Raw genomic sequence first — 144179 nt, forward strand, 5'->3', positions numbered from 1 at the left:
CCTGCTGTTGGATATTTTTTCCTAGATTAGAAACTATGCGTTCATTTTTGGAATGATCATCTTCTAGGAGCGAGATTCTGTTCTCCATGTGGTCTAATCGGTTGTCCATGCTTTGAATTGAGGCCTTTACTTCATTAATTGCATCCTTTATCTCTTTTTGACTCTCTCCGAATTCTTTTCAAAACACCTCTATTATTTCTACAGTTATTTTCCTGATTTGATCTTCTAGAAATCTCTGAATTTCTGTTTTATCAGGTTCTGATGTTGTGGGGTTGTGGGCGTTCATTGCTCCATTGTTATTCCTCTTTCCCATGATTTCGGAAGTTTGTGCCTTCTCTGGGTTCTTCCCTTGGGTCACTCTGACTTCGCTTAAGGTGCTCTGGATCTCGAGTCTTTGTTATCTCAGTCTCCACTACTCCTGTACTGGGTTGTATTGCAGAGTCTCAGACCCTGCAGTCAATCAAGGCTGCTTTAGACCATGGGGGGTGCCAGGTTGGGCGTTCTCGTATGATGTGATATCTCTGCCTCCGCCACTCCCCCACAGGGTCAAGTTCCTGGTAGTACAGTACTGAGATTTCTCCTCCAGGGCCCGCAATTTGACTCACTGTTGTTGAGTGTGCAGATGGAGCTGTAGTGGACTCGGTGAATTTGCTGCTGCTGCCGCCGGTGGCAATATGGCACCGCTGCCACGCCCTCGGCTGTAAGGCTGGCGTATTTTTTCTCTGTTTTTGAACTCCGCTCTGAGTCCCTGCAAGGTGTGCTGAGCCCAGCCCCTGGGAGCTTTAGATTCTCCCTGCGCTGAGAAATCTGCTGAATCCCACCTGGCTGATCGCAGCGGCTCCCCTCAGCTCGCTGTCCGCCGCTCCTCTCTGGAGCCTGGTGGGCTGTTGAGTGCTTTGGTCTGGTGCTGCCCGGTGAGTTCGCCGCTGCCGCCGGCAGTAAGGTGCTGCTGCTGCATCCTCGGCCGTGAGGCTGGCGTATCTCCTCTGTAGCTCTGGGCTCTGTTCTGAGTCCCCCTCCTCTCTGGGGCCTGGTGCTGCAAGAAAACATGGCACCCGCGCCATTCCGCGCCGCGGCTCCGGCTGCAGCACTGCGGTCTGGTTTCTGGTGTCTTGTTTTTCCAGCCCTTTTTTTCTCTGTCCCTTGTAATTACATTTTTTGTTTCTCTGCTGATGGTGTTTTCTGGCTATGAAAGGCGCTGATTTTGTGGTAATATAGATTGGTTGTTAGCGGGGCTCGTAAGCCCCGCTTTCCTCCATTGCCATCTTCCCGGAAGTTGCCCCCTATTTTTTATTCTTTATTTTGAAACAGGGTCTCACTAAGTTGCAGAGGGCCTAAGTAGCTGAGGCTCTCCATGAACCGCGATCCTCTGGTTTCAGCCTCCCGAATGTTGGGATTACAAGCATGTGCCACCATGCCCTGCTCACATTTTTGTTTATTTGTTTTTGGTGGTACTGGGGGTGGAACCTAGGTGCTACTCCCTCAGGGCTATACTCCCAGACCTATTTTTTATTTTTTATTTGGAAACAGGGTCTCACTAAGCTGCTGAGAGCCTCACTAAGTAGCTGAGGCTGGCTTAGAATCTGTGCGATCCTCCTGTCTCAGCCTCCCAAGTGCAGGGATTACAAGTGTGCGCCACCATGCCCGGCTCACATTTATTTCTGAGATAGGCTTTTTTCCAACTTCATACAAAGAGGCAAGGTATTAGAAAACAATTCCCAGAAGAATTTTAGGAGCTTTTCTTACTTTCTTAAAGGTCACACCATCATGAATCTTAGAAGCCATTTGTCTACTCTTAAGATACTTAGAACTGAATACCATGTTAAATCAATTTGTACTTTCAACACAGTATTTTATAGTCACACTGTACAGGCTTTACCCTAAAGCCATGCTTTTCTGGAAGACAGTTGGCCTTCATGTGTGTATAGTTCTGAGACAATTTCTTACTTTTCTATTTGGAGGTAATAGATGTAAAGGACTATTAATTTTTTCAAATAATATAGTTTTGAGAAGAGCGAGTCCCAGCTCCTGTATATTTCCTCTACATTCTGCTTGAAAACTAAACAGTTCTCTTGTTAGTTTCCCTTCTCCATACATAACAACTGTACATGTATAAAAGAGACCAGCACTTTCAACCTTCTGCACCTGCAGTCCTCTTAGCTAAATCTCTGGGTATATTTGTCTTTATTTTATTAAGGAACAGTGTTAAAAAGAAAAGGCGTACTGTGCAAATACTAAAAGAATATGATATATTAATACCAGGCAATATATCTAATAGTTACATTAATATTATGCAAGGTAGGCTTTAAGACAATATTATTATGAGAAGTAAAAGTAGCATTCCATAATGATATTTATGTTTTAATAACATATTTAAAATATATAAATCTAATATTAAGAGAATAAAAGGGAGAAATGGACAAGTTCATCATTAGTTTAACAAGAAAATATAACAGTATTCCTTTAATCACAGAGTAAGCAGACTTTTAAGAACCAGTAATGTTATAACGTATTTAAATAATACTATTAATCAATTTGACCTAATGCTATTTATAGAACATTACTGCCAACAACTGCAGGATGCTCAGCCTTTTCAAGTACACATGGAATTTTTACCAAAATAGAACGTGTGCTGCTAAAACACAGGTGCTAATATATATGAAAGGATTAGAATCATACAGTGTATGTTACATATTGGACTTAAACTAGAAACCAGTAACAGAAAGACAACTGGAAACCCCATTTGTTTGGAAGTAAGCAACACATTTCTTTTTATGATGCTGGGGATTGAGCATGTGGGCATTCTACCTCCAAGTTACACCCCAACATTATTTTGTTTTGTATTTTGAGTCAGGTCGAAGTTGCTGAGAGCTTCTATATAAGTTGCTGAGGCTGGCATCTAGCTTGCAATCTTACTGTCTCAGCCTCCTAAGTACTGGTGTTACAGCTGTGTAACACCACACCAGCTCCAAGCAACACATTTCTAAATAATTAATGGATCAAAGAAGTTCTCTCAACACAAATTACAAAATATTTTGCATTGTTAGCCTTTAGGAAACAAAGTAGTACTCAGAAATATGGAGCTTTAAATTAATATGTTTAGATGTTAAGACCAAAAAGTGGTGATCTAATCTTCATCTCAAAAAACTATGAAAAAGAAGGAAATTATATTCAAGTAAACTAAAAGAAGAAACACAACAAAAAATAATATAGGGGAAAATAAAGATGAAAGTCATTTTTAAAAGATTACTAAAATTTACAAATCCCTCCTAAGGAAAGAAAAAAAAGAACGTTCAAATTAATAACATAAGAATGAAAGAGGGACATCCTTGAAATTGAGGAAGTGTGTCAATAGAGTTGACAGCTTATACAAAATGAACAGATTCCTTGGAAAACACAGCATACCGTTACATTTATTGCATCCCTAATTAGAAATCTCCCCTTCTCTAGTGGCGACCTTCACCTGAGTTACGTCTCCATATCAGGTCCTTGGGTATTTCTAGAAATTTGAAGCCACAGTGGCTGGCAAGTTCTGCACTCAGCCCCAGTCCTGATGCAATTCCTTCCGACTGCTTTCTATTTATTTACTTTCCTCCTGTTTGGAGTTTGACAGAACCAATTACACCACCTTTTTCTTTTTCCAGCTTCTAAACCCTTTGTGAAATGGACTCTATTCATAATTATGATAAAAGTATCTATTTCATCTGTGGGGCATTTTAGGTGGAGAGAGTGAGCTTGAATTGACAGAACGACTTTATTCTTGTAAGAAGCACGACACAGTTTGAAAGTAAAGCTGACTCTTAATAAAGTTTTTCTTTTGTTATTGATGTTTTCCATTTTCAATGCCAGTAAAATGAAAAATGAAATATGATAAATATGAAACAAATTCAAGATAGGCACAAGAACTGTACAGGAGTCAGCTATGTTAAAGAGGCAATGTAAAAGTCATTCTGTCCTTTCAGATCCGCTCGACTTAACTCTTCCTGTTGCATTTACTATGTGGATGTTTGGAGCGTGCATGAGGTTTGTGCAGGCAAGTTCTAAGGGAGAGTCAGAGGCTGGGTACACACGCCACCAGATTTTTTGCCCTATCTCTTGAGATAAATGAAAGAAAGACAGACAGACAGCCCACCCCATGGAGCCCACTGTGCATCTTCTGGTTCCTTGTGCCATCAGATCGTCTGCTCTATTGTGAACGAGTTCTTACAGCTTTGATCTTTTCCCATAACTCTTCTCCAAAATTTTAAACCTGGCTTTCATTCTTCAGTGCCAGTTTTTAAAAGTTTCACAGCTACCCTAAGCAAAGCCTGTGATCAAGGCAGGTCGCCGTGCACATCTGCTCCCCCTGCCCGCGCCCGCTCCCTCAGCCCCTTGTCTCCTAGGTCTCCCCGCCTCCCCTTCCTAACTCCTTTACTGATGGTCCCCTGGGACACTGCTCTCTCCTCCTCGATATCAGTATCAGGCCTGACAATACCATGTCTACACGATGGGACCCAAAAGTTTCTGCAACGTCACATTTTTGAGTTTCTAGCACTCAATCTCACATTTTAACTTTATTGGTTTATCAACCAGAATTGTTCTGAAGTTCAGATACTGGAAACCTCCTCTCTTCCCTTTTCTCCACTTCTCTGGCAACTTTTTTCTCAACTCTTAAGTTCAGTTATTTTTTCATTCATACACTCTCTCCAACCCCTCTCTCTTCCCTTCCTTGCCTTCTCTTCCTTCCTCCCCTCCTGCTCTCCGCCTTAATAGATGGCTTTGCCATTGGATCTGGGCTCCCTCAGCCTTAACCCTTTCCGTGCATGTTTTATCTGTATCTACTATCCTTCCCTTGCTTTCTTTTAATCATAAAGAACTCTTACGCCTCTTTAACATAGCTGACTCCTGTACAGTTCTTGTGCCTATCTTGAATTTGTTTCATATTTATCATATTTCATTTTTCATTTCTTCATTTTACTGGCATTGAAAATGGAAAACATCAATAACAAAAGAAAAACTTTATTAAGAGTCAGCTTTACTTTCAAACTGTGTCATGCTTCTTACAAGAATAAAGTTTACTAGTTAATTCTATCCTCTCCTTTTAGGACTCCCGATTAGCAGAAAATTCCGTTCTCTTATATTGTCCTCCTGAAATTTCCTTCTGAGGTCACCAGTAGCTGGTGAATTCTCTCCCTCCTTCTGTGCCAGGGAGGCGGGGACAGGGCACTCCGTTCTTGAGGCTCTGCTGCGGCTTCATTAATGGCTCTCACTCTTTTATAGAAGGCCTCTCCTCAAATAAACAAACCATTCAGGAGACGAGCAAACCGCTGCAGTGATTTCCTCCAGTAAGAGAGCCCACACAGATGATTCTGAAGTGGGACCTTCAGAGAGAAATGGGCGTGGTGTTTTTATTGATTATAGGTTGGGCTGGGAGTTCTAGGGCAGGATATCAGAACTGAACTGAGGCAGTGAGTTGGTTGCTTTCTCAAGGTGGCGGCTGCTACAGACGGGGCCTGGTTCTGAGGAGAACGCGGGCTGTCACGCGGCGGCACCTGTGCCTGGGCTGTGTAACCGAAGGCTGGCGCTGCTGCTCGGCCTCGCGCGGAAGTGCTTCCTCGGTGAAGTTGACGTTTACTTCTATTCCAGTTAGTTTCTTCTCACCTTGACCATTGCAGTTAAAAAATAGATCTCACTGTCTGTTGGATCTGCTTGTGGCAATCCATCCTTCAAAGCAAGAGCCATGTTTCTAAAATACAAAATCCAGCGTATTTTCTACTGAAAAACCCTTGCCGGTTCCTTTCATGTGCAACATAAACCCTCATGTACTGTCTAGTATGTAACCTCTTGAAGTGGGGCCTCGGTGTGCAGTCCCCGTCCTTACCTGTCATTCTCCTGACTGTTTCTCCCTTCCCCTCCCTGCCGCCATCCAGTCTAGAACACAGAGCCTTCCCTCGGGTTCCCTGCAGCAAGTAACGGCCCAGAATCAGGCCACATGTGGCCCTTCTCTGCCTCAGTACGGAGTTGTTCGTATCCATTGCTCGGAGCCTTCTGAGTGTCCAGAGCAGGAATCCTCGCCTTCCCAGCTGTGTGTCTCCTTGCTCATTGTGACACTGGATAGGGCTGAAATGTTGGCTAAATTTTATTTATTTATTTATTTTTGGTGGTACTGGGGTTCCTGGAAGCCCTTCTTCCTCCGGGCTACACTCCCAGACCTATTTTTACATTTTTATTTGGAAACAGGGTCTCCTAAGCCAGCGCACGCGGCTGGCTTCGAACCTGCGCCATCCTCCTGTCTCTGCCTCCCAAGCGCGGGGATTACAAGCGTGCGCCACCACGCCCTGCGTAAATTTTAAATAATTCAGTTTAAGCCAGGCTACAGGTCTAATAATACATTTTCTCCAGTTTTTAGGAGATTGACATAAAATATATGAAAGGAAGTATTATGTCTCCTATTTTAGAAGTCCCTGAACACATTTTGAGATCTTTACTTCAGGTTCTTAAATTATACATAGAATAAGTAATGTCAATTTTATAGTACTTCATATAACTCTTTTGCAGTCTTTCAGGTGTAATCATCTAATTGGCTTCTATAAGGTACCTAATCAATCCCTTTAATTTCATTTCTTCCATTACATTTGTTTCCAGATAGAGACGAATGCCATGTGTCATCTATCACTGAAGCTTTGAAGCGCGAAGACGTTTGCTAAGTCAAATCATTTCCAGGTACGTCAGCGCAGATCTAGCTTAGCACCAGCGCCAGACTGCTTTAAAAGCAAAGAATTAAGTCCACTATGTTTGACACCTTCTTAACTCTCACATTTCTTGGAATATCTGAGTCACCTTGTATATTGAATCACTGGTCTTGGAAAAGAGTGGAAAGATCCTTTCTTATTAAATTTCATATGCTTATAAAAATACAAGGCTTAAATTCCTGGTGCTATTTTTTTTTTTTTAAATGAGACTGACACCTCGGACCATCCCTTCGTTTGTATCAAGTTTAGTAGAGTCTTAACCGTGTGCCAAACAACACTTATAACAGAGGTTTTTTTTATTGTAGCTAATATTTGCTCTTTCAGGTTTTAATTTTTTATATGGCTTTTCTATATGATTTTTATGTTCTTATTAAAGAGAGTAATTTATTAATTAACTACTTGAATCTTAAATGTGTGTTCACTATTTGCTCAAAACTCTGAGTTTGAGAGGTTATTTTAACCCACCTCTTACAGTTGTCTCCGAATGGTCTCTCCGTGCTCATCCTCTCCTCCTCCATTCTGTACCCTGCCGCCACATGAACGCACATACAGCATCATTGGGCATTCCTAAACCTTGTCCTGGTCCCCAGCTCCCTCTTTTGTGGAGGCCATGTTCCTTTGCGGGCCTCCCACAGCCCTGCCCTTCCCCTCACCGGGGCAGCAGAGCCCTGGCCTGGTTTCAGGCCTGGGTTGCCTTTCGTGCTTCTCCCTGCATGGCCTGCACTGCTCTCCGGTGCTCCCTGCTCCCCTTCCATTTCCTCTGCATCTTGAGGTCCTGCAGCCCTCTCACGAGGCAGAGGCGCCCAGCTCACTCCAGCCAGCAGCCCCAGCCTCCCCTCGCCCCTGCCTGCAGCCGGGCTCCGCCTCAGCTACTCTCCCGGGACCCTCTCCATACACCTGCGGCCTCGCGTTGGCGTGTGAGGTTATAAAATCAAAGCTCTTCCCTGACTATGTTTTGCCTCCCACAGCATCCAGCAGAGCCTCAACAGTGCTCAGTAAATACTTGCTTAATAAGTAAGAATGTGCCGGGCCTTCTTCCCAGCATCCCCTCTGTCCTTCATCCTTCCAGACGCGACAGTCCACATTTGTGGCAACTGCCCGTTCTTGTTCTGCTCTCCTGGCTGCCATTAACAAGACGCGTCGTCCCCGGCATAAGATGCAGATTGTATTCCTGAAGCTCACATCTAGTTCTGTTGTTTGGAATGCAGAAAGCATGTGTCCACAAAAACAATGTTAAAAATAGTGGCTGGGCTCTCAGCCAGCTCTCCCTTTAACTCCTAAGTATCAGTGAGCCTTTAACTGCAGGCAGGATTTGGTGGGAGTTGCAGCTCTGAATGCGAGCTTTCCCCCTGCTCTAGACGCAGGTGGGAGCTTGCTCGACTGAGCTGGAGCGTGGAGGTGACTCAGTGTGTGGGACACCTGCCAGCAGCCTTTCTGTTTCCAGCATTTGTACCACAGCCATTATCCTATAGGCTGCTGGCACTCTAGGGCCATTGAACTGGGAAAAGGAGACTTGCTCTTCTGGTCCTCCCTGCGGTGGGTCATGGTGGGATCTTCGCTGTCCTCTCGTGTAGCGGGACTGTGCAAGTCAAGATTGGCAGATGGGGCTGTTTTACTCCTTCTACCTTCCTGCTCTTCTATAAACCGTGGGAAATATATAGACATATGGAAAATATAGAGACTGTCTAATCATGAAAAATACGTCCATAGCAGAAAAAAACAACATATTGCTAGGCTTCACCGCTGTTTTTGATACCACATCATTTTTTGTGAACAAGTGATTATCATTTCTACACAGGCACACTGATGCTCCTAGTGAAAAAACATGTCAGTAGGTGCATAAACAGTCCTCGAGGTTGACAGCTTAGGTTGTCAGGCTATAAGAAAAAAACACTTCATAAATTTCAGATAATTTAATTTATTCAGTCATTGTAAGCATGGAGCACATGGATATCTATTTATACTTAATATTGTTGATTCCTTGTTGCTAGAGGCTAGGGAGCAGGAACAGAAGGTGTTATGAAAAGTTGGCCTTCTTTCAGGAGCCTGAGATACAAGAAAAAAATGTCAAAGGAATACCACAGTGAAAACAGTGTTGTCAATTGCCAATAAGATGCTTTGTGGAAGTAATAAGTGCTCTTAGGTTTATCAGATCACAGTATCATTTTGATTCACCATGGTTCTAAATATAGCGGTGGATTTCACTTCGTTTCTGAGGAATGGTGAAGATGTAAGTAGCGACTGAGAGAGGAAATGCCGGCTCCTGTTAGATCAGCAGCGTGAATAGAGGCTGGGAACACAAACAAGCAGTCATCACTGGCTGGAGCAGAAGAGTCCGTTCATGTTGGGTGAAATAATAGGTGGGAAAATTAGATCAGTGGTCCAACTCTGCTAGTGCAGAAGAGACATCCAACTCTTTTTAAAGCTGGGTGTCCCTGGATCTTACCCCAGAACTATTAAATAGAATTTCTGGGGCATGGGGCATAAGCCTCTTTATTTTCCAAGCTCCCCTGGTGGTTCTGATTATTCGCCAAGGTTGAAAGTCCCTGAATTAGAAGGATGGACCAAATTTAGGAGCGCTGTGGGTCCCCTGCTGGGGCGCTAGGCCTCTGTGCTCCAGCAGCGGGGAGCCTCGGAGGTTTCTGAGGCGGGTGCATGATCGAGTTAGTCTTTGCTGAGATAAATGATTCTTCAAGGAGATGTGAGTGGAAGAGAAGAAAGAACCAGCTCGAACCAGAGCCATGGAGAGAAGGAAGCCGGGAGGAGCCGTGTTCAAGTCCGCTTGGAAGTGGGAGTTGGTGCTCTTGGCCTTGGCCGCAGCATGATCTGTTTTATAAACCGATTGTGCAGCTTCACCCTCCTCAATTGGATCTCTTTTCTCTCACGACCTGGCAACTTAAACAGTCATTTCAGCCACTTTGCATGTAATGGAAAGAGACCATTGTCTGCTCATGTCTGTCTCACTCCTAATAGCGAGTGATGTTGTGTATGAGGACTGTGACCTTTAACATAACACTGTAAAGCCTGTAATAACCTCTCACATATGCGATCGCACAACCCTGGCCCTGCAGGATTGGACTGAGAGCCAGAGTCCCATGGAGAAGGTCATTGTTGGCACATAGTTCTCTAACATTAAGGGGAAATTTGAAGAACTCTTCTCAATCATGCTGTGCATTTCAACATTTTTTTTTTGTAGTGAGTTTGATAATTGCTTAATTAGCTGGTGGCAGAGTCTGTGTCCTCCTGGCTGCAGCACGATCCTTTTCTGAGCTTATACTCTGTCTCTGTTCACTCATGTGGTCATGTAACCCCGGCCTCCTTCAGCCCCATCCCTGCGCCTCTGACCATCCTCATCCAGAGGGGTACCCGGGCTAGCAGAGCAGACTCTAAAGGGTTAGAACTCTAGCTTTCTCATGGTACTGACAAGCCACATGATCACGCCTACCCCCTAGCCTTGGCACCTGGTTTGAGTGGACGAGTAGACGTGATGGCTGCTAAGGGCCACACATCCAGGAATCCCAAGCCAGGCCTCCTTGGCGCTTTTCATGTCTCCTTGATGTGCTCTGGGGTTTTTATTTTGAAAACAACAAGCCATATTCATTAGAAAGCAGAGAACAAGTTCAAAGCAAGAAGGCTTGAGGTGACTGACCTCCTTGTAAAAAGACAGAACATGATGAAGTTTTTGAAGTAACTATTTTCTCAGCTATTCTATAATAAGATATACATGATAACAGTTTCTCGGATTTCTTTTTCATGTGACAATGAATTTATTATCGCTTCACCAGTATCTTAATGCCACTTGTGTTACTATTACTAGATGATTAGGTTTTCACTGACCCCCCAGGTATTGAAATAGATGGGCGGTTAATTGGAGTTGAGGGACCCAGATGGAGAAAGAAAAGGGAACCAACACTTACCAAGTAGCCCTCTCCACCATGTCCTCCACAGGCATTTTCCCACCCTAGCTCCACCTCACAAGCGAGGACACGGGGATGCAGAGAGGCTTAAAAACTTATTCCGAGGCCAAAAGTCAGGTCGGCAATAAAACTAGTTTTGACCACAGGTCTGTCTGTCTACACAGCTTGGACTTGTAAGTCCGCGTGACTTTTCTTTCGGGGGGAAATGTCAGTGAAGTCGGCGGCAGGAGGTTTGAATGCCAGCTTCACCCCTGCCGGTTCCAGCCTGAACAAGTTATTTGGTGCTTCGAAGCTTCCTTCGTTGGCCATCATATAGGATCAGCCTCGCTCCATGGGCCATTTGGAGTTGTCCTGAGAATAATAAGCATGTAGAATTCAGCATGAGTATAAAAACTAATGGAAGTTTGGGAGATTCTTAATTTAAGAAAAAAATTCAACTTTAAATGAGATGGCTTAGGCATATTTTGTGGTGCTTTACTTTTTAACATTTGTACAAACTGTCTAAAGATAATTTTCATCAATTTTGCAAGTCCTAAACACTGCAGTTTGCCAAACTGCACTACTGTGCATTCAGTTTCTCGTGAGCAGGGAGCGTCTGAGCAACACGTCAGGTACCTTCTCGCACTCACAGAAGTAGTCATTAGTTTCTGTGCCGTATCAAATAGGTCTCAACTCCAATCGATGGCCGTTGCCAAAGGGACTAAGGTACTAGATAGCAATGTGATTTATTGGACTGGAGGTGCTGTTAACATTCTCTGAAGGAATTTTTCTCTGTGAAGTTTTAGAACGAACCAGAAAAAGAAAGGCACGCTTTGTAAAATTATTTTCACAAAACAAACATTTCAAAAATGATTCCATTGCCAGGCACAGTGTGGACCTGTCAGAGTAGTGCCCAGGTAATCTAAGGTAATCACCCTGCTAATCTAAGTCTCTTTGACACTAGATATCAGCAGACAGGCTGGGGACGTGGTGCCGATGAGATCCGAGCCACAAGGGTGCACCGCTCGGGCTTCAGTTCCCACCAGAGTGTGCCTGCCACGTTCAGTGCCCCCAGGGGCTCCCTGGTCCTGGGGTGCTGACTGCACGAGGCCTCCGTGCCAGCGCTGTGCCTGCTCCCTAGGCCTGGGTGGGGATGGCTCCAGTCAGGCCAGGTCAAGCGAAATGCGAGGGGAAGCAGACGCGTGAAGCAGAGGCCGTGAAAGGCTGGGCGGACGTGTGGCTAGCTTTGGGCCGTAAGTGTTGTTCCATTTGACCTGGATGATGTTCTCTGTTTTGCCTTTGAAGCGTCACTTAGTTATTAAGTAATGATATTTGCACTGGTACCTTATTTAGCTTGTTGCTAACTAATTTAAACACAAATCCAGCTTGCTAGGCTCCCATGAGAACTGGAGGAGCTGGCAGCTCAGGGCCTGTGCCCACTCAGGCCCCGTCCGTCTCTGTGGCAGTCCTGCAGCCCTGAGCTCTGCAGGGTAGACCTCCGTTAGCACACTCCACCCTGCCTGTTGCTTTTCTTTAAGTAGAAGTAAAAGGAAGGCTGTTACTTAATTTACCATTTGTGTTAAGATGGGGCATAGCCGCTTGAACTACAGCATATTTTAGTATAAGAGAGAGGCAGTATTAGTTTCCTACGGCTGCCACAACAAAATACCTCCATCTGAGTGGCTTTAAAGAGCAGAAGTTTATTATCTTATGGTTCTGCTGACTAGAAATCTGAAGTTCAAGTGTGTGAGGCCCTGGGGCGGGCCGTGCCCCCAAGCTGCTGGACGCCCCAGGAGCACCTTACTGTGCGCAGCAGAGCCAGTCTGACCTCACTTCTCGCGGTTTCCTTCCTATGTCTGGCCATGGCTAAATTCCAGGACACCAGCCATATTGGATCAGGGCCCACCCTAACCCGGTATGACCTCAACTTCATTCCATTTGCAAAGACGACTTCCAAATTAGGTCCCATTTACAGGTACTAGAGACTCGCACATCAACACGTCATTTCCAGGGACACCATTTAGCCCGTATCTGAGGGCACATTTCTTTGTGGGGAGAGTGACAGGTAAAATCAGGGATTCTTTAAAGAGTGGGCTCACGTTCAAACTTACAACTGCCTTGCCATGTAACTTTGGAGGAGCTGATTTCTCACTGCCTCGGTATCTTCCTCGTCTATAAAGAGGGGATCACAGCACCTGTCTCACAAATTTACATCGAGGGGCAAATGAGTTTTATGTATATGAAGCACATAGAACCGTGCCTGGCACGTACTACATGCTCAAGAAACTAAACGTATTGTTAGTTTATTCATGCATAATTTATTATTTGTGTGTGTGTGTGTGTGTGTGTGTGTGGTACTTGGGGTTCCTGGAAACCCTTCTACCTCTGGGCTACACTCCCAGACCTATTTTTATATTTTTATTTGGAAACAGGGTCTCCTAAGCCAGCGAGGCTGACTTTGAACCTGCGCGCTCCTCCTGTCTCCGTCTTCCAAGCACGGGGATGACAAGCGTGCCCACCACGCCCGGCTTCATACATAATTTAAGTGTGTATATGAAGTATCAGAGCCAACAAAGAGAAAACTACCAAAATAGCATGGTGAAATGCATCATGGGTAAACTAAGGCTTGGAGGTAGAAATGATACATTGGAGCTGGGCGTGGTGGCGTGTGCTTATAATCCCAGCCCTTGGGAGGCTGACAAGGGAGGATTGCAGGTTTGCAGCCAACCTCAACTACTTACTGAGGCTCTCAGCAACTTAGTGAGACCCTCTTTCAAAATAAAGAATTAAAAATAGGACATAGGAAAAAAAACTTCAGAAAGAGAGAGAGAGACGAGAAGAGAATGACTGGGGTTTTAATAAGGTTTGATTTTAACGCAGATAATTGTCATACACCAGAAGACACTTAGCCTCACTTTACAATTATCTCCCTGGCCCTTACACACTTAAAGCCCACTTGGAGCCTCAAGAAAGAGCTTCAAGCTCAGAAGCAGAGACATCGACTATTGGAAGAGACACATGTGTGCATGTTATTTCTGATTTTGATTTTATTTGCATAAGAGACGTTGAGCTATTTAATTTTTGGCAAAGTAGTAGTGTTCTGGAGCTCGAGTATTAATAATTGGAACATTTAGATTCAATGATGTATTCATCAGGACTCTCATAAATGAAAGAGAGCCAGCTCAGACTAGCTTATGAAAATAGAGGGAACTGAATTGTTTACGTAGCTATGGTTTCAGAGTGCATCTGGCTCCAGGTGCCGTTGCAGCCAGGGCCTTGGATGATCTCATCTTGACTCTCTTTCAGTTCTTCTGACAGCTTTGTCATCCTTCACACAGACATCTGGTCACTGAGATGGCCATTAGCAACTCAAGACTGTTGTCCTTTGAGTTTGGCAACCAAAAGAGAACCTGTCAGGTCAGATATCCAGCTCTCTGCCCCCGAAAAGATGTGCATTGACTCTGACTCTTCATGTGGCTCCTCAGTCAGTGTGGCCCGGGAGCGGTGGGCACTGGAGAGCCAGCGTGGTCCATGTTCTCCCAGTGCTGTAGAAGAAGGGACGCCGCCCAGCGACGGCAAGCCCTGCTGGGATTTCATGGACAGAAGAGGCTTCTCCAAAGGAATCGGAAAGGGGAGACGGGACTGTGTTCTCAGTGGACCACGAGTGCCAGGACTTCAGATCATCAAAAATGGCACATGGAAGGGTTCAGACTATTACATCTGGTTTTAAGATGGCAATTAAATAACTTGCCGCCACCTTCTATGAAATAAGTTTATATAAGACAAAGGAAATAGAAACAATTCAGTGACCCTAATTCATGAGTCCTGAAGATAGAGAGATCTGATGCCACATTAGTAGAAGAGAGGAAGGTGTAGATCTAGGTGCCTGCAGAGATGACGAGGGTGCTGTTGGGAGTGTGTAGGAGGCAAGGTGTCGTGTTTGAGCACATCGTCAACTCCAGGTCCCCCCCAGGACCACCTGGACACCCAGGCCCTCACCTTGCCCTGCCAGCCTCAGGTGCGGGAAGCTTCATCTCTGGGAAAGTTAAAACTACAGAAATCTATAGACAGGGAAAGTAGGCACTAAGATTAAGTCAAAATCCTCCCAACGGGTGAAGGCCAGAAAAAGTAAATATTAAACAAACATCTTAGCATCAGTGGTTTAGTGGAAACATCAAAAAGTGAAAATAGGATTTACCAAATGTTTGCCACATTTTCCCTTGTCCCAACATAGTTATTTGAAATGACAAAGTTTGAGTCCCTTAAAATGTTATTTTTAAGCATGTGTAAATCTGGATAACTATAAGTAACATATCAATGTAGAATATTAGCTTTTATCTTTTCTTTCACCAGTGAAAACCAGAACTAAAATGATATGATATTTTCTTCTAAAAATTATAGGAGGTCCAAAAGTTGAAATTTAGTAGACATATTTTTCAATTTTAATTACTTAAAATTATTTTTAGATTTAATAAAAATTATTCTTGACTATGTACTAATAAAATATGTTGCTGCTGCTATTTTTAGATTAATAATCTTCTCCAAATTGCAGTTTGGGTTTTTTAAATACTCTAAATTTTAGTCTGTAAATATTATAAAATTTTTGAAATTTTGAAGCGGGGTGGAGTTCCCTTCCTTCTTTTTGGACTAATTCCTAAAGCTTAATGAAATGGAAGGCAAATGCCTTTCCCAAGTTAAGAAAGGTTATATTTTATTCTACAATGACACGAAAACAATATAGAAAAATAAAAAACCAAACTGTGTCAGAGTTTTTCTTGCCAATATAACTTTTTAAAATTGTACGAAGTTGCTTTTGCTGAAAACCCGGACCAACTATCCTGTTATGGATTCCCCACACAGTGATATTTTATAGAGGATTTTTGTAGTTTTCTTTTGACTCTGTGAGGTCAAGAATTTTAAATGCAAATATAGAGCTGGAAAGCTTTCCTCTTACTCATTTTACAAATGAAGGCACTGAAGTCCTGGGAAGTCCTGCTTTATCCAGGGTCACAGTTAACAGAGCAGGTGGAGGAGAATCAGGGCCCAGCACCCACTTAGAGAGCTCCACAAGAGACTCTGGGTCTCTTTTTACCTCTGTCACTCGAAGTGCAGTGTCTAGAATTGGTTGTATTGTGTGCGGCTAGCAAATTGTAAATTTGTGTTTAATCTTTCTCTTTTTGTTTTTGTTTTTGTTTTTGTTTTTGTGGTACCAGGGGTGGAACCCAGAGGCTTTCTACCTCCAGGGTATACTCCCAGACCTATTTTTTAATATTTTATTTGGAAACAGGGTCTCACTAAGTTGCTTAGAGCCTCACTAAGTAGCTGAGGCTGGCTTTGAACCTGTGCGATCCTCCTCTCTCAGCCTCCCAGGTGTGGGGATTAACAAGCGTGCGCCCCCACGCCAGGGTGTTTAATCTCTTAAAGCTGAGGGAGCCTCTGGGATTGGGGTAGTGACAGTGACAGGAAGCATGGGTGGCAGGAAGCATTTTGAAGAGTCTGTGGCTGGGGGGTGGGGGTCCCTTGACTGAACTCTAGTCCTGCTCTCTAGAACCGTACTCTGCCTTTTGGAAGCTTCTTCCTTGACCATCCCCCAGAACCACATTGATGTGGACAGTGGGACTGTGCCTTCTGTGGAGGAGGGAACCTTGGTTTCCTGCTTTCTGTCCATACACTATCGAGGGCTTGAGCATTCTATTTAAGAGTCAGAGGCTTACAGGCAACACTCACGGGTTTCCATCTTCCTCTTGGAGTGAAGTCTGTGTGCTTGTGCCCAGCCGGCAGGGACAGGCTCCCTTTACATGTCTTGTGTTGACATGTCCAGGAATAATGTCCTCTTTCACTCTCAGAGCTGTCCCAGGTGGGACGCTAAGTTGTGCAGTCACTGTAATTAATAAGAAGACACCCCAAAACGCTAAGCCTGGTTTAACCCGTGGCCTCCTTACTCTTATTTCCGTCTCTCTCCGCTGCTTGGGGTTGCTTGTATGGCCATTTGGGCTGGGTTTTATCTGAAGTTAGCATACTAACCCTGATCGCTAAGTCCCTCTGTTTATCTGAGAAAACAGAACAGGCCATTTTTGCTGAGAGCCTCTTTTCAGCCTCTCTTATATTGTGTGAGGCCGTCGGCTCCTCTAACCTCGGAGCCCTTCCCGAGCCCTGTTGCCTTTCGTTGCTACTCTCAGCCTTTGGATGCGTGTCTGTTCACATTTCCTTCCTGTAAATCCTTGATTAAGACAGCAAATTGTACCTTGTTATTCAGATACCCTGTTTTCATTTCTTTTCCCTATGGATACAAGCTTGCAGACACTTGCATTTAAAAAATTGAGATACACAGTCCTCCAGAGGTGTCCCCAGGGAATTGTTTGAAGATCCCTGAAGATAACAAAATCTGCAGCTGTCAGGTCTCTTAATTAAAATGGTGTGATATTCACGTCTAACCTGTGCAAATCCTCCTGTACACCTTAAATCATCTCTGCACTGTTTATAATGCTCAACGCAAATGCTGTATAAATAGTTATTACTTACAGTGCAAATGCTTGTAAATAGTCTTGTTTGAGAAATATAAGAAAAAAACTGTTTAATATACATTTGTTGTTGTTGTTGTTGTTGTTGTTGTTTGTTGTTTGTGTATTGGGGATTGAGCCCAAGGACATTCTACCTCTGAGCTTCACTCTCAGCCCTTTTTGTTTTTTATTTTGAAACAGAGTCTCACTAGGTTTCTGAGAGCCTTGCTAAGTTGTTGAGGCTGGCCTCGACCTACAATACTCCTGTCTCAGCCTCCTAAGCACTGGGATTACAGGCACGTGCCACCACATCCAGCTCAGTTTTTGTTTTGCCAAATAGATTTTTTTTTAAAAGTTTGTTTTAAAGCAAAGATGCAAACCCCACAGATGTGGAGAGCTCATTTTCACACAGTAAATGCAAAGCTTTTCAGTGCTCAGTGAGATTTGGCAGCTGTGCACATCCACGTAACCATTCCCAAAACTACACCGAAGACGCCCTTTGCTCCGAGGGCGCCCCCCGCGCAGTGACTGTCCTGCCTTGTGCTTCTGGAGGCAACCACGGTTTCACTTCTGTCACCGAGGATGAGTTGGGCGGGTGATATTTTTATTAAGTGCTTTGTGACCATACGGCATGACTGCTTTCACTGTTTCTTCTCCTGCTGCCTAGCTATTATTCAGCTCTTAGATATTTTAATTTTTATTGCTTTATGTTTTGAGTCCACACCTCTCTTAAAGATATCTTTTATTATTTTATTAGCTAGGGAAATCTAACTGTTGTAATTAGTAGATCCTAAAATGTATAATAGTTTAAAGCCAAATAAAGTCTGTTCTCTGCTGGTGAAAGCGTGCATTGAAGGTGCAGAGGGTGACTTGTGCAGCTGAGGCCCGTGCGCCCTCCAGCACCTCCTCGCTTCTAAAACCCCTCAGCGCGTCCTCACCGTTACTTTCCTGACATTCTTTTGGGAGGACCACTCACAAGGCCACACCTGGTGCAAGGGAGGAAGCTTGGGAATGTCACCTCTGCTGCATAGCCACTTCCCTGCAGCAGCTCCCACGCTGCGGGGAGCGTGAAGCCTGGGGCAGGTTAGCGCCACAGCTCCCGTCTTGCTTTGGTACCAAAACTCCTCACTGCGTTTCTTTTCTGTCCTTGGTTGCTCCTTTTTCTTGGTGTTACATATCTTTCACATTGTCTAGATAAACATTTGAAACTAAAATGAAGTGGTATTGCTATCTCCATAGTAGAAATGTTCAAAGCAGATGCGACATATTTTCCCTAGATTACTCTAACAATTAGTTCTGAGCATCAGCGAATGTAATTTAGCTCTTAAAAGACCAAGATGCCTGATATTACCATTGTCCTTCAGAGAGCCTGGCCAGCAGCACAGCTCAAGGGCAAGGGAGGATGGAGGAAGCTGAAGGAGAGGCTAGCAAGGGGAAATTGTCCCGATTGGAAAATGGTATAATTGTCTGTGTGGGAAAATCCTTGAGCCCTACAACTAAGTGTATTAGTTAATGAGTTTAGCAAGGCTTTTAATATAAAATCAATATAAGAAAGCCAGTTGCATTTCCATAGACCAATATCAAACAATAAAACAGAATTTAATGATAATAATTGGTATACTATCTAGCATGTTTATCAAAAGTAAGAAATGAATAGAGTAATGTTAACTGAATAACAAGCCTTTCTTATTTTTCTGCTTTTCCTACTGATGTCCTTTTTCAATAAAGGATCCCACTTTACTGAAAACATTGCATTCAGTAGCCCCATCTCTTCACTTTATTCCAATTTATGCAATTTTAGGGGGTCTTCCTTGGGGGCTTTATACCTTTGAAGAGTAATGGTTATATCTTTTGTAGAATGGGCCTCAATTTGATTTTTTTCTGAAATTTTCTCATGATTATATAGCATCATATTAAGGGAAAAATTCTGTCAACTTGACTTATTTCTTCCGTTGACTTTGATGGCTTGGTTAAGGTGCTCTACCAGATTTCTCCACAGTAAATGACTCTAGCCCCCTTTTCCCTGGGAACACACTCCAAACCTTCCAGTGGAGGCTGACACTGCGGATAGCCCAGCACCCTATGTACAGTATGTTTTCACCTATATATACCTGTGAGAAAGTTTAATATATAAATTGGCACAATGAAGGGTTAATAATAACCCCTTGTAATAAACTAGAGCAATTATAATAATATACCATAACAAAAGTTATGTGAGTGAAGTCTTAGAATCTTTGTTACCGTTTTTAGCGTGCGTGGATCTTACTGTGTACGCAGCACATCCTCTTACCTTGCCCCGCAGCACTGCCACGTGGTACCATTCAGTCTATCCTTCCAAGGTTTACGCCCTGGCACCGCCTTGGCGCTTTGAAGAGCGGAGATTCTGTGGGACCTCTTCTTCCAGAAGATCCTGGTTTCATCAGTCTTCAGCCTCATTTTGCACGGCCTCCTGTTTCCCTCATCAACCTGTTCACCTCTGCTAGAATGCAGCAGCAGCCCTGCAGATGCGGCTCTCCAGTGGCTTTAGGTCCAGTACAATTCCTAGGTCTATAACTACCCCTAACATGCAGTAAATGCCTGGCTAGCATCATGTAGGCGCAGTGCTTTCTAGTGCCGCACATTGCCAGTGCCTTTTCTATTTGCGTCTTCTGCCTAAAAACTCAATGCCTTTCTTTAGCTGAGCACTTATCTTGCACTGTGGTGGGAGTGCAAACTGGCAGGGATTTCTTTTGAAGGTTTGTTCCTGCTGTGGATCGTGGCAGCCCACTCATGCCACTTCTTCCTTACTAAGTTGGGGACTTTTACTTTGACCTTAACGGAGCATCTGGCAGCTTGTCTGGCCTCTCCAAAGTGCCAGCACCACTGGCCTTGTGCTTCGGGACTGTCGTCAAGTCCAGGTTACCCAGCCTCATAACCAGGATGGCTATGCGGGCAGTTACTAACGGGCAGGTAGTGCATAACGTGTGAGTACACTGCAGGGGGTCTGCCCCTCCCTGTAGGACAGCCTGAGAGTTCCTCCTGCCACTCAGAACACTGTGCCCTTTAAACTTACCAGTTGTTTATGTCTGGAATTTCCCTTTTAATATATTTGTACCATGGTTGGCCTCCGTTAACGGAAAACCTGGGAAGCAAAACCACAAGATGGGCAGAGGGGCCACCACTCAGAAAATGTAATTGTGAAAGCTACAGTGTGTGTGTCAACACAGTGTAAGTAACTTTGAGTGAGTCTAACAAATGGTGTCTTTGACCTTCGGTGAGAAAGGTAGAGCTTTTAGTGAAGGGCATTAAGTACAATCCAATTAAGTGGAGAGAAACATCACATTAATGAATTAGAAAACTTAGTGTTGAAGATATGTTATTTCTCCGTGCACATAAATCCCTAAGAGATTTGGGGGATTCTGTCATTACTCTTAATATTATTGATATAGTAAAATGCTATTTTTTTTTTTTTTTTTTGGTGGTACTGGGGTTCCTGGAAGCCCGTCTATCTCCGGACTACACTCCCAGACCTATTTTATTTTTTTGGAAACAGGGTCTCCTAAGCCAGCACGGCTGGCTTCGAACCTGCGCGATCCTCCTGTCTCTGCCTCCCAAGCGCGGGGATTACAAGCGTGCGCCACCACGCCCGGCCCGTAAAATGCTATTTTTATTGTCATTTTATGACACAGTAATTCTGAACTTAAAGAAGAGTGGTTGCCCAAAATGACCAGTGCATTCATAAAGGCTGTGAGATTTTTCCGGCCATCTAGTGGTTTATCTGCCTTTACATCATTACTTAATATAAAACCATAGTAATCAGGCCTGTGTATAGTACAAGGATACACAAATTGATCAATAGTAAATATAGAGAGTTCATAAATAGACCTACCTATACATAGAAACTTGTTGTTATGGGAAAACTGGTATTGTAGATCAGTGGGAAAGGCTAGACAGAGTTTTTATTATATGGTACCAAGGCATATATGAAAGAGAACGAGACTGGATTCTAGTGGGGAGAAGTCAAGAAGTTATCCATGATTATAATAAATTTAGTTATAATACTAAAAATTATAATTCAGAAGCAGAACTCAGAAAAGAAGTTGAAGGAAAACCCAAACTGTCAAAGAGACAAAAACAAAATGGAAGGAGTGCAAGAGAAAAAGATGGTGCGGAAGAAATGGTGAGGTTAGAGAGGCTAGAGGAGAGAGGCGAGCAAGCCAGGCAAGCTCCTGAGCAGGACACAGTAGCGCCCTCGTGTCATCCCGGCGCGTGGGAGGCTGAGCCAGGAGGCTCCCAGGTTGGAGGCCAGCATCGGCCTCGTAGTAAGATCCTGCCTAAAAAAATGGTGGGGGGCTGAATGCCCCCGAGTTCAATCTCCAGATCTACCCCCACAGAAAAAACAAGCAGACATTTAAAACACTGAGAAAATATCCTAGTTTTGAAATGTCAGTGTTTACAGATGCTGCCCTTGCATCACTTACTGGCTTTTGTCACTCTGCTGGGCTGTATGCCAGAAGTCACCAGGTGAGCACTGAACTATCCTAATGATCATTCTCCTGGTGACTCGATTGCCGCCTCGGCTTTAGGTTTGAAGACTTGAAATCACTCGATTTGTACAGGGATTTGCTATCACTTTCTCAGTTTTAAGAAGTTTACCAAATGACCTTTAACACTTAAGGAGTCTCCCTACATAATATCCTTAGAAAAGTTAGCATGAGACATTACCAACTGGAGTATACTTTTGTCACTATACAAGTTTTAGAGAATTTTAAAATACATGTCTTAAGTGCCGGGCGTGGTAGGCACGCTTGTCATCCCCGCGCTTGGGAGGCGGAGGCAGGAGGATCGCGCAGGTTCGAAGCCAGCCGCGCTGGCTGGAGAGACCCTGTTTCCAAATAAAAAAGTATAAATATAGGTACTGAGAGTGTAGCCCAGAGGTTGAAGAGTTTCCAGGAACCCCAGTACCACCAAAAAAAAAAAAATACATGTCTTAAATGTATTTTTATCAAAGCCTTCTAGCTATAATTGTAGATTGGCCAGCTTCGGGAAAACAGTTGCCATCGAGTGTAATTGACCACACTAGTCTTCATTATTGAACTTATCTTCCAAATTAGGGACCCTTCTTTCAGTAAAAGTCCAACTTGACTTTTTAACTGAAACATATGTTAATGTATGCCACCATGACAACCATCACCTGGCTGAATTCGAATTCTAATATAGATTAAGAGGTAGGACACAGAGCCCCGCCACGAGTTGCCTGGATACAGGGGCACTGCGCGGCCAGCCTTCCGTCACTGCTCGCTGAAGTCTCCAGAAGGATGCTTCTCTACTCGTTCTATGCTGTGGAGGAGGTGAGGCCCTCAGTGCCGCCTCTCTCGATAGGTACGGATTAGTAACAACAGCACGGCCCCAGTGCTCAATTTCGTACTGACACAGCGAGGAGACAGGAAAGAAGCGGGCCTTACCCAGCGTGTGGCTGAGGGAGGACGCGCAGGGCTTTGTAAGGCTGGCTCCTCGTGTGGGGTGGGAGAGGTGCCCGTGGCTCTTCGTGTGGGGTGGGAGAGGTGCCCGTGGCTCCTCGTGTGGGGTGGGAGAGGTGCTCGTGGCATTGGGAAGAGGCTGCCAGGGCACCCTAGCCCCCCAGCACTAGGGAGAGTGAAAGGCGAGCCCCGAAAGCGGTGGCCTCGGAGTCCGCACCTGCAGAACTGCCGGGCGGTCTGTGCAGCAGACGGGCCCGGGTTGAGGCCACCGCGCAGCAGACAGGGAGAGCGCATCCACGGTGCTGTGCTTGCTGACTCGACAGAGGCCCGGCCGAGGGGCACAACCAGTGTGTAGAAATGATGCTTTCCACAGTGAAAGCCAGCAGGAGTCTAAATTTCCGACGGGCTCACCGTGCTTGGCCTTCTGTAGCTGCTGGGCCTCAGTAAGGAAAACCCTGCGGAGCCAGGCGGGTGGGTGAGACGTCTAAGAGGATGCCGGCCTCAGGTTTCATCCAGTGCAAGAAAATGGAGCATAATTAGGATAGTTTTTAAGAAAAGAACAAGTAACTGTGGGCCTTTTTTTCTCTTTTGGTGGTACTGGGGGTTGAACATAAAGGCTTTCTAACAACGAGCTACATCCCCAGTCATTTTTCTTATTTTATTTTGAGACAGGGTCTCTCTAAATTCCCCATTCTGGCCCCAAGTTTATAATCCTCCTACATGAGGCTCCAGAATAGCTGGAATTATAGGTGTCCACCACTGCACCCAGTGAATTGCAGATTTGTGTGTGTGTGTGTGGTACTAGGGATGGAACCCAGGGGCATTCTACCTCTGAGCTACATCCTCGGCCCTATTTTTTTTTTTTTTTTTTTTTTTTTTTTTTTTTTTTTTACTTTGAAACAGGGTCTCATTAAGTTGCCAAGGACCTCACTAAGTTGCTGGCTGTGAACCTGTGATCCTCCTGTCTCCGCCTACTAAGTCCTGGGATTACAAGCATGTGCCACCAGGCCCAGATAACTTGCAGATTTTTATAACTGTCCACTCTTTCAAGTATAAGTCAGGAAAGAAAGAGTTTTGAACTTAAGAGAATTTTAAAGATTACTTCTTTGAGCCTCTGCTGAAGCCACACTAGCAGACAGACTTCTTAGCCTTAGCACGGGAAGGTAAAGATCTGAAGGGGCCAAAGCCTGGCCAGTGTCAAGAGCCTTCCTGGTCTGCAGTGGGCCCCCCTAGATGGCACTGAGGCACTGGAAGAACAGAGCCGCCCTGTGTCTCAGGCCGCTGCAGTTCTCCATGGAGTAGAAAAGAAGGGCTCAGACCCAGGCGTGGTGGGGGCGCTTGGAATCCCCGCGCTTGGGAGGCGGAGACAGGAGGATCGCGCGGGATCAAAGCCAGCCTCGGGTACTTGGTGAGTTGCTTAGTGAGTTTAGTGTTTCCAAATAAAATATAAAATAGGTCTGGAAGTATAGTCCAGAGATAGAAAAGCTCCTGGGTACCATTCCCAGTACCACACATACACCAAAAAAAAAAAAAAAAAAAAAAAAGAATCACTCAGCCATGGATAGAAAAGGTCTGAAGGAGACACTTCAGAGGATCGACCACACGTTGCGGCTGTTCGCGGCCTGCGGGCTTGCCACCCTGCAAAGATAATGCTTCTGTGCCAATTTCTGAAGATCAGTTCACAATGAAGTTGCCAGAACCTTCGGCCTGAACTTGACTCAATCCCGTGAAGGTTGCTATCAAAAATTTCTTTAAGAAATATTAACTTTGTATTTTCTAGTTAAAGCAAATTAAACCTATAAAAGATCTTATATAGTTGAGTTAGAAAAATCCTGCATATGTTTGGGCTGAATTATAATACCCCTGTGACTCGTGAGCTGTAGTAAATGTACGTTCCATATTCCTTTTTGAAATCCCTGAAGGGAGAATATTAAGTTTTTTCCAGTAGTGAGGTTTAGATCTAAGCCAAGGTTTCTACCGGCTTTCTCCTGCGAGTCCATTCTAGGTTCTGTGGCTGCTAGAAGAATGGCAGCTGTGATAAGCTGGTCTAGGAGAGGGCCGCGGGGCCACAGCAGCCAGGGTGCGGACGGCGTGAGCCTGCACCTCGGCCCCAGCGCCCCGAGACGCGGCTCGGGCCCCAGAGCAGGTGGAGCTGCCAAGTGCAGAGGGTGGCGAAGCTTTGTCAGTTTTGCTCAGAAGAAAGGACACGGTGGGCCACTTCTTGAGAGCAGAGTGTTATGAAGGAGAAACAGCAATCCAGGGAAACGCACACAACTAACAAACGCGGCGGGGATCGCGTCGCGCCCAAGATCAGCAATCCAAGAAAGGTCTCCAACATGTTCCATCTCCTGCGTGTGTTAGTGTATCTGAAGAAGGACGGGTATGAGTGTGATTTGAACAAGTTATCTCTACCTGAATATGCTGTATGTTCCTATTGCTATAACATCGTGGATAAGGTCTCTTCAGAAAATGTGAAGCCGAGCGTGGGCAGCGCAACAGCCCGCAATCCCAGTGCTTAGGAGGCTGAGACAGGAGGATCACAGATTCAAGGCCAGCCTCCGCAGTAAAGCAAGACCCAGGAACTTAGCAAGATCTTCCTTCAAAATAAAAAGGGCCAGGGGTATAGCTCAGAGGTAGAACGTCCCTGGGTTCAATCCCAGTACTACTAAAAACAAACAAACAAAACAAAAAACCAGAGAAGAGGATAAAGGCAACCTCTCCTGATGCTTATTTCTTTCAGAATGGAAGCCTTATGCTTAAGTTGAACTTTAAATAGAAGATATAAATTTAAAAAATCTAGATCTAGTGATGAAAAATGACTTAAATCAGAAATATGAGATTTTAAGTGAATAAAAAAGAAAAATTGCATCCAGGTGTGGTGGCGCATGCCTGTAATCCCAGTACTTGGGTGGCTGAGACCAGAGGATCAGAGTTGGAGGCCCCAGCAACATAGCAAGACTCTCGGCAACCTAAGGAGACCCTGTTTCAAAACAAAAAAATAGAAGGTAAAAGGGGCTGGGCTATAGCTCAGGCAGCATGCTCCTGGATTCAGTCCCTAGTATCAGAAAAGGTGGTATGGGGGTGGCGGAGGGGTAAAGCCAGAAAGAAACCAGCAAGTCCGGGTACCTGGATCAAATAATGAGAAATTTGGCCCATCTTGAATCTTCATAAATCCAGAAGCCTAGAGAATATGATAGTGCCACTACCGAAAATGAAACGCGTGGTGCTAAGAAACGGAAGGCGGGAGCCGCCGTGAGCCGAAGGCGCTGCAGAGAGAAGCCCGCAGCGCAGAGCAGGCCGAGCAGACACCTTCAGGCCGGGGGGTCAGGCTTAACTTCAGCAGAAAACAAAGAGCTGGCGTTACATCTACTCAAAGGGAAAAGCTGAGTACTGCAGGCTTTGCCCTTCTCTTAGACACCTCTGGTCCTGTCTGTGTGAGCCAGAAGTCAAAAAGAGCTGGCGTTGGGGCAGCGGGGTGCGCGAGCCCCGGGCCCAACAGGTCAGTGCACCTGCAGCCCCTTCTTATCCTACCACGAGTGCAAAGTGAGAGCAGACTATAAAAGTCTCCTGGTCTCACTCCTGCATTCACGATGGTTGATGGTAGACTTTTATCCTCCTCTTTTACTGCCAAGTTGCAGAATCCTTGCCCCATTTAAAAAAATTCTTGACTTGTTTTCCATATAGAAAGCACCATGTATTATTAAACAAAATTGCTTAGAAGTTTGATGCATTTAATATTTACAAAGAAAGTATGATAGATCAGCCCCAAGAAGTATTTCTGAAATGAGATTAATAATATACCTTTGTCTTATTTTTAATAAAAGTAGAACATTCGGGGATATATTTAACAAAAGACATGCAAAGTCTCTACCTTGAAAACAACAAGACAGTACTGAGAAAAGTTAAAGAAGACCTAAGTAAACAGACAGCGATGCCCTTCCATGGAGTGGAAGACTCAGTGAAAGGGCATTTCTTTCCAAACTGATCTGCAGATTTGACATAACCCCACAGGCTGTTTTCTAAAAGTGGCAAGCCAATTCTACAAGTTGTTTGGGTTGTAAAAGACTGAGACTCTCCTAAATAAACCTTAACTAACTATAAAGAAAACTGTATTGACCAGAACATTGCCACCGTAAGGATTAATAAGTAGATCTATGCAGCTGAGTAGGGAGAGACCAGAGTAGACCCACACTCACACGGTCATTCAAAGCCACTAAGTGGGGAAGAAAAAGGCTTCCAATAAATGGTCCTAGAACAACTATATGTCCAAGAAAAAAAGAGCTCAATTCCTACCTTGTACCATGTGTAAAAATCAACTTGAGATGATCATATTATTAAAAATAAAAGCTAAAACCATAAGGATTTGAGATAAAAAAAACATTGGAAAATATCTTAGGATGTGGGAGTAGGCAAAGATTTCTTAACATGTAAAAGCCATTACCCTAAGAGGGAGAAAAAAAAGCTATAAATCAGACTATAAAAATAGTATCTTCATCAAAAGACACATTAATAAAGGTTCAAAACATAAACTGGGGGAAAATATTCAAAGGCATGCATTTGTCAAAGGACTACAGAGATAAAGAATCCATGGCGCTCCAGTACAAAAAGACAGTCGAACCAAAAGAGGGTGGGGGTGGACAGGCACGCGGAGGGCCCTGGCCACACACCCTGCGCAGCACGGACTTCCAGTGGTCAGTCAGCCCAGGACCAGCATCGCTAGTTATCCAGGAAGTACCGGTTAAGGTGTTAAGCGATGACGAAATTAAACAGGTTGTTGAGTAGGAGCGTGGGCAGCTGCGGTCCTTATACCGTATGGGAAAGAGTTCAGTGTATAGCTCACTTTAGAAAAAAAAAAAAGGTCTGGAAGCTTCTTACAGGATTAAACATAAACTTACCTGATGTTATGGTCTGGATGTTAAATGTCCCCCAAAGTTGATGTGTTGAAGGCTTGTCCCAGTGCAGTGGTGTCCAAGGTGGGCCTTTTGGAAGGTGGGCTCTGGCTTCATAAGTGACTTAATCCACTTACAGGCTCTTAGCTACAGGGCTCGGGGGAGGGGTTTGCCCCCGCTCATGCCCTGCCCTGGGGTTTTGCCTTCCACAGGCCCAGAGCCTTGGGGCCAAGTGACCATGGACTAAAACCATGAGCCAGAAAAGCCCCCTCTCTGGGGGATTTGCCATACTAGGGGAAGCTGAGTCACAAACCCAGAGACTCAGAAGTTTTCCTACCCAAGAGAAACCAAAACATAAGCTCAGCAAAAGACATCTATAATGTATGTACCCAGTAGTGTTATTCATAGTAGCCAGAAATTCGCACAACCCAGGTGTCCACCAGTAAGAGATAGACTGTAGTGTTCCTTTTTATGTAGCAATAAAAAGGAACATATATTGATACTTGCAAAAGTATGGATGTATACTGAAAGTACCCAAAAGAGTATTTACTTCATTTATATGGAATTCTAGAACAAGCAGAACGTATACATGAGGGGAAAGGATCAGAATGTGGCTCTTTCTAGAGGAGAGGGCAGGGATTGCCTGGGAAGAGTTGTAAAGGAATTTTCTGTGGGCAGAAGGAATTGCTTGGGCCACTAGGTATATATACATTTGTAAAAGTTCATGGAATGTTATACTTAAGATTTGTGCATTTTCACTTTCTGTAATGCTTACACTAGAAGAAAGAACACAAGAGCTTTCAAGGCATCACAAGAGGATCCGCTTTATGGCCACCAGATCAACAAAGTATCGGCCAGCAGCAGAGCAACCTCGCCTCTCACCTGCTGAGGTCACGTAGCTCAGGTTGGCCAGGAAGAGTGGTTCCTCATGATCTCACGGTTCTCTCTGAGGCTTAGAAACTCTCGTCATCACATGTGAAGAAACACGTGTAAGAATTTTCTAGAAAATCAGAAAGGGCTCAGATATCCAACAGACAGACATAAATTGTGCTGTATTCAGACCTGCCGTCCTGAGTGCATCTCACGAACAGTGCTGAGTGGGAAAGCCAAGCGCCGTATAAACACTTCCTGAGTGACCCCGCCAATGCAACCTCACCCCAAATTGTGCCCGAATTGAATAATCGAGGGTAGTTGAAAAGGATTGGAACTGGAATGAGAAAGGTCATAAAGAGGACTTCAAAGGTCTGAGTAATGTTCTGCTCCCCACAATGGCTAGTGGGAAAACAGGTGTTCATTCCATTATTTTTCTTTATAACTAACATATGTTGGACGTATTATTTGGTAGTATTCTATTTTATAATTTCTTCGGAAACAAAAGCACATTTTAAAGTTAAATAATCTCTAAGGGTATTTCACTAGCAGTACTATATACAAAATGTAAGAACTGGGCTTTGAGAAATCAATCTGGTCATGTACTCAGGCATTTGTCAGACACCTCTTCATGGCCTGATATGCTGGGACGCTCATTAAGCCTTTGTTTGAAGGAAACAGTTTTGGTGGCTGTGTCTTAAAAACGAGGTAGAAAAATTGCTGAAATCTGAAATGATTAGAGTTCTTACAGGTACAGTAGAAGTCATGTATGAGACTATTTCTCAGAAGTTATGCACCTGTTTCTTGAAGAAGGGAAGGAAACTTAAGGATTTTCACTTAGGTGGAGGGTAGTTGAAACCATCAGGTCAGACAGGTCAAGTTTCTGGCTCTTGGAATGAATTTTCAATAGAAGATTCTTTAAAAGTTCCAGACAGCCGGCCCTTCCTTCCCTGATGCTGGTCCAGCTGACTTCCAAAGGCGCGTTTAAGTCAATTGAACTGATCACTGATGCATCGTTCAGCTCACAAGTCTTGGAGGACACACTCATCATTCGCTTTCTTGAAACTTGACAATGATAAGGGTTCTCAGGATGCTGTGGCTGACATCGGTTTAAAATGTCCTTCTGTTGAATCTTGAACATTTTCAAGATTTTTGTAGTTTTTTTTTTTTTATCACAACATATCCTACAAAATCTGGGAGTAGTTTTATTGAATTGACTTTCCAGAAAATAAAGGTTGAACTCTGAGGCTATAATGCGGCCTTAAATTTGTAGCTTAAAATGAAAAGGGCTTACCCTGATCCTTTACTTTTTATAAGAATTACAACATTCCTTTGGGTATTAAATAATAAACTCAGAGCACTGGGTATCCAGCAAGATGACAGGCTGGTTGCTTAAATGAGTTACTTAAATATACACGTTGCAATTCCAAAGCCTTTATTGCTTCATTTATCACAGGAAGTGCCAGAGTCCTGTACTGCTTTGTAAGAAAAGCTACCCAACTTGTATGGATTCTCATGGAAACAACCACAAATATTATGTCCATTTGCTCCTGATTATCAAAGTTAGAGTTCTGACTGACATTTAATACTGTGATTTGTTTTCCGTCCTCGGTTGTGTAGCACAGAACAGCCTATGCTTTCATATTGTTTCCTATTTTTAAAGAGTCAGAGTGATGATAAAAATCTAAGCTGCAGAACCACCAAATGATTTATGATATTTCATTTGTTTTTCAAAGGATTGGGATGTCACCAGTAAGCCTATTAGAATTGTGGGTTTAAAGTTTCTTGATTTTAAAAAAGACCAGCTGGGTAAACAAGGTGTGAGCTTTGTAATTTGATTCTACATGAGCTTTTAATGCTCCAGAGTACCAAAGGAGGCAGGCTTTCTTAGGTCATAAGTAGTTTATGTCATTAGGATCTCAAACTTTCTAGTATATTCCAAGATTCACTTTAGAATCACTAATATCTCTTTATTGTATTCATTCCAACATCAAGATGTTTCTCTTTTTTTCTCCCTAAATTTCTCTTTTCTCATGAGCTGCCACGTGAAAAGGGTAAATGTGGAGAAACTAGAGGAAAACAAATTTTGAAAAACCGAAGTTCTCTATTCAGGGATGAGCAATCTAATCATCATGTTTGAGAATGTATGGAAAGCACATTAGTGCTGTTTACTGTGGTGGGGACTGAACCCAGGACCGTGCACGTGTGAGGCGATGGCTCTACCACATCGCACCACCTTCATCTGAAGCCGCTTTTTAATTACACTTTTAAGTCATGAATTGATAAGCATTATTTAAAAAATAATGCTCATCCCATGTTCTGTGGACACGGTTCCCCACCGAGGGTAACATCCGGGCTACAACACAGCTGTAGTTCGCGCTTACTCAGACTTCAAATCTCCTTTTTCCTGAACTCTCGTGTGTGTCTGTGTGTGCAGTTCTGTGCCGTTTTGTCTTCTGCCTGTGGCAGCCAAGATGAACGTCCCATCAGGCAGCCCGCTCTGCCTTGCTGTACCATGTTCAGCTTCCCTCTCGCCTGCCACCCACCCTGAACTCCTGGCCACCCCAAGCCGCTCTGTTGTCCTTCCCATAGTACATGGAGGGAACTCAGAGCCTGTCATCTTTTGAGATCGACTTTCCCCTGAGATTCACTTAGGTTGTTGCAAATGCCAGTCACTCATTCCTTTTCATTGTCAGTAGTATTCTGTCAACATCTGATTCCGTTTACAAGCACACAGGAGATGTAAAGATGACATAGATGTGCACTTGGAAGCGGCCAGAGGTCTGAGAGAAGGGGAGATGAGGATCATCAGCGGCCGCCGCGCCCGTGCGCTCATGTGAGCGCTCACATGTGGAAGGGCGTTGAGGGGCTCCCAGTGCTGGGTGCGTGTGCCACGGTCAGCGGGGTGCGCTGGATGTGAGGCTTGGTGCACCGAGAAGAGCAGGCTATGGAAAAGCAGATAGCATATTAATTAAAATTGCTCTGGTGTTTGTGGTATTAGCTATTTATATTAGATATTTGTCTACATCTTAATACACCTAAGACCATGCAGGAGGTCAATTTCCACTAGGGGGAAAATAAGATCATCCCATTCTCTAACACATCCTAAAAACTGCAAGCCTGGGCTCCATGAAGCCATGCTTAGCCCAAGGAGGCCTCCTCGCCCTCAGGTAGTCTCCCTCAGGCAGGCCTCCTCGCCTCCTCCCCCTCAGGCGGGCCTCCTCCCCCTCAGGTAGTCTCCCTCAGGCAGGCCTCCTCGCCCTCCTGCCTGTTGGCTTTGAGACTGTGCGATTGCCTTCTTAAAACTGGCTGAAATGCTTCCCCTCTCTTCCCTTCTCAGCGCCCTTTCCTCCTCTGCCCTGAAGTTAAGAAAGGCGTAGAGCACTGAGCATCAATAATAAAGTCCTCGGCACCTCCAAGAGGCCAGGCCAGGCATCCCTGGAGGGCCCATTTAAGAAAACATTTGAAGGATGAAAAGGAGTTACCTGGAAGAAGAGAAATAATACTGTTATTATTAATACTAATACTATTATTATTATTTGCAGTACTGGGGATGGAACCCAGGGGCATTCGACCTCTGAGCTACACCCCAGCCTTATTTTTTATTCTTTAGTTAGAAACAAGGTCTCACTGAGTTGCAAAGGGCCTCACTAAGTAGCTGAGGCCGTCTGCGAACCGCAATCCTCCCGTCTCAGCCTCCCAAATGCTGGGATTGCAAGCGTGCACCACCATGGCCGCCTAGGAAAGAACATTTTAAAGAGAGGAACGGGTGTGCACCAAGACCCTGCAGCAGGAGCAACAGCAAGGCCAGTGTAAGGAATCGGATGAACCCAGCGATAGGCACTTTGAGGCCAGGGGCAGAAAGACAGCAGTGTGCAGGCCAGCACAGCCAGACAGGAAGAGGGAGGGAGACCCGGGCCTTGCCAGAGAGGCCCGAAGCCGGGCAGATGGGAGTCTACTAGTAGTCTTAGAGGCCTAGAATGCAAAGAGATTTGGACCAGAGATTGAAAGACCAAAAGGCTGCTGGGTGTGGTAACATCCACCTGTAACCCAGTGCTTGGGAGGCAGATAGGTGTGCTGCAAGTTGGAGGCCAGCTTCAGCAAGGTAGCAAGACCCTCGGCAACTTAGTGGGACCGTGTTTCAAAGTAAAGTTTTTAAAAAGGGCTGGAGGTATAGCTCAGAGGTAGAATGCCCCTGGGTTCAAACGCTAGTACCAGAAAATCAAAAGTCTTTACTACCTTCAGTAAAAGGACATGTAATGTATATATGGTTGCTGTTCAAGATGAAGAAGAGTGGGTGGAATTGAAGACTAAAAAAATAAAAGTTAATTGGTATTGTCTGAGCTGGGCTCAGTGGTGCATGCCTGCATTCCCATTTACTCGGGAGGCTGAGGTAGGAATACATGTTTGAAGTCGGCCTGGGAAACTAGCAAGACCATGTCACAAACAAAAGCTGTGTTCAATTCCTGATAAAGCTGTTGTCTAAGTTATCATTTAAGAAATGTTTTTAGAGCTTGGATTCTCTCGTAGTAATAGTAGTAATTAGTAGTAGTAGTAGTAGTAGTAGTAGTAGTAATAGTACTGAGGATTGAACCTTGGGATATTCTATCTCTGAGCAACACCCCAGCTGTATTTTATTTATTTATATTTTGAACAGGATCACAATAAGTTGTTGAGGCTGGTCTGGAATCCTGCGATCCTCCTGACTCAGCCTCCAAGTACTGGGATTACAGGCATGCACCACCACGCCTGGATCTCTGTTTTTTTTTTTCAGAAATACAAAATCTCAGCCCAGAATCAGGAAAGTTAGAAGGTTTTGAAGAATTTGGAAATGATGTAATTCTCCTGCTGCTCAGGTGAAGCTGGCAGTGACGTAGTAGTAGTTCCTGGAGATTGTGTGTGAAGCCCTAGCTGCTGACTACGTCATAATCAGAAACAAAAGGGATTTCTTGGGATTTGTAACTTCATAGAGTTCAATAGTATATAAGGTGGGTTTTGTTTGAGAAATCTTAATACTTTATTGATGTGGTAAACTTTTGTATTACACAGGAAAAGGTAAATATCTGATAAGACATTGATTATAATCCCAAATGCTATGTCATTTTTTTAAAAAAATGTAGATGTGGCCTTCATAATACAGAAATAATATTATTTTGTTTTTTTATTAAAAGTTTCAAAATCCAATTTTCTTTTCTAGGTTTGTTGAAGAAAGTCAACAGATTTTTTTCTTCAAACGTTTTGAAAGAAATAACCACAAATTTCACACAAGAAGAATAGAGGTATTTTAGTAGAAAATTTTTACACACTGACATAGTTGTCAGACATGCCAGTGAGATGGATGTGATTGATCAGGAGAGCTAGGACATTTATTTCCTCTTTGCTCTTGTTCTTCAGGGTAGATTGAGGAGCAAGTCCAAAGTGAGACCGTCCTGTGCAAGCATCCTGTCACTTCACAACACCATAGGAGCCTCATCCAGACCACGAGAGTGCCTGGGCCCCACTCCAGGGTCAGCACTATAAACCAGCTGGCCCCATGGTCACGCACTGAGCACAGCACTCAAAGGAACAGCACACGTGATCTTCTCAGGCAGGTATGCAGCATTTTCCAGAATAAACAATAGGTTTTATCATAAAATAAGCCTCAGTATGTGTAAGAAGGACTGCGGCACTGTTGGGAGGGTGTGGAGTCTTCTGGACGCGGCCCAGTGGAAGGAAGTACGGTTGTTGGGGGAGGACTCTGAGGGGAGCACTGGGACCCTGGTTTCTTCATTCCCTTTGCTTCCTGGCAGCCACGGTGTGCCGCCTCCTCTGCCCTGTGCCCCCCACTCATGTCTTGCTCAGAAACCAAGAGCCCAACTCAATCTTTCCTTCTTAAAGCCATTGTTCTCAGGTTTGTCGTCACAGTGACAGAAGTCTGACGAACACAGTTCTCAAGCATACTTCCCAGCTAGCAAGGCAAAGGGGGAGAAGAACAGAAACATGACAGGGAGGGGCCGGCATGCTTTTGGGAGGATGGGGTATGCTGAGGAAGATGGGAGAAGGTGTGGGAGCTAGAAGGTGAGGGCCGGGAGGCGGGAGGAAGCCGGTCCTGGTCACACTGAGCCCACAGCGTCCTGTGGCTTCTGGGGCTTCCTGTCTGAGCTGCTGCGTCCTCGTTCGTGTTTTGAAACATCACCATGACTGCGTTGGTGAGAGAAGGGGAGGGCGGTAGCAGGGGAGACCAGGTTGGTGTCGGTGGGGCATGATGCAGCCGCTCGTGCCTGGTACTGGAGAGGAAGAGGTGCACTGTGGAGGCTCCGGAGGACATAGATTTGCAGACTGGGAAGCCCAGCTGGGAGGCATGCAGGGACCTTGGGATGTGAAACGGTGTTAGAGGACTGTACCCAAAGTGGAGATTTTCCCCACAAGATATACATTGTTTTGAACAACTTCACATAACAGGAATGATTTTTTTTTCTGTTGAGAAACCTCTGTCTTACCAAGGCAGTCACACATAATATAGAATTAGGCAGTTTACTGATAGTATTTTGGAAAAGTACAAATTGGAGGAAATGAGACAAACACAGTTTTAAATATTTGCCAGATGAACTTTGTTAGGAGGCCCTCTTGTCCTGGTGTCCGGCCTCAGAGTCTGATTACGGTGTCCTTGGCCCAGGGCTGGAGGGATCACCTCTCATTCAAGTGCCCTCGTATTGATGTAATAATGAAAATAGACTGCAGTAATTTTCTGGCATGTAACTACCTTCCAATAAGGAATATCTGGAACAAATTGACTTTTAGCAATTTCTTATTTCCTCAGCCAGCCAAAGTCCTAAAATGTCAAATTTTTCAGTGATGTTTTTATTCTGCAGTTATGTAGAAGGGTTAGCATTTTGTTGTAACTTCTAAAAGCCACTTTGGCAATTTAACACTATAGTGAAATAAATTTTAATTTATACCTTAAATCTTTTTTCCAAATGACCCCTGAAGAGTTGGCAATGGGCATACAGTTGGATTTGGAATCCCAGCGCAGAGTCCGCTTGACAGACCGTGTGGGGAAAGACAGTAGACAAATGGCTGTGATTTGAGTTCCACGGAACTGCCTTAGAAAGGCCCCTCTGTTTATTCATGTCTTACTGCTAATGTTTCAGCAATGATCAGGCATAATAAATCTGTAAGTGGCCTGTGTGCACAGCAAAGCTTGAAGGACATTTATATTAGGAGAATCAAGAATCCTCAGAGGAAATAGAGGCCTGCTGCTTACAGCCCTATGAGTGTTTCCGTGGACATTTGCTCTCCTGAGCTGTGCACATGAGGAGGAGTCGCCGCTCCTGATTTTTCCTTGAGAATAATGAATTCCCACCCATCTGAATCAAGCTCTCATTCCCATTCCTCTCAGGATAGGCTGAAGCTAAAGACTAGCTCATTATTATTAACCAGTGTTAGCTGTATTACACTGTTTACCATATGTATCTATTCTGTGGTGCATTTTAATTTTTGAGAATTGTCATTTGAAGTGGGAATTTTAAGAAAAGGATGGAGAAATTTTGAAGTTACTACACTTGATCTTAGCCAAAAGGCCGAGAAGCGATAAAAATTTTGTGGTTAGAGGACCAGGTACTGATCTGTAAGCCTTACCTATACTATTTGTGTGCATTTAGATGATATTTACTTAACCTCTCTGTGCCTAAGTTTTTCTTAGTGTTCTCTCTCTCTCTCTCTCTCTCTCTCTCTCTCTCTCTCTCTCTCTCTCACACACACACACACACACACACACACACACACACACACTTATTAAAAAGAAAAACAAGAAGATTCTTCTCAGGGCATGAAAACTGCACACAATTCGTTTCCGTGCTCATAAATACTTAATGGAGCCTTGTAAGTATTGTTTGAATTGTTTTCTGTTGTTTTCAAGCCACAGCAACAGAATGGAGCAATGACAAGAACATAGGGTCTGCAAAACTGAAAATACTTTGTTGGGGTTTGTTTTGTTTTTATGTAGGGGATTGAACCCAGGGACATTCCACCTCTAAGCTACACCCCAGCCTGTTGTATTTTTTATTTTGAAACAGGGTCTCACTAAGTTTCTAGGACTAGCTTCAAACCTGAATCCCATCTCAGTCTCCAAGTCCTGAGATGACAGGCGTGAGCCACCACACCCAGCTTGGAAATACTCTCTATCTAACCCTTTACAGAGAAGTTTTCCAATGCTTGTCTTGTGGGCTAATTAGCTTGTTGATTAATGAATAAACTCATGCCTTTCATCCTATTCTGTTTCAACAAAATGATGCGTGATTGCATGAGAAAGCATCTGACTTTAATTAGCCATCTGTGTGGCCAGAAAACTTGTTTTCTTTATACTTGATTTAGAAAACGCGTAAGTTTCCACCTTGGTAAAAGTTCTCTTTAAACTGGAATACAAATTCACTAGCAGACTTAATTCAACTGTAGTGGATTGCATAAGTGATAGAAATGCCAAAACTATACGTATCCACTAGAGTGTACTGTGATTGGATTCCTCTCCAGAACTGGCGAGACCAAAGACTGACCGCTGCCTGTGGGCGCGTGGGCACATTTTTAAAAAATAGTTTTGAAGCATAGTAAATTCTGAAATAATCACTTAGCAAGAATATTTCCATGATACCACACCTCACTCCCATTTCAAGAGCTTCCTGTTATTTTTTAAAGGCTCTGACTTTGTGACTCAGAGTGTCATATTTTAAGGCAGCAAAACTCTGGAGGGTTTTAGCATTTATGCTTAGAAAACATTTGCTTTAATTTTGTTATATCAGTCAGTTAAGCAAATAACCTTTTCTTCTATCCTGGGGCTATTTTTAACTATGTTGTGGACCTTTTTTGTTTGGTGAGTTAGGAAGTATTTTGCCATTTAATATCTCTAAAATCTCTTTTTGTTTCGATTTCTATCTTTTAATACTTTTGAAAGATTCCGCCCCAAGGCCCTGGGCCAATGGGCAAGTGACTTACGGGGATCCTGTGGAGTCCTGAATCCGTTGGGGAAGACACACAGTAAATTAGTGTAAGTAGCATCAGTGTTCGGGAAGGAGAGTTGAATTATGCAAAGGGAGCAGAGAATAATAGGGATTTAGCTGATCTCAGTAAGCCAGAGAATATCGTATCTCTAAATTTTCTTTTAGTTCTAAATTTGTAGTCTGTTAGCAAATTGAAATAATTTTTGGTTTAGGAAAAGTATTGAAGCAAGAATTTTAAGAAATTGCCTCTAATGTCCTTCTACTAAAACATGCAAAGTAGACTCGCTTCCTATATTAGATGGTTCGTGGGTGGGCTTTGTGCCTTTGACTTTGCCAGAAAATTCTGTATTGGTTGTAATGGTCACTGAAATAAGAAGTGGACAGCACAAAAGGGGGCCAAAGACTCACATTTGGTTCAAATGCTGCTTGACGGTGGCAGTAACTGTGCATCCTTCTTGAACGGAAACGTGTTTTAAGGTGGAATCTTGCTAAAAGGCGTTTCTCTTCTTTAAGAACACTTACCTATGGGGCTTGGTATAAAACAGATGCCTAAGTAGTTAGGTATGCCTGTGTTTAACAGGGGTCCCATCTGACGCGTGAGCCACGAGGCCGTCTGGCTGCTAGCAGCATCCTGGTATCTACACAGCCTGGCTGCTGTGGCCCTCTGCTCACCTAGCTGTGTATTAGAGCAATGGCCGCGCGGCGCTGGGCAGGGCAGGCAGCTGTGAAACAAGGTCTGTGTGTGTCATGACTGGCGCTTGCAGGCCTGGAAGTCGCTCTGAGTGAGCGAGCGGGTGAAGTGACACGGTCCTCCCTGAGCCCTCGGCAAACGCCGCAAACGTGTGCTTAGGCTGCGCTAAACTTACTTACGTTCTCTTTCTTCAGCAGCCAATTAACCCAAGATTATTTTACCTTGTGAACTTGTTAATTATTATTAAATTTTGACTCATTTGTAGTAACTGGGTTTAAGCGCAAACCCAAGCTGGGCATGGCGGTGCATGCCTGACTCCCAGTTTGGGGCCAGTCGAGCAGTGTAGCGAGACCCCCAGCAGCCCTGTTTCAGAGTAAGAGTGAAATAGGGCTGGGGTCCAGCTCAGAGGCGGGGCACCGGTTCACTCGCCAACACCTGCAGGGGCGCAGATATGTTATAGACCTAAGCAATTATATAGTCTGTAGTATTCTTATTCTGTAAGCCTTTTTCTGTTCTTAAGAAATAATCTTTTTCAATGTCCTTATTCTGTAAGCATTTTTTGTTTTTAAAATTTATGGTTAAGTTTATAGTTTTTGCTGGAACTTTTTTGTTAAAAACTAAGACACAGCCAGGCATGGTGGCGCACGCTTGTCATCCCAGCATTCAGGAGGCTGAGACGGGAGGATCGCTGTTCACGGACAGCCTCAACTACTTAATGAGGCCCTTTGCTACTCAGAGAGACCCAGTTTTAAAAAAAAAAATAGGGCAGGGGGTGTAGCTCAGAGGTAGAATGCCCCTGGGTTCCATCCCCAATACCCCCCCCAAAAAAAAACCACTACGACACAGGCTCAGGATCATGACTTGCTGGCCACACCGCCATGCCTTATGCTGTCTTGTACACTGGAAAAGTCTTCATGGGCAACAGCAAGCCACCCTCTCCCGTGCTAGCAGGGCCTTCTAGAATCCCTTCCAGAGGACATGACTGAGGCTGTTTCACACTTAACGTTTTTTCGATACCTAGAAGGGAGTACATGCTCAAATAACTATAAAAAGCACAGTGCACAGTGCAGTGTAGTGAACACGTAAGCCAGTAACATCTGTTACCCTCGAGTGGCACTGCTGTGTGCAGTGCATGCGCTATACTTTTACACGGTACGCATGTTGACAGCAGCATTAGCAGCTCCCTGTAAACACGTGAGCATGTGCTGGGAGGTTCCAGGGCTGCCATCAAGGAACACTATCACATGTGCATTCTGTCGTTGACCAAAGTGTCATTACGCAGTGAATATCAGTGCATATTGGTAGTTACATTTATTAACAGTTCTCCACACACCCAAATGTGTGTATATCTACACATATTTCTGTATATTATTGTACAAAGAAAAGGGGAGGTACCACCAAAGCAACCCCGTGGCATCTCCCTGTGGGAATATGACTTTATATTTTTTCTTTTAAAGACATATTAGAGTATATCCATCATTCCACGACTTCCTTCACTTAAAATTATTTTGTGGGCTGGGCGTGGTGGCGCACGCTTGTAATCCCCGCGCTTGGGAGGCGGAGACAGGAGGATCATGCAGGTTCGAAGCCAGCCTCGCTGGCGGAAGAGACCCTGTTTCCAAATAAGAAAGTATAAAAAATAGGTCTGGGCGTGTAGTCCGGGGGTAGAAGGGCTTCCAGGAACCCCGGTACCACCAAAAAACTAAAAATTACTTTGTGGACATCTTTCCTGCCAGTATTTATCGAGAACCACCTGTCTCCCTAGATCTACTGCATTCTTCTCGTTCTTCTCACTGTTGATAATGCCGAGTTGCACATCTGTAAGGTCGCACATTTGAAAGGTTTACAAAGGAATCTACTGTGGAAGGCCGGTTTTCCTCCCCCGTGTCCTCCCAGCTCTCCCCTTTGCAGAAGCTTCCACGCTTGATGGATCGTTTTCTTTAATCTTTTGTAGTCACCCTTTTGTTTTTATATCTTTTTCTTACTTAAATTTAAGTTACCCCCTCACCCAGTCTTTCATGGAGAAACAAAATGCTTAGTGAAAGTATAGCAGTGGCCAGTTGATTTTGTAATGCAGGCGCTTGCGATTGCGTAACAGAATGAGAAGCATTTCTGCTGGCTGCTTGGGTTTCGGGATTCCGTCAGATTGGAGGACGGCGGTCTCCGGGTGAGCCATCCTTGTCGGTGCAAACTGCAGCTGAGCGCTCTGAAGGGAGCCCGGGAGTGCGGGTGCCCGAGCGCCGCCTCCCACGCCCTCATCCTGGCTCCTCTCACCAAGTGTCAAACACGCAGGCTCTGGGAGCACAGGAATACATGACCTCGCTGCTTTGCTCTCGAAGATAATTGAAGGGTTTACAGCGATTGTTTTAATATGAAACTACTGCATTGCTTCATTCCCTCAGTTTAACTTTGATGGTGGCAGAGCCTGGGGGATGGTTAGCGAGGTGTTGGCCGATCAAAGAGGAGGTCTCTGCCAGGACCAGCCTGGAGCAGAGCCGGTGTTCACTGAAGGACTTTCTCCCTAACTCTGGGACTTTGGTCATCTGCTAATGTTAAGGTCACCCCATGGACAAAGATTGCCTAAAAGGCGTCCCCTTCGCACAGGCTGGTCAGCATGGAGTGATGTTTGCTTGGGACATTTAGAAAGAAATGAACCAGATCCAGTATTAGGAGTGACTGTGTGGACAGGCAGCTGCCCAAGGAGCCCTAGACTGGTACTTCCTGTTTATAGGTAATATTTACTTTTGTGCAAAATATGTTCTTAAAAAATACACGAGAGTACAAAGCATAAAAGTCAAAAATAGATAGATGCTATAGAAGATGTTGTATTACCAAAGAAACATTGCTCAGTTCCTTCTTATATCATGCTTATATAGCTATACATCCAGTATAGATATTGTATATTTTACAAATAGTCCTTAATCGCTTATTCTTCTTTGCAATTGAGCACCTAACACCTGACCCCAGGCCAATGTGCTTTCCACAAAAGCCCAACAAAACACCCAGAACGATTGCCATTTTGCCCAACTCTACATTGCTTGGAAGACCTCTGCTTATCCCGAGCATTATCACACGCACTGTTTTTGTTCTGATAAAACGCATGCCATGACATTACCTTCTTAGCCATTTCTCAGTGCACAGGTCAGCAGTGTTCAGTGTGTCCACGTTGTGCAGTGAGACTTGAGAACTTTTCGTCTGTGACACTAAAGCTCCAGGTCCAAGGAGCGACAGCTCCCCATCATCCTGCCCGGGCCCGGCATCCACCATCCTTCTTTCTGTCCCTGTGAGTTTGACTACTCTGGGCAGCTCATTTAAGAGAATCCTGCTCTGTTGTCTCCTCTGCGACTGGCTTCACATAGCGCAGTGTCCTCAGGTTCATCAGCGCTAGAGCGTGGGCCACGCCCCCTTCCCTTTTAAGGCTGAGTAGTATCTCATGGTGTGCGTATTGTGTGGACCCCTTCATGTGTGTGGGACGTTTGGCTGTGTCCCCGCTCGGCTCTTGTGAGCAGTGCAGCTGCTGCGTGGGCATGGTGTGCATCTATCTCTGTGAGATCCCGCTTTCACCGTTTTGAACACACACTAAGTCGGATTGCTGGATCACATAATAATTCTACTGTTTCTGTTGAACTGCCATACCATCTTATATTTCCAGCAGCAGTGGACAAATCTAAATTCTCCTTATCCTCACCCATACTTATTCTCAGGTTTTTACTATTTGATAATAGTCACCCTAATAAGTGTGAAGTAATTGTGATAATCATGGTTTTGATTTGCATTTTCCTAATTATTAGTGGTGTTGAACATCTTGTGGTCATTTGCATATCATCTCTGGAGAAATATCAATTCAAATCCTGTGCCCATTTTTAAATTGGGTATTTTTTGTTGTTGAGTCATAGAATTTCCTTGTAAATTGAGGATTTTAAAGTCTTGTGTGGTTATTTTGTGATTTTCAGATATCTTCATTCCATAGGTTGCCTCTTGGCTTTTTTGATTGTGTCCTTTGACGCAAAAAAGTATTTAATCCTGGATTTTGTCCAAATTGTTTTTACTTTCATGGCCTATATTTTTGGTATCGTCAGTCACATTTACTTTTAGTCTTTTCATCTCCACAAATTTTCTAAAGTAATAAGAAAAAAAATGCAGTGAGATATTTAAGTCATTATAAAAGCACTGTTTTAATGTTCTAACTTGAAATATTGCTCTGTCAGCTTATGTGGAAATATGCACATTTGGAGTACAAATTGTAATTTGAGATGTAGATTCATGCAGAAATAGAAGTAGGTAGAAGAAAAGAAATAGATTATAGAAATACCATCAAAATGTGAAAATGAAGGAACAGGAAGATGTTCCCAATCACGTCCTTTTAGACAGAATGTCTGCACATCACAGTAAGCTTGCAGAAGTCCTCGCAAGAAGTCACGCTCCTCTGCCCTCCGTGCTCCGTATCCTCCTCCTCCCTCTGTGCCTCACGTTCACCTAACACCTCTAAACAAAAGAGGCAATTTGAAAATTGTATTCCAAGGTTAACTTTCAAATTTAGAGAAATACCCAGGCACACGCGTGTAATCCCAGCACTTGGGAGGCTGAGACAGGAGGATCGTGGTTACCAACAGCCTCAGCTGCTTAGTGAGGCCCTTTGCAACCCAGTGAGACCTTGTTTGAAAATAAAGAATAAAAAAAGGGCTGGGGTGTCACTTGCAGGTAATATGCCCCTGGGTTCAATCCCCAGTACTACAAAAAAAGAAAGAAATATGAGATATTATTTTAAGTATTTAATTTTATCTCCACCTAAATTTTCATATTTGATTGTGTTTGATCATCAACAAGTTGTTTACATAAGTAGTTATTAATTATCGACACTGTCAGCAATGCATAAGAAGAGTATACTATACACAGCTTTTCTTTTCTTTTCTTTCTTTTTGCGGGTTTCGGGATGGAACCCAGGGGCATTCGACCTCCAAGCTACACCCCCTGCCCTATTTTTTATTCTTTATTTTGAAACTGGTCTCACTGAGTTGCAGAGGGCCTCAAAAGTAGCTGAGGCTGTCTGCAAACCGCGATCCTCCGGTCTCAGCCTCCCGAATGCTGGGATTACAAGCTTGCGCCGCCACGCCCAGCTATACACAGCTTTTCTAACGTTAGTGGAAAAGAACTGGTTCTTGGAGAGCTTTTATATCTTCTGAAATATTTAAGCTAGAATTTAAGGGATATTTTTCTTCACAAGCCATTTCTCCTTTTAAAATAATGTTGCCCTTGTTTCTTTTCCTCCGTTTCCTTCGGTTTTCTACTAACCCAGGTGTTCCCAGCACATTAGCCACATGGACGTCATGGGCCTCGCTGGCCAGGGGCCTCGCCCAGTGTCCTTACCGCCCGCGCAGAGGCAGCGTTCGCAGCCTCAGCCCCACCTCTGTCCTGCTGCGGGTGTAGAGGCCTCTGTCAGAGTCTGTGTCTGCATGGGCATAGCACCACGGTTCCTGAGCATTACCAGCCAACGCTGCCCACCGCCAAGTTGACGGCTTCCTCTCCTACCTGGGCTCAGCATAGGTGTTGGAAAGGTCGGAGGGCCGTGCCCTAGCAGGAAATCAGCAAGCTTAGATGTTGCTGCAGGGCCATCTTGGCCTCCAAGCACATTAAGTATTTTGATCTTAAACTTCAGCATGGAAAGAAGCTGCCAGGATATTCAGATACTTTCCCCCCTAGTTTCTTTTAGGCTTAAGTAGATAGTCATGGTTATAAGCAAGATAGCAGTGTTGTACCCATGCATAGTACAAAGTTTATACTTATTAAATAAAGTTTTGTAACAAATACAGCCTTTCCTGCAGGAGCCCAGGTTTGCTAAGTTGATTGCACTCGGCTTTGCAGCGGGCTTGAGCTCTGCATGGCTGCTTTGCTCTGCTGGGCCTCCGGCCCCACTTGCTCCAGGCAAGGGTGCAGGAATCTAGGTACCAAAGTAGTGTAGTCAGGGCCGCGGTCTACTTGTAATAGCATGATGACAGTAACGACCATAATTCGTTTCAGATTTGCCTTCCTTCCCAGAGGACAGATATTTTCGTTTCTGATGCCTCCTTAAGGCAAGACAGTGACAGCAGAATTAATGTCATGACCTTTATGGCCTGTTTATGGTTTTCCACATTGTGCCTGAAAGCCCTGCAGGAGCAGCGTACATCTACATTGAGCCTGAGCACCGACAAGAGAAAAGTGTGTTAACTGGGCTCAGCTGACCCTCATCCAGCAGACACTTCACACTGGACACAGAAGCATGGCTTTTATAGGATAGAATTATCTAAAAAAATACACCCATATGTTCTGTTGTTCTGTAATGTCTTAAAGAAAAAAAGTATGTAAAAGACTACTTTTTCAAATATGTAGGATCCTTCTGCTTTGTCCTTTTTTTTTTTTTCCTTTTTTTAGTATTGATGATGTAACCCGGGGCATTCTACCTCTGAGCCTCAGCCGTTTTTTTGTTTGTTTGTTTGTTTGTTTTTGTTTTTTGCTACTGTTGTTCTTTATTTTGAAACAGGGTCTCACTGAGTTGCAAACAGCCTCACTAAGTAGCTGAGGCTGTCCGCAAACCATGATCCTCCTGTCTCAGCCTCCCAAGTGCTGGGATTACAAATGTGCACCGCCACACCTGGCTGGTTTGTCTTTTTTAAATTAAGAAAACAAGCCAGATACAATGGATGCACTTGTAATCCCAGTACTTGGGAGGTTGAGATGGGAGGATCACAGATTGGAGGCTAGCCCCAGCAATTTAGTGAGACCCTGTTTTAAAGTAAAAAATAAAATAGGACTGGAGTAGCTCAGAGGTAGAATGCCCCTGGGTTCCATTCCTCAGTAACACATGTGCACACACATGTGTGAGCTACACACACACACACATATACACACACACACAGTCAGAAAGAAAACCCATAAAGGAAAAAAGAAATAAGAATTCAGGTTAGAAAATATTTTCCTGAATAGATCTTTATTGAGGCAGAGAAACGATGTCCTAAACATTATTAACCTGCCAGCTTAGCCATACGCACCCAGCACGTGTTAGGAACAGAGATGCCTATATATGCATGTATTGTATAAAGTTAATGATAGATCTTACCGTGGAGATAATGTTTGTACTTCTAAGTACATTATTATTTGCTCTTCTTATTTGAAATATCAGAGATAATATTAAATATTTATTTTCTTTTGAAAGACTCCTGGAGAATTTTATTAACATATATGATACTTCATTTTTCTTTTTTTTTTTTTTTTTTTTTGGTGGTACTGGGGTTCCTGGAAGCCCTTCTACCTCCGGGCTACACTCCCAGACCTATTTTTTTACATTTTTATTTGGAAACAGGGTCTCCTAAGCCAGTGCACGCGGCTGGCTTCGAACCTGCGCGATCCTCCTGTCTCTGCCTCCCAAGCGCGGGGATTACAAGCGTGCGCCACCATGCCCGGCCATACTTCATTTTTCAAATAGTATTTTTACCAAGTATTTTCAACATGTAGGATCCACTTTGATCTTTTCTTCAGCCAAATGAGTTAAGTATTATTTTCTCTCCTCTTAAGTTGAAGAAACTGAAAGAGAAAAAAGATAAAGTGGCTTGTCCAGGATCATACAGTAAGAAATCCCAATTTAAACACATGCACACATGTGTTTTTATCAGATTGAACCTTGCTATGATGTATAATTGTGATATACCAATAAAATAATTTAAAAATAGACATCTCCCGTACGCAGTTCATTGGTCCTTTCAGTGAGTTTATAACTCACTGCATCCTTGAATTGGGTGGAACCATGATGTTGGAACCAAGGGTCAGTCCAGTCTTTAGCATTCTTTATTGGAGACTGGTCATGTGCATCTGGGGAGACCACTTTAAAAAGTCTAAAAATGTGGGGGACATTGGACTACTCCCAAAGTTTTAGCAGTTCTGAATAGAACAGGAATCCCCTTGAAGAGTCTTAAACTTGTTCTCCTAGACTGACTCTGTAGACAAACGGTTTTAGTCCATCAATGGCTGATGTGTATGAGTTTTAAAAAACACTTTTTTATTGAACTCATAAGCAATATGGAGCTATTTAGGGAAAGAAGAAGATTGCCAAACAATTTATTATATTAATGCAAATGTTAACATAGCATTAATAATTTACTAAGAGGATAAAACTTTATTCTGTAGATTTTTAGCTTTTCTAATCCGTTAGTACCAACTTGAGAATTTTATGTCTTTATTAAATAGAACAGATTAAGATGGGAATAAGCATTTATTACAATTGAGCAAATTCTTAACCCTATTATAATTAGGATTTACATACTGTAAACTTATGTTATTTTTAAAATGAGCCTGCAGATACTTGGGTCCTCTTGCTCTTGAGAACATAAATTCCTTACCTGGAAGTTTTTTAAAATCAGTGAAAAACAGAACAACCACTTTGAAGAACAAGCTTTGCTTATAAAGCTATATGCCACCCAGCAAATCCATTCCAAGGTCTTTACCAAAGAAAGGTGGAAATATCTATCTACACAGAAAATGGATGCAAATATTTATGTTTATTCCTAATAACCCAACACTGGCCACATCCCGAATCACTATGGTTCATCTCAAATAGCCCATCAGCAGTTGAAGGAATAAGCAAACTGTGTTGTAGTCCTGCAGTGGAATACTGTTACCAAGCCAGGCATGTGTTACAAAGGGCTATCATGTAGAATTCAGTCTAGGGGAGGTGTTAGCTGCGGATTCCCTGCTGTGGTTCTAGCCTCAGACCTTGTGGAACTATCACCATTCTGTGCTTTCAAATCAAGAGACACTGTTTGGTACCTGATTAACATGTGTGATATCTATGTGTTTATCAGTTTAAAAGACATTAGAGAAAGTGATGTCATTGGCTCCTCTTTTCTAATACATTATACTATTCTAAAACAATTAAAACTTGGTGTTTTCTCTTATTATAAAGGTATGTAAACTTGGGTACACTTTGTAATATGTTCATAAACATAAAAAGTAGATTAAGAAGCAATGAATGCCCCGCTCTGAGGGCCACCTTAGTATTTGGTGGTTTTTCTCATGTTGTATGAGAAAAAAAGCTGAACCTTACTGCTCAATAACCATTCCTTTCCCATAAAAACATTGTAAGTATTTTCATGGTTTTAGTTTTTTAAGAGACAGTTTAAAATTAGGATCATTATAAAAATATACCCTACTTAGGCGTTCTACTTTTTAAATTTTAAATATCACCCTGAAAGTTCTTTTCAAGGCAGTGAGGATGATGATAATATTTAGCTTTATTCAAAATCATAATGGCCTTCTAAGATAAATTTCCAAAAGTGGAAGAAAACTGTGGCCCTTTAAGGATTGCAGAACTTAAAAGTCTTGGGGTGCACATTACCAAAGCACCCCCAAAGAGTTTGCACTGACTGTGCTATACAGAGCCAATGAGGATGCCCCTTTCCTTGGATTTGCCAACAGTTCATGTTATTTTATTTTATTAACATCTAATAGGTCAGCCCATTTCTTACTACTTATGTAGTTATAGAAAGGCCTTTAAAAACAGACTATAATTTATATTTAGTATGTATTTAGCATGATGTCTCATTTATTTTCTAATCATTCATGCTTGGTTATTTTTAGGAAAGTTACAGTTCAAGTCGAATACATCATAATGCAGAATTCTTTATCGGCACCACCAAAAGATCACGGTAAGAGAAGCCGTGCTGAGGAAGAGGGTAACGTATGTGACATATCTTTTCAGTATTGGGGATCGGAATGAAGGTACTCCACCACTGAACCACACCCCTAGTTCTTTTTTATTTTTTTTTGACAGGATCTCTCTAAGGTACCCAGACTGGCCTCGAACTTGTGACCCTCCTATCTTAGCCTCCCAAATACAGATGTGTGCTACAAAGCCCTGCTTACTAAAATAAGTTTCATTGATAGGTTTCAGGTCACCGTCCAGGACCGTTAGACATTCCTTTTAGCCCCGAGATGCGGAGCCCGGGGTTGGGTCTGAGCAGCGCTGAGCCTGCGGCTTGTGAAGGGAAAAGCAAGTGAGCCGTGCCTCGGGCTTGCTGCACAGCAAACCTTCGCGTCAGGGTTGGCTTGCTTGGTTTCTGTGTCTGCCCCTCTCTACTGCTGTGTGAGCTTAGTCTCCACTGACTGGCCAGAAAAGACCCCTGTAGCCTAAAAACTTCGTCAGTCTTTTCTAGGACCAAAGATACTATGGCCCCAGCCAGGCGTGGTGGCGCACGCTGGTAATTCCCGCACTTGGGAGGCGGAGACAGGAGGATGGCTCAGGTTCGAAGCCAGCCGCGCGTGCTGGCTTAAGAGACCCTGTTTCCAAATAAAAATATAAAATAGGTCTGGGAGTATAGCCCGGAGGTAGAAGGGCTTCCAGGAACCCCAGTACCACCCAAAAAAAAAAAAAAATACTACGGCCCCAAACCTGGAATTTGACAAAGAAGGTGATACAATAGCTAAAAGAACTCAGCCAAGTGGTCCAATGTGACCGCCATGCTGCCCATAGTCCTCAAAGTAAGCTGACTACAATCTGTCTTTTAAACATGCAGAGAGATTAGGTACTTTTGATAAGATTGCCAACCAGTAAGTCACTGATCCAGAATTTGAACCCAATTATTTGGATTATCCTCCTTATTTTCCTCTGGTCAGTGCCTAATTAAATATATAAATGCTTAAAGTCATTTTAAATCAAAGTAGGCAGGAATTATAATATATTATCGAAATCACTTCATTAAAGAAAATTAATACATACACGTCTGTATGAAGCCTAAGAATTTCTCAGTGATTCCTTAATTTACCCATCCATCCATCCATCCACCCATCCACCCACCCATCCATCCATCCATCCATCCATCCACCCACCCACCCATCCATCCATCCATCCATCCATCCATCCACCCACCCACCCATCCATCCATCCATCCATCCATCCATCCATCCATCCATCCATCCATGTGCTTCCTGTGCATTCTGGATAATACTAATCATGTTTAGCAAAAAAGTCAGATTTAATCATTATGATTCTGTTTATAATTCTCTCAGCAAATATAGTTGTTTATGTAACATGAGAAATTTGCTAGGCACATGTCATTTATTAACTGAGTGCTGATTGGTTTATTTAACACATCATTGATGGTTGCTTATAAATATGGGGCTTTGGAATTTCTGACTTGCAAAGACATTCACACTCAGGTATGAAATTTAAGTAGGCCATCACCAACAGAGCCGGGTGGCTTAAGGGAACCAGCCTGATGTCCCCTGACAGGTGCTTGTGGTGGACGCAGGAAGAGCACCCTTGACGGTCAATGTTATTCTTAGCAGGAACGTTGTCAGACGCTGAGACAAGCCAGACAGACCTTGGACTTTTAGGCAACACAAAGTCTTGTTGGAACAGCAGACGCACATCATTGGGCGGGTCAGAGCTGATGAGCGCTGCTCTAAGAGTGAGGGTGACACATTTGGAAACCTGATGAGGGCGCAGTGGGTTGACCCATAGGCTTTGAGGGTAGACGGGAAGCGCAGCAGAAGAGATGGCACTGCTCAGGACAGGCATCGCTTGGAGAAGGCGCCCAGACAGAAGTTCAGGCAGAAATATGAGTTTAAAGCCAGGAAGAACTGGCTGTGCTACAGAGAGGGGACTAGAAGTTCTACTTCCTTCTCTGTCGGGGTTTCCTAGTCTGTGATAAAGAGTTGAACATTGTAATAAATGTGTCCTACGCTTAAAGTTTTCCATTGTAATTTAGTGCTGGTGCTGTTCCTTTCTGCCTGAGGATATTATTTATAGAATTGCCAGAAGTTCCTAAGAATCACTTGGTTATAATTTTTTATCCTAGGTGTTCAGGATTTGGAGCTAAGAGTTACAGTTTTCTTAAAACTTTCTTTTTTTTTCCCCTTTGATATTTTCAAATGATGAATGCCTAGAAATGTAAAAATGGGTATTTCATGTTAGAAAATAGTAAAGTGTAGTAAGTGATAAACTTTATCTTTTTAAAAAGCATGAAAACATCATAATAAGGCCAACTATAGTTTTAACGTTTACTTTGGATGTGTTGAAGGACAAAAGCACCAAAGATTGAAATGCAAGCAAATTTATTTACTGGCCGGAGAAGAAAGCTCACCCCGGCGAGCAACACGGCCACGGGGTTCTTGGGCAGGACAGTGGCTTCACCTAAGAGAGGGCAGGCTGGGTTTAAGTCCTTAAACAGGAGTTAGAGCAGGCTGTGCCCGCCATTGGTCAGGAGAACGTCCTTATTGAGGTCACTTGGGATCTGTTTTGTGGGGGTAATTCACGAATTTGCAATCACTTGCCACTTTCATGACTCAGTTCTGCACTTCCCCAGGCAGGGTCTGCGGCAGGTGCAGGGGTCTCACCTGGGCCCGTCACGCTTAGCTCTGCTCCATCATATCGTTGAATGGCTTAGGTGACGTTTTCACGTCGCAAATGCTATTTCTCCTTAATGAGAATAATAAGAAGTGGGGTGGGGAACCGCATGTGCTCAGATGCTCTGCAGAAAGATTCGGCAGCTCTTCACGGCCCTTCCAGAATTTAGCTAAGCATACAGTACAGCTGCTGCTTCAATTTGTATGTTACTTGGCTACCGCCATTACTGTCTGACATGTTAATTCATATTTGGAATTTTTGAAAGCCTAGATTTTCTGTTTCAGTCAAGTAATTGTAAAATAAATGGTTATCATACAGCCAAAAAATACATTCTTATATCTTACAAACCTCAGTGTATATACTTATGTCTGACAGACTGAAACAACCTGGTATTAGTGAATATAGCATTTTATACCTCAGAAACTCTTACGGTAGCTAGTTGACATTTATGTATTTTGAAAAGACATGCAAGTTTTGGAGGAATTGATCTCACTTACACTGAACTCAGTATCAATTAGATCTTTTCTAGTTTTTGATGAAGGCTGTCTCTTTAGCAGGGCGAAAGCACTCTGGTATGTAATGGATTTTCAAATACATATTCCGTTGTATGTGCTTTAAGCCCTCAGTTTTTACAAATCATATCAGCCGCTGTGAAAAGGTTAAAATCGGGGTTTTTTTGTTGTTGGTTTTTAATGAGACACAAAGCTGAGACCAATGCAAGCAAATGTTCTTTTAAATATTTGTTGCGTTTGAGGCGGCAGTGAACGAGAAGTGAGGGATGGGGATGGAACCAACCTAGGCTTCGCTCTTCTGTAACTTTTAATTAAGCAACTGGGCTGCCTGTCCACGCAGGGCTTGATTATTATGAGGACTTGGCCTAAAAGTGTGTCACTGTCTGCTTATCTAACCATAGTTTCTCTTTTTGAAAGCATGGTACAGAAGCTGTTTTCTTGAGCCCCTACTCCGTTTCCTTCCCTCCTCCCCATCTCTGTCCACACGGTCTGGTGGAAGACAGGGAAGCCCCACAGCTGGTCTCTGGTCGTTCTGCTCCTCTTCCCAGGCGCTGATCTTGGCTAATCACTGACTGTCGGTCCTTATGTGTCAAAGGGGGGCCCTAATTCTTGCCCTGTAACAGTTAAGTGAGATGAGGTAGAGTCAGTTCTCATTATTTGTGGTGGCTGTATTCTGTAGTCTCTGGGAACAAAGACATAGCCAATACCGAACCACTGTTCTTAGCCTCTGTGGGCTCCTGGTTCTGCTGGTTGCAATACTTTCTACGCCAGTTAGTGCATAAGCTGATTTTATGTCTGTTTCCCTTTATTTTTTATTTTTTTTATTTATTTTGTGTGTGGGGGTCTGGGGATGGAACCCAGGGCCTTTTGTACCTCTGAGCTATACTCCCAGACCTATTTCATACTTTATTTGGAAACAGGGTCTCACTAAGTTGCTGAGAGCCTCACTAAGTAGCTGAGGCTGGCTTCGAACCTGTACGATCTCCTGTCTCAGCCTCCCAAGTACTAGGATTACAAGCGTTCGCCACCACTTCTGGATGTGTGTTTCCCTTTAAAGACTCCTTATTTAATATATACTGGGAGCTCGCTAAAATTGAACTCACAGGCACAGCCCTAGAGCTCGTACCTGAGCAAAGCTTCTCTAGCATATATATTTTCTCCATAAGACACGTTGCAGACTTCTCGTGCTTAGGAACACTAGATATTCACCAAAATTTGAAATTCACCAAATGGTGAAATTGACAAGGAAAAGCATAAAAATCCCAAAGTCATGGCACCAAAGAATAAAGGACCTTTGTTTACAACATGACAACACAAACAGGCAAGCAGAACCTCGCCTCCGCTGACCTGGGCGAGAAGTGTGCGTCTCAGGTGGTGCAAATTTTTCCCTGCTCTCAATGTCCAGGAATAACCGTGAAAATGACGTGCGTATTGGGTTTGGGGCTACAGATAAATTTTAGCAAGTAGGTAAACTTACAAATACTAAATTTTTGAATGATGCAAAGCAACTGTATACAAATGCATCTGTAAACTCTTTTAAAACACTGTGGAAATCTCAGGGTAATTGGCAGAGAGTTATTTTATCTACATTTATCTCAGATATAACATAATATAAATAGTTGATGTTGTAAGTGTCAGATTTGTAAAGCATAAACACATCACTTGAAAGTGAGTGCAATTTCTTAGCTTAGTGAATCTACAAAGAAAACTGCTCCTGTGAGCTCCCGGGCTCTTCTGGGCTCTCGGCCCTCCCCCTGAGCGCGCAGTGGCTGCAGAGGAGCCGCCTCCTTTCATGCTTTGCACTCTGGTTAGCACTGCCTGCCTGTGACCTCATTACGGGGAGCCACTCTATATTACCAAAATATTATGTTTCCAAATAGATGAAATACATATGGAAACGTTTTGATCTTAACAAGTGGTATAAACGCTGTTCTTGGACTTTGGGCGCCATTTGTATGCTGCCCTCCAAGTACAAATTGACATCTTCAAGCTGGTTTTGGTTAACTCCTTACTGTTGGAAATTGGAACTTTCTAATGTAATAACTTGTGCAGAACACCACTGTGCGTTATTAGTGTATTGTGCTGTTGACAGGAGAACAAATGGAAACCATGCACATGCGCACATACCTGTAGGCACAGCCCCGTGGGCCACAGTGGAAGGGACTTGGATGGCCTAAAACTTACCCAGCAGACTACATGCACGCGGTTTTATTGGAGGGTGAAATATCAAAGTTTAAAATATTTTCATTAGTGGATTCAGATTATGAGTAGTGTGTCAATTTGAAGATTTGAAACAGCTGTATTAGTGCGGCCTCCAAAGCTGGCTGGTAATCAAACTTGGGCATGTATAGTTGTCAGTGTGGTGTTTGGCAGCAGAGTCTCTCAGAAATCCCAATTAGCCATGTAAATATATTTCATAGCTGCACATCTCACTTTGTCGGAACCCCTGCTGCCTTTATATCATTAACATAAATGCAGGTGCAAATAGCATTTATGCACTTTGATAGAACACAGTTGGAGACATGGCACTGTGGGATACAACACTCTCAGATTGTGTGCATCTGTTCAAATAATGTATCCAGCCCCGGTGACATGCACACAGGAGGGGCATCTGCCATGTAGCAGATGCCTGAATCCCTACTATGCAGATGGCTGGTGTGAGAGGTGTGGGGAGGAGGCCAAGTCGTTCCACAGAGGTATGCCAGGCATCATATGGGGGAAAAGATAGGGCAGGCATTTTGGGTTTTAAAAGCATAATATTAGTAGTAGTAGAATTCAAAATCTGGTAATGCTTTTAACAGTCTACATCGTGTGCCTGTCTTTAAGTAGCACCCAACTCCTAAAAATGTTCGCAGGAATCTAGCATCTCGTTTACATTAGAATGAGCACCTTCTGGTCATTTTGGTTTATGCCACTGAGAGAATTTTGTGATAATATTTATTAAAATTGGGGAAAATTATAAATTTTACCAGTTTGAACATAATTTATGATATATTCCATGAATAGCAATTCAAATTAAGTGCAATGCATTTCTGAAGCATTACATATATAAAAAGATGTTTGTCAAGCATTTTACTATTCAACAAGTGTTCTAATGCAAATACAGCTAGTGATATTTTATTAGGATGAATTGCCTTTTAAGACTTGATTAAAACTCTTTTCTATTGAGTTACGTTGTTATATTCTCAAGGAAGCAAAGGTTAAATAAAAACTTAACAACAAAAAGGAAAACATCTCCAATACTGATCTCCTGTACACACACACACACACACACACACACACACACACACACACTGAGAATCTCAAAAGAGATGAGAGAGCAGATTTCATCTAAATGTATAATATAGAGATTATAAGCAAAATAATAGATATTTATGAATTCATTTTAAAATAAAAATTAGCTAGTTACATCTTAACATAAAACTTAGTTTAATGAAGTTGACTGTATTTTCTAAAACAGAAAATTAGACAGGCATTAGCTTAGATTTTTTTGCAGATATTTTTGAAGTTTGGCTTCACTGAAGAGAATTTTGAGTCTTATATCTGGTCCTGCTTTCAGTCTTTGTAATGTTTATGTTGCAGTATTAGAAGAAAATCCAGATTTATAGTACCTAGAAAGGGCAGAACCATTTTGTTAGCCTTTTCTGATGAATGGGGAATTACTTTATAATACACCAAAACATGTCATAGGGTTAATAGAGCCTAATTAAGTTATGAGTTGGAAACCACGCCGAGTGCTTTTTGTATTCCGCTACACTTTGTCTATCTCATGCTTGAACGACTCTCGTACCTTCGTGTGTAACATGCATTGGCCATTTAGAAAGCACTAGTTTACCAGCAGGGGATGTGGCTCTGTGGTAAAGCATTTGCCCAGGATACACAAGGCCCTGGGCTCCATCCCTGGCACTGAAAAAAAAAAAAAAAAAAAACGAAGGAAAAGAAAGTAAATATTATCTCACCAAGTTATACAGATCTTCCGTATACTTGTTATATAATATTTTTAAAATCATACTCATTAATTACACTCGTCTCATCTGGAAACTCTTTAAGTATGGTCCTTACAGTGGTGCCACCTACACGGTTTCCTACTTTACTGTGAAAGCAATACACATCCATAAGAAACCCTGCTTCAATTTGAATTTTGATCCTTTCCTGGGTGAGTGGCATCTGATGTGATACTCTCATGAAGCTTTCTATGGAGCAGCCACCGTTCCTCGACAGCCGCGAGATCTCCGGGGTGAACAGCGATGCCCCCGTGTACTGCTGCCAGGCTGTGCCAGGCTGCAGGCCAGGTGTGTAAAACGTGTGCTCTGCTTAGGGTATGTCCAGCTCCATGGTAGGTTTATGGAGGAATGTCTGTATTGAGCAGCTTCGTGTTCCTGGTGGTGAATTCCAGTTTTCCAAAATTCCAGTTGCCTCTTGAGAGATGATGTTTCTCATCAACAGCACATATTATCGAAGTTTTTGCTTGTAGTGGAACCTTCGTCTGTTCATCTTTGAGAACGTGCCTGCCAGGACCCGAACGCAACCCTGCTCTTCAGCATACATCAGCTCCCGTCCACCAGACGCCCCTTCTGTGCAAGAAGGAGCTTGTTTAGCCTCAGGACTGAGGAGAGATTGCCCTGGAGGCAGCCGCCAGCCTTTGTGGACTGCAGTGGTGTGCTGAGTGTGAGTCATTTCTCCAGTGGGTGTAAAGTGTGTGACGGAGGACCAAGCCTCACCACTGCTCTGCCACGAGGGGGTGGTGAAGAACCCAGCTGCGTGACAATGTGCTTTGCCACCCGCATTGGGGCTGACGTGGGATAGCAGTTTACCCATTCGTGCTCTTGCACCCCACAAGCACACGTCAACCCAGCAGAAAAGGATGGCAGGAGGAGGAGGGAGAGGAGAAACAAGAAGCAGTGGCCTCTTGTGTTAGTCCAAAAACAGTGTGTCGGACCTCTGAAGCTCTGCAGACCATACCTCAAGAAACACCGATCTCATCTAATCCTTTCTTGCAAAGGGGAAAAACCGAGGCCAAGAAGGACTAAGGGTATCATCTTGCTCAGATTCATTCCAGTAGGAGGAGAGCCAAAGATGCGCCTCCGATCTCTCTTACGTGTAGAGAAATCTGTCTTCTTATCTCTAAAGAACTCTTCCCTCACCCCCAGAGCTCCCCAGGTCAGACTTCGGACCATACATCGCAATACTGGTGTCCATCACATTTGCTTAAAAGAGCAGGTCTTGCCACATGAGGGGCCTAGAGGTTCCTCTAGGGTTTTGTTGATGTTTTTGTTTTTATTTTTCGTACTGAGGGTGGAGCCCCAGAGGCATTCTGCCTCTGAGATATACCCACCTCCCCATCCTTTTTTAAATTTTTTGTTTGTTTTGTAAACAAGGTCTCACTAGGTTACTGAGACTCTAACTGTATTCCTGAAGTTGTCCTCAAACCTACAATCCTCTAGTCTCAGCCTCCTAAGTATTGGGATTACTGGTGAGCACCACCACACCCAGCTAGGGTTTAGACATTCTTTTGGCATTTTGAAACCTTTCCCTTCAGTCCTAATGTTCTTCAGTGACCTCTATTTTCAAAAGAGGTAGTATGGGATTAGAAAATATCTAAGAAACTTGTATTATTTTTTAATTATAAAAGGCCTTAGTAATGATTTTTTTCTTCATTTTTATGTTCATCAACAAAAAAGGACTTTGTTAATGCCTAAAAATTTCCTGAAACTTATTGTGCAATTTTTGCTTTCAAGAAGTTACATTCCGGAGACTTCCGGGAAGATGGCGACGGAGAAAAGCGGGGCTTAAGAGCCCCGCTAACAATCAATCTCTATTACCACAAAATCAGCGCCTTTCATAGCCAGAAAACACCATCAGCAGAGAAAAAGAGGGCTGAGAAAAAGAGGGCTGGAAAAACGAGACACCAGAAACCAGACCGCAGTGCTGCAGCCGGAGCCGCGGCGTGAATCGGTGGGCGCCATTTTCCTTTGCAGCACCAGGCTCCAGAGAGGAGGGGAACTCATAACGGAGCTCAGAACCAGAGAGGAGATAAGCTGGCCTCACACCTGAGGACGCGGCAACAGTGCCTTACTGCCAGCGGCAGCGGCGAATTCACCGGATGGCACCAGACCAACGCACTCAACAAGCCCATCAGGCTCCAGAGAGGAGCGGCAGACACCAAGCCGAGGTGAGCCGCTGCAGATCAGCCGGGAGGAATTCGGCAGATTTCTCTGCACAGGGAGCATCTAAAGCTCCCAGAGGCTGGGCTCAGCACACCTTGCATGGACTCAGAGCGGAGTTCAAAAACAGAGAAAAAATACGCCAGCCTTACAGCCAAGGGCATGGCAACAGCACCATATTGCCACCAGCGGCAGCAGCAGCGAATTCACCGAGTCCACGACAGCTCCATCTGTGCACTCAACAACAGTGAGTCAAATTGTGGCCCCTAGAGGAGAAATCCCAATACTGTACTCCCAGGGACTTGACCCAGTGGGGGAGTGGCGGTGGCAGAGATATCACACCATAGGAGAACGCCAACCTGGCACCCCCCATGGTCTAAAGCAGCCTCGATTGACTGCCAGGGTTTGAGACTCTGCGATACAACCCAGTAAAGGAGTAGTGGTGACTGAGATACCACAGACTCGAGATCCAGAGCACCTTAAGTGAAGTCGTAGTGACCCAGGGAAGAACCCAGAGAAGACACAAACTTCCGAAATCATGGGAAAGAGGAATAACAATAGAGCAATGAATGCCCACAACATCAGAACCTGATAAAAGAGAAATTCAGAGATTTCTAGAAGATCAAATCAGGAAAATAACTGTAGAAATAATAGAGGTGTTTAGAAAAGAATTCAGAGAGAGCCAAAGAGAGATAAAGGATGCAATTAATGAAGTAAAGGCCTCAATTCAAAGTGCAAACAACCGATTAGACCAAAAGGAGAATAGAATCTCGCTCCTAGAAGATGATCATTCAAAAAATGAACACATAGTTTCTAATTTAGAAAAAAAAAATCCGACAGCAGGAATCTGACATTGAAGAAATATGTGCCCATTTTAAGAGAGCTAACCTAAGAATAATTGGAATAGAGGAGAGAAAAGAAGGTGAAACCAAAGGGATCAACAATCTTTTCAAGGAAGTAATAGCAGAAAATTTTCCAAACGTAGAGCAAGAGGTCGATACACAGGTCCAGGAAACTTATAGAACCCCTTTAGACAGGATCAGAGAAGAGGATCCCCACACCACATAATTGTCAAAATGACCAATGTGGAAGCCAAGCAGAGAATCTTAAAGGCAACAAAAACAAAGGGCCAAGTGACATTCAGAGGCAAACCAATTAGAATCACTCCAGACTTCCCAAACCAAGTCATGAGAGCCAGAAGGGCTTGGAGTAACATATTCCAAACTCTGAAAGAAAACAACTTCCAGCCAAAAATTTCCTACCCAGCAAAACTTTCTATCAAATTAGATGGAGAAATAAGAAGCTTCCATGACAAACAGAAACTGAAGGAATTTATGTCTTCAAAACCAGCACTAGAGAAAAATACTCAAAGAGATTAACTACAAAGAAGAAATAGGTAACACTCACCAGAACCAGAGAAACAAGATTTTCCATCCAACAGACAACTAAGATTGGTTATCTGTGGAGATTCATTATTTATGTTAGTCTTTTACCTATCTCTAAATTGTATTGTTTGCTTTTATTGTTGCTAATTTTTAGGATTTCTAGTTGGAATATTAATATACCTTCAGATATAGCATTTGGAAATATTTTATCCCATTCTATCAGTAACTTTTAACTCTGTTTACATTGTCATTGGATATACAATATATTTTTTTATTTTTTATTTTTTAGGGAGTTTGTTTACCCTTTTGTTGCCTGTGCCATTGAAATCATATCCAAGAAATCACTGCCAATTTCAATGTTGTGAGGTTTTTATGACCCAGACTTTCTTCTAAAAGTTTATAGTCTTAAGATTTATATTTAGGTCTTTTATCTATTTTGAGTTAATATTTGTATATGGTGTTAGGTAAGGGTCCAATTTTATTCTTTTTCATGTAATTATTATTTTTCAACAATATTTAGTTAGAAGATTATTATTTCCTCCACCAAATGTTCGTGGAAACCTTGTCAAAAATAACTTGACAATATAGGGAAGAATTTAGCTCTAGGCTTTTATTTAACTCCACTAATTTATATATCTGCCTTTAGAACAGTACTACACTGTTTCAATTATTGTAGCTTTATATGGTTTGAAATCAGAAAATATTCATCTTCTAGCTTTGTTCTTCTTCGAGATTGTTTTGGGTATCTAGAGTCCATATTCCATATCAGGATAGATTTTTTCTAAAAAATAAATAAATAAATGTATGATAGTTTCACCTAAAAAAAAAAAAAGAAAAAAAATTCTCTGGTAAGAAAGAAAGCAAAAAGAAATATTGAAATGTTATCTTTAAGTCATCAAAAGCTTGGTATCAGACAAATGAAACTATTATGTGAGATTATCATTGTTAATATTGGATAAATTGCTATAAAACTAGATGTCAACCACTAAGCCAAGCATGGGAAGGAGGGATGGGGAGGGAACGGGGTGGGGATCGAGTGGGGGCTGACTGGGTGATGTGTGCATGTATGTCTACAAAAGTATTTTCTTTATACCATTATGATGTATGAATACATTGCACCAAAAAAAAAAGTTACATTCCAGTATAAGCCTCATTTGCTCCCCATAAGCACAGTAAAAGAAAGCCACATGTGTAAGACACCTGGCTTTTCAGTGTTAGGGCATTGCAAAGTGTTCTGTGTAAATGTTATTAAGTGCCAGTCCAGCAGCTAGTTGTAGAGTACTGTTAGAATAAGGGGACTCTAAGTTATGCTCCTAATTGGAAAAAAAACCATCAAAGGATCATTATTCTCTCAACATCGAGGTAAATGATGTAGTACTCAGCAGTCACTGGAAGAGATTAACATATAAACAGATAAACTGGCTGGGCGTGGTGGCGCATGCTTGTAATCCCTGATCTTGGGAGGTGGAGACAGGAGGATCTCACAGGTTCGAAGCCAGCCGCACTGGTGTAAGAGACCCTGTTTCAAAAATATAAAATAGGTCTGGGAGTGTAGCCCAGAGGTAGAAGGGCTTCCAGGAACCCCAGTACAACCAAAATATAAATAAATAAATAAATAAATAAATAAATAAATAAATAAATAAATAAATACAGATAAACTGCAAAACACCGTAGTAAGTTGGTGTGTTGGAATAGAGGAAGAACAGGTTTGTTACCAGACAGATCTGGATTCAAAACCAGCATTCACCAGCTTTGCAGCCTTGCATGAAATATTTACCTTCAACATCCGTTGATTGGGGATGTTAATATTAAAAAATAACAGTGGACAATAACTGCGATGAGAGATGTCTTGGTCACCATGCCTACTGATATATCTAAAACAACTGACCACACAACTTTGAGGAAGGGAGCTTTGTTTGCTCATGATTTTTGGAGATTCTGGGTTCAGTCACTGTGGCTCTCGGGCCTGGCTCTCAGGACACGGCGAAGGTGGGCATCACTGCCTTCAAGGCCATGCTCAGTGAGCTCTTCTCTCCACCTATTTTGAACTGCCATGGTTGGGAGGTGGCTGTCTCCCAGGGCCCCTGTGTTGGGAGTTTGGATCCTGAGGTGCTGTACTGGGAGGGCTCTGCTTTCATCATGGGGGCAGGAGCAGAGAGAGTAGGGACCAGCATATAATCCCCATGGCCACACCCCAGGCCCCCCCTTAGCGACCAGGCCCGCCTCCAGCATTACTTCCATGTTTCTGTGAGGGCTGGGGCCATTCGAAACACAAACTGCTTCAGTGGGGTCAGCTCTCAGTCTGACTCCTACTAGGGGCATTTTTAACACTTCACAGTAGAAATTAAGTATCCTGGAGAAGTAAAGTAAGGGAGGAACAGGAGTCTATGAGCAGACAGTGTGGACACTAGACAGGGCTGCAGCTGGCATGGGAGGCGGGGCCAAGGACCATGGTTATGTTGTGTTGATAGAGTAGATACTGTGTCACGTGACTGGCAGACCCTGCTCTCACCAGGATCCTGGTGGTGAATGAGCGCGCCCCAGCCTTCACGGAGGAGACAGACACTGACAGAGCTAACACCTGGGGACAGTTGATGCAGCAGAAGGACCACGCTATTGCAGGGGGCGGAATGGTCACAGGAGCACGCTGCAGCCCCAGGCTGGGAGTCCTCCAGCTCCAGGCTAAGGCGTGTGTGTGTGTGTGTGTGTGTGTGTGTGTGTGTGTGTGTGTAATGCAGGTGTGTGGTTACTGCTACAGGGCTTCAAATAGATGAGTTCTTTTTTCCTTTTCTTTTTTAAATTTTTCTTTTGTCATGCTGGGGGTTGAGGCCAAGGGCACCTGTGTGCCTCTCTCCCAGCCCTATCTCAGTTTATATGTGGGAGCAGGGCCTCCCTACGTTGCTGAGGCTGGCATCAAACCCACAATCCTCCCGTCTCCGCCTCCCACGTCCTACGATTAGAGGCGGCCCCACCATGCCCAGCTAAGTTGTATGTTTCAATTGATAATGCTTCACCTTCTTTAACCCACCACAGAAAAGTTTTTGTGAGGCTTAATCAAAGAGAAGGGAAGCTCAGAATGAGGAAAAGGGGCAGTGAAGTGCTCCCACCATGACGGTGTCAAAGACTGCGGGCCAGTGGCAGGACCCTGTTCTTCACACCACGCGCAAGACAGTGGGTAGAACTGGAGAGGGACCGGAAGACAAGGGTCATAGATGAAGCTCAAGGAGATGGAGGAGCAAGGGACTGCAGAGAATGAGGAGAGCGCAGAATAGCGGAGGGGACGGGGAGGGAGGCAGGAGGAGAGGGAAAGTGAGCCTCAGAGAAGGAAACGGGTCACATGAAGCTGTGTGCATATCTCAAGTTAGCCGTTTTAACCAGGCGTGGAGGCCATGCTTGCGATCCCAGCATTCGGGAGGCTGAGACAGGAGGATCGCAGTTCGTGGACAACCTCAGCTACTACTTAGTGAGGACCTTTGCAACTCAGCAAGATCCTGTTTCAAAATAAAGAATAAAAAGTAGGGCTGGGATGTAGCTTGGAAGCAGAATGCCCCTGGGTTCCATCCCCAGTACTGCAAAAATAAATAAATAAAGTTAGCCATTTTAATGTCAATAGTATGTACAAGAGGGAGCAGTGTGGGATCAGGAGGGAAATACACCAAGTGCTGTGTGCCTGTTTCCATCATCTGAACCTCAGTCCCATATATTACACTGCACCGATAAAAGCCTTGTAAAAACAAGAGCCCTGCACGTGGAGGGGAGGGGCAGGGGCACCTGCAGAACGACAGGAGAAATCTGCGCCAGCCCCAGTGAGAACTAAGGAGCCTGTTAGGGCCAAGTGGACGGTGGGGGGAGAGGACTGTGGGATGGATTTCACGACTGGAAATCTCAACTGCATGTCACTGTCCAGTGTCCCCAGGAGCTGGGTTTCTCCAGACTCTCAGCAGGCAGTGTGCCTGGGATGCTGTTGCAAGATGGCAGCGGGGGAGGCTGCAGCATGCTGGGAGTGCCCGTGGTCAGCAGGAAGCCCGCTCTGACACTCACGTGTCACCCGGGTACACACACGCATACACACGCGCACACAGCGGCACAGCGTGAGGCGAGAAGACAGGAGCGCAGTCCTTGCTCCACCGCTCAGGGAGAATGCGGGTTAACTCTGCACTCTCCCAGCTGGTAGATGACAACAGATGTTCCCATCGCCAGGTCTTGTAGTTATCATAAGAGGAGAATGAAGACATCGATGGAGGAGGAGCCAGGCAGAATTCAAAGAAAGGCCTCCGAGGTGGTCACCAGGCCACTGTGGCCGCCCTGTGTCCCGGCGCAGGTCAGATCCTTCGGAAGCTGCGCACACCGGCTAGCTCGTGCTCAGCCCCTCTGGTGAGCCTGCACATCCAGCGAGCTCAGCGCTCATCGTGCCTCGCACTACGTGGTCTTTCTTTATTTTCTCCAGAATATTAGGAGTGCCGACGGTCTGTCTCTGTTAAAGAGAGATGTGCCTTGATTGAAGAAGTAACCGTCCAGGCTTACCAACTGCAGGATTAGTGATTATCCATAAAGGGACAAGAAAATACTCTTACCTCCAGAACATCTCTGGCCATCCCACCTCATGCATCTGTACCTAAAAATCATGGACATAAAAGCCAAGGTACAGAAAAATTTGGAGCAAAATAAGTGTTTTAAGTCCTTGTGAGTTGAAGGTAAACCGGAAGCGATCAGGAAGCATCTGGAAGACTAAGTTGTTCAGGGGCCCAGGCCCCGTGCATGCCGGCAAAGGCTTCCCATGGGGCTACACCTCCAGCTCCTGTTTTCCTTTTTATAAGCAATGCACACGCGCCTCAAAAATGCCCCTGCTATTTAAAGTAAACCTGCTTCTGAAACTACGATATAAAAATCCCTTCTCTTCGTGACTCCAGTTCCTTGCTTTTAACAAAGCTCTTGTTGAATGCTGCGTCTTGACCGCTTTCGTTTCATAATCATGGTGTTTTGACCAAAGGCAAGAAACCTGCAGCCTCTGTGTGTGTCCTGGCTTGATTGTTCCAACCCCGGCACATTCTGATGTTGAAACACCTTTCTGTTTGTCCAACTAAGGGAAAGGTCTTCTTCACCAGCGGCCCTCTCGAGTGGCCCAGATCCTGAACTGTTAAAGTTGCTGCTGAAATGCAGGACTGGGAAGAAGGGCCGCTGCTCACGGGCTGGTGGAGACTCCTTGCCAGGAGACTGCACAGCGCTCCCTAACACTGTGGAGGGAGCCGTGTCTCTGCCCACCAGTCCTTCTGAGAAACAGTGACCCAGCAGGTGTCGGGATCGCCTGGCACAGCGCGCACAGGTGCCTGTCCTGGGTGATGGGACGTCGCTGCTTTTATGTGTGGAATGAAGGCCACTTACCAAGTTTTAAAGGCCAACTGTGACTCAACCGAGTGGTAACAATGAAATGATATTAACAAAAGAATAATGAGAAATGAGGCTGAAAGGTTCAGAAGTTTCCTTCTGTCTTGCTGAGTGTCCTTGGAAGATCATTAGCTCTTCCTCAAATGTGTAAGCTATTCATTCATTCTTAGATTTAGATAAAGATACTGACGTGACAGTCCTGTAAGAATGAATAAAGTTTTGGGTGTGCTACAAATTAGTTTTGCCAAAAAGATAAACAACTTGACTTTATCTTTCTAAATATACTAGAAACAAAAGACTTTCATGTTGTTGTTGTTTTTGTTTTTGTTTGGCGGGTCTGGGGATAGAACCCAGGGGCATTCAACCTCCGAGCTACACCCCCTGCCCTATTTTTTATTCTTTACTTTGAAACAGGGTCTCACTAAGTTGCAGAGGACCTCACTAAATAGCTGAGGCTGTCCTCGAACCGCGATCCTCCAGTCTCAGCCTCCCAAATGCTAGGATTATAAGCATGCACCACCACACCCGGCTTCATATCGTTTTTAACATGGTTTTTTTTCATCAGAAACACTTGAAATAAAACATAATTCCTCCCCCCCAAAAAAGAGCTAAAAAAGGAGCTAAATTAAGATGAACAAGAAACTCATTGAAATGGAGAATTATTAAAATATTTTTAAAGGAATAAGCTTTTTATTTATTTATCTATTTATTTATTTATTTTTTGTTTGTTTGGTGGTGGTACTGGGGTTTCCTGGAAACCTTTCTTCTACCTCCAGGCTTCTACTTCTACTTCCAGGGGTTCCTGGAAGCCCTTCTACCCCTGGGCTACACTCCCAGACCTATTTTATACTTTTTTATTTGGAAAAGGGTCTCTTAAGCCAGCATAGCTGGCTTCGAACCTGCGCGATCCTCCTGTCTCCGCCTCCCAAGCGCAGGGATTACAAGCGTGCGCCACCACGCCCGGCTAGTTACTTAAATTTAATAACCCACATTGAGTTATTTTTTGTTGTTGTTACTAATGTTTGAGGTATGTGACTTTTCAATTCTGCCATAAGGAATGCCTGTTTCCCCTTACTTCCTGATGCACTTATATATCTAATTTGTCACTTTTGTTTTGCACTGGGGATTGAACCCAGGGGCATTCTTTCTTCGAGCTATACCCTCTGCCTTTTTTACTTTTTATTTTGAAACAGAGTCTCAATAAGCTACTGAGGCCAGCCTCAAACCTGTGATCCTCCTGTCTCTGCCTCCCAAATACTGGAATTATAGGCATGCATCACCATGCCCAGCTTAATTATCTAGTTTTTGGCTGTACTTTCTCTTTTGGTGTCCATATTTTGTTTTATGGTTGTTGATGTTTGGGTTTCTTTGTTTGTCTCTTTGGTGCTGCTGGGGACGGGACTCGGGAGCATCCTACCCCTGAGCTGCATCCCAAGCCCTATTTTGCTTTTTCATTTTGAAACAGGCCTCACTGAATTCTGCAGCTGGCCTTGAAACCGTGATCCTCCTCTCTCAGCCTCCTAAATCCTGGGCAACTTTTGCTCCTGTAATCGAGCTCTCTTCAACTGATCTCTTAACTCATTACTCAAGGACCCCTGTGTCTACAAGGAAGCACGTTTGGTTGCCCTGCACCCCGCTTTGCAGCCCCAATACTTTCACTCCCCACTGAGAGTCCTCCAGGGCTCCCCAGGGCCAGGCCAGCTCCAGGTGCCCTCCCTGGCCAGTGGGCCCTGGCCCGCCCCCTCTCTGGTTGCTGTCTCCCCTGCTAGGTTTAAAGAGCAGCCATTGGCATCAGCACCCTGAGTAAACACAAACAAGAGCAGCTCTTTAAAATGCACAGTCAACCCCTATTCACACTGAATTGTAATCCAGTTAACACTTAGACAACTGACAGGCCAGGGGGGCATCTACAGGGGGTAAGAGGGAGGGCCTGGCCAGATGCATCCCTGTTGGGGACAGGGAGGAGCCCAGCAAGTGGCATCAGAGAGGGATCCTCACTAACAAGGAATGGCCATTTCTTATCCCTTCCTTCATTCACCTCTCAAAAAAGAGACAGTGGTCTAAAGATTCAGAATTACTTCATATGATGAGCATTCAAGCTGTGCCCTTTTTTCCCATGGAAAAAATACCAGTCAGACTCAGTGGCACACGCCTGTCGTCCCAGCACGTGGGAGGCTGAGACAGAAGGATCGAAGGTTGGAAGGAGGCTTAGCCTCAGTAACTTAGATCTTCAGCAACTTTCCAAGACCCTGTTTCAAAAGAAAATAGGGTTGGGGGTGTAGCTCAGAGGTAGAATGCCCTTGAGTGCAATACCTAATACTATCCCCCCTAAAAAAAGTAAATGCCAAAAACTATACTTACTGGCATAATAAGATAGAAAACTAATATATACTTGAGCATCTGGTGCGTGGTGGGAACTGGCTCCTTCATGGATATTTTTCTCATGTGATCCTGACATGACCTTTGCAACTAGAGGGTACTGTACCCACTTCACAGATGACACTTAGGGCAGAGAGTGGCTTGTGGAAGCCACGAGTTCATGACAGGCATTGGAACCGAATCTGGCTGAACCCCCAACCCATGGCCATCCCAGTGGAGGCTGTGCTGGGGGCATTGCTCTGCACAGGGGCTTCCAGTCAGCTGAGGAGGGGATGCCCGTGCACTGTCCCTTACCAGCTGGGACGTCTCTGCTGTAAAACAGACTCACCAGTAATTCCTTGCTCGGGTTATTGTGAGGATCCGGTGGGATGATGCATGGAAAATAATTGTGTGCAGCGCCTGGCACACAAAACAGGGCTCGCCTGGGGGAATGTTCGGGGAGGAGGACTGATGAACAGACTCAGCCGTAGCCATGTGTGGTGGCCACGTCTGTGATCCCAGTACATGGGGGCTGGGACAGGCCTGAGGCCAGCCTCAGCAACACTGGCAAGGCCCTGTTCAAAATAAAAACAAAATAGGGCTGAAGCCGGGCCTGGGGGTGCACACTTGTCATCCCCGTGCTTGGGAGGCTGAGACAGGAGGATCACACCGGTTCGAAGCCAGCCTCAGCTACTTAGTGAGACCATGTTTCCAAATAAAATATAAATAGGTCTGGGAGTATAGCCCGGAGGTAGAAAGTCCCTGGATTCTACCCCCAATACCACCAAAATAAATGAAATAAAATAGGGCTGGAAGTGTAGCTCAGAGGTAGAATACCCAGAATTCAATCTCTAGTATAGAGGGAGGGAGGGAGGGAGGAGAGGAAGGAGGGAGGAGAGGAAGGAGGGAGGAGAGAAAGGAGGAAGGAAGGAAGGAAGGAAGGAAGGAAGGAAGGAAGGAAGGAAATTAGCTGCTCAGAAAATGAAAATCACCTTTCTTGCCAGGGGAGGGGTGAGTTCAGGGTTTGGTGAGGCGCCCAGGCCTGTGCTGGGTGGCGTGGCCGCTGCTCCAGGTGCTGTAGAAGAGGGCGATGGCCAGGGCACAGCTGAGCAGAGCCAGCAGGCGTGCAAGGGAGGGGACAGCACCACTCTCGGACTGAGGTGTCCAGCTGCCTGCACTGTGGGTCTGAGCGACAGTGATGACCTCCAGTCCTGGTGCTGAAGACGGGCAGTGAGACCCGGCAGTGGAGTCCTGCAGAACAGAAGGACACGTTGCGGTGGCCAGCGGGTCCCTCGGCGCATGCTGCAGAGCCGGGCCACCCGGAGCCGGCCGGCGGCAGTGCTGGATGCGCTTGCAGCCTTTCAGCAAAACCCAGCGGTGTGCCCGTGCCGTGAGGCATTCCTTTTACCCAGACTTCCCCAGGCTTCCGCTGTGTGTATCTCACCCGGAGCCCATCTTGGGAAGCCACCTGAACCCCAACCGGGACTTACCATACTCGAGCCAAGCGAGGCAGGACAGGATGCCGGCAAATAAGATTGAAATAGCATTTTCAATGTAATAAAATCAAAACCTAACCGGTGCCTCGGCGCGTTGCTCTTTCTTTAGCAGTTGGGTTGGCGCTCTGAGCCTGGATCCAGGGCCGCTCCCTGCGGCCTGCTCCCTCCTGCGATGCTTAGTGCACCCGGGGCCGCAGGTGGAGCCATGGAACCAGAAGTGAGCTGAGCAGGAACGACTATTCAGCAGGCCCGCGCCCTGCCCATGGGAGTCGGGAAGTGGGCCGTGTGTAGCCGTCTAGAGAACTGTCCCATGCACGTGTCTCTTAATTATGCCCGCGGCATTGTGAGAGAGTGTGAAAAAGCCGGCCGGCCGAGACATCAGCCCCTCGTCCTTCCCTCCGCAGACCCTGCCCAGCGCGCACGGTCCTTCAGCTCCGGGCCTCTCGCGATGGAGGGAGGGGTCCGCTCCGCACATCCTAAAGGACGCCCAGCAGCCTTCCTGGACTTGCTGGAGCCCTAGGAGAGATAGTATGGCAGCTTCACCTCGAGACCTCAGCTTGCTCCCTGCCGTCCGTTGTCTCTGAGAACTGGGCTTTCTCAGTGTATCGATTGAATGGTAATGGGATTTTTAAAATATGACCAACCATTTCGATTTCAGGTTTGCTTTCTGATATTTTCCCCTTAGAATTAAAAAATGGGGACTAGTTATCACTTGGTATATAATCCCCACCCTTTGAAGGAGAGGAAGATCATGGCTTCAAGTGGAACGGGGCAGATCTCAGGCTGTGTGGACTTCGCCTGGTACTAGACCTTCTCAAGCCTCATTATTCATCAGCTTTAAAAGAGGGGGAATGCCAGGCACCATGTGCATGCCAGTAATCCCGATGAGTCGGGGGATCACAAGTTTGAGGCTAGCAGTAATTTAGAGAGACCCTGTTTCAAAATAAAAAGGGTTGGGGGTGTAGCCCAGAGGTAGACTGCCCCTCCATTTAACCCCAAGTAACACACACACACACACACACACACACACACACACACACACACACACATACACCCCCCAAAAAAATAGAAAAGCAATAATACTTTCTTGCAGAGTCTGGGTAAGGGTTCAATTAAAAGACCTAGCCTAGATTCCAGACCCTAATAAGGACTCAGCACCTCCCAATTTCCCTTTAATCCACACTTAGATCAATTTCTCACCAACTGTAAATGTCACTTTTCAAAACAGTTACTTTAATAGGCTTAACATATTAAAAACAGCCCACATGTAAAATCCTAATATTCAGTATTCTCATTGAATAATTGTGCAAAATTAATTTTACTGAGTGAGCCTTTTATGTTTTCAGTTAATAAAAGCCCCTGTTTAGTACCTGGAGTCCTGTGAGTCTCTTTAACTCTGTTATGGGTAATTTCGCAGGATTTCCCGAAATTATGAATGTCAGTGGAAATTTCTCCTCCTCGTTATTTAGTGCACGGTTCCATGCGATCTGTAATTTAGTAGGTGCAGGTGAGGGGTGTAGCTCACGCCATCTGCAAAAGGCCTTGTAAACGTGCAGTAGAATAAACCCCGTGTAACAGCACTGCCAGGAAAGACGTCCTCCAATGGTACTTTCTTAGCGTGTTAAAGTTTTAAAAACCTAATGGCATTCTCATCTTCTTTAAGGACTCCTATTGTTCAAACCACTTTTTTAAAAAGCTGTAGTTATTCTAGCGTAACTGACCTTTATTGCAAACCGCCTTTTTATTAATCCTCAAGAGCCAAATGTTTGGAAGAACTAGGTTCAGAACCCCAGTTGTCCTTGGGCGGCGGCGAGTCCTCCTCGGCGCTCGGCCAGCCCGGTCACCGGGAGGCTTCCTGGCCAGGAAGTAGTGGAGGAAAACACCAGGCATCAGCCACTCTCCGGGTGCGTCTGGACACGGTCACTTGTGCTTAGACGAACACGCATCGTGAACACGCCCAGAGGCAGTGCGTGTGGAAGTGGACCCAAGTAGGCACACTTTCATCAGATAGGTTGAGGCTCCTGTATACTATTAACCTCGCATTTGGGGGAGTGTTCCACGTCAGTCTCATTCATTCCTTTTTATTGTCGCCAAGTATTATATTGTATCAATGTATGATATACTGGGGATTGAAGCCAGGGGCAGTTTACCTCCAAGCCACACACTCTAGCCCTTTTTTAAATTTTTTATTTTGAAACAGGGTCTCACTAAGTTTCTGAGGGTCTGGCTAAGTTGTTGAGGCTGGCTGGCCTTGAACCTGAGGTCCTCCTGTCTCAGCCTCCAGAGTACTGGGATTACAGGAGTGAGCCACCTTTCCAGGTTTGATTATGTACAACCCTTTTACTGGCACCCTGCTTGTGGACATGTAAGTAATTCCTAGAGCCTGGGTTCTTTTCCATTTCTGTGGCTTTGCCTTCTTTTTTCTGTTGCAAGAGTTCTAGAACTCTGCAGGTGTTCTTTTCTACCCCAGCATCTATGTCTTTAAATTTAGGGAGCTTGAGCCAGCTGGGCGTATATATCAGTATAATCCTGTTACTTGCTAAGCCGAGACAGGAGGATTGCAGGTTCAAAGTCAGCCTCTGCAACTTAGTGAGATCCTATTTTAAAATAACTCCAATGTGATATATGACTACAATGTACCAATTAAAAAAATAAAAATAAATAAAAAATTTAAAAAAATAAATAAAATAAAAAATAAAATAGGGCTGGGGATGTAGCACAAAGTGGAATGTCCCTGAGTTCAAATCCCAGTTCCAAAAAAAAAAAAAAAATTTTTTGTGTGCCTGTTTCCATCATCTGAACCTCAGTCCCATATATTACACTGCACCGATAAAAGCCTTGTAAAAACAAGAGCCCTGCACGTGGAGGGGAGGGGCAGGGGCACCTGCAGAACGACAGGAGAAATCTGCGCCAGCCCCAGTGAGAACTAAGGAGCCTGTTAAGGAGGTTGAGAGTGGACCCATTTGGCAGGCACCATAGGATCAGGCGGCCCACACTGCTCCCAGGCGTCTGTGCTCTCCCTGCTGCGGAGAGCGAGGCACCCAGAGAGTGCCCCTCGTTCCACCCCAGCCTCCTCCTACCTTGCAGGCCACTGCTCTTCCCTCAGCACATCACGTGCCTCGTGAGCAGCTGCCTCCCTCCTGTCTGGCTCTTACAGCACATGGTTTCGTTTCTAAAGACCTTACCTGTCGGAAGGTTGCGCTCTTATACCCGATCATCAGAAAGTAGGAAGCCCCTTCCCAGGCTGTCTCTGCGACCTTGGGTGACCTTGACCTTGACCTTCCGTCCTGTTACTCCTGCTCTTTATCTCCTGGTTGGTGCCTGCTCTGCTCTGAGGCTCCCTCCATGCCGGCCCTCCCTCCTGTTGTCAGGGAACCCCCCACTTAACCTTTGCTCCGTGCTAAACAATTTTATTAGGATGCTAGACTATTTTGGCTTTCTGACAGTGAATGAAGTTAAATTGAAGAAAAAGAAAGTTCCAGAGATACGTCCCCTATTTCTATTTTTTTATCTTATTTTATTTTTATTTTTATTTTTGGTGGTACTAGGGATGAAGCCCTTCTACCTCCGGGCTACACTCCCAGACCTATTTTATATTTTATTTGGAAACAGGGTCTCTTAAGCCAGCAACCTGCGCGATCCTCCTGTCTCTGCCTCCCAAGCGCGAGAATGACAAGCGTGTGCCACCACGCCTGGCTCTTTTTAAATTTTTTTGAAATGTTATAGGTTTGGATTGTTCTTTACTTTTCCGTGTTTTTAGAAAATTTCCTAGGCTCAACCTGTCAATTCCTTTTTCTCACATTGGTCACTTTATCATCACTTAGCAAGTCAACAAGCACTCAGTAACGCCCATCACGTGCCGGACACCGCCGCACGCCCTGAAGACCAGCTCCCTGCCCTCGTGGGGCTCAGCCCAGGCCTTCCAGGTCATGGGGTAGTGTAGCAAGTGTCTCAGAGAAAATTGAAACAGTAAAGGAGCCAGGCGTGGGGACGCACGCTTGTCACCCCAGCATTCGGGAGGCTGAGACTGGAGGATCGTGATTCACGGACAGCCTCAGCTACTTAGTGAGGCCCTCCACAACTCAGTGAGACCCTGTCTCAAAAATAAAAAATAAAAAATAGGGCAGGGGGTGTAGCTCAGAGGTCGAATGCCCCTGGGTTCCATCCCCAGACCCGCACACACCAAAAAAAAAAAAAAAAAAAAATGTAACGGGAATGAGGAATTGTGCTGGTCTGCTCTGTGTTACTGTAATGAAACACTTGAGGAAGTCTAGTTAGGAAGAAAGAGAGGTTTGTTGAGCTCACAATTTTGGAGGCTGAAAGTCCAAACAGTACAGCCCCAGACAGGGGGGTGTGGAGTCGGGCTCAGTCTTCTGCAAAAACCCTCTCATGAGACTTAAGCAGAGTCCCGGGAGAAAAACCTCAGTCCCCAACCCAGGGAATTCCCTGGCCCCAAATATTTTAGAGTATTTCATGGAATTGAACTCAAAGGCATTCTACCTCTGAACTACGCCCCCCAATCCTTCTTACTTTTTATTTTTAACAGTGTCTCCTTAAGTTACTGAGGGTCTCTGAATCACTGAGGCTGGCCTCAAACCTGCAGTCCTCCTGTCTCAGTCTCCCAGATCCTGGGATCGCACCACCACGCTCATCTTGCACCCGCCCCTCAGAGGTTTGACAACCTTCCAGCTTAGCACCTGGGAACCACACTTCTAACACCTGGACTCTCAGGAGAGAAACCACAGCCCACCACGGCAGTTGAGAGTGGGAGTGCGGTGTTACATAACGTGGGGAGAGAAGAGGCTGTGGGGGAGCCTTGCAGGACGCGCCTCGCGGGGAGGAGCCCCCTGGACAGCGCCGCCTGCAGAGGCGCCCAGGAGGGGCCTGCTGGCACTCTTAGGAACTGGCAAATCAGCCACGTGGTGAGGAGAGGGGGGAGAAGGAACAGACAGCGGCCCCCAGTGGCCCAGGGCCCGGCAGCCGCGCCCCAGAGGCCCTGACAGCCATTGTGATCCGGCGTGGTGCTGGGTCTGCTGCAGGACTGTGTTTGTCACAGGTTCAGGAGGATTTGTGACCCAGTAAAGACAGAATCGCTTTTCTTCTAGCTCTTCTCGCTGTAGATACCTTTTGCCTGATCGTTTAGGAATTAGAACTGGGTGTAAATGACCAATGTTTTTTCTCCTTTACATAAGGACCGTTAATAATTGTTAACACAATCATTAAATAAGCTTCCCTCGGGTAACCAAAGCTACCAGTAACTATAGACTTTCTGCAGCTTCTCTACAACCTGGTTTAAGTTATTTATTTACAACTTACTGCAAGACTAAGCTCTGCAACTCAGTGAGACCCAGTTTTAAAAAGGGGTGGGGATGTAGCTTGGAGGTAGAATGCCCTGAGTCCCCTCTCTAGGATCAAGAAAAAATATTTCGTGGTGGCAGTTGCTTGTAAACCCCAGTACTTGGGAGACTGAGACAAGAAGATCACAGGTTCAAAACCAGTGTTGTTGGCAGTTCAGTGAGACACTGCTTCAAAATAAAAGTCCAAGAACTGGGAGTGGGAGTGTAGCTCGGAGGGAGAGCGTCCCTGGTTCCATCCTTACGATCAAAAAAAAAAAAAATGTGGTGTACATGCCTATAATCCTGGTACTTGGGAGGCTGAGACAGGAGGACCACAGGTTTGAGGCCAGCATGACTTACTTCCATACTTCTCCCAGTAGATGAGCAGGCAAGGCTTACCACAGACCTTGAAGATTAAAATGATGTGTAAGGAAGAAGCCAGCGCGGCGGTCCACTCAGGCTTAGGAAGTGACTGGCCAGCTTGGCATGAGCTCCATGGGCAGCGCCGAGAAGGAAAGCGCAGAGGAGGCGGAGCGCTCGTCGCTTCCTGGCCTCACGCAGTGCCCGGGCATGTGTCATGGCATCCTCCTTCACCGAATATTGACTGCTGTCCAGCCCAAGTTGGTCAGCGTGCTTTCCACTTATTCCCACAGTGCTACTTATTTTCCTGGAGCAGGCCAACTTTGTGAAAACAACCAATTTCTTGGTAAAGTTACCAGTTCACTAACTGTAGGCATTCAAATCTAGGTGGATTTTAGGTCTTTAATTGTCTGTCTCACTAGGTCATCAACTTTCTACCTTCGTGTCCCCGTCATCTTGAAACAAATAGCTCATTGCTTATAAGCACAACTCCAAAACCTAGAAAGCTCTGAAAGTGGGAACTTCTACCGGAAACTGGCTACCAGACTCGGAGGCAAAACCCTCCACCGGAATAAGACAGTTTGAGCCGTCTTCATTGCCTTGTGAATAACCCCATGTTTTGCCGCAGAAGTGGCAGCGGCCTGATTCCCTGTGACCTGAGGCTAGGTGACTCCCCACACGCCTCTTGTTCCTTTTCTGTAATCGTAAACTCCAAACACCGTGACGCTGCAGGTTTCGGAAGGGGGATTGCAAGCTTACAAAGCCAATTTCTGGACTAGCGTAGGTGCCCAGTGGACATGAGCTGAAGTGAAGTTTGATTAATATAAAGTACTTAGAAATGAGAAACTTGGCTGCAGCCAGGCCTTGTGACCTCGCGGCCTCTGAGAATAAAATAAATGATTCAGTCCCAGGAAGCAGGGCACCAAAGCAACTTCTTAATTGTTCTCTCAAGGCCTTAGTAATTGGTCTTTGGTCGGGCTAATAAATCCGAGGAGAATGAAGTGTCATTTTATCAGTTAAGATTGCTCCTGTTGACACCCTAGAGGGCTCTTCTGTGATCGTGTCCGTTCTACTCCATCTCTGCGTCTTTATATAGCGTTTGGTGTCATTTTGTTTTCGCTCAACATTTTTTAAAGGTGTCAACGCAGCTTTTTTAATACCGGTGGTTTAATTGCAAAAGCACACATAAACAGTTGGGAAGGTGTGAGGAGAAATTCACAAGTCGCTCGGGAAGACAGCAAGAACGCTAGCATTCTCCTGGAAGCCGTCCACGGCGCAAAGCAAATCGCACTGCCGGAGGGTCGAATGGTGTATCCTGAGACTAGTGAAAAATGAGTTTGATACAAGAACCATTTATTTCAAACTAAAGACCCAGTGCGCGGTATCAAGCTGCATTAATGTAGGCTTCGCCCTCCTGGCGCCTGGTAAGGTAGGGAAAGCAGGGTGTGTGTAAACTACACAGCGGGGTGTTCCGGGGAGAAGGGCTCTGCAGCTCAGGAGCGGGGAGGAGGCAGGTTGCCCTGCCTTGCAAAGGTCCGACCGACCTGAGTAAATGAGAGGAGGGAGCTGAGAATCCAAGACGAGAATGGGCCCTGGCGCCCAGGAGTCTGCGTCAGTGGCAGACACACGTGACGCAGGACTCTTCCTGATGTGGTCGGTGCTGTCATGGGGGCTGCGGCAGCATGGAGGGGGTGGCGATCCTCAGGGAGGCAGGGCAGGAGCTGACCTTCAGGCTGGGTCGTGAGGGACACGTGTATTTGCTGAGAAGGGTCGGGGGTAGGCCAAGGAATCTGTTCTAGGAGGAAGAAATAAGATAGTTAAGCAATTTTTCTTTCTTTGCAGTACTGGGGATGGAACCCCTGGGCATTCTACCTCCGAGCTACAACCCCAGCCCTATTTTTTATTTTTTATTTTGAAACGAAACGGTCTCACTGAGTTGCAAAGGGCCTCACTGAGTAGCTGAGGCTGTCCAGGAGCCTCCTCAATCCTCCTGTCTCAGCCTCCCAAGTGCTGGGGTGACAGGCGCGCACCCACACCCGGCTTGGTCGTGCACATCTCCGTGTCAGACAGTAGAGTGAGCGCTCCCGTCACGGTTTATGCTCTTGTCACTGCAGGTGAATCCAAGGCCCCGTCGGGAGCAGCACAGAGCAGGAAGAGTTTGCAGAGTAAGAGTCAGTTCAGGACCATCGCACCAAAACTTGTGCCCAAAGTCCTGCCGCCGCGGACGCTGCCCTGCCCCTCGCCCGCGCTCTGTGACCAGGGGGCTCTGGGAGCCGCGCTCAGCTCCAAGCCGCTGGGCGTGCCGGCCCACAACTACGCGCTGATGCAGGTGGCCGGCCAGGAGGGGACGTTTTCTCTGGTCGCGTTGCCGCACGTCGCCTCGCCCCAGCCAGTTCCAAAGCCCAGAGCACCCCAGCCTGAAACCCTCAAACTGCCCATTCCTCGGTATCAGCCCCCCAGAAGTAACAGGGGGTCCAGAAGGAATGCCAGCCCGGGCTCCCCCAAGAGTGGCTGTCACAGACCTCCTGCCCTCGCCCCGACCTGTCCGCACACATGCCCCTCTGTGCCTGCGCATCCTGCGCTCCCACACAGAGCCAGCCCCAGCCAGCAGATGCCACCCCCAGACTGCGTCCCAGCCAGCGTCGTCCTGGCTGCACTGGCCAACGGTGGCCACAGAGACTCGAGACCGCCAGGGACCGGCCTCCAAGGAGACGCACCCCCTCCTGCCAGCCCAGCTTGGCCTGCACCAGAAGGGCCCTGGGCCCAGCAGAGCCTTCTCAAGATTCCAGGGAACGCAAACTTTACAAGTAAGAAAATACCCAGCAACCCTCCTGCTGCTACCAGTGAGAAGCTCAAAGACCCCCTGGGTCACGCCAAAGCTGCGACCAGTTGGTCGCCAGCCATTTTTGGCGGCACGATTCAACTGATCCCTTCGGTCCCCAAGGGAAAGCTGCCGGCCGTACCCTACTCACAAATAAAAACAGAGGACGTTTGCAAAATCGAACCAGATGCCCACACGGCAGATTTTTCTTTCCCCGGGCACGAGATCCACTGTGATGAGAAGCCTTCCGTCCCAGAAGCCTTCGATGCGGCCACCAAGGTGGCCAACAAGGCTCCCGTCCCACAGCTGCCCAAGCAGAGCGCTGGTGAAGGCGCCTTCTGTCCTGCCACCACGCTGGATCTCAACCACAAACCCAGACTGAGCGGCGGGGCAGCGAAGCGCAGAGTGAGGAAGCGAAAGGTGGCAGAGGAGGGCCCGGCTCCTCAGGGGAAGCGCAGGAGAGGCCTTGTGACCAAGTGTAGAGATGAGAAAGAAGGAGTGAAAGATGAGCCCCAGGAGTCCAGAGGCCACAAGCCCGGGGCTGTGAAAAGGTACCGGAGCATCATGCCCAAGCCCGTCGTGGTCCTGTCCGCCTTGACCGCCCTGGCTCCCGCAGCCACAGCCACGCTGCAGTCCCAAGCTCCCAGTGGCCCCGGGCAGGACATCGTGCTGAGTAACCCACTGGCTTCTAAATATCTCGTCTGCAAGCAGAATAGCAGCCTGGCGCCGAAGGCCGGCTCTGTGTGCAGAGGCGGGCGCTCTGGCATCAAGAAGCCGGCGCACAGGTGCCACGTCTGTAACCACCACTTCCACCTCAAACGGCACCTTCGAGACCACATGAACGTGCACACCAACCGGCGGCCGCACCGCTGCCGGGTCTGCCGCAAGGCCTACGTGCGCCTGGGCAGCCTGAGCGCGCACATGAAGCTCCATCACCACGCCGAGGGCCGGCCCAAGAGGCTCGTGTGCTGCGAGTTCTGCGCCAGAGTGTTCGGGCACGTCCAGGTCTACTTCGGCCACCTGAGGGAAGCGCACAGGGTCGTGATCAGCACCGAACCGACCCCCAGTGAGCTGCAGCCCGGCGGCCCGCCAAGGAGCAGGGACAGAGGGACAGAGGGGCCCCTGCAGAGGTGAGTGCGGCCTGCGGAGAAGACGCTGCGCGCACGCGGCCGGCCCTCGGTCAGGCTCCCTGCAGCTGCACTCCCCGTAGTTCCCTGAAGAATGAGCTCATTTCTCGGTGGTTTCTGGTCAGTTGTAAATATTATGACTCTGACCTGTTTCAGCCAGGGCGGAAATGCCAGTTTGAGGGGTCCTGAGGATAATTCAGTTAGAGATTATTTTTGCATCTGAAAATGTAGTAAGTTATCATCTTTAGATAAATCTTTACCCACCATATCCCCCAAGTTCCTGCGCCCAGGCTTGCTCTCTGAGCAGTACCAGCAGCCCCTAGCCAGCGTGACCCCATGGGGACTTCGTTTGCTCAGGGCCCGGAGCCAGGCGGTCCCCAGGTGGGCTTCAGTGCCTCCTGCCCCACTCCTATCCCTGTCCTCTGGCTGCCCTCCAGCGCTGACCTCGCTTCTCCGCCCCCCGCCCACCAAGTTCCACAGACTCCGAGTATTCCCTGCTCACTGTCACATTCCTGGATGAGCCGTGCAAGCGTCACCCTCTTGCCCCTCTGTGGCTTCTCTAGGGGTTTCCATGTGTGTGTGTGTGTGTGTGTGTGTGTGTGTGTGTGTGTGTGTTTCGGGGGTGGAACCCAGGGCACTCTACCACTGAGCTACACTCTCAGCCTCTAGCCCTGTGTTTATGTTTTATTTTGAGACAGGGTCTTGCTCTGTTGCCAAGGCTGGCCTCAAACTTGTGGTCCTCCGGTCTCAGCCTCCCAAGTTCTGGGGTTCCGGGGCCTTTCTGTCCCCTCTCCCACGTCCTTGCTTCTCACTGATACACCAGGAGCCTGCCCTTCATTCTTGTTTTCCTGTTGTTCCATGTCAGTGTTTGAGGAAAACACCCAAACCGCAGTCAGTGCTCAGGGATGGGCGGGGCAGTGGTGGTGCAGGACCTCACACTCAGATGCCAGGTGACCGCCCTGGCCCTGCCCACTGCTGGGGTGACAGGGAAGAGGAGCCGCCTGGGGGGGGTGCGTGTTTACCCCGTCCGTCCTTCTGGCCTCCCCTTCGCAGATCGAGTGTGTTTTAGGTCCCGAGGGCTGAGACCCTAAAAGGAAAGTTCCATCAGTATTTTACCATAAAATCTTACCTAGGTTTATTTGTTTGCCCCCATCAGGGAAAAGAAGTCAAGTTTCGAGGAAGACTTCTTTCTAGGCCAGGCAGGCGAAGTCAAGTTAGAAATCAAGTGCGGCCGTTGCCAGCTCACTGCGCAGTCTTTCGCGGAGATGAAGTTCCACCTGCTGTGTGTGCACGGGGAGGAGATTCAGGGCCGGCTGCAGGGGAGCCCTCCCCATCCCCGGGGCGCCCAGGAGGCGCCGGCCTCGCCTGCGGCCCCCGACTGGAAGCCGAGTCCAGAGAGAAGGAAGCAGGGCAGGACTTGCACCTCCCAGGAGGACTTGCCTGCACCCCCTAAACCGAAAAGGCAGCTCTGCCTCCACCACCAGAGTAGCGCGGAGAAGGAAGGGGGCCAGCGGGCAGCCAAGGAGCCAGGGGGAGCACCCCGGCCCCACGCCGACCTCCTCTGGGCTCACCCCGGCTTCAATTGCCTCCTCTGCACCCAGACGCTGGCGAGGAAGGAGGAGCTCTTCCTGCACTGGGAGCACAGACACAACTGCGAGGACCCTTCCAGACTGTGGGCGATCCTGAGCACGGCTGCTCACCAGGGAGCGATTGGACTTCCCAGTGGACCTGGGAAATGAACCCCGAGGCCAGAAGGGCCTCAGCGGCGTGGCCGGCACCTTCCCGCGACGCTGGGTCTCAAAGCGGCACTTACTTGTAAGAAGCAAACAAGTTAGGCTCAATGGGAATGAACAGAAGCAATTTTTGTACATAGTTTTATTTTCTTATGAAATAAAATATATACTGTGGGTGTATATTTTTCTAGCCATGCATGGTCTTATTTTAAGATTTTTTGACTCTTAACCTCTTAGATTTTATTTCAGAATAAATAAAAAGGAACACATTTTGGAGGTTGAAATGTGGAGGATTATAGGTTGTTCTTCAAATAGTTTTTAGTAAACGTGTGCATGTGTGTATGCACGCACGTGTATGTGTGTACATCTTTTTGTCCAGATGTTTTCTGCTTATGTAGATCAACAAATGTGAAAAATTTCCAGGTGGCAACTTTATTTCAGTCCAACCAGGGTACCAAGGCAGATGGTAAATGTTGAAATTTATTAAAATCACTGGTTTTGAATATATTCTAGAGCAGACTTTCAATAAGGTTATATACCATAATTTAAAATTTATGTTTTTAAGATAATTTATAATTGTTTTGTAATTTTGCTCTTTTCTTTAAAACAAATTGCCTTGAAGATTAGTTGTTGGCAAGTCTGACGGCAGTTGGGTCTTATGTCTGAACCATAAAGAATGTTTAGGACGGGTATAGTGGCACACTCCTATAATCACAGTACTTGGGAGGCTGAGACAGAAGGATCACAGGTTCAAGAGCAGCTGCAGCAACTTAGCAAGGCCCTCAGCAACCTAACAAGATTATGTTTCTAAATAAAAAGAAAATAGGGCTGGGGGTGTAGCCAGATGGTAGAACGCTCCTGGGCTCAGCTGCCAGTTTCAAAAAGAAAAAAGAAAAAAAAAGAAGAAGAACAATGTTTAGTACTTCTGCTAATAAAAGAAATCTTTTTTCTTGGTGGAAAATTATTTTCAAGTAGTCTTTGGGGCCAGAAGGTTCTAGAAAGTGAAATGTTCAGTCCAGATGTGTAAGGGCCTCTGTTGCTCTCTTTCCCAAGTAGCTTCAGAGGCATCGCTAGCTGGTCAGTTTGAGATATAATTCTGCCTTTTGAACCCAGGTTATCTTTGAAAATCAAGAGTAATGATTAAGTTGGGGGCACGCTTGTAATCCTAGCACTTGGGAGGCTGAGACAGGAGGATCACGCTGGTTCGAAGCCAGCCTCAGCTACTGAGTGAGGCTCTCAGCAACTTAGTGAGACCCTGTTTCCAAATAAAATATAACATAGGTCTGGGAGTATAGCCCGGAGGTAGAAAAGCCCTGGGTTCCACCCCCAGTACCACACACACACACACACACACACACACAGTAATGATGAGCTCTAAATATTCTGGAGATTACCTCAAATCAGAAAAATTGCCATGTGAAGTTTCTGGCCATCCTGATTGCAAAATCAGTCTCTCAAAAGGAGGAGTTAGAGGCGCCTCCCACTAAAACGGCCGCCTGTGGAGGCAAAGGTGGTGCCTACGGCCCACCCCTCTGTGGCCTGGCCACAACAGGAAGCTACCCAGGGAGGAAGAGGCAGCTCACTGATAAGCTAGTGGGTCTTAAGTCAGCTTTCTTAATGTCCAGTTTTAAAGGCAAGTAGCCAGCAGAGCATGGTGGCGCAAGCCTGTGATCCCAGTACTTGAGACTGAGACAGGAGGAGTGCAGGTTCAAGGCCAGCCTCAGCAACTTAGCGAGGCTCTGTTGCAAAAATAAAATAATACAATAAATAGGGCCAGGGGTGTAGCTCACAGGTCGACCATGGGTTCAATCCCCAGTACCCAAAAGAGCAAGTATTTCTAGGCACGATGTGGCCAAAATCATGCCAAAAGGGAAACTCCATTCCTGTCTGGTTGCAAATAGTTTTGTAAAGTTGAAAAAACGAAGGTAGCTTTGGCATTCTCCGGAGGGTTTTGCCATGTTCTGCCAATCAGTTGCCCTCTACCCAAGTTTCAAAGAGATCCCTAGACCTCCCGTGCTTGGTATTTTTAGAGCTTCCGGGTCAGCGGTGAGAGAGAGCTGCACAGCTCTGCACTTGCCAGTTTGTTTCTTGAAGAAGATTGGTTTTGAAGACACTACAAACTGAGATCCGCCAAGAATCCTGCTTGAATTCAAACCGTGAAGCTGAAACCCAGACGACGAGGTGCTCGCAGACTACTCAGTCCTCAGACACTCAGTGGGACTTGGGAACATGGCCAGGTGGGCCAGGGTGGAGGAGCGAGGCCACGCGTGCCAGCGCTCGTGCCAGCAGGTGAGTGGGAAGTCTGAGTCCCGTGGTCGGGAGACCCCTGCAGACAGCTCTCTTCTGTTCCTGGAGCAAGACGAGGAGTCTCCCAAAAGAAGCCAAGTTGGGAATGGGGACGGGAGCAGGGGCAGGCTGAAGATGCTGTCTGCTCAGACTCAGTGCCCTGGCTGGGCCGCAGCGGCTGCCCTGTGTCCTCTTCCAGACACAGCCGTTGAGCCGGGGGTGGGTGGGCAGGGAGGAGTGGAGGGGTCGAAACTCATTTATAAGAAAACCTTTTTTTAGTGATACTAGGGATTGAGCCCTGGGGCATGCCACCTCAGAGCTATCACCCCAGCCCTATTTTCAACATAATATTATTTCAAAATAAAATATTTTGCTTGTAATCCCAGCATTCGGGAGGCTGAAGGATCATGGTTCTCAGTCAGCCTCAGCTACTTAGTAAGGCCCTCTGCAACTTAGTGAGACCTTGTTTCAAAATAAAGAATAAAAAATAGGGCTGGAGGTGTAGTTCAAAGGTAGAATGTCCCTGGGTTCCATCCTCAGTAACACAAAATAAGTAAAATAAAGGATTTTGAAAGAGAATCTTGCTAAATTCCTGTGGCTGACCTCCAACCTGAGATTTTCCTGTCTCAGCCTCCCAAGTACTGGCATTGCAGGTACGCAGCATCACACCCAGCTAAGTAAACTCTTTTAAACGAGAGAAAGAAGCAGGACATGGCGGCACTCGCTTGTAATCCCAGCTTTTGGGAGACTGAGACAGGAGGATCGCGGTTCGCAGTCAGCCTCAGCTATTTAGTGAGGCCCTCCACAACACAGTGAGACCCTGTTTCAAAATAAAGAATAAAATATTGGGCTGGGGGTTATAGCTCAGAGGTAGAATGCCCCTGAGCTCAATCCCCAGTACCACAAAAGTAAAATAAAATAATAAAAGAGAGAAGGAAGCTTGGGATCCAGAGGTCTGCCCTGAATACCCGTGCACATGGGTTCAGTCAGAATTCTCAGCACTGGAAACACTCCTCCACGTTCCAGTGGGAAGAGCCCCGGTGCCACCAAGATAAGGCCTTTCTGGCCCTTACTGGCACCCTTCCCTGGGTGCTGGCTAAGGGGAGAGGCCTCTGTTGGGGAGGCCAGAGGGACGCTGCTCAGAGCCACCCTTGGATGGAGCAGTGCTCTTGGGACGGCGCCGGCCCAGACACAACCCAAAGGCCACGACACCATCGAGTCAAGGGCTCCAAGACTTACTTCCCGTGACCGAGAGGGGCCCCTTCCACGGCTCCGTTGCCTCAGCTGCAGGATGACCTGACGGCCCCTCCGGCAGTGGGGAGAAGAGGCCCGGCCCATCTGGCCGCAGGGGACGGTGGGCGGCCTTTATTTCCTTGGGTCAGATTTCGGGAAAGGGTTATGTTGTGTCGTAGGAAATAACTCCAACAGCCCGGGCGGAGGCGAAGAGTTTGAGGATGGAACTCCACTGAGGACCTCACGGTGTTGCCTCCTCACATGAAAGGTACATGGGAACTTTAAAAGACTATAAAAACTGGGTGTGGTGGCACGCACCTGGAACCATGACACTTGGGAGGCTGAGCCAGGAGGATCGCAGGCTAGAGGCCAGTCTCACCAACTTAGCGAGGTCTTCAGCAACTTGGCAAGATCTTATTTCGAATTTTTAAAAAAGGACTAAGGCTGTAGCTCAGAGGAGGAACGCCCCAGGTTCAATCTCCAGTACCAAAATAATAATGATGATAATACATTTCCACACCAAGGTATCGGATTGCATGGAGTGTTAGTGTCCAATCAGAACAGAAAGAACATCTCGGCACTTCTTCAAGGCTCCCTTTGGGGCTTGGATTCCTCGGGGCTCTGCGGGGACAGCCCCTCTTTCTGTGCCCGCCCCCCACTCCCTATCCAGATGCCACAGTGGGTTTGCCTGCTCCCATGGGCCTTTGTTCAGCACAGAGCCCTAAAGGTCCCGGCACCTCACATAGAATGGTCCACCTCAGATACTGGTTAGAGGGGGAAAAACAAAAGGAAACGGATGTGGCCACAGGCCTGTAATCCCTGTACAGGGAAGGCTGAAACAAGAACCGCAGACTGAAGGCCAGCCTCAGCAGCTGAATGAGTCTCTGTTTCAAATTTTAAAACTTTTTTTTTTTTTTTTTTGGTGGCACTGGGGTTCCTGGAAGCCTTTCTACCTCTGGGCTACACTCCCAGACCTATTTTTATATTTTTATTTGGAAACAGGGTCTCTTGAGCCAACGAGGCTGGCTTCGAACCTGCGCGATCCTCCTGTCTCCGCCTCCCGAGCGCGGGGATTACGAGCGTGCGCCACCACGCCCGGCAAAAAATTTAAAACTTTTAAAAAGGACTGGAAGTGTAGCTCAGAGGTATAATGGCCCTGGGTTCAGTCCGCAGAACCAAAATAATTAACTAGTTAATTAAATAATTGCAGCCGCTAGATAGAAAATCGCCACTTGGCTTGTCAAGACTGAACCAGCAATAGCAGCATCAGAACGTGTGGAGAGGGGCCGCCGGGGCAAATTCGGTCTTCGATTCAGCGCATTCATTTTGCTTAATGTCTTCTGCTTCTTGGGAAATTGTCCCCGAGCCAGCAGAACCAGGTTTCTTTTTCTTCTCTTTCGGCCCTAAATTACTTCTGAAAGTTACAGCGTTTTCGATTTGTATTGTTTTACAGCTTGTCATTTTTATTCACATCCCCTTCTGTTGCACCCCTCGCTGGACCTCTTCCTAGCCCTGCCTGCGCCTCGTTCAGCTGCTCCTCCTAGGGAAAGCCGCCTCTTCATCAGCACACCGTAAATAATGGAGCCGGCCCTGGGCTCTGGCGGCAGGCCCCGCCCCGCCCCAGCTGCGGCTCCGGTTTTCTGTGGTCCCTGGGACAGGCTCTTGGCAATAAATGCTCGGCTTCATTTATTTATTAGAGTCCTCAGCTCTGGCCCGCTTTTCTCTATTCAAGCTGCTGACATGCTTTGTGAGGTACATATTTTATAGAGTCTCTCCTTTTTACTGAGCTCCTGAGAAAAAGGGCCGTGGTAAGGATGAGCTGGGATTTCAGAGAACAGGCTTTTAACCTCAACTTCATATGGATTTTGCTGACTTTGGACAATCAGCAGCTTATCTCGGCTTGGGATGCAAACGACGTTTTACTTTTTTAAACTATGGCCACCTCTTCAGAAGTCTCACTTTGGGAGGTGAAATGTTCACTGGACCTCCTATTTGGCCACGGACCTGTTGTCCCCGTCGTAAGGCGCTGGCCACCATTTCTTGGGCGGAGTTAACTTTGTGTGCAGCGTGCCCGTATCAGTCTCTCACATTTTCCATACTCTAAAGTGTGAAAATATTTCCACGTGTTGCTTAATCATAGGAAAAATCCTCTCCACTGAAGAAAAACAAATGTGACAACTGAGAGTGACGTAAAGATGACTGTTCTGAGTTTGATGGGATACTAAACAGGTGTTTCTTTTTTAATTAAATTAACTCCCATTTTCAAAATTGCCCCGTTCCCTGTGAGCTTAGCAGTAAAGAATTCGAATATGATGGGCTGCCAAGGCTTGCCTTTTTAGTGTTCTTGAAGCGCGGTCTGAGTGTGTCCCCGCCCCTCCAGGCTGCGTCACCGGCTCTGAGCCCCTCTCTCTGACTTTCAGCTCTCTCTGCTGCCGCCATCACCCCCTAAGGGCCTGGAGTCCTGGCTCCTGCTTGGCAGCTGGTGGCAAACGGACAATATCTGTATATGGACTGAAATCTTCAGATCTGTAAGCAAATCTTTTTTTTTTTTTTTTTTTTTTTTTTTGGCAGTATTGGGGACAGAACTCAGAGGTATTCTACCTCCAGGCTCCACCCCCCCCAGCCCTATTTTTTTATTCTTTATTTTGAAATAGGGTCTCACTGAGTTGCAAAGGGCCTCACTAAGTAGCTGAGGCTGTTCTCGAACCACGATCCTCCTGTCTCAGCCTCCCAAATGCTGGGATGACGAGTGGGCGCCGTCACGCCTGGCAGCAAATAAATCTTTATTCCTGTAAGTTGTACATGTCAGGCGTTTGGATCGGGGAGGTGAGATACTGATTAAAGCAGTGTTCCAGGTAATGCAGCACTCTGCAAAAACACTGAAGTAGAAGCTTTCTGTGCCCAGATATGTGTGTGAAGGAAGCAAGAGGCAGCGATGTGTGGTGTGCGCCCAGCTGCATTCGACCTCCGAGCTACACCCCCTGCCCTATTTTTTATTCTTTATTTTGAAACCGGGTCTCACTGAGTTGCAAAGGGCCTCACTAAGTAGCTGAGGCTGTCCACAAACCGCCATCCTCCCGTGTCAGCCTCTCAAATGCTGGGATTACAAGCATGCGCCACCACGCCCAGCTTGCCCATATGCTTTTTAAAAAGAAAGAAGCAGCCAGGCGTGGTGGCGCCCACTTGTAATCCCAGCACTTGGGAGGCTGAGACAGAAAAATTGCGTGTGCAAGGCCCTGCACAATGATACTGAAACCTTGTTTCAAAATAAAGAATAAAAAAATAGGGCTGGGGTGTAGCTCAGAGGTAGAATGCCCCTGGGTTCCATCTCCAGTACTGGAAGAAGAAGGAGGAGGAGGAGGACGAGGAGGAGAAAGCAAGGGCAAGAGGGATCTGTATAATATACATATGTTTGAATTTGCATAGAAAATTCATGGAGGGAGACTTCAGGAAAGGGGCTGTGGGAGATGAGGAGGAACGTGTTCTTTCGCACTCTTAGGATGTTTTTCTTGCTTTTAATTTTTTTCAACTGACAAACGCGCGCTTCCAGATTAAGGGTGGCTGTGTTGTCATTGGTAGGACAGACCTCGGCGCAACTGAAGGAGGGAAATTCTTCTCACCCTCAGCTTAGCGCTGAGCTTCTTCTCGCCATGGCAGCGACCCACACAAGGAAGACGTGTTTGCAACCCAATCACACACACACACACACACACACACACACACACACACAGACTGCAAGTGAGACAGAAGTTTGGTTTTGTGAAAATAATAAAATGCCCATGAGAACATGCATTGCTGTGTTCTAATCCATCTTTTAAAGGCTGCCTGCCTTGCATCGAGTTGATTTGATGATCCACGAAGGCGGTTACAAACGGGCAGCTTAAGACCTTGGATTCTCTGACTCCTCCCTGTCGCATCCTGACTTTCCTGGGCCATCACCCAGCCCCGTGTTAAGTTCCTGCTGCCAGGGGTTTGATGAGTGACTCATCTTGCCCCACAGATCTGCAGGCTATAGGCCTTTTGGGGGTGGCTGCAAGCCAAAGAATAACTAATGCTGGGAATTTCAGGCAATCTGCAGCCAGTAGGCAGCCGGCCCGGTGGCCTCGCTGCCCCATCTCATAGGGACCAGGAGAGTGCTGCTCATTTAGGGGCGAGCCCAGCAAGTGCCAAGTTTTCTCAACTACAGCTGCCAGCTCCCCTGTTCGGCCTGGGTTTGAGATGGTCTCTCATTTCTTTTCGAACCAAGCAAAGCAACTTGGCAAAAGTCGAGTTGTCCGAAGAAGCTGCAGATTCTGGAAGTTTTCAAGCCGGTGGCCTCCCTACCCCGGCACCTCGGTGAGTTCTTCCAAGGGGAAGGTTTCTCCCTTTCCTTCTCCCCCTCCACCATCATGCTCCTGTTGAGAACTCTGCCATTTGCCAGTTCTGAGGAGTCACAAACCCACCACATGACCGAAGAGGCGTCCCTGGGATTCAAAGCGATCTCCATCTTTTCATTCTCTCTGCAGAGGGATTCTAAAGTTACACCCAGTCTCTCATGGAGGCCACAAACGCTAATGCGCCCTCACCCAAGACACTCAGCACCACGGCAAAGAGAAAATTCTACTTTTTGCTTCGCTGTCTGTCACTCGACCCCAACCAGCCATTCTAAGCTGACACCTGGTTAATTCCCATGCTCCTGTGTGCATTCCTCAGAGATCCCTCTTTTTAAGTTTTAGTGTGTTGGCTTAAAGAAAATAGGTCTGCTTTCCCTTTTTATAGCAGCTTAAGTCTGTCCCAGGTTGCCAAGAAAGTATTTTTGAAATGACACTCAGGTCCCACAGGACTTCCCCAGCCCCCGAGTGCGCAGGCTCATGTGGGGAGCGTCGCACACCCAGCGGGCCCTCGGGGGGTCGCCACCTCTGGAGCCGGCCTGGGATGGAGCAGAGCGGCCTGGGGAAAGCCTTTCAGCCATCCAGCCCGGCTTGCCTGGGAGCTGCTCTGGCTACTTCACCGCTGCTGTTTGCTCAAGGACCATAGAGTAGAATTTGGCTCTTGGAATGATAAGAGGCACTGGGGAAGAGGGAGGTCGGCAGGTATTACTAACAGCTGGATGGCTTTGTTTCACATGGATTCTCACCAGTGTGCCAGAACCACCTCAGACGTGTTCATCGTCTTATATGGGAAATAATGATTACGCCAATAATAATGGTCGTTAACTATGGGGGCCTCTCTGTCGTTGGAGAGAGCGAGCGTACACAATTAGCACAAAGGACTCAAATGCTTCTCTGGGTCCTGTGGGATTAATTGGGGATTTCAGTCCCGTTTCAATGGGGGAGAATTTCCACATCGCAGAATTCATTGTCATAATGGATGCTAATTGGCCTCCTTGTTGACAGTCCCAGAAGAGAAAGCCTAGGGCCTGAAAGCTCTTTTTTTTCAGAGTAGAAACAGTCGATAGGAAATCATAAGGTTGCAACCCAAAATTTGTTCTCTCCCAGAGGTAAGGAGGGTGTGCTGAGCTGCAGGCTGGCAGTGCTGCAGATAACTGCTTCAGAAATAGCCAAAGGCCTCCGGGCACGGTGGGCACGCTTGTCATCCCCGCACTTGGGAGGCGGAGACAGGAGGATCACGCACGTTTGAAGCCAGCCGCGCTGGCTTAAGAGACCCTGTTTCCAAAAATAAAAAATAGGTCTGGGAGTGTAGCCCGGAGGTAGAAGGGCTTCCAGGAACCCTGGTACCACAAAAAAAAGAAAAGAAAAGAAAAGAAAAGAAATAGTCAAAGGCCTTCGAGGAGTACAAGGAACTTAAGATGTGTTTGGCAAGACCCTAAGTGTACTCCAGCGTTCATAGTCTTTTAACTTGGGAAAGAAACCACTGCTTTCAATTGGTGGCAAACTGGTAGAAGGTAGGAGAAAGCTAGCCTGGTGTGAGAACATCGGAGCCCGCTCCTGGGACACAGGCCGGCCACTCGCTCCTCTGCACACGTGGTTGTGAGGTGTGATTTGCAAGGACCTTACTAGCCTTAGGGGAGGCACTCAGGCTGCACCAAGTCACGAAACGTTGACACTCCCAAGGTCTGCAGCCCAGATCACATCCAGCCCTTAGCTCATCCCCGCCAATTTCCTACAAAATGCATTCTGACATCAGTGCTAATATGGTCGCCAGCAGGCTCTTAAATCATAGCAGTATATTCCATCAGTCTGGTCAGCATCTTTAGGAAAATCACAGGCAATTCCTTTAGAAGGCAAAATAAGACAACCCAGAAAAGTCCATTGAGTCTGAATCACACAGGCGTTTTTCCTCCCCAAGCCCCATAGCGATCTTATTTCTCTCTTTAACACTTTTTTTTTTTTGTACTAGGGATCGAAGTTAAGGATGTTCTGCTCTGAGCTATACCCCCGCCCTTTTTTATTTTATTTTGAACAGGGTCCTGCTAAGTTGCTGAGGCTGGCTTTGAACCTGAGATCCTCTTGTCTCTGTCAGCCTCCCAACAGGCCCGGGTTTTCTTTTCTTTTCTTTTCTTTTCTTTTCTTTTCTTTTCTTTTTTTCCTATATTGAGAGTTTAACCCAGGGTCATTCTACCGCTGAGCTTCCCCCAGACCTTTCTATTTTGTTTAGGGACAGTCTTGCTAAGTTGCCCAGACTGGCCTTGGACTCGTGATCCTCATGCTCCCATCTTCCCAGTGTGCCCTGCTCCCTGCTTTAAATCGGTATCAATCGCGTACTTAAATCACTATTTCTCATGCATTAAAATCAGTATTTGTCATGGCGTTGCAGGCTGGGCCCTCCAGAAAGTTTACAATATCTCTAACTAAGAAGAGGCCAAACTGAGTGTGGTGGCATTCACCTGTAGTCTCTGCTACTTTGGAGGCTGAGGCAGGAGGATCCTTGAGGCCAGGCACTGGAGACCAGCTGGGACACAGCAAGACAACATCGAAAAATGAAAGAAGGGAGAGAAAGAGAGACAGAGACAGAGAGAGAACGAGGAATGACGGGACAGAAGAAGGGAGGAGAAGGAGGAGGATGACGAAGACCAAAACTTGAAACGGAAAGCATTGAGCCTGTCATCTACCTCTCCAGAAGAGAAGGTAGGTGAACCTGTGTCAGGGAACAGCTAAACCATCTCTCCAGTCCCTTGCTCCAGAACTCTGGGCAGGTTCCCCAAACAAGGAGACCAAGAGACTGCTGAGTTACCTAACTGTGGCGCCTCTCCCTGGAGTGCCCACTGCCCAGCATCTGGGAAACATGGACTTGGATCCTCAGGAGCTAGAAGCGGCTCAGCACCACCACTGAAGGTCGCTGTGGGAGCCTTCTCGTGTTGAGGTCAAGGAATCCCACAAGGGTTCTGATTTCCTAAGTAAATTTTGCTCCTCAACCTTGAAGCCAAGTTGTATTGTTTCCTTCCCGAAACGGGAGCACCAGCTGCTTGAAGGATGGACGGACGGATAGACCAGGTGCGCAGCTCAGGGGCAGCATGGTCCCTGCCCAGGCCGGTCTCCTGCCCTTCCTACCAGACCATCAAAGCAATTAAATGTGTAAGCGCCCTACGTGTACATTTCCAGGGCCGTCGAAGTCATGGGCATGCTAAAAGAACAGAAACACATCTCACACACACCACAGCACAGGCCCTCTCCTATAAAACAAACCGACATTCCCCTCTTCTGGTCAAAACCAGCCCAAGTCAAAAAGCGAGCCCAGGCCAGGGGTCTGGCAGGGAAGAACTCTTCAGGTGGGGAGCTGGGGCAGGACCCAGTAACAATTGCTGGTTGTGACCTATTAGTGGGGGGAATGCGGACTTGCACTTCACTGTTGGGGTGTGCTGGCATGGAAGGCGATGCCGTGAGCGGTCCATCTCTCAACTCAACGCTGAATGCATTTTCTCCAATTTTAGGTCTTCCTGATGGATGAAGCGCTTATGTGAGGGACTGGAACCGTTACTGGCGGAACCTCGGAGGGCTCTGCTGGCCAGGGTAGGGCGGGACGGGGAGGCGCAGGAACCCATGGCCACGGCCCCTCCACCGAGTGGTACCCAGATGGATCTTTTCCGGTCCTGCCTTGGTGGGTAATGTGAGCACCTGGCCCCGCGCTTCTCTGAACCCTTGTGAGCGAGGTCTGCTGATTGAATTCAGTTGTTTGCATTTTAAATGTTCCTTCTTTCCGCAGAGCAAGAATATATTAAACTCATTTGATCTGTCATCCAAGAAGAATTGGAGCCTGTGTTTTTATTACCACCCGACTTGCGCTCACCTTTATCCCAGATTCCCCCCCGAAATGTTTACTATGTAATTAAAAACAATCTAGTCAAATCATCTACTTGAATTGGTCCCTTTGGGGGAGATAAAGGAGGAGGAGATCGGAGAAGATGCCTCTGGTGCTTCCTTTCTCCCCGAGCATGTCCGCCTTCTCAGGTAAGAAATACATGCCGTATCTGCTCACCCAGAGCATCTTGTAATGTCACTGGCGATTTAACAATTACAAAATATTGTAATTAAATGTTCCAATACTCCCTTCCCTTCTTCCTATGACAAATGATGGTGGCGCTTGATTAATTTCTGTCCTGTGGCAAGGATGTGGCTTCAGTAATATTGTTGCCTGCCACGCGCCTCTCCAGGGGAATCAGGGATGTGAATGCTATAGTCAGGACCAATTAGGCTCTGTGCTTTCCTCGTGGCAGCGTGAAGAGGAGCCACTTTTTTCAGGCTGGGCTCCAGCAGGTCCGTCAGCTCTGGGGATCGGGGCCTCTGGGTGCTGCCTGTGACTGCCAGCTAGAAGCAACATTCTGCAGGCAGGACACGGAAGGGAAATGATAAATGAACCCAGGTAAGGCTGCCTGGGCAGCTCTGAGGCCCGACCTCAGGGCAGCATGAACCTGAATGCCAGAAGAAGGTGGATAGCGTAGAAGTCATGACGCAGAAAAGCACCTCTGGGTGCTTCATTGCTAGCGGAGAAAGCTTCAAATAAAACCTGCCTTTGGGCTGATCAAATACAAGAGCAAATCTTTGGATAAGCTATCAGATCAGAAATTAGCAAGCAGGAGCTTCTGCTGGAGTCTCTTCATGTGCAAAGACGGCTTTAATGGCTCCCCAGATGGCGTGCACCAACTCGAGCATCCCGCATTCCCAACCTCGGGAGACTCGTGTGTTGTGCGATTCTGCTCCATCCAACGCCTTCCCTGACTTTGGTATTAAATAAACAAACAACTGCCGAACCGACAGTATAATGAGGATGTAGCAAATGAGTTGTCAAAAGAAAACTGCCTGTTCTCCCAGGAGACGCGGTGCCAGTCTGTTTCCTTGGAGGATTTAAACTGCTCTTCCCTGCCGAGCAGTAACTGCCAACCCTAAATGTGCTGCGCAGATGTGGTTTTTGCTAAGGAGATTTTGCTTTTCATTTTCCTTTTCAACCTAAAATAGGAGCTTTCTGACATGTAATACAGAGGCCAGCATCTTTTATCACCCTTAATTTACCAAGCAATCAGACGTAGGTTTATGGTGTCAGAGCCATTATAATGAAGACCTCAGGAGCCTGCCATTCCCCCCGCTGGCTTTCTGACATCCAGGCTCCCCCCTTCCCGCCCTGCAAGAAGGTCACTTACCAGGAACAGCTCTGCACATGCTGCCTCTCCCCTCTCTCCTTTTGCTTCTGGCTTCTGCATTTGTCAGTATATTAATAAGCCATTAAGATGAGACCAAATCCTTCTAGACATTTCTCCAAAGTTCAGCAAATAGTAGGGACAGGTTTTTATTAATATGATATGAGCAATAATTAGCTAATCCTTTCCCATTAGAGCTGTCTCTCCGGGGCCAGCCAAGCAGGGCAGCACATCCTTTGCATACAGGGATGTCGCCTTTGACGTCATGATGCGTTTCCTGGTAGCATCTTCCGGATGTGCACCAGCAGAATGCCTGGGCCGAGAGGAGAGGCACTGCCGGCAGGCACCCGGAGGCCCCAGAGGTAGCCGAGCTGGGGCCGGGACAGGCCGAGCCCTCCTCTTACGGGGTCTGAACTGTGGTTTAGAAACTTTTCAGAGTATCAGCTGACCCCAGCCACATGGTCCCCTTGTATTATTTAGCTTTGTTGTTGCTATGACAAAAACACCCGACAAGAGAGCAACTTAGAGAAGGGAAGGTTTATCTGGCTCATGGTTGGAGAGGTTCAATCCATGGTCAGCCTCCAAGGCAGAAATGTTGTAGTAGTAGGGCATGGTGGGGGGAAAGCTGTTTAGAGCATAGAGCTGGAGACAGACAGACAGACAGGCAGGCAGACAGACAGAGGAGACCAGGGACAGAGATGGTCCACAAGGCCACTTCCCCAGCCAGCAGCTCCTGCAGCCACGCCCCACCTCTGAATATTTCTACACTGGGGAACAGGCTCCCAACACCTGAGTTTTGGATCCAAGCCTCAGCATCCCTCGTGGTCAGATGCTAAGCCGCAGGGCCACCTGACAGCCCGGCGCAGGGAAAGACAGAAGAGCCGGGAGGAATGCCGCAGAAGCCAGGCCTGCTAGCACGTAGAGGCTCTTGGCCATGCCCCAGCTCGGCGCTCTCTGGCTGCAGCACCTCAAAACCTGACGGCCTGGGTGGCCCCAAGGCCTGGAGCTTTTTGTAAGCCAGCTGCAGACGGCCCCAACTTTACCAACCGCAGGTAAAACGAGTCCCATGCAGAGGGACCACCTGGACACGTGGCAGGCCGGGCGAGTCCTTAAATAACACAGGAGCAAAGGGGGCTTCTCTGGAGCTGTGACAAATGGCCCTGGAGGGAGAGGGAGCCAGCACGATGACCCCAAGAACACCAGCGGGAAAGAGTTCAAGTGGCAGGACCAGAAATGAAGCAGGAGACTCGCAAGGAAGAAAGCCGAGGATGAGAAAGAGAAAGACACCTGGGAAGAGGGACAGGGCCTCTGCGATGGGGCCTCTGATGGCCACAGGCACCAGCAAGAGCGACAAAGGCAACTGCCTTCTAAATGAGGGCCGGGAGCCGGGCGTGGTGGCGCATCTTGGTAATCCCAGCACTTGGGAGGCTGAGACTGGAGGTTCGCGGCCAGCCTCAGCTACTTAGGCCCTTTGCAACTCAGTGAGACCCTGCTTCAAAATAAAGAATAAAAAAAGGTGTAGCTCAGAGGTAGAAGGCCCCTGGCTTCCATTCCTAGATAGATAGATAGATAGATAGATAGATAGATAGATAGATAAAATACAAAGAGGGCTGCTGACCTAAACCGGATTCTCCACCTGGGAGCTTGGGGGAAAATCCATAACTTCTGAAGCCCAGTGGGACTTACGAGGAAAGGACTTATGAGGAAAGGACGGCCTTCCTCAGCGTGCGAGCAGAGCTGTTTGCTATGCCATCCTGCCACTCCCCGGGCTGCTCCCAGGACTGCAGGTTTATTCCGAAAAACCCTGCGCTGGTGGAAACACCTTGCTCCAGACGCAGCAGATACAGCGGGACTTGAAAGCATTGCGTTTTCTAGTGGGCAGCCTTCTCTGGACTGACTGCTCCAGGGTTTCAGCTAAGTGTGAATTCGCAGGATAATTACCATCGTGCGTTACCTGAGATTACAGGGTTGTGTTCCAACTAATGACACCAGGAGAGCCAAGCAGTTGTTAATATTTAATCAGCCTCTTGGCTTCACAATTGGATAAATGAGGTGTGTAATTACACAATTATAAAAGACATTTCAGATAGGAATCGTACTGTTTTTAATACGGAAGGTGAACGCTGGTGGAAATACACCCCTGGGTCATTTCACAGATATCACCACAGACCCTTCAAGGGTTCAAGCATAGATCTCAAGTGGATTTTCTCTGGTCTTTCTGGGTCCCTCAGTATCGAACATCAGGCCAGATGTTTTATTGATGTCACAGATTTCACTGGAGGGGTGTGTGTGTGTGTGTGTGTGTGTGTGTGTGTGGCACTAGGTATTGAACCCAGGGGAACTCTATCTCTGAGCTATGCCCCCAGCCCTTTGATTTACTCATGGATGTGTGTGTGTGTGTGTGTGTGTGTGGTGTGTGTGTGTGTGTGTGTGTGTGTGTGTGTGTGTGTAATTTATCCATTTATTTATTTGGCACAGGGTCTTTCTACATCTGAGGCTGGCCTCTAACTTGTGATCCTCCTGTCTCAGCCTCCCAAGTCATGGGATTACAGGTGTATACCACCATGCCCAGCTTCCCTGGAGGCTCAGTTACACTCTAAAGATGAGTCTTGTTTAGCAGCTAAATGTTCTGGTAGATTTTAGCTTGTGTCTTATCTTTATTTGGAGTTACAGTATGAGAGAATGAGCCAAAGCCCAGGACTGTGAAGGCCAATCCTGCCTTCACAGCACCGTCTTTGCCTGTTCCTCCCCCCGAGCCACCCAGCCCATCCCGTGGCTCCATGTCCCGGGTGGTATTTGTGTCCCGAGAGAGGGCCCCGCGTGCTCCCGCAGCAGGATGCTGCCAGCATCACCTGTGACCTCCTGGGTGAGCCTATTCCCTCAGGCACGCACAGCTCCCCTGTGGGACATGCAGTTTTCTAACTCAGGGCCCAGCAACCAATTAACTAAGTGCTCTGCCATGGCCCATGCCGGAAAAACACAGTCAAGAGCCTGTTAAAAGCGCCCGGCACATTTTAGCCGCACACTGGAGATGCTATGGGCTGGACGATATGCGTGGGATTGAGGCCAGCTCCAGCTCCCTGGAGGGCCATTCATCAAGGCTCTAAGAGGCCCTTCTCCCTCTGCTCATTGTGTTGGTCATTTTGAGCCACCTGAACTGCTGCGTGCGGCCCAGCAGTCACTACTAGCCGCCGGTAGCTCGCGGGCCAGGCCGCCATGTCGCAGCCCCTCTCGCTCGGCTCGGCCCCTGGGCCGCGTGACCTTTCTTCCCGCTCTGGGCTGAGGGCGACTCCCCTTTGCAACTCAGCTCCCTCACTGCCCCCGGCCCCGCCCCATGAGCTGGTAGTTATCATCATAGTTTTGCTTCTTGTTGGTCCTGGGAACTGGACCCAGGGGCCCGCTACCTCTGACCTACACCCCTTTTTGTTTTTATATTTTTATTGTCTTGAAGCAGGGTCTCACCGAGTTGCCGAGGGTCTTGCTAAGTTGCTGAAGCTGCCTTCGACCTTCAGTCCTCCCATCTCCCAAGTACACGGATTCCAGGCGTGCACCACCGCGCCCGGCTTTTCACCACCGCTTGTTGAATGACACGAGATGAGGCGCCGTGACACGGGAGGGGTTTTCTTCGGGACGGCGGGGTTTTGTAACGTTCTCTTCCCGCGGCCTCTGGAGAATGGACTTCCAGGGTCTCTCTACACGGTGCTAAGCTCTCCCGAGTGGTTGTGTCTAGCCATCTGCATTTGCAGTGACGAGACGCACAAGTGCCCGTGTTTTCTATGTGTGTAAACATTGCATTGTGCTATAGTGGCTGTGTTTATGACCCTCCCTTCCAGATGAGCTCCTGGGGAACGCATCTAGCTCATCTCGAGGGCCCCAGGTTCAGCGGGTGCTATTAGCAAAGCGTTCGCTAAGGGACGATTGGATTTATATGAAGCAAGACGTTGACTTGCTAGATGGGAGAGGAGAACAAGGGGTGGAGCAAGTAGCTTTCTCTGCTGGCCTGAGCCCCAGAAGAAGCGCTCCCCCTCAAAGGCGGAGCTTCCCACATCAGAGGCGGCTCTCTCTGCTGCCTCCCTAGTCTCCCCGTTCCACCCCCGCTCCCCACTTCCGTTCAGTACCCGTTTTCCTTTCCAGCTTTGCTGCTGGCCCTTGACACTGACCGTCTGGAATCTCCCTGGTCCAGACCTGGCTGGTGCGAGTAGCTCAGCTCTTCTCAGTTCCCGTTTGGGTATCTTGTAAAGGGCTGGGATCATCAGCCTACGGCTAGACACAAAGGTGTCCTTGGCCAGGAGCTTCCTGAGTAGGACCGTGTATTAGTCGGCGCAGGTTTCTAGTAATAGCACTCAACTTAATCCCCCTGAAGCTGAGAATAAGGAGGGACTGGGCGAGGTGTTGGCTCACCCAATGGGAAGGTTCAGGCAATGCCTCCTCCTGCCCCAGCGCTGTTACCCAGGCTCCAGCTCTTGTTCCAAGAGAATTTAGGAGCAGTTTGGACTTTGTAGTGTTTATTTTCCCAACAGGCCCTAGATGTAGAGGTGAGATGGGACCCTGGCTGCCCAAGCCTGGCTCAGCCTTGGATCGCACAACTGCTCGGAGAGGACATGGCTTCTCCAGTTGGCCAGCAAAATCCTGGGGCCCTCAGGACCCTGGTCATGAGCTGTGCTGTGGTGCACGTGTAGGTCGCACACGCATCCTGGGTCTGGGGTGGGTTGAGGTGAGTAAAGAGAGCCCCACCCAAGCAAACAGGAACCCGTGCATGCTGGACAGACAGAATCAGAGGCCCAATCAGTGCGGCCCCACCAGCTTCCCTGTGAATCAGCATTCTGTCCCCCGTCACCCAGACAACCAATGTGCAAAGCTTCGAGGAAGGAGGGTTTATTTTGCTCACAGAGCTGGAGATTTCAGAAGCCCTAGCATAGTTTTAGAGTCATGGACATACACATCCTCCGGGCATTCTGGAAAGCAGAGAGCAAAGGGTTTGAGAAGCAGATAGTGCACCTTCAGGGGCCCAGGACATGCACTCATGCACACACACACACACACACACACACACACACACACACACACATGCTCTGTCCTAGCCATGCCCCCAGTGACCCCATCTAGTCACACCCGGTTTCCAACATGGCTGTCTCTGATGCATCAGATCTGGGGACAGTTTAAGTCCAAACGATAGCACCTCACCACCTCGGATCTAGGACAGATCTCCTCCTGCAAGAGGACTGTATCTTTCCCAGCCTCTTTCACACAGCCAGGTGTGGAAGCCTGGTTCCTAACTCCCATCAGCAGGACCTGTCTCTCCCACCCGCACCACCCCTCATACATCAACATTCAAATGAACCTAAGTGGGCATTGTACGCTCTCCAGTGATACCTGGTCAAGGGCATCAGGGCTGGGTGTGATGGGGCACACCTGTAATCCCAGCACTTGGGAGGCTGAGGCAGGAACATTGCAGGTTCCAAGCCAGCTTCAGCTTGCTTGGAAGCAAGAGACCTCAGCAACTTAGGGAGACCGTTTCCAAATAAAATAGGACTGGAGGTATAGCTCAGAGGTACAATGCCCCTGGGTTCGATCCCCAGTGCCTCCTTTCCCCCAAAAAAGCTTCATCAAGCTTTCTGAATAGAACATCCCCCAAAAGAGGCAAAGACCAATACCAAGAGCCCTTTTGCAAGTCTCCAGGATGCAGTTAATGGCAAACGTAGCTACAACGGGGAACGGAGGAGGGACTGCTGTGAGTCACCTGCGCCCTTGAATTCAGCGTTGATTCTCCGGCCTGTTGGAGTTTATTCCTAAAGAACATTCCAAAATATATTTATAAAGGCACTTCTCTGGATAAAAAGGTCAATCAAAAATTGCGTGTAATCAATGCAGTCCCCTCCTGGGCTGGAGATTGAGGGTGCACTCAGGGAAGGGGTGCTGGGAAGTGAGCTGAGTGGCCAGGTAGGAGCTTCCTAAACCCAGCTCCTTTCAGTAAAAGCAAGCAGGAGAGTGAAAGCTAGTTTTAAACCAGACAAAAAGTTCCCCCGGCGTTCCTCCTCGTGCCAATGCCCGCTGGTCCTCAGCGGCCTGGCTCAGGATGCCAGTCTAACTTTAAATGAAGAGCCCACGTGACCTATCACGGAGCAGGAAGCTTAAAGGAGGAACTTCAGCAAAACCAAGGCTAACATTTCCTTTTCTGGAGATGCAGAGAATGTCCAATCAGCCTGTTTTCAAATGCATTTCTGGGAGGGAAAGGGGGAGGAAACAGGGTTTAAAAATAAAACCGTTTACTTCAGAGGCTTGGGTTATAAAAGCATAGGTCTCTCTCTCTCTCAGGCTGCTCTGAAGTTGCAAAGTATGAATTACATCTACTCATGAAAACTTTTCATGTTAGATTCGAAGAGTAAAATTAGAAACTTTGCTAATGATCCGACCGTGCGGCAACAACTGGCCAGCAGATGTTGGCGCCTCATGGTTAAGAGATTACATGGTCGAAACTCACAATTTACTGCATCTGTCCCTGGCAGGGACGAGGTGTAACAAACATATTATCAGACACAGAAAATATGCAGCCCCGGAAAGCAGGACGTGCAAACCGGGCTGCCCGGGACGCTGTCAAAGCCACACATTTTTCCACTGAGAGTTGGGATTCGCCCCCCACCCCGGCCCTTAAGAATGAAGAGTTAATCTTATCCACATTACAGAGCCAGAAACTCGTCATCTTAAAGCCTAGGAAAGACCAACATTCTTCGCAGCCTCGTGGTCCACGATATAGCTGAGTTTTCCGGTGATCCACAAAAACTAAGCTGTCCTTGCCTCGTGGAACCCTTTGTCTCCACTTGGGGTCTCTGGGATCCCATGCTGGGGGACAGCTCTCCTGGGGCGCTGGCCTTCCTTGGGAGAAAAGCCAGGGAGCAGGAGGAGCTCCAAAGGACAGGCGGGGACTCTGGGGCCTGACACAAGGGCACCAAGCCCAGCTCCCCATGGAAAAGCGACTCGGGCTTCATGCCTCAGAGCTGGGTCCCTGCTCCTGAATCTGCGAACCAGGAAGAAGAGGGTGGAGGCGCAGGACATGAAGGGCAGGGCGGTGGGGGGCTCCTTGAAAGGGAGAGAAGACGGGGATCCTCCCTGAGCACATGAGAGAAGAAAAACAAGTTCATCACGTCTCCAAGACAGCAGAAATTGGGGTTAAGAATGACTCAGAGCCAGAATGGAGGTGCACATCTAAAATCCCAGTAGTTGGGGAGGCTGAGACAGGAGAATCTACCTCCAAGCTCCACCCCCAGCCCTATTTTTTATTCTTTATTTTGAAACAGGGTCTCACTGAGTTGCAAAGGGCCTCATTAAGTAGCTGAGGCTGTACCTGAACCGCAATCCTCCGGTCTCAGCCTCCCGAATGCTGGGGTTAAAAGTGTGCGCCACCACTCCTGGCCTGAGACCATATTTCAAAATTAAAAATAAAATAGGGCTGGTAGTGTAACTCAGAGGTAGAATGCTCCTGGGTTCAATCCCCAGTACTACAAAAAATATGTATATGTATAAATATGCATAAAAAAGCAAGGCATGGTGGCCTGGCATTTTAAAGGAGAAATGCTCTAGGCACAAAAGTCAGACCCCAAAGGTCAAACTGGATCCTCGAGGGGAGAGACCAGCTGAGTATGGGGCAGTGTGCTCAGCCTGACCTGACAGCACTTGGGAGGCAGAGACAGGAGGATCACAGGGTTGAGGCCAGCCTCAACAACTTAGCAAGACCCTGTTTCAAAATAATAAATAAAAAGGGTTTGTTTAGGATAATAAATAAGCCAAGCTTGGTGGCACATGCTGGAAATCCCAGCATTTGGGAGGCTGAGACAGGAAAATACAGGTTTGTGGCCTGCCTTAGCTACTTAGTGAGGCCCTTTGCAACTTAGTGAGACCCTGTTTCAAAATAAAGAATAAAAAGTTGGGCTGGGGCTGTAGCTCAGAGGTAAAATGCCCCTGGGTTCCATCCCCAGTACCACTAAATTAATAAATAAATAAATAAAATAATAAGCAAAAAGCGACACCAGTGGTGTAGCTCGGAGGCAGAAGGACTCTGGGTTCAATCACGCGTACCAATCAAAACTAAGAACGGCTGTCTCTGCGGGGGCTTCTTGCTCGGGCCGCAGCAGCGGGCCCTGCTCGGCCCCATCGCCCCCACTCCAGGTCTCAGGAGCATCCCTGGTGATAACTGACCCAGTGTCCCTGGCTTGGAGGCTCCATGCTGACCACAGAGTCAAGAGACGCGCCCGGCACAGCCTGGGCCCCGCAGCTGCCTGGATCATGAGGGGCCATCAAGCTGCCCTCTTGTGGGAATGAGGCAATGGGGGCTGAAGGATGCTGGAGAGGATGGAGGCCAAGCCGGGCCTCGCCCTGCCTAGGTGCCCCTCACAAGCCTTCCTCCCTGCCTCCGCCTCCCCACATCCTCTAACTCGGACACCTCCTCCTTGCTAACCCCCACGTTCAGCGGAGCCGCCCTTGGAGAAAGCTCCCTGCCTGCCGTGGAGACAGGGCGAAGCCCAGTCCCGGCCCGCGTGTGCAGGACTGCGGCATCGATCCCCCAGCGTCCGGCCTTCTAGCTCAACCTCGGCGCCAAATCCCAGAGCCAGCCGCACAGCCTGAGCCAGGAACTTTCTGGAATTGCAATTCCATAGATAGACGCTCTAGGTGTCTGACCGTGGTGGGGTACAGCCTGTACGGGACAGGACTTTCCCAGATTGGGGTTAAATTGGTGTTTCAGGATTGGAGCTTGACCGGCTTATTCCCAGAAGTTGGGAGTCTGTGGAATTCTAGTGCCTTGAAAGGTCCCAGGAAGCGGAGGCTCCGTGTGAGGCCGGGCAGTCTGGGGAGCGCTGCCGACTGTAACTGCATTTTAGACAGTCGCGACCCCAACATCTTAGGCTCCGGGCACCTCTCAGGACTGGTTGAACTCAGCCTGTCTTCGACCACAGAACTCATTTCTTCCAGAACCCTGAAAATATCCAGGCCTTTCCAGGATCCTGCCACCTCCTGTCCTCTGGCCCAACGGTGAGTCCTCTGGAAACGCGTAGGGCCCATTGGCTCTCCTGCGACGTCAACAGTTGCATGGCTGCAGCCTTGGAGGCTTGGAAGCTTCTTCTCCTCCCTCCCATTAGAAACTAAACACCAGGGGGGAAAAATTACATTTCTGGCCTCAGATGAAAGTAAACAGCTGTAGCTGATGGATTCCAGAAGCAAGTATCCTCCAAGTGAGAGAGAGAGAGAGAGAGAGGGAGAGAGAAAGAGAGAGAAAGTATCCTCCTACAAGGGAGAGAGGGAGAGAGGGAGAGAGGGAGAGAGAGAGAGGGAGGGAGAGAGGGAAGCTATGTAAATGCAATTATTTCTAAGTAGAGTACCTTCAACAGAACATTTTCCATTAGTTAGGTTGCGGGGAGGTCAAGGTGAGGTCAGCTCCCCAAATATGGCTGGCGATTCCCCTGAGTCAGCAAAGCATATCGGATAATTTCTCTTTGGGGACAGAAATTTCTTGCCGCACATGCAAATAAATATCTTCAAATGAAGGGACATTTAATTTAGGGATATGGTTTTCAATTTTTTTTCTTTTTTCTTTCATTTTTCTTTGTGTGTGTGTGTGTGTGTGTGGCACTGAGGATTGAACACAGAACATTCTACCTCTGAGCTACACCCCTAGACCTTTTTTGTTTTTTAATTTGAAACAGAGTCTCACTGGGTTACTGCATGCCAGCCTTGAACCTGGGATCCTCCCATCTCAGTCTCTCCACTTTTTAAAGCAGGAAAACCCCTTTTTCCAAGGGAAAGTTTGTTGAAACCATTTGCATTGCTCCCAGGCCTACCCCTGAAGCGCCTTCCGGAACCCCCTGGAATCTAGCTTGGAAATCTATGGCCAAGGGCCTCGTTTCTCGAAGTGCCAGCCTCAGACCGGGAGTCTCCGCACAGCACCCACCCTGCTTGTTGGAAAGGCTGCACTCGGCCCCAGCCCCGCCAGCCCTGTTGGTACCTGCATCCCCACGCCATCTCCAGGGGGCTTGTGCGCCTTACAATTTAAGAGGCAGGCCGTGGGTTTGCTGCTGAATATTTCTCCCTCTCTTGACTCATCCTAAATACCTGGCTGTGGCTCCTTGAAAATTGGTCTGGAAATCTGAGGCTCCCATCCTGCTGGTGCTGTGAGCAGGGTGATTCTGGAAACCGGCATCAGGAGTGCAATACTCCCCATCTGTAAAACTCAGTCCTTACCTCGCCCCTCGCAGGGGCTGCTGGGAGAGAGGGAGGAGACCAAGTGGTTAAAGCAGAGCCTGTGAAACAGGCCCCGGCTGTACACCCCAAGACTGCAGCTCCCCCTGGGTGCCCTCGCACAGGCTGCGGCTCTGGCCCTTCATCCCAGGGGTCTGCAGGGGTGGGTGTGGTGATGGTGGTGATGTGGTACTAAGAGTGCCACTAATGAGTGAATGAGTATATGGTCAGGAGGCCTGAGAATTAGACAGGGCCTGGGTGAGGACCTGCCTTCTGGGTCTAAAGGAGCTAACTCTACACGAAGGGGCTCCTCCTCCTCCTCCTCTTCCTCCTCCTCCTCTTCCTCCTCCTCCTCTCCTCCTCCTCCTCTTCTCTTCCTCCTCTCCTCCTCCTCCTCTTCCTCTCCTCCTCCTCCTCCTCCCCCTTCTCCTCCTCCTCTCCTCCTCCTCCTCTTCTCTTCCTCCTCTCCTCCTCCTCCTCTTCCTCTCCTCCTCCTCCTCCTCCCCCTTCTCCTCCTCCTCTCCTCCTCCTCCTCTCCTCCTCCTCCTCCTCTCCTCCTCCTCCTCCCCCTTCTCCTCCCCCTCCCCCTCCTCTCCTCCTCCTCCTCCCCCTTCTCCTCCCCCTCCCCCTCCTCCTCCTCCCCCTTCTCCTCCCCCTCCCCCTCCTCCTCCTCCCCCTTCTCCTCCTCCTCTCCTCTTCCTCCTCCCCCTCCCCTTCCCCTCCTCCCCCCCCCCTCCTCCTCCCCCTTCTCCTCCTCCTCCTCCTCCTCCTCCTCCTCCTCCTCCTCCTCCACCACCACCACCACTACTACTATTCTTCCTCTTCTTCTTCTTCTTCTTCTTCTTCTTCTTCTTCTTCTTCTTCTTCTTCTTCTTCTTCTTCTTCTCTCTTTGTGGTATGGGGTGGGGGAGCATTCTACCTCTGAACTATATAACTCCAGCCCCTTTTTTTTTCGTACTACAGATGGAACCCAGGGGCATTCTACCTCCGAGCTACACCCCCTGCCCTATTTTTTATTCTTTATTTTGAAACAGGGTCTCACTGAGTTGCAAAGGGCCTCACTTAGTAGCTGAGGCTGTCCGTGAACCGCGATCCTCCTGTCTCAGCCTCCCGAATGCTGGGATTACAAGTGTGTACCACCACGCCCAGCTCCCCGCAGCCCTTTTTGTTTTGAAACAGGGTCTTGCTGAGGCTGGTCTTGAACTTGCGATTCTCCTGTTTTCTCCTCCTAAGTACTGGGATTCTGGGCACGCACCAGCCCTTCTGGCTCCAAGGTGGGGTCTCCTTAAGGAATGGACGAAGGAAAACCTCAGTAAGCAGACCCATCTAGGACTTTGATCTTAATGCCAGCACTCTGTTGATGGAGCAGAGCATTCCTCCAATGTGCTCTGCAACAACAAGGCCAGTCTCCCACCCATGGTCGTTGTTAAGCCACCACGACGTTCATTTTGCCCCGATGCATCTTCCTGTAGGCGACCATGATTCATCGCTCCAAGTGAAAGCCCTTTAGACCTGGAGCAATGAGCACTTCGTAACTGAGCTAGTAAGGGTTGAGGCCAGACACAAGAACAAGAGGGTTCATCTGTACCAAATGAGGTTGTTTCTACTCTCAGGACCCTGGGTGGCGACAGCCCAGGAGGGTCTGAGAGCGGATGGAGCTGCTGCCTGTTGACTGCTGAGACAGGAGGATCATAGGTTCAAGGTTAGCTTGGCAATTTAATGAGACCCTGTTTCAAAATTTAAAAAAAAGGGGGGACTGGAGGTGTAGCTCACAGGTAGTATGTCCCTGGGTTAAATTTCCAGGACCAATAAATAAATAAATAAATAATTCAATTAGATATCATAGCGAGGCTTGTATCATAGACACAGACATACATATATCATCAGCTCTTGCTGTATTTCCTTCTACATACCACCCCACTACCCCCTCTTCCCTTCCTACACATGTTAGTAAAATTAGTAATGTGTTCGTGGATTGCAATAGTATTATTTGAACTATCTCCTTTCCAAACCTCTTCCCTACCCCCTCCTCCTTCCCCCAATCCCTTTCCGCTGTCTTATCTTTCCTTATTATTCAAAGTCTCTACCCAAATATGGTGGCACTCCCCTGGAATCCCAGCACTTGGGAGGCTGAGACAGGAGGATAGCAGGTGCACGGCCAGCCTCAGCCACTTAGTGAGGCCCTCTGCAACTCAGTGAGACCCTGTTTCAAAATAAAAAAAAATAACATCGTTTGGGTGTCGCTCAGAGGTAGGACGCCCTGGGGTCGATGCCCAGCACCACGAAGTCCCAATATGTCTCTCTGAGTCCTGTCTTCTCTCTAGACGCCATATATAAAGGAAAACAGGCCTTGACCCCGAGACTGCCGGTCTCACAGAGCATGGCGCTCTCCAGTACCGCCCAGTCTCCTCAGCTGGCGTGGCTTTGTTCTTCTTTCTGGCGGAGCAAGTTCCGCTGTGAGTACAGAGCTCGTGTCCTTTGTCCCCTCATCTGCTGATGGACACCTGGGTGGTTTCACAATCGGCTAAGTGGGTAATGCTGCTCTAAACACGGACATGCATGCATTGCCGTGGCGTTCTGGCTCTAATTCTTCTGGGAAAATACCCAGGCTGGGTCTTCGGGCCCTCTTGGTGGACCTTTTTTGCTCAGGGGGTAGAAAGACCCAAACCCAGGTCCTGGGCCTTCCCGGGGGATGCGCAGAGATATCTCTCACAGAGAGATGTCGCCTCGGGCTCAGCTCTCCACAGCTTGGCGGCCACCCGGTCCCTCCTCAGAGCTGCCCAGGGCCCATTCTAAGGACAGAAGAGCCGCCCAGCTGGGAGTCAGGGCCTGACCAGGGCCACTTCACTAGCCCACAGACCCATTTAGCTGGTTGCCATGGCTTGATAGCTCATGTATGTAATATATATGACACATATGTACATATATTATATATTATCATAATATATTATTATATTTATCATATAATATATTATACATACATATGCATATATATCATGAAATATATATGTATGATGCATATGTGTATATTATTGTATATAACATTATATGATTATTTAATATATGAATACATATATATTAATGCATATGTATATATTATATGATATATACATGTGCATATATGACATGAAATATATATGTGTAATACATATGTATATATAACATGAAATATATATATATGTGAAATATATATATGTATACACACTGGGGATTGAACTCTGAGCCTCTGATCAACACCCTTAGCCCTTTTTATTGATTTTTATTTTGAAACAGGATCTCACTAAGTTGCTGAGGCTGGCCTTGAATCTGTGATCCTCCTACCTCAGCCTCCTAAGTCCTGGGATTACAGGCATCTCCCACCATGGCCAGTTAAATTTCATGCCTTAGTGCCATTGGACTGTGGATGGTATTTCGCTGAATCGTGGCGCTAAGTAACTTCATTCTTCCTTGCCTGGAAGGTCCTTTTGCTGAGCTGTCCTGGCCCCCAGATCCCAGGCTTCCCTCAGGAAAGAGGCCACAAGGCCAGGCTGGGGATCTCAATTCGCCTTTATGTCTGAAGTTGAGACTTTGAAAACACCGAGAACAAAAGCCTTTTCCTCTCAGGCTGGGGCCAGCTGCCCAGTGTTGGTGTCAGGAAGTCTGTGCGCCCAGATGCAGGGCGCCACAGCACGGGCACCTGGTCCGTCTCTGTTGCTGCACACACTACTTGAGGCTGGCGGCCCGGCCCGTGACTGCATCACCCACGGGCTTGGCTGCTTGCGAGACTCTGGATGGCATAACACAACCTCAGGCCCCTTGGAGTGGACCCTGTGGACCTGGGGTCTAGAGATGGCCAGGAAAACCCAGCCTTCAGCCGGCCCGATTTCTACCAGTTAAGACTTTTTATTTTCATTTTTGAAACAAGTTCTCCCTAAGTTGCTGAGGGGCTCGTTAATTAAGGTGCTGAGGCTGGCCTTGAACCTGTGCTCCTCCTGTCTCAGGCTTCCAAGTCCTGGGATCACAGGCGTGAGCCACCACACCCCATGATCGCCCTAAGACTTTAATAAAGCAGCTGTTTGACACAAAACTTGGATTCGTGTCAATATATCATGTCACCCTTTGCTTTTGGAGATGTTACAGGCTGTCATGGACACAGTCCAGGGCCTGGTTTTACAAGTTTGCTGCTTAGAAGTACAACCGTGTGTTGGCTCAGCTGATACTTAAATCTTTGGAGGAGTGCAGGGGAAAAAAAAGAAAAGATTAAAGTGGCTTTAAAACCACAAACTATGTACAAAATGTAGCATGGGCTTTAATTTGAGAGCTGTTCTTTTTTTCCTTTTGCCTCATTCAGCTGGAGTCAGCAGCTTCCCGAAGAGTGCTCTGTTTGTATTTAAAGCAGCTCTGTGGAAACGCTCCATTTTCAAAGGTTCTGCGGGTTCTAAACGGTCGGTCGCATCCTGGCTGGGTGCCCAGAGGCGGTTCCTGGGTGATGTAGGCCTGGGCTGAGTGCTGAACTACGTGTTCCAAGAGCCATCCACAGAGGGACCCTCCCCACGGGAGGAGGCCGGCGGGATGGGGACAGGGTCATGTTGGGGACAGCACAGAAACGCTGGCATTTCAGACCCAGGAAACCGTTGAATTCTGGCTCCACGCGCATCTGCGTCTCTCTCCCTGAACACAAGCTAAAGAAGTCATGCCCAAGAGTCCTGTTGTTTGGGTTGGTTTTATCCAAAAAGCTTATGCTTAAACACAGCCTTTAGACTTGGCCCTCATCACCCACACTCGCGTCTCAGATCTGTGGGTGCTGAGAAGGGGTTACATCCTGAATCTGGAATCTGAATCTAAAAACTCAGGTATCAGGCAACGCTGCACTGTTCAGAGGCACCTGGATCTCCAGGGGTCTGGCATTATCAGTGGACTGATCCGCTTGACAGATTAATAATTTAAATGGATTTACCAGAAAGTGGCAGAAACTAAAAGCAGACAAGAGCTGGATGTGGCGGTAGATGCCTGCAGTCCCAGGACTTGAGAAGCTGAGACAGGAGGATTGCAGGTTTGAGGCCAGCCTCAGCAACTTAGTGAGGCCCAGCAACTTAGTGAGATTCTGTTTTCAAATTAAAAAATAAATAAATAAATAAGGCTGAGAGTGTACCTTGGAGGTAGAACACCCTTGGGTTCAATCCCTAGTAACACACACACACACACACACACACACACACACACACTAAAAATATATGGCTAAAGGAACTGGGGACACGGCCTTGGGGACTATATTGATGCCTGGCCCTGGCCCTGGCCCCCACTTCCTGGCCGCCCTGAGCTGAACGTCTTTCTTCTGACAGGCCCTACCGCCATGATCATTTCTGGCCTGGAGCCAGCCCACCGTGGACTGAACCCTTGGAAACACCCTCAAAGCTGTGCTTGTCCAGTGTTTTAATAATAGAGACGAAGAGTTGACTAAGGTAATTGTGAGCACAGAACTCAGGGTCGCGGGTCACACACGGGCAGAGGCCTCAGCCTCAGTTGATGGTGCCAACACTTTCTCCTTCTGGATTTTCCCTCCTGTGTTTCACTGGCGCTGAGATTCCCATAAATGGCTGTTGCTTTTCCTCCTGGGAGTAGGTCCTGCTTCACACACAGAAAGTAAGCTTTCTCAGGCAAACACCATCCCTTATATCTCTCTGCTTTGCCCTAAATAGCAGGAGGAGTCAAGGCACCATCTGGAGTGAATTAAAAGTCCAGGACCCCGCGTTCCTGCTCAGACATCTGGCCTGGAGGAGGAATGTGTGAATCCAGGCCAAGTGCCTGGGGTAAAGGTGCGGTCACAGGCTGGCCATTTTCATCTTCTCTGGAAAACCGGACGCTCAGGGACAACCGGATCCTTTAAGCTCGCAGTGTGTAGCCCCGGGCTCCATCACTCCGCAGGCCTCCTGCTCAGGTGACGGGACTGTGGGCATCCTTTTCCACTCACGGGTAAAACCTGGACATTGACATCCCTTCGATTCCAGTCCAAGTTCTCGTCTCAACCTGGAATTCACAGTAAATTGTGCTCTGAACATGAACATCGCCTACGTCTTCCTCCAGAGAGGGTCCAAGAGTTCATTTGCCCTGAAACCCATCCTAGACACCTGCAGGACGATGCTTGGGGGCCTCAGGGCAGGGCTGAAGGCAGCACACCTGTTCTAGCCCCCTACCCCCGTGTTCACGGGCCAGGACAACTGAGACACGGCCGCGCAGGTCAGGACCACAGAAGCTCCTTGTCTCACGGCCTGGGAGGCAGAGGCGGAGGTGATGGTGCGGGCAGGCTGGCTCTTCCCGAGGGCTGAGAGGTGGCTTGCTGGCCATCTTTGGCACACTTGGCTTGTAGATGCCGCTCCCCACCTCTGCCTCGTTCACGTGGCTTTCTCCCATGTGTGTGAGTGTCCAAATTCCTTCTTCTTTATAAGGACACCAGTCCTGTTCAGCCAGTCAGCTGGATCAGGGCCCATCCTAATGGACTCGCCTAACTGATTACATCCACAGTGACAGTTTCCAAATAGGGTCATGTTGTGAGGATCTGGAGGTGAGGACTTCCATAAATGGACGGTGAGGGACACGCTCCAAGCCCTAATACCCCGACCTCTTAGATCCTGGGCTAATGGGTAAATAACGTCGCTCTCTTCTCCCTCTTTTTTTCTTTTTCTTTTTCTTTTTTTTTTTTTTTTGGAGGGGGGATTCTATTTCCAAGCTACACCCCAGCCTTTTTGCTTTGAAACAGGATCTCACTAAGTTGCTGAGGCTGACCTTGAACCTGTGATCCTTTTGCCTCAGCCTCTCGGGGATCACAGGCATGCACCCCCAGGCTGCACTGTGAGTAAACATTCCCAAACCTTGTTTTCTCTCTCTGCCACATCCCTCATCTTCAGGAGTCTTCCTGGTTTTTAAGCACAGTGATTTTAAGTCTTTGGAGTGCATTGGTCTATTTCATCTTCTTTCCTCATAGTCTCCAAGCAATTCTATTCACTGAATGTCATTTTTAAGACACTTTAAGAAGCTTGTAACCCTCTGCCTTTGGCTATCACTACATGTGTGGGTGATTTTAAATGTATTATTAACCACTGGCTATCATGACTGTCCAGGAACGCGCTAGAGTGCACCACAGTGAACGGGATGAAGCCGGTCCTGGTCCTTTGGTATTTGTCTTAGCTCCATTTAGATTTAACATTCTTCTTCTAAAAAAGAATGCACGTCTTTAATACCAGTACTTGAGTGGCTGAGACAAGACATTAGCAGGCTCAAGGTGAGTCTTAGCTTAGCAAGGCCCTCAGCAGCACTGTGAACCCTATTTCAGAATAGAAAACAAGAAGAGCTGGGGGTGTAGCTCAGAGGCCAGCTGTCCCTGGGTCCAATCCCTGGTACCAAAACAAACAATAAATAAAAGCTTTGACACATTTTCTAATTTTAGTTTTTTTTCATTGCTGGGTATTGAACACAGAGCTGAACACAGAGCCTTATCCATCTAAGTGCGTGTTCTGCCACTGAGCTACACCCCCTCAGCCGTTTTTTTTTTCTAAACAAATATATATATATATATATATATTTTTAAAAAAAACAATATTTTAAAACAAATATATATATAAAGCCGGGTGTGGTGGCGCACGCTTGTAATCCCCACGCTTGGGAGGCAGAGACAGGAGGATCGCGCAGGTTCGAAGCCAGCCGTGCTGGCTTAGGAGACCCTGTTTCCAAATAAAATATAAAATAGGTCTGGGAGTGTAGCCTGGAGGTAGAAGGGCTTCCAGGAACCCCGGTACCACCCCCCCCAAAATATATATATATATATATATATATATATATATATATATATATATATATAATTTTAATTGGAAATTTCACTAAATAACCTAAATAGAGCCTAAAATTCCTCTTTTTCATGACGCATGTTGGCATCAAAGCACATTTTTGTGTGTATTCTGCTCTCTTATGCCTCCTCCTAGACATGTTCTGTGCTGCAGAGTATGTTTTGAATACATGGTTTTTACTTCGCAAGAGATCCTGTTCTATGGATGCCCTTCCGTTGTTAATATTGCGTCGTGCTATCTCCGACGTCACCACGCTCGGCTGTTAATATTACGTCATCTGTCTCTGACGTCACCGCGTTCGGCTGTTACTATTACGTCGTCTGTCTCTGATGTCACCGCACTTGGTCTTTGTACACGTCTCTGATTGCTCCTTTGGGGGAAGCTCTGAGTGTAGAATCATCAAATGCAAGTATCTAACACATTTTCTTTCCTGTTATCAACTTACCCTCCTGAAGAGTGGTGAGGATGAAGAATCTCACCAGCACCATCCCAAACACTCCTGTTTTCTATAGGAATGTTTGCTCTTTTCTTATCGATGGATTAGGGCTCTTGCCATAGGTAGGCTACTAAATCTTTCTGTTGTCCGTGTTGAAAATATGGACTTCAAACTTCTAAGAGTAAGGACCTAGGCCTTGTTAAAGGTGTATCTTCCACAATATCAAGTTCTATGGCTTGTACACAGTAACACCCAATAAATATTCAAAAAAATATAAAGGAATGACTCCTGCCATTAGAAGCTTATAGTCCAGCCAAATGCATATGAACACAGACCAAGAAACAAAATGAAATAAGTGTGGTAAGAAGGCTCCAAGCCGGGCACAGTGGTGCACGTGGAGGCTGAGACCGGAGGATGGTGGTTCGCGGACAGCCTCAGCTACTTAGTGAGGCCCTCTGCAACTCAGTGAGACCCTGTTTCAAAATAAAAGAATAAAAAATAGGGCAGGGGGTGTAACTAGGAGGTCAAATGCCCCTGGGTTTCAGCCCCAGACCCTCAAAAAAAAAAAAGAAAGAAAGAAAGGAAGGAAGAAAGGAAGGAAGAGGGAGAGAAGGCTCCAGACCAATGCCGTGGGGTGAGTGAAGAAAGTATGATCAGGTGCTACCAGGAAAGCCGGCGGCACCACCCTGGTGCTGCCAGGAGAACTGGGGCACGTCATGGCTGCTAATTTCATTTAGGTCTCAGATGTGATTGTTTGAACCAGAGAACAAGACATTCTAGGCCAAGAAATGAGCCTAAAAATAGCATATGACACAAGAGTGCCCCATATAGTTGGAAAAGAGGGTGGTTTTCTGTCACCTGGTATCAGACAGACAAGGGGGGACCAGGGGGAGGGCTTCTTGCTGTAATCCGTGAGTTGAAGCCAGAATCCTCGCTGAGAAAACCCTGATGACCACACCTTAGAGGAAGGAAGACTTACTTGCTCACAGCTGTGGAGATTTCAGGGGCTTAGTCCATGTTAGACTTTGTGGCGCTCAGGACATGGTGTGGGGAGTAGAGAGGATGAGGCAAGGGTCCTGCATGCAGGAGAGAGAAAGCAAGGAGAGGAAGGACCATGAAAAGCCTCCAAGGCCACGCCCCTAGGAGCCCCTGCTCAGCAACCAAGCCCCGCTCCAGCATGTTCTCCCTGAGACCGGGGGCACATTCTAAATCCAAGCCATTGTGTTTGATGGCCTTGGCGGCTGTGTGAAAGAGGGGTAGGAGAAGACAGAGGCTGTTGATTTGCTTCTACAACAACACCACAGCTACAACATCACTGCAGGCAGCACACCCAGCTGAGTATCTCGTCCTCCCTCCCCTCTGGAGAGCGGAAAGTAGCAGCCTCTAGAACTGCTGCTCCTCAGCTCACGCTAAAGATGGATCGCACATGGAAAAAAGCCAATAGGTTCCCAGTAGACTGGCAACCTTGAATGCCATTTTCTCTTTTTTATTTTACTTAAAAATGATTTTATTGCTGGGCGTGGTGGCACACACTTGTAATCCCAGCATTTGGAGGCTGAGACAGGAGGATCATGGTTTGAACATAGCTCCAGCCTCTTAGTGAGGAGGCCCTTTGCAACTCAGTGAGACCCTGTTTTAAAATAAAGAATAAAAAAATAAGGCTGGGGGTGTAGAATGCCCCTGGGTTTCATCCCCAGTACTGCAAAAAAAAAAAAAAAAAAAAAAAAAAGGATTTTATTGAGCTTCCAACTACATACCATACAGTCCTCCTGGTGAAGTTGTTATTTAGTGGTGTCTGCGTGTTCACAGGTTTGTGCATCCACCATCACAGTTGATTCTGGAATAGTTCCATTATCCCCAAAAGAACACTCACATCTCTTAATAACCATTGTTCCTCACACACCACCCGCATCTCTCCAGCCCCAGGCAACCACCACTGGCTTTTGTGCTCTATGGGTTTATCTCGTGGAACTGGAATTGTACGTGTGCTCCTCGTGTCTGGCTTCTTTTACATTTGTGTGTCCAAGGTGCTTCCCCACTGTAACACGAAGCAGTGCGTGGTCCCTCTTGATGGCTGAATAATATTCTAGTATATATGGATACCTTACATTCTGGTTACTCATCACCTGATGAACAACCTGATTTGGGTTGTTCCAAGTTTACAGCTATTATGAATAATGCTGCTGTGAACAATGGAGATACCCCTCCTACTGAGGCCTTTATTTATGTATGTATTTATTTAATCTCTCAACCAACTGGGCACGGTGGCGCACACCTGCAATGCCAGCAGTTTGAGAGGTTGAGGCAAGATGATCACAAGTTTGAAAGTAGCCTTGGAAACTTAGTGAGACCTTGTCTCAAAATAAAAATAAAGTGGGCTGGGAATGGAGCTCAGTGGTAGGAAGACCCTGGGTTCCATCCCTAGTGATAAAAAAAAATCTACACCTTGAATGTGAGTTTCTGCTCTGTGATCTGCGGTGCTCAGCCTCTCTCCTGTGAGGCTTAGCACCTTCTGACATGATGCTTAGTGGCTTCTAACCAACTCCATGGCCATCCCGACACTGGCTCTGAGATTCTGCGCAGCGTGTGTCTTCCTCCTCTTTGTCTCTGGGACACTTTGCTCAATATGGTGGGTAAAGAGGCAGAGCTGTCCCTGTAATGTGTCAAAAACGTTTATCCTTGAGATAGCAGAGACATCTCTGTGGAAAAACCCAGAACTAGCTCCTGCAAGTTTTCTCTACATTAAAAAAAAAAAAAAAGAAGACAGCCAGGCATGGTGGCGCACGCTTGTAATGCCGGCACTTAGGAGGCAGAGACAGGAGGATCATGCAGGTTCGAAGCCAGCCTCGCTGGCTTAAGAGACCTGCTTCCAAATATACATATGCCTGGGAGTGTAGCCCGGAGGTAGAAGGGTTTCCAGGAACCCCAGTACCACCACCAAAAAAAATAAAAATAAAATAAAAGACAACCATTTAGATTGAAATAATTGCCATCATATATAAAACAATTATGATGTTAAAAGAATTGGCAAGTATGGTTTACCTGGTTGCCTCATGAAATAATTTCACGTACCATGGTGGTAAAGATAGTTATTCTTTTATTAATGCCACAGACCATAGCATGCCCCCAAAATGATGTTTACAAATCCAATAAAAAATCCTGGGGATTGAACCCAGGGTTGTCCTACCACTGAGCTCAACCCAGGCCAAATTTGTTTTATTTTGAAAGAGGGTCTTGCTAACTTACTGCACACTGGTCTTGGACCAGCGATCCTCTTGTCTTAGATCGGTGCTTCTGACCCCTGGGTAGCAAAATGAGAATTAAACAGCTTATTAGATCTTGGCTAAACCTGCGCTGGGTGCAGAGTAGCAGGTGAGCTGTGTGTGTCCCCTCTTTTATTTCTTGGTCATTAATCGTGCTGTCATTTGACTTTCTGGGGACGTGACATTCTCTCTTCCTGTCCAGCGCTTCCTGTCCTCCATTTTCCGAGGCTCCTGGCCCCTGAGCACCCTGGGGCTCACCACCAGGGGACAGGTTCCCTCCTCCCGCACAGGGAGGGCGACCAGCTCATGTCACCGCCTGGAGGATATCCAGCCCCAATGCCCAAAGCCACAGGGGCAGCCACCTGTAACATGCCTCTGGTCCCCACAAATCCCTCCTGCCTCCTCCTCTGCCCGGGAGGGTGAAATTCCCGAATCATCTGCGGCCCTTTCAGGCTGCTTCGAGGAGAGAGAAATGACGAGCACGCTGCAGTGCCCGAGGAATAAGTAGTTCTTGCAAAGCAGAGCTAAGCGAGGTGAGCGGCGGGTGGATTTTCCCCTCTGCTCTTGGATGTGTTCGGTCAGCGCTTTTGTTTCAGCTGCAAGGATGCGTTCAGTGAGTCGTGCTCCGAGCTGCAGCGCAGGCCCCGGGTTTGCACGTGCCGTGGCCTCAGCTGGTCTTGGCCCGGGGCTGAGGGGCGCAGGACAGGGACAGCGGGTCTGGGAGGCCCTGGCTGCTCCCGCTGACTGGAGCTGCAGCCTGGCCCGGAGCCAGGGAGGAGGGTTGGAGCAGCACCGAGACCCGCCCACCGAGCCTTGCACATAGTAGGTGTGACTTATCCAAACCCCTGGTCCTCTGCTGGGATGCTGGGCCCAGCCGGGGTCACGACAACTGTGCAGGAACCTTCCAGATACATCCTCCATCACTGGCCCGGGCCTCGCGCAGTATTGGGGGAACAGCAAGGTGGGCTAGGCGTCCAGGGAGGTTGCAAATTCTTCTCTTTTGTTTTTGTTTTTTTCAGTGCTGGGGATGGAATCCAGGGCCTTGCACATGGGCAAACTCTACAATGAGCTACAGTCCCAGCCTGCTTTCAATTTTTTTTTTTTTTTTTTGGACCCAGGGGCATTCTACCTCCACGCCACACCCCCAGCCTTTTTGAATTTTGAAACAGGGTCTTGCTAAGTTGCTATGGGTCTCACTAAGTTGCTGTGGCTGACCTCGAACTTGCAGCCTTCCTGTCTCAGCCTCCCAACTACGTGGATAACAGGCTGGTTGCAAATTCTTAAAACAAAAACCTGAAACATCACCGTCTTGCTTGACTTTAATGTAAGGCCCTGTATAGCTAATGTGGAATCTGTGATATATAAGGAGCTAATAATAATAGTAATAATAATAATAATAATAATAATAATAATAATAATATAAATAAATAAAGAACCAAGTTCTGCGTGGGGATGCAGACAACTGCAGGAGGCCGGGGCTGCGGCCTCTTTTGATGTGGGGCTAGCATTAGCCTTTCATTTCTACAGGCTCTGCCTTTTAAATTCTGTTCTGCCCAGATCAATATTAAATGAGATCATACTCCCTGAGCAGAGCCAGCCAGCGGGATCGGGCAATGGGTATGGGCCTGCTTTCTGAAATGCGCTGTGCAGGAAATCCGTGTGCGAGGCATCCGTTCAACACGCAGGCGTTCTAGGCCCAAGATCCTTTCTTGCTATATGGGGGAGATGGTGAGAATGTAAGTATATCACACTGAACGCTGGCAAGTGGGATTCCAGTGGAGAAATACCAACTAAGCGCATAGGGAGTGCAGCGGGGAGGGTCGCCCTTGTATGTGTGCGTGGTACTGGGGATTGAACCCAGGGGCCTCTACCTCTGTGCTACACCCCGACACTATTTTATTTTGAAACTGGGTCTCACTAGGTTGCTGAGTCTTGCTACTTGCTGAGGCTGTCCTTGAACCTGTGATCCTCCTGTCTCAGCCTCCCATGTACTGGGATTACAGGCCTGCACCACCGTGCCTGGTTAAGGTTTGCCATAGTAACCGGATGCTCAGGGAGCGCTGTCTGGGAAGGTTACAGAAAGCAGAGGCTCGGAGGGGGAAGCACTGATACCTGGAGACAGCGCCACCTGGCGGACAGGTGGCAGAGTGGAGAGAGACGGGGAGCCCCGGGTGGGCAGGAGCCTGGCACTGGGAGCCACCGGAGGCTTCTGCCTTTATTAGTGGCCCGGGTGGCAGAAGACCACTGCAGGGCTTGGGACAGAGACAGCGGTGACCCTCAGACCCTCTTCCAGTTGTGCCCTGGCTCACACAGCAGTGTGGACGGGCCCAGTCCCGGCGCGGTCCAGTCAGCTGTCCCAAAGGGTCGCCCTCCCACAGCTGCAGCGAACAGGCACAGCGGCCAGGGAACCTAGCATCAGGGTCACGATCGCTCTGGGGCCCCCTAGACTGTGATGGGACTTTGGTCTTAGATGAGACAGGGATAAAAACGGAGAACCCAAGATGTAGATGACCTTCCACACCGCAAAGATGGCCCACGTACGGGGAACCGCGTGTCTACACGGCCACCCCGGCGTTGGACGGAGTCGCACATCAGGCCCTTGGCCTCTCTGCGGCTCTCCCGTCCCCAGCAGGAGACACCTCTGTGCTCCACCCTCCAGAAGTGTGTAAAGCGGGGAATTTTACTCGTAAACTCCACGCCACTGACGAGTGTGGCAATAAAACCTCATTCTCCTGGTGGCAGTAGTCTGTTTTCTTAACCTTTGGCTTCCTTCTGTCTTGGTACTTCTATACATCTGGTTCTGGTAAAGCAGAAAGATGCACTCCACTTACAGCTAATTCTCCTCCAGGACTGAGGTTCCTCCCGAGCCCACCCCAGCTGAGATGGAAGGGACAGAGGCCTTCCCCACAGAGCGGCTCCTTCAGAAAGCGGATGCAGCTCCAGAGGGGTCTGGGAGGCGGCCCTCCCTCAGCAGGGGATGGACAAGCAGGAGGCTGAGCCCTGCCAGCCTGGGGGGGGGGGCGGTGCCAGGAGCACCTGGTGCAGAGACCTTCCGTGGCACAGCGAGGCCCATGACGTGCACTCACTCTGGGCTCCCTGTGGCTGCACGCTTGTAATCTCAGCATTTGGGGGGCTTGAGACCAAAGGATCGCGGTTTGCAGACAGTCTCAGCTACTTAGTGAGGCCCTCTGCAACTCAGTGAGACCCTGCTTCAAAATAAAGAATAAAAAATCAGGCTGGAGGTGTAGCTCAGAGGTAGAATATCCCTGGGTTCCATCCCTAGTACTGAAAAAAAAGAAAAGAAAAGAAAAAATGTATTTTCCAGATACTTAAACAGCGCCCTCATTTCCTTTACCATCATGTAAACAGCGCCTGAGGATGGGAATTTCAGAATGAACTATCATTTGAGTCGAGGGTCTGAGCGGTTGGAGAGCTGTGAAGCATCCACGTTTGAACCTGGCCATGACTGACACGGGTCTGTTGGAACGATCATTCCCAGACGGGCTGTGCAGGATCGCCAGTGAGCTGCCGGTAACGGGCCCGGCCTTTCCTGCTGGGACCCGAGCCCTGCTGCAGTGAGGCCATGGTTGGGGGTTTCAGAAAAGGAACATAAGCTTCAGCCGGTGCTATGTCCTGCACCTCCAATTCCAATACTAGGGAGGCTGAGATGGGAGGATGGCCCGTTAGAGGACAGCCTTGGCAACTTAGCCAGAGTCTGTTTCAAAACAGGGCTAGAGGGTGTAGCTCAGAGGCAGGGGGTCCCTGGGTTCAGAGCCCGCTAAGACAACAGCAACAGCAACAATAGCCACACAAATTTCCTTTTTCCTAAGAAAAAGTCAGGTAAACAAGTTTTTTCCTTCTTCTTCTTCCTCCTCCTCTTCCTCCTCCTCTCCTTCTCCTCTCCCTCCTCTTCCTCCTCCTCCTCCTCTTCTTTCTCTTCCTCTCCCTCCTCCTTCTTCTCCTCCTTCTCTTCCTCCTTCTCCTCCTCCTCCTTCTCCTCTCCCTCCTCCTCCTCCTCTTCTTTCTCTTCCTCTCCCTCCTCCTTCTTCTCCTCCTTTTCTTCCTCCTTCTCCTCCTCCTCCTTCTCTCCCTCCTCCTCTTCCTCCTCCTCCTCTTCTTTCTCTTCCTCTCCCTCCTCCTTCTTCTCCTCCTTCTCTTCCTCCTTCTCCTCCTCCTCCTTCTCCTCTCCCTCCTCCTCTTCCTCCTCCCCCTTCTCCTCCTCCTCTCCCTCCTCGTCCTCCTCCTCCTCTCCGGCCACCTCCTCCTCCTGTTCTCCCTCCTCTCCTTCCTCCTCCTCCTCTTCTTTTCCTTCTTCTTCCTCTTTTTCCCCTCCTCTCCTCCCTCCTTTCTTCCGCCTCTTCACGCACACGTCTCAGCCCTTACTGGAGGTTTCTTTCCATACTCCAATTCCGTTTCCTTTACTTTGTGGGCTTAGGAATCGTGCAGCGCAGAACTCGCACACAGATCAGGAGTCCTGGGGGCCCAGGAGGGGTAGAAGCCGCGTCTACAGGAGCCCGGGGTCACGGCCTGACGGGGCCCTAGACGTCCTCCGTACCTTGACTTCCCTTCCGTCTAACTGGAATGTTCCCGCACACCGCCAAGGAACTTTTTAGGAGCTGTGAGGCTTACGGCGCCGCCACTTGGGAACATGTATGCTACGGAGTGCGACTGGAGGAGCCCGAGGCCGCGCGTGGAGGGGTCAGGGCGCCCGCGGTGCTGGCCCTGGCCCTTCCCCAGCTCTTGGCATTCCTGCTGCCAAGAGGTGACAGGTTGTTGACTGGGTTGTTGATCCCACCACGATTGTGCAGCCTCTGCACCGCCCAAAGCAACGGGCCAGTGGATCACAGACTAGAAGGAATCAGGCGCTGGGGCAGGGGTCTGCATCGCCATGCCTGGCCCTGTTACTGTTATATATTTTATTTATTTATTTATTTATTTATTGCAGTACTGGGGATGGAACCCAGGGCCATTCCACCTCCGAGCTCCACCCCCAGCCCTATTTTCTATTCTTTATTTTGATACAGGGTCTCACTGAGTTGCAAAGGGCTTCACTAAATGGCTGAGGCTGTCTGTGAACCCCGATCCTTTGGTTTCAGCCTCCCAAATGCTGGGATCACAAGCGTGTGCCACCACGCCCGGCTGACCCTTTTACTGTTTTAAGCCACTTAGATGTTGCCATTGTTACAGGGTTTGCTCACGTTGACTCGTACACAATGAATCATACACGCACACACACGCACGCACACACACGCGCACACGTGCACACACATGCACACGCACACACGTGTGCACATGCACACACGCACACACACGCACACACGCATGCACACACGCACGCACACACGCGCACACGTGCACACACCTGCACACACGTGCACACGCACACACGTGTGCACATGCACACATATGCACACATACACACACACACACACACACACACAAACGGTGCATTAGAATTATGCATCAAAAGTCCAAAGTGACACTGACACACATGTACCCAGGAACTGAGAAAACTCAGTTATTCAAACAGCCCAGCACCGTGGCCCATGCCTGTCATCCCAGGATTTGGGAGGCTGAGACAGGGGAATCAGAGATTCGAGGTCAGCCTCAGCAACTCAGCAACTTAGTGAGACCATGTCTCAAAAAACAAAAACAAACAACAACAACAAAAAAAAAAAAAAACAGGACCTAGGGTGTAGTTCAGAGGTAGAAGAATGTCCCTGGGCTCAGCTTTCAATACAAAAAAATTATTTAAAATCAGAGAAGGCTGGGCGTGGTGGCGCACGCGTGTAATCCCAGCATTCTGGAGGCTGAAACAGGAGGACCGCGGTTCGCGGACAGCCTCAGCTACTTCGTGAGGTCCTCTGCAACTCAGTGAGACCTGGTTTCAAAACAAAGAATAAAAAAAATAGGGCAGGGCTGTCGCTCGGAGGTTGAATGCTCCTGGGTTCCATCCCCATACCCCGAAAAAAAAAGCCAAAGAAAATATGGAGCTGGAGACAGGCCCCCGATGTGTGTTTAGAGGCAAGGATGTGAACATTTCTTTGGCCCACAGCCTCACGTCACAGCAGAACAAACTCGGTGACTGGCAGGACCCCAAGTCAGTGGACTGAGGCTCGAACCCTCATCCTGCCTCCCAGCCCCAAGCAAACCCCCAACCTGGGCCGGGTTTGGAATTAGCATCCTTTCCCAGCCCGCCCGGGGCGCACGTGTTGCTGGGCTAGTTCTCCTCGCCCGGGCGCCCCAGGGACTCCCTGTCCAGTGCTCGGAGCAGCTGCAGAGGCCGGGCCGCCCTGGGAGGCCAGGTGAGGGCCGCCCGCCGGGCCGGGCTTGATTAGCCTTCATGAATATGGATGTCGCCGGCGACTGGACGCGGCGGAGAGGCCGGGCCCTGACCTCGGCGCGGCTGCCGAAGAAATGGCCCTTGTCTCAGCTCCGCCCCGAGCTGGGGGCCGCTGGCCGCCGTGGCCCCTCCGCGCCCTCCCGGCGCTCTGCGTTTCCTGTAATTTCGAGCTGGAAGCGTTCATGGAATATCACATGGTTTTCGTTGACACAGGAAATTAGCTGCAGTTGGGAGAAGATACTGACTTACTTTTTTTGTTTGTTTTGAAAAATCCTGCCCCCTTCCAAAGAGAGGAAGAGGAAGAGAGAGAGAGGGAGAGAGAGAGGACAGAGAGGAGAGAGAGAGGAGAGAGAGAGAGAGAGAGAGAGAGAGAGAGAGAGAGAGAGAGAGAGAAGGGGGAGGGGGAGGGAGAGGGAGAGGGAGGGAGGGAGAGAGAGAGAGAGAGAGAGAGAGAGGAAAAGACTGGCTCCCTGGCAGCACTTAGTTTCAAATAGTTTTCTTTGGGATTCTCTTCTGCAGAGTGGGCCGGGATTCCAAGGAGAGCAGGCGGCTTATTCCTGACACGTGGCAATCACTTTTCGGCAAAGCCAGCTCAGCCCCAATAGATATTTTGCTTTTTTATCCCCCCCCCCCAGCAAAAGAGCCAGTGAGGAGGGGGCGGGCGCACAGCCGCCTCCCTCCTGGGTGGGAACCATTTCCCCAGGACCAGGCTGAGATACCAAACCCGGCGCCTTCGCCGCGGAGCCCCCCGCCCCCCCCCCGGGCCGCGCGCCCAGCTCAGCCTCCCCGCGTCCCCTGAAGCCTGGAGATTGTACACGTTGCCACCGCCCAGTCCCTAGACACACTGTGAGTCCCTCCTCGGGCCCCATCGATCTCCCCAGAACCAACAGAGAACTGCAGAGCCCCCAAAACAGAGCTCCAGAGCGGGAGAATCTGTGGTTTGACTTTTAGCCACTGCGCGGGCCGCCGCCGGCCCCTCCCCAGCCAGCGCGCCCGGTTTCTTCCCAGGACCGCAGGTGCCGGGCCCTCCCCGGGCAATGGCGCCACCCAGTGGCAGGATCTGCCCGCGCCCGTCCTGACATCCCTGTCCCAGGACCTGGACCATCAATCCCGCGGTGCGCTGAGAGGAGACTGCCTTTAAAGTGCTGGGTGCCTGGGGAGCCCCACCCCATTTCTTCTTGTCCCTGGAATGAGCTGGAAGCACACGGTGACAGCAACGCCCCCTTTCTGTCCTCTCCTAAGACGTCCACAACTACACAATTTCTTTTCTTTCAGGCTCCCAGTTAAACGAAAAGGGTGAAATTCAGAACCATCTATTGGGCGAACCGGTTCCTGTGGTCTCCCAAGGCAAGTGGGTTTCCAGAGGGGAGAGAGAACAGAGAGACCACAGAAGGGGGGGCGCTGTGTCCATCCTCTAAGGGGAGGGGGCCGTCCATCCGAGGGACTAGGGGTGGTGATGTGGGGGCGGTAGGCAGCGCGGGAGGACAGCTTCAGAGGTGGGGAGGAGCCTTCAGAGAATGCCCAGTACCCGTCGGGCCTCCAGGGCCCAGCCGACCTCGATGGCCGCGCATCTCCCGCAGCTGAGGCCCATTTGCTGTGACTTCCAGGCAGCCGCCTGGACCATCTTCGGGGCCTCTCCCCAGCTCATAAAACCAACAGCCGCCTGTGAACATGAGCCCCTCGTTTTTTATGAGCATCTAGTGGCAGCTGCAGACAGGTGGGGATAAAGGCTTATTGCCGAAGTCCGGCCAGTCTCCGAATATTAAACTGTGCAACAGGATCCATGCTCTGAAACCAAATATTGGTAAGGACACGCCGCTGTCACCCGGCCTCCAACTCTCTTCTCCACTAATCATTTGGCCTGTGAAAACTCCACCTGGGGGTGTGAGCTTCCGAAGGGTCAGCGGCAAAGCTCCCTCCTGTTACGCAGGGAAGCTCACCCCGGCCTCTCCTGACGTCTGAGGCAGGCCCTCAGACTATGGTGCAGACAGAACCGCAGGTGGGCTGTGGGCTGGATGAAAGAACTTCCTCCCTCTTTCCCTCCCTTCCCTCTCCCTCCCTTCCTTTTTCCTTCCTTCCTTCCTTCCTTCCTTCCTTCCTTCCTTCCTTTCTTCCTTTTCTTGGTAGTGGAGATTGAACCTGGGGTACTCTGAGCTTTACCCCAGCCCTATTTTATTTTATATATTTTTAAAATTTTGAATCAGGGTTTAGCTAAATTACTATATCCTGGCCTCAAACCTGACGTCCTCCTGTCTCAGCCTCCCAAGCTGGATTATAGGTACCCCACTCCCGGGTGACTCTGGTCTCTGCCTCAGGCTCTGTTTCCCCAGGCACTGCAGTGAACTCCTGCCGTTCATCACCTAATTGACAAAGTATCTGGGTCAGCCCAGGGCTCTGCACTTCCTGAGCTCGGAACTTGGCACCTAGCTCCACTGGGCAGGCTGTGAACAGAGCCTCCCCCCTCTTCCTCCTCCTCCTCCTCCTCCTCCTCCTCCTTCTTCTTCTTTTTCTTCTTCTTCTTCTTTATAGTATTGGGGATGGAACCCAGGGCATTCTACATCTGAGCTACACCCCCTGCCCTATTTTTTATTCTTTATTTTGAAACAGAGTCTCCCTGAGTTGCAGAGGGCCTCACTAAGTAGCTGAGGCTGTTCTCGAGCCGCGATCCTCCTGTCTCGGCCTCCCAAATGTTGGGATTACAAGCGTGGACCACCACGCCCAGCTTGGCAGGACAACTTCTAGACCCAGTGTGACCACACTGTACATTTTGAGGATATCACCTCTCCTTCTCAGAGTCCTCTGTCCTTTTCTTTTCTTTCTGTTTCTTTAGATTCTCCCTTTCTCTCTCTGGAGGTATGAAGTTTATGGTCTCTTTGTATGGGGGTGCTCACAAACTTGGTTATTATGCAGTCCCTGGTGGTTTTGATTTGAGGGTGGTTCCCAGAAGTCCAGCACACCGCTCTCTGCTCTGCACCCCCCCAGCCCCCACCCCAGCTGGGCCATCTGGAAAATGGGACCATTTTCCAAGGGGGGGGAGTAGTTTTAAGAAGCAAATGAGATGACTGAACCGCTCTCCCTCCTGACCCCAAAGGCAGCTACCTGCGCACACCCCCACAACGAGGGGCTGTCCCTGGGGCCTGGGCCTCACCCACGGCAACCCGCCCTTCTGTGGGGAGGGAGGGGGCAGCCAGGGGCTCCTGCACCGCTGGCTTTGAGCCTTGGCTCACTTTTGCATAGACCAGTGTTTGAATATGTATTTATTCCCGTCGCGTTCACCAGAAGGTGGGGAGAGCGCCGCTGGAAAGGCGCCAGAATGAGATCTGTAATGATGCTGTTAGCAGTGACTGTGTCATCCATGTTGTTGACAGTAAAATAAATTAACATAATAAACATAATTTGCTCAAAAAACGGCTAAGGGAAAGCAGATGGTATGCACATTCCAGCAGGACCTGTTGGTCCAAGTTTGCGCGGATGTTTAGACGTCTGTGCTGCTGCCACAGATGCTCGTGTGGGTTCCGGGCACTCCTGCGTGACGGACACCGAGGCGCGCAGGCAGTGGTCCGCTGGGGTCTGGTCCTGGGAAGGGGCAAGGCCCAGCCGAGGGCGGGTGCTGGCTCCCCACTGCTGCACAGAGCAGAGCCGGGCCTCCAAGTGCCCGGGCCATTAGCATTCATGACCCATTGCCTGCCCGGAGCCGTCCTTTGTGTGCCTGGAACAAGGCCGCTTTCTTCCGGGGAGGATGGCGCCTGAGCCCTTCAGCTTGGGCAGGCCAGCATCCCGGGGGCTTCGCCGGGCCCTCAGCTCCTGCACCCACGACCTCAGAAGGGAGAGAAAGTGATTATTGTTAGCAGTAGTGCTGCAGATTGAACCCAGGGGCATTCTATCTCCAAGTGACACCCCCAGGCCTCTTCATTTTTTTTAATTTATTTTTTTATCTTGAAATAGGGTCTTGCTAAGTTGCGGAGGCTAATCTCTAACCTGTGGTCCTCCCTCATACTGGAATTACAGGCATGTGCCACTGCGCCTGGCTGGGAACAAGTGACTTTTGCAGAAGGCTCACGGTCCCTGGTGAGTTCTCCTTCCTCCCCAGCTGCGGGACACTGCCATCCTGGGCCCACTGGCCCTTGCTCTCCCAGGCACCTAGATCAATGTCTCAGTCAGTAGGCTCCCAGGGACGTGCATTTTCCCCCAAGGTGGAGTGAAGGCCAGGAGTTTGAACACAAGCAAGAGGCCATCAGAGGCCACTGCAGGTCTGCTTAGAAGCCCACCTCCCTGCTCCAGAAGGGGCTGCAGGCTCCCTGCCACCCAGGGTGAGGGTGCCAGACCTCATCACCCAACGGGAACCGTCACTCCCAGCTCTTGGGAACTTTCCTACTGCCCAGGCACTCCAGGTGCAAAGCCCCCAGGCACTGGGGACCTCAGACGTGGGCAAGACCTGGTTTCTGAGAGAAACAAGCTTATAGGGCATGGTGGCGCACGCTTGTAATCCCAACATTCAGGAGGCTGAGACAGGAGGATCACGGTTCAAGGACAGCCTCAGCTACCTAGTGAGGCCCTTTGCGACTCAGTGAGACTGTGTTTCCAAATAAAGAATAAAGAATAGAGCTGGCCGGTGCACGCTTGTAATCCCAGCATTTGGGAGGCTGAGACAGGAGGATCATGGTTCAAGGACAGCCTCAGCAACGTGTGAGGCCCTTTGCAACTCAGTGAGACCCTGTTTCAAAATAAAGAATAAAAGATAGGTCTGGGGGAGTAGCTTGGAGGTAGAATGCCCCTGGGTTTCATCCCAGTACCACAAATAAAGTAAATAAAATAAAATAAAAAGTAAGGAGCTTATAGCAAGGGACCCAATTAAAAGGAGGGTGCCCCGTGCTTAGACAGTTGCCCACCGCCAGCCTGCACACTTGGTAGTTAATGTTGCGAGGTAACCTGGGTCTGGAAGCCTGGGTACAGGCAAGCTCAGCGCTGTGCCTGCGTGGGCCACCTGCCTGCTCCACGGCGGCCATCGTTAACACTGACCACAAGAGCAGATGGTGATGCTGGGAAGGGTGGCGTTGTCCCCAGGTCAGAGGGTAATAGGATCTTGTCCACGTGCCCCAGGGCTGCCCACACAGCACGGCCAAGTCCTGGGGCTCCATCCCCAGGCTGGCTCCTCGCTACCCTCCCCGGCTTCATAGACATCTCCATCTACCACGAGGCTTAGCCAAAAAATTGGCAGTCTTTATTATTATTATTATTATTATTATTATTGTTATTATTGTTATTATTAAACTAGAGTTTAGTAGCTGTTGTTTTAATACAAACATGAGAAAGAAAAACCATGTAAATTGTAACAGCCTCTTTAAAATAAAGCTGCCATCAGCCAGGCATAGTGGCGCACGCTTGTAATCCCAGCATTTGGGAGGCTGAGACAGGAAGATCGCAGTTTGCGGCCAGCCTTAGCTACTTAGTGAGGCCCTCTGAACTCAGTGAGACCCTGTTTCAAAATAAAGAATTAAAAAATAGGACTGGGGGTGTAGCTCGGAGGTAGAATGCCCCTGGGTTCCATGCTCAGTACCCCCCCACACACACAGCTGCAATCAATACTTGAATCTCCACGTTCTGAACTCCATAAACAATTTTTTTTGAGGTGGCAGATTGCAGTGTTCCACATATCACTACTTATCATTTACGTCTCTGTCCTTTAAAAATGATGGAGCCCACAGCACTCAATGTACTGCGAAGCAGTGCTACACTGAGAGAGTATTACGGCCCAGAAGTGCAGGAGTCTCAGGACGCACCGCGAAGGCCAGACGAGTAGATCCGACATAGCTGAGAACTCCAATCCTTCTGATATTTGACATGTAGGTTGCATTGTTGCCAGACTCCTAAAATCATTTATTCCCTGTCCTTTAAAGCCTGAAATGAAGGTCCCTGAGGGTCATGTAAGTTCACTCTTAAATAGCCTGACTTGAAATGGGACACCATATGATACCTGCAGCCAGGTTTACATGTAGGATTAAAAAAAGAACTTTCCTGTCGCCTGCTGCTCTTGGGGTTCACTCCCTTCCCATTTATTACATGTGAATAAACACCGCTCTTCATAAATCTAGAGAAAAGAAATTTAGGTGATAAAAGCAGAAAGAGCATAGCCCTGCAAACAAAACAAAACAAAACAAAAACCTACTTTAAAAAGAGGAGGGTATTATGAAGATACAAAGTGCCCCAAAAATCTTAGTGCAGTTTTAAGCTTTGACACTGTAGTGCTACAAACTTACAAAACATCATTTGAGGGTTAAGTTACATTTCTTTTAAACACTTATTTATAAACTTGGATTAAGTTTTAATTTTTTTGTTTCCAGTCCCTCTTAAAGATGAAGAGCATTAAAACAATTTATTTTTTAATTTTGTAGCTTTTACACTTCTGTTGCAGGACCCTGGAGGGCCCAAACACAGTATAGTGAAACTTCAAATTGCACTAAAACTTTCGGGACACCTGTATTTATCTGCTGTTATCACTGGATCATCATGTTGGTTACCATTATGAAAATATTTTTTAATACATTTATCTAACAAATAAGAGGAAAATGATCAGAAAATGAGAAGCATCATTGATATTTCACAAGAAATGCAGTGTGGATCAATAGAAGTAGATAGTCAATATGTGATACCTTCTCTTTATTTTTTATTTATTTAAAAAATTTTATTGGTGCATTATATTCATACATCATATTGGGGTAAAGAACTTGTGTGTACATACATGTACACATGATACCTTCTCTGTATGACCCCAAACATGCTGAAATGCTAGTGTTTGCAAAATGTATGAATGGCAGAATGTTAGCCAGCGGCCTTTGGTATATAGAGATTGCCAGCGGCGACTGGCAGCTTCAGCGATACAGCAGGAAAAAAGACCCTTCGCTGCGATGCTGCCGTCTGCTCCTCACTGGCTTCGCGATGTTAGGAGTCCCATATTCGGAGCTGGGGGTTTAGCTCAGGGGTCGAGGCTTGCCTCACACATGCGGGGCTCTGGTTTCAGCACCACAAAAATATTAAAAGCAGAGTCCCCTGTTTTAATGGCGATACTGTGTCAATTCTAAAGGCATATGCAGCTATAAAGGAAGAAAATAGGAAAAAACATAAAAGTTATATGGTTAGTGTCTTTAAAGTGTAAAAATTTAATGTTTTATTTAAAAAAAAAACTCGCATAGTTCACAGCTGTTGGCTTAGACAATAAGCAAATATTGGTGTGTGAGTGGGAGTTTTTGCTTTGGAGTGGTTTTTGTAACTCTGTTTCCATTAAAAACTGCAAAGTGTGTCGTTACTTTGACAAGGTCCCATTTTTCCTACAGGAGCGCCATGGTTACTGAATTTTGCTCCTTTCTTTGACTGACCTCACTCCAAATCCATCAGCAAGTCCGGGCAACTCTGTATCCAGGAGCCAGGCCTGGCTTCTAGTGTCCCTCCCTCTGACTCTCTCTTCTTGGCTACGTAGGTATCCAGGCGTTCCTTTGCTGGGCTCCTAGCACAGTGCTGAGACCCAGTAGGCGCATCACACAGCTATGGCCTGCAGGCAAGACCTGGAAGAGCTCGGGGCCCAGGATCTTCTGGGCAGGACCCACCTCTCAGAACAGCAGGGCGCGGTGCTGAGTGTCCATGGGCCTCGCTGGGCTCTCGTTGGTTGGCACCGTAAGAAGGCTAGGAGGAAAAGTGAATCAGAAAAGCACTGGGGCTCGTCTACACTGTTGGCGGGGTTGCAGCCGCTATGGAGATCAGGGTGGAGATTCCGCAGGAAACTGGGCTGGAGCCACCATAGGATCCGGCTCTACTGCTCTTGGGCATCTTTCCAAAGGGGTCGGAACCAGACAACTAACACAGGTAACACAGGCGTAGCCATGTTCAGAGCCACACAATTCACAATGGCCAAACTACAGAACCAACCAGGTGTCCACCAACACATGAATGGATCACACAGTGACGGGAAATGCACACAGTGGACTCGACTTTAGCACCAAGGCCTAGTTAGATGACTGGCTCTGGAGACAGGCTCACCTGTTGGCAAGTGAGTTGTTATCAGCAGATTTAGTTCTAGAACATTTCAGTACCGCTATGGACTGAAGGTTGGTGTCCCTTCAGCAATAAAGAAAAACAAAATAATGTCATTTGCAGGAAAATGGAAGCTCCTGGAGGACATTAAGTGAGATTAGCCAGTCACAGAGAGTGAAGGGTCGTAAGTTTCTCTAATATAGGAAAGGTGAGGAGTCATTGGGTACCAGAGGGACTTCAGATAATGCAGGGACCCCGGTGGGGCCAGGGAGGGGTCTAGGGGAAGCGGAGGGGGCGAGGGTCACCGCAGGAATGGCTGCCATCGGCCTTATGTGTGTCTATGAGAATACCCATGTCAGTGTCTGTCAGTGTCGTGTTTGGGCCAGGGGATGGGGAGGGAGCCTGGGGACAAAAAGAAAGTTGTCATCGGATGGAGGCCACGGTGAGTGAAAATGACTTCATCTTGAAGAAAAAAAAAAAAAAAGCCTGGATGCTACACACTGACAATATTTCTTCTCTCTCTCTCTCTCTCTCTCTCTCTCGCTCGCTCTATTTCTTTCTGGTACTGAGGATGGAACCCAGAGGCTTTCTACCTCTGGGCTACATTCCCAGACCTATTTTGTATTTTATTTGGAAACAGGGTCTCACTAAGTTGCTGAGCACCTCTAAGTAGCTGAGGCTGGCTTCGAACCTGCGCGATCCTCCTGTCTCAGCCTCCTTAGCGCTGGGATTGCAAGCGTGCGCCACCACGCCCGGCAACGATATTTATTTCTTATTGAGACAACTCAGTTTTAACTAGAGGGACAAGCCACAAGCTAATGGAGGGCGGACGAGAGCCTCCTCCCAAGTCGCTTTGGAAAGCATCAAGGTCTATTTAGGTGTCTGGCTCAGGACAGGCTCACCTGTTGGTAATTGAGTTGTTAGCAGCAGATTTGGTTCTAGAACATTCCAGTACCGCTGCGGACTGAAGGTTGGTGTCCCTTCCAAATTCCTCTATGGGAAACAAGCACCGGGTGTGATGGTCTGAAAAGACAAGGCCTCTGGGGCACTGAGGAGGTAATGGCCCCCCTCGAGGGGAGCAGCGCCTTCTAAAAGGCTGCTGTCTCGTTCCTTCTGCTATAAGAAGACACAGCAGGAAGACACCATCTTTGCTGCGCAGAGCAAACTCTGGCCAGCTTGCTCTTGGGATCCTCCACTGCCCCCTTCAGGACTGTGCGCAGGGCGTGCTTTGCTACCTACGTATGACCCAGTCTAAGGCATTTCTGATGGCCGCAGGAAATGGACCAACACAAGTTCTTTGCTCTGTGGCCTTGGCCGGTCACTGGAGCGCTCCGAGTGTGTTTCTACTGTGATAAACTAAAGGGGCCTTTACTTCATCTTATCCTGTGTCTACAGGGAAAAGGGAAGAAGGGAAATGTTACGGATGCTACTGTAGGGAGCAGAATCTACTGTACCCCCCACCTCATTGCCCCAGGGAGGCGGCTGCCGTCCTGCCTTTACCTCAAGCATCCCCAGGGCAGTAGTGGTGAGGGTGTAGGGGGTGGCAGGAGCTGGGAACAAGGCCCCTCCCATGCCAATCTAAGATGCCCACAGAGAGATACATGTTTTTATGTATGTATGGTACTGATATTGAACCCAGGGGCGTTCTGCCTCTGAGCCGCACCCCAGCCCTTTTCTTATATTTTTGTTTTGTTTTGAAATGGGGTCTTGCTAGGTTGCTGAGGCTGTCCTCGAACCTGTGACCTTTGTGTCTCCAGTTCCCAGCTGCTGGGATGACAAGCGTGTGCACCACACCCCGCTGACTATACTTTTCTAGCACAATTCTTAGCGATTCTGTGGCAGTGCTGGGAGGGTCCATCTATGCACAGCTCATTCTGACATTTACAAATGTTTCCAATTGACCCCTAGATACCTCCAAACCAGCGAAGCTTCCTTCCTGGGACCACACCCAACAACCCTCAAGAACCCTGAAATTTCCTATTATCCCAGATCCTCTTGACGAGCAGAACACGGCCTCCCGGGCACTGTACGCACTGTGCTAGTGAATCACCCCAAACCAATGACAAACATCTCAGCCCGCACCACAGCTGCACAGATGTTCTGCGTAGCGGCTGGAGCACGTTTAGGCTCCATAAACACCCTCTCCGAGGCATAAAGCGTGGGAGTCGAGCTGCAAATGGCGATAAGAGGAGCCGTGGAGATCACTTAGAGGGAGGTGGAGCGAGTTCACAGTGGACAGTGTCCAGGTTCGGAGCACGCAAATAACCTGAATTTAAGCTACAGGTCAGCAGACCTAAAAGAGAATATACTACGCACACCCTGGAAATACGAACCCAGAGGCATTCTACCTCCGAGCCACACCCCAGCCCTATTTTATTCTTTATTTCAAAACAGGCTCTAAGTTGCGGAGGGCCTCACAAGTTGCTGAGGCCCATTCCACTTTTTTTTTTTTTATGGTACTGGGGTTCCTGGAAGCCCTTCTATCTCTGGGCTACACCCCCAGACCTATTTTATTTTTGGAAACAGAGTCTCTTAAGCCAGCGCGGCTGGCTTCGAACCTGCGCGATCCTCCTGTCTCCGCCTCCCAAGCGCGGGGATGACAAGCGTGCGCCACCGCGCCCGGCTCCAGTCCACTTCTTGAAGGCGCTGCGTTTTTAGCTCGAAGCCAGCTGATCCCCAAAGCTGCGCCACTGGAGGTGTTCAGCTGCAGATGCTGTGCGCTGGCCAGAGCCAGTTTAAAAACAGTGACTCCCAATAGATACCGCCTCTCCAGCACAGTCAGGAAGTAACTCCCGGCTGTCGGGCAAGCATCCTTTAGAGACCATGGAACACCAAAGCCCCATCCCTCGCTTGTGAGAGGACCAGGCAGTTCACGCTCCCGCCAGCAGGGGGCGCCCGAGCCAGGGCGGCGTGTCCCTGGACCGGACCGAGCCTGGGTGGGGACCTAAACGGTGGGCCTCGCTCCGCCTGGCGCGCCCAGGTAGAAGCCGCGAGAGGTGGACCCCGAGCCTCCTGAACTGGATGCCAGACAGAACCTTCTCTCTTGTCCTTGCCCGGTTGTGCCCCATCTTTTAAGCGTAGACCAATACAGCATCAGTTAGCAGAAAAGTTCTTTTGTGGAGTGGTATCGGGATTGAACCCAGGGTGCTCTACCTCCTAGCTACATCTCCAGATTCTTCTTTTTTTTTTTTAATTTGAAAACAGGGTTTTGTTAAATTGTAGAGGCTGGCTTCAAAACTTCGATCCTCCTGTCTCAGCTTCCCAAGTGCTGGGATTACAAGTGTGCACCAACATGGCCCGCTTAAAGACCCTGCAACCAACATCTGAAAAAAAAATTTTTTTTTTAAAGAGTAAGCTGGGTGTGGTGGAGCACTCCTGGGACCCAGCACTTGGGAAGCTGAGACAGAAAGATCGGAGACTTACAGCCAGCTCCAGCATCTTATCAAGACTCTCAGCGACTTGGGGAGACACTGTTGCCAAATCAAAAATAAAATTGGTCTGGGTATGTAGCTTGAAGGTAGAATGCCCTTGGGTTCATTCCCCAGGACCACATACACATGCAAAAATAAATACAACAAATAAAATTAAAATAGAGCAAATAAATAAAGATTAATAAAATTTAAAACGAGTAGAAGGCCCCATAAAGCGGCTTGCTTTATAAACACATTGGATAGAGAGGGCAACTTAATTAATCCCAGCGAGTCCAGCTGGGGTGACCAAGGTGTAGACACGTCCACCTGTTTTCCTCGCTCTGGCTTCCAGGCTTGCAGGCCAGGGCCCCCAGGTGTTCCCAGAAGGCCCTGCGGGCTCTCTCTGGGCAGGCGGTGGTGGAGGCCCACTACAGCACCATCTTGTGTTCTGGAGCGCCTTCTAGTGGCTGGCTGAGGGCACACGTGACAGGTGAGGCTTGCTGGATGAAGTGGTTAGAGGATGCCTGGCTTGGTGGTGCCCGCCTATCATCCCGGTACCTGGGAGACTGAGACTGGGGGAACGCAGGTTCAAAGCCAGCCTCGGCAACTTCGTAAGGCCCTTAGCAACTTAGTGAGACCCTGTTTCAAAATAAATAATAATAATAATAATAATAATAATAATAATAATTATACTACAAAGGGCTGGGCTATAGCTGGGAGGTAGAATGTCTTTGGATTCAATCCCCAGTACCAAAAAAGAAAGAAAGAAAGAAAGAAAGAAAGAAAGAAAGAAAGAAAGAAAGAAAGAAAGAGAGAAGAAAAAGAGAAAGAAAGAAACAAGTGAAGCTGAAATATTAGTGAAACCAGGGTCCATGGCTGGGCCTCAGAGGAGATCTGGGTCCTGGTGTTGGGCACGGAGGACTCAGGCTAGAATCTTTCTCTCCTGCTTACTGCTCTCGGGAGACACGGGCACCCGCCCACCCGGCCTGCGCCCCGCATGGGCAGGATGCGGGGTCTCCATCTTTGTCTCTTGCCAAACACCAGCAGCCCTGGTCAGCCGGCCGCCTCTCAGCATGGGTCCTGGCAGCCTGGGGAACATTCCCCAACACCACCTCTTCCTCCAGCCTTGCGGATTAGTAACTGCCATTTAAAAATAATTAGAAGTGACGGAGAATGAATTTAAGAACTCACTCTCGCCAAACGGCTCATTACACGGGGTCTCTGAGGGTGTCGGTTCTGCTAGACGGCAGCCTCCGGCTCCGGGAGAGCGGTGCCACGCTGGATCTAAGGGTCCAGTCCCAACCGGCCTCCCGTGGCAGCTTTTCTGACTCCCGGGCTGTGGGGTCCCAGCAAGGTCCCCTGCAGTCTGGGATTGCAGGGTGTCTTGCAAGAAACTGTGTAGAAGCTACCCTGTGTTTTTTCCTTGGGAATCAGAAGCAAAGGCTGAGAAATTCACATTTCTGAGCTCACATCTTCCCAGAGCGTTATTCCCAATTGTCAAGCAAAAATGCCTTTGTGGGACCAAAAATCCAAGCAACGACGCCATCTTCCTGATGTTCAGCCTCAGTCCAGCTGAAGTCGCTAGCGAGCCGTGGCCAGTCCAGCAGGCCTGGGACCTGGGCTTCTGTCCTTTGAACATTTATCGTGAGTGGGGCAGTGATTCTCTAAGGGTGGACAAGTACTAGCGAGTGTCTCTTAAGTAAGGTGCTAAGATGGGTGTGGTGGCACGTATCTGTAATCCTAGTACTTGGGAAGGCTGAGAAAGGAGGATCGCTGGTTTGAGGCCGGGCACAGCAACTTTGAGAGACCGTCAGAAACTCAGTGAGACTCTATTTCAAAATAAAAATAAAAGGGGCCGGAAGGTGCACCTTGGAGGTCGAATGGCCCTGGGTTCCATCCCCAGGAACAGATGAGATAAAAAGAAGATGATCTTGATAACTTTAAGGACATGCCCAGGAGGCTTCTGAGAGTCTTCAAAGCATGCCTTATGGACGTTCTCCACTAACACTAGAGCATTTAGGACTGGGAGGGCTTCATCCACAAAAGCTTGCCCATTGCCAGTGGTGGATAAAGTGACCCGGGCCGGGCGTGGTGGCACACACCTGTGATCTCTGTACTCGGGAGGCTGAGACAGGAGGATCGAAGGTTTGAAGTTAGCCTCAGCAACTCAGCAAGATCCTGTTTCTAAATAAAAGATAAAGTAGGTCTGGGGGTGTAGCCGTGGCGGGAGGTCACTGTGGGAACCCGTCCTTACATTTCACGCGTGGGAACAGTGGAAGTGAATTGTGATCAAGTGGATTCATAGAGGAAGGTCCTCGTTGCCACTCGCTGTGCGGATCACAGATCAGCTGGATCCGAAGGCTTGCCATCTGAGATGATTTATAGCCCAGTTTAAATACAAGCGAAAGCACTGTAGGTTCATCTGTAGGGTTTATTGATAATCTTTTTTGTTTTTCTTTTGTGGTACTAGGGATTGAAGCCAGGAGCATGCTACCTCTGAGCTACACTCCACCCCTCGCCCTAATTACTTATTTACTTTCAAATGTTGAAATAGGCTTTCATTGAGGGGCCGAGGGTCTCACTAAGCGGTCGAGGCTGGTCTCAAACCCGCCACCCTCCTGTCTCAGCCTCTCCAGTCCTGGGATCACAGGCGTGCACCTCCATGCCCAGCTTTCAAGTTCTTCTTTAAGTAATGCAGCAGAATGGATTGAGTTGCACGCAATCGTAATCGCATAGAGTTAAACTATAAAAGTTTTCCTGCTCTCGCGCACTTTAGTTGCTATAAAAAGCAGGTAGAGAAGTGTGCCGATGTAAGATCCTGGAACTAAGGTCCCTTTGGGGGCAAAAGCTGCAGCTACCGAGTGTCAGTCGCCGGCCGCGGCTGTGTGTCCCTGTTTTCGGGACGTGACGGCGGAGAACCGTGGCGGGAGGAGGCCTGACCCGGTTCCTCCCTCGTTCTCTCTTTGCGTTGTTTATTCCTAAGTGAGCAAAGGCCCTTCTGCAGAGATGTCCAGCATTTTCCCAAGGACCAGCCAGGTAGGATCAGCCGGCACATTTCTGAGGAAGCTCTGCGAGCCAGCCCTCAGGAGCAGACGCCAGCATCTTGGACATTCCTGCATGATTTAAGTTCGGGTGGCAGCTGGGGCTCAGAGGGGACTGAGTTGGGGGGGGGAGCTGCCACCAGGCAACAGGGTCACCGTCTCTCCCAAACAGCCATCGGTCAGGGAGGGAAGCCCGGGGAAGAGCGGTGAGACCTTTGAAAATAGGCGTTTTTATTCAAATTAGGGATGGAGGGCCATTTTAAGAGGGCTGATTCTCAGGACCCCAGGGTGACGGCATAGACTGTCTCTTTTTGGTGCTGGTCTCCCAAACCTGGATGGAGCCCAGGGGCCTGGAGCCTGGACATGGTTTCAGGCTGAGCTGGGAGGGGACAGTGGCGCCGTCTGTCACCTGGGATTCAGCAGTGATGTCCCTGGAGCCTGAGAGGATGCTACAGGCTCACAGCACGTGCTGCCTGGCAGTGGGGGCTCTGTGTATGGAGGGTTTGAGTCTGTGTTTGTGTGTGTGTGTGTGTATGCGTGCATAGGTGTGTGTGTGTGTGTGTGTGTGTGTGTGTGTGTGTGTGTGTGTGTTAACTGGGGACTGAACCCAGGGGCAGCCTACCTCCAAGCTACATCCACAGGCCTTTTTCTTTTTTTAAATTTTGAAACAGAGTCTTGCTAAGTCTCAGAGGCTGGCCTTGACCCTACTATCCTCCTGTCTCAGCCTCCCAAGATCCAAGATCACGGGTGTGTGCCAGCCTGTGCCCAGCTTGGCTGTAGGTCTTGTTTCGGGAAAACGTGGCCTCCCCCCCCCCCAACAGCAGAGAGCACAAAAGCAGACACAGGGCCTGCTTTGCCAACAAGAAGGCCACAGCTGGGTCCTCTGTGGTTTCATTTTAAAAGATGGCTTAAAGAAAAAACAACCCACTATTTTGCCTACGGGCCGCCTTGGTGTAGTGAAATGGAGACTTTTGTTTGTCTCGGCTGCTGCTCCAGCCCACCTGCTCCTGAGGTGGTCCAGTGGGTAAATTGCTCCTGTCTCGCTAATCAGTTCCAGGGCCAGAGACAGGAAAGCAGGCTCGCCAGTTACCGCAGGGCGGGGGCCTCGCAGGCCGGGGCTCCCCGCGAGTCACAGGCTCTGCGCTGGTGACTGGAGCCCCCAGAATACTTTGTGCTTGGCCCCCTTGAATTGGCATCGGGGTCTGAACCAGGGAAGCAGTTTCTGGACACTGCTGTCAGCTCCTGGGTGGGCACCACATGACCACCGGAAAACCCAGGACTCAGCCGTAATCTGTTTTCAAAGGAGTAACGGACTTATAAAAGTTAGGGAATGTAAAACCTCATCTGCTTCACAAAGTTCAGCTTACAAATAAACTCAACAAGCCTCAGCCTTCATTTACAGACTCAGCTGGGTGACCCCAGTCCGAGCTGTTCTCCTAACAGGCTGGCCGTGGATTTATTTGACGGACGATTGGACCCAGGGGTGTGTTCTGTCTCCATGACTCCCCAACCCTATATTTATTTATTTATTTATTTATTTATTTATTTATTTATTTATTTATTTTTGTGGTACTAGGGATGAAACCCAGGGACTTTCTACCTCCGGGCTACACTCCTAGACCTATTTTATATTTTATTTGGAAATAGTGTTTCACTAAGTTGCTGAGAACCTCACTAAGTAGCTGAGGCTGGCTTTGAACCCACAAGATCCCCCTCCCATCTCAGCCTCCCAAGTGCACCATCACGCCTGGCTATTTATTTAATTTTGAAACAAGGTCTCCCTAAGTTGCCGAGGCTGGCTTCGAACCCATGGTCCTCCTGTTTCAGTCTCCCAAGAGCTGGGATCACAGGCCTGGACCACTGCCCCAGGGCTCCTGCGGGTTTCACTAAAAGCGTAGACACTGTCATGGCCGTCCCATGACATTCTTAGCCTCCCTGCAGTTCAATGCAGGCAGCCTCCTGTCGGAGGCCCATCATCTTAGAGGACATTCGGCCTAGCAAAGTGTGACCTTCCTGCAAATGGAAGTGGCAACAAGCACCTCGGAGGCCCTGCTGCTGTCTGAGCTCTGACAACTCCCCATCACGTCCGGGCACCCCACCTGCCCTACACTGTGCGCAACACCTCGGGGGCCTTCCTTCTGCGCCCTCCTTCAGGCTCACTCCCCACGTGGGCGGCAGGGTCGGAGTTTGTGCCATGGAGGGCCGTGGGAACCACAGACCTGGCCCTCAGATTCCACATGAGGCATCCAGGTGGCCCACCTCTGTCCCCACAAGAGCAGGGTTCAGCTAGACGAGCGGCTTGCCTTGGGGTGCTCCCTCCCTGCCCACGGCTGGCTTTTTTTTATTATTTATTTATTATTTGGTACTGGGGATGGAACCCCGGGGCATTCTACCTCCAAGCTCCACCCCCAGCCCTACCAGCCCTATTTTTATTCTTTATTTTGAAACAGGGTCTTACTGAGTTGCAAAGGGCCTCACTAAGTAGCTGAGGCTGTCTGCGAACTGCAATCCTCCTGTCTCAGCCTCACAAATGCTGGTGGGCCATGGCTTTCTTTCTCTTTCTTTTCTCTTCCTCTCTCTCTCTCTCTCTCTCTCTCTCTCTCTCTCTCTCTCTCTCTCTCTCTTTCCTTCACTGTACTGGGGATGGAACCCAGGGGCCTTCTACCTCTGAGCTACACCCCCAGCCCTATTTTTTTTATTCTTTATTTTGAAACAGGGTCTCACTGAATTGCAAAGGGCCTCATTAAGTAGCTGAGGCTGGCCACAAACCTCAATTCTCCTGTCTCAGCCCCCCCAAATGCTGGGATTACAAGCATGTGCCACCGTGCCTGGCCCTTGGTTTTCTGAAAGTTGTCTTCGCACCCCAGCTCAGCTTGGTTCCATACCTTAATACCTTTGGCAAGAAGCTGATCTTTTAGCATTTTTTCCAATGACATATTACATATTTTGTAAAATTATTTTTTTCCATGGAAAGTGATTTTTTTGGTTATGATTCAGAGGAGAAATTCATTGCTGGCAAGTTAGGAAATCTCTAAACTTTAAACACCAGCCATGAATTTTTACAATGATAGATGATTGAGGAGAAGTCTTTGGAGAGTTTCTAATGAGTCTCTCTGGGTCGTTGTCCCTGAACAACAAGCAGCGGTCATTAAACATGATCGGAGGGAACTGAGTTACAAGATACAGGCGTCTGGGGTGTACCCCACTGTTTACAGGCCTGGGCCGTAAAGGACGCGGGGCTGGTGTATAGCAGCCTCTGCGCAGTTTGTTGAAAACCAGTAGTTGTGTAACACTCTACTAGTGAATTCTAAAGCTGCCCGCGGGGATCTATATATTTAATTTCAAGACCGTAATTCACGAGGAAGTTTATGCAATGGGGAACAGACACGGGGTCTCTGCAGAGCGAAGGAAAATGTCTAGGAGGCCGATCGTTAACAGCTTGGCTCTGGGCACGACAGCCGTGGCTACCAGAAAGCACACGGTGTCGCTTGACTGTGTGTGTGTGTGTGTGTGTGTGTGTGTGTGTGTGTGTGTGTGTGTGTGAGAGAGAGAGAGAGAGAGAGAGAGAGAGAAAGAGACAGAGAGACAGATGGAGAGAGAGAAGGAGAGAGGGAGAGACAGAGCGAGTGTGTACAGGGGTTTCTGTTTCTCTGGCTGATTTATTTTTCTTTTCCTGGATAATTGCAAAAGAGCAAAGCAAAACCTCCCGTGAGCTTTGGGGAACTCCTGGAAACATCTCTGTGCTGAGGGTCACTAAATCTGAGAAGAGTTTTGAGCCGAGCTGGAAACCACTTTTCCACAACCCTTTCTTTCCCTGGGGTGTGCCCGGGTTCACATGCCAAGCCCTCCCCGAGATGGCTGGGCGAGGAGGCCATCCGGACCTCAGCAAGAGAAACCCAAGCCATGGTGTCTGTGTCGGCGGGACGCCCAAGAACCCTTGCTGATGCACAAAAGGTCCTCCACACCACGGTGGGAACAAATTCCTCCTTCTCACCTCTAATTACAAAGACCAAAAAAGCCCTGAAAGAAATAAGAGTTTAAATGTCTTAATAGAAGAGTCATGTATAACCCAAAGCCACGACTTTAAACTTTGAGGGCAGAGTCCTAAGGAGAGCTGCAGCCCTCTTGGGGGACCTGAAATGCTCACAGCGGGGTTCTGCTCTGGATAAGTGTCCTGCAGGCCTGGGTGACCGCCCTTCGGGCAGGGTGGGGAGCCTCTAATAACCAGGAAGGAAGGAGCCCGGCACCGCGCGCTCCTGGAATCTTAGTCCTCGGAAGGATGAGACCAAAGATGGCGGTCTCACCCCGGATTCAATCCCCAGTCAGTCTCTCTCTCTCTCTCTCTCTCTCTCTCTCTCTCTCTCTCTCCACCCCCCCCCCCCCCACACACACACACACGAGAAACTTGACTTTTTCTTTGCAGTACTGGGGATGAAACCTTGGGGCATTACACCTCTGAGCTACACCCCCAGCCCGATATTTTATTCTTTATTTTGAATCAGGGTCTCCCTGATTATCTTGCATGGGCCTCACCAAGTAGCTGAGGCTGTTCGCGAACCGTGATCCTTCTGTCTTAGTCTTTGGAGTGCTGGGATTACAAGCCTGCACCACCACGCCGGGCTCCGGCCCACCTCTTTCAATGATGCCCACCTCCTAAAGTTTTCACCCCCTCCCCAGTGTACTACCAGCTGGGCACCAGGCCTGCAAACCGTGACCCTTTGGAGAACATTCCAGATTCAAACTCTACTAGGGCCCGAGAAATTCGGGACAGGAGCGTGACGCCCGGCGTGGGCTGGCAGTCCCGGCCTCAGGGCCTAGGTTTCCTGTTCTACTTGCGTGAGGCTCAGTCTCCATGATGGGCGTTGCCGGTTTTGAGCAGCCCACGGGCGGGCTCCCCAGGCTCACAGTTTGACATCTGGCCACACTCTGTTTCCTTCTGTTTCCGGAGTGCGGGGCACTGGGGCGCACAGGGTCCCTGTCCCAGAGTGGGAGAGAGGTCGAGGTGGTGGAGGCTGCCCTGCTGGGATGCACCTGTGTGGGCCGGGGCTGGCCAGGTCCGGCCCTAAGTGGAGCGCTGCTCCCTGTCCGCCCCCGGCCAGGTCCATCTGCCCCACATCTCCTCTACACGAACGTTTCTCCGGGCTTCTTGGGAAAGTAACTCTACGCGCGTCCCTCCGAGCTGAGGCCAGGAGTTGAAATGTCAGCCGACGCACACCGAGACAAAAGTTAAACAGCTCGGGACATTATTATCCTTCTTGCCCCTCCCAGCATGGATCCCCCGCCCCAGCTGGAATGCAGAGTGCACACTGAGTCAGTCCTGTGTGCCAAGACAGCTGGAATCTGTCCTGGGCCCCGGATTAACCCATTGGGCTCAGAAATTGGGATCTCCCGAATCCAAAGTGCTAATGTTTGCCATTTTGTTTTTCTGACTTGTAGGGAGACACAGAATGTGCTGGGCGGAGAGGCCCACGGGGCGGCCTCTTTGGGGAGCTCAGGGAGAGAGGAGAATACAATCCCAACAGCGCACTGGTTTCCGGCTTTGGCAGCTGTGCCGAGGCCCTGTACCTTCGCCTCTGGCCTTCGGAAAGCACGATCCTGAGTAACGCTGACCCTGGTTGCCCCTCATGAGCTGATAGAGGGATGAAATACACGAGGGAATCTTAGACAGGAAACGTGAGGTTCCCCATTTCCCAGGCGGGACACTGTCTCCCAGGAGGGACGCTGGACCCAGCGCAGGGTGGGGCAGAGGAAGGAGACCCAGTGGGTGCAGGGGTTGGGGTGCTCTGCAAGCAACGGGGTTCAGGGGAGGCTAGGACACAGCAGGCAGACTATATATATATGTGTGTGTGTGTACTGGGGATTGGCCAGGGGCATCCTGCCTCTGAGCTATACTTTCAGCCCTTTATTTTTAACCTTTTGTTTTGAAACCGAGTCTCTGGGTTGCTCAGAGTCTCACTAAGTTGCGGAGGTTGGCCTCACACCTGTGGTCCTCTAGCCTCAGCCTCCGGAGTACTGGGGTCACAGGTGTGTACCACCATGGCCAGTCTCCTTGCCCTCGCTCACCCTTGGCTTAATCCTCCAGTCCCCTCTGCAGAGAGCCTTCTGGGGCTCATCCTGGAGCTGAGATCACAAAAGGAAAACAGAGCCCCTGGAATTAGACTGCAAAATCCCACCTGAGACAGCTTATCTGCACCCACATCTGCAAAGCAGAGACAGCCCCTAGGGACTGCCACGGAGCACCGAGATATAATATATTCTTGTATTTTTATATTTCTATAAATGTACATATAATTTATATAATATATAAATAGATTTTATATTATAGATAGTATATAATATGTAAATTATATTAAGTATATAAATACATATTAAATATATATATATATATATATACACACATACACACACACATACATTTTTTGTTTTTCAAAAAAAAGAAAAGAATTACCAATGGGCACTTCGCGTGGTGGCACACGCTTGTAATTCCAGAGTTTGGGAGGCTGAGACAGGAGGATCGCTGTTTGAGGACAGCCGCAGCTACTAGTTAGTGAGGCCCTTTGCAATTCAGTGAGACCCTGTTTCAAAATAAAGAATAAAAAATAGAGCTGGGGTGTAGCTCTGGAGGTGGAATGTCACTGGGTTCCATTCCCACTACTGCAAAAATAAATAATACAAATAAAAAATGACTCCCTGGTAGACAGGAACAAAGCCGTCCCCTTCATCCTCCCCGCTGGGCCTGGCTCCCAAACCCGCCCTCGGGTCCAGCTCGGCCTCGCTCTCTGGCGCCCTCTGCTGGCCGCCTGCCTCCACGGCCACCGCGAGGGACCTGCCCGCGGCCCCAGCCGGAACCTACGGGGATGGGGCGCACAAGGCGAACGGGTGGGTGTCTCTTGGCACTCTAAAATACTGACGACGAGGGACAAAGCGTGTTCCGCCATCCCACTTGACTCCCAGCAGCCTGTGTCCGGGCCTGCCCTGGGGGGTTGACAGGCCTCCGTAGGTTCCCCTGCCCCGCTGGCCCCGCTGTGCACCCCCTGAGCTCCCCTCGGGGTGCTGATCGGCTTTGCCATTCGAGGGCGACTTCCTGCGCTTCAGTCTTCCACGCTCAGCTCTTCCTGAGCTCCAGCGGGAGCACAGAACCAGGCACCCAGCCAATGCCCACGGCCCGCGGGAGCGCGCAGGGCAGGCCGGCGGGCGGGCAGCCGCGGGAGCGCGCACGGGCTCCTTGTTGGTCTTGGGCGATCCTGACCCCCGGGTGGTCACAGCGGCCACTGTAGGCCACCGTCTCAGAACCAGCCAGACGCCTCTTAAAGGCCCCTCGGCTTGCGCTCGTGGTGAAGGCGGGTAAGACCGCAGTGAGCAGCTTCGGGGGAACTCAGCGCCACAACTTTTTATTTTTTTTAAATTTCCAGCCGGGCGTGGTGGCGCAAATTTGTAATCCCAGTACTTGGGAGGCTGAGACAGGAGGATCCCGGTTCTCGGCCAGCCTCAGCTACTTAGTGAGGCCCTCTGCAACTCAGTGAGACCCTGTTTCAAAATAAAAAATAAAAAATTGGGCAGGGGGTGTAGCTCGGAGGTCAAATGCCTGGGTTCCATTCCCAGACCCGCAAAGAAATAAAAATAAAAATAAATAAAATAAAAATAAAATCGGACTGGGGGTGTAGCTCAGAGGTAGAATGCCCCTGGGCTCAATCTTCAGTACCTAATAATAATAATAATAATAATAATAATAATTTCCAGCCTACTTTATTTATATAGTAAGATATTTTATTTATTGCTGGTGAAATGTAATATTTATGTAATTTTGTTAGTGCATTGCAACTGTACACACTAGTGAACTCGCAGCATGGAGACCTGCGTGCACACACCCGTCATTATCTAGTCAGCTCCTTCCCCAGGATGGAGAGATTGGTAGTGACACGCTGACACAGCTGTAGCCTTATTTGGCCTGTTCCTTTCCCCTCCTTCCCCGCCCCTTCCTCCCTCAACTGGCTCCACATCGCCGGGGACAGTGTGTGGAAAAGCCCTGGAACACCGCGAAAAGCACTGACCCCGTGCCACCTGCTCCCGGCCAGCTGCTGGGCGCACAGCCGGGCTCAGTAATACTGCAGGGAGCGCGGGAGTTACGAGGCGGAGTCCAGAAGGGCCGAGCAGTTGGAGGCTGCGGTGTGGCCTCAAGCCACAGCCACCAGCCTGAGGCTTCGGGTTGCAGGCGGTGACCTGTGACCCGCTGACCTCCACGCCCAAGGTCAGTGCGTCCCCCGCGCTTGCCCACCAGGCTGCGCGTGCGCAAACGGCGTCCGAACAACCAGGACTGGGGCAACGACTATTCTCCTCCTCCTCCTCCTCCTCCTCCTCCTCCTCCTCCTCCTCCTCCTCCTCCTCCTCCTCCTCCTCCTCCTCCTCCTCCTCCTCCTCCTCCTCCTCCTCCTCCAGGTCTGGGGCGATTCCTCTTCCTCCTCCATTCTTCCTCCTCCATTCTTCCTCTGAGTTGCACCCCGGACTTTTTTTGTTTTTTTGCAGTACTAGAGATGGAGCCCAGGGGCATTCTACCTCTGAGCTACACCCCATCCCTGTTTTTAATTCTTTATTTTGAAACAGGGTTTCACTGAGTTGCAGAGGGCCTCACTAAGTAGCCGAGGCTGTCGCAGACCATGATGCTCTGTCTCAGCCTCCCGAATGCTGGGATCACAAGCGTGCGCCGCCGCGCTGGACACCGAGGACGCTTTCCTTCTGGTGGCAGCAGCAGAGCGCAGGCGTGGCTCACACGCAGCGAGGGTGTGTGAGGGTGAGGAACTGTTACAGGGCCCTGCTGGCTCCGATGTAGCGGCGGGTTCTTGTTCTGAGCGCTGTCTAGAAAACAATAGCCTGAACTCTATTTGCTGTAAGCTTAAATGGTTTTATTATAAGATAGGACAGAGTTAATAAGCCCTATACCAGAGGTGGTATGGTTTGGGATCCAGAAGAGTTTTATACCAAGTCTTCTGACCCTACTGGGTCGCCCCTTCTCCAGAGCACGTCTGTAGATGTGAGGATTCCTTCCTGTAGGCCCCGTCTCTGGTACAGAACCTAAGCCTTTTGTTCCACCCCAAAATGTGTTAATTATCAGAGTCTGGGATCTCTTGAAGTCTCCTGGGATCCACCACATCTTTGGGAAGTCTTAGCTTCTCACAGAAATGTGAAAGCTCCTGGGTTCCCTCTTTTTTTTTTTTTTTTTTTTTTTTTTTTTTTTTTTTTTTGCTGATCTGCACTTAGTGCCTGGAACTCTGCAGATCCTCTCTGTCTTTCTACTACCAGAGCTATTGTCAAATACATTTTGAAGTTCTTTCCTAATACCTGCACATTCCCCCTCTTTCTGTTAACCTCCTGACACCTGTCAGGCCAAAGGTAAACATAGGATGTTTTTTTTTTTACAGCTCTTATGAACGATTAATACAGGCTCAACCCCCATCAATCCTCCCCT

At 47.9% G+C, this 144179-nt stretch overlaps 1 protein-coding gene across 1 annotated transcript; it reads left to right on the top strand.

Annotated features, from left to right (window-relative positions):
• Positions 1-6635: 6635 nt before the first annotated feature.
• ZNF438 (zinc finger protein 438) lies at positions 6636-79067 on the top strand (the record flags this gene model as incomplete). The annotated part of the gene is made up of 4 exons (XM_080717193.1): positions 6636-6702; positions 47619-47685; positions 75495-77331; positions 78485-79067. The coding sequence occupies exons 2-4, from the start codon at positions 47649-47651 to the stop codon at positions 79065-79067; spliced, it is 2457 nt and encodes an 818-aa protein (XP_080573319.1). The 5' UTR covers positions 6636-6702; positions 47619-47648.
• Positions 79068-144179: the final 65112 nt, after the last annotated feature.

The sequence above is a fragment of the Muscardinus avellanarius genome, assembly GCF_963383645.1.
Source record: "Muscardinus avellanarius genome assembly, chromosome: 20".
NCBI classification, from domain to species: domain Eukaryota; kingdom Metazoa; phylum Chordata; class Mammalia; order Rodentia; family Gliridae; genus Muscardinus; species Muscardinus avellanarius.